This window comes from Schistocerca cancellata, chromosome 4 (assembly GCF_023864275.1).
Source record: "Schistocerca cancellata isolate TAMUIC-IGC-003103 chromosome 4, iqSchCanc2.1, whole genome shotgun sequence".
Lineage (NCBI taxonomy): Eukaryota > Metazoa > Arthropoda > Insecta > Orthoptera > Acrididae > Schistocerca > Schistocerca cancellata.
Window position 1 is genome coordinate 633,320,226 of NC_064629.1, and position 144,179 is coordinate 633,464,404.

Here is a 144,179-nt window from a genome sequence, read left to right on the forward strand (position 1 = left end):
GGTCTGTTTGTCACCAGAAGGTCTAATATGTTATCGCCACGAGCCGCTTCTCTGTTTAACTGCTCAAGGTAGAATTAAACTAGTGCACTTGTGGAAACCTTACGCCATACAAATAATAATACTAAAAGTAGAATGTAATGTGGGAGTATCTGTGTGGAGTCAGAGTTAGATAATTGGGTAGTCCTAACTGTGCCGGCCGCGGTGGTCTAGCGGTTCTAGGCACTCAGTCCGGAACCGCGCGACTGCTACGGTCGCAGGTTCGAATCCTGCCTCGGGCATGGATGTGTGTGATGTCCTTAGGTTAGTTAGGTTTAAGTAGTTCTAAGTTCTAGGGGACTGATGACCACAGATGTTAAGTCCCATAGTGCTCAGAGCCATTTGAACCATTTTTAGTCCAAACTGTGCTGTCTGCTAGCACAATATGGGACAAAATGACTCCAATCTCACATGTCAATAACCTACCCATCACATGGAAACTAAGCCTAACATGCACAAATTCAACTAAATGTAATACTAGCTGGGATCGCAATTACGCAAGGTTCCCCTCTGTTCACCAGCTCATCATTGTCTTCCTTGGACAAGCCCAGATGACTGCCTTGGTCCCTCTGTGGACAACAAGATAGAGGACAAAAGAAAACTTGTAAATCGACATGCCATAATTGGCCTCGAAGAGTCTGGTCCACATTCTACTCCTACCTTTTCCTTCAGTGCATAGTTACCGAAAAAGGTCGCTGTATCATGTGCCTTGAATTGACTGTCAAGTGGCTACACCGCTGACATTCCTATTTGTATGTAATTGAAAATTTCCTCATCATGGCTTCCCTCTTCTTTTTGTTACCGAAACTCACAAAGCTATGTTAACCAAATGCTTCACATTTCTAATTCACTAAGGTAAAATACAGTGATCAGAAACTACATGCATAACGGTGTTCTCTTGTGCAACACAGTTGTAAGGTTTCATACCTGTATTATGGACACTCAGCTCACAAAAATTTTATTATAATTCAAATGGTCAGTATGAACAGGGCACTGAAACGAAATATTGCTCTTTTCAGGCTTAGTTTATTACAAATCCAACACGTGCATTCCAAGAAATAGCATACAGATCAAATTAAAAAAAATAAACACAAGAAGAAATACATGGGGGTCAAGCTAAAATGATGCCTCCCTTAAGGTAATAGCAACAACGTTTTCTGATTGTATGTGAGCTACTGACAGAGATTATGAACCGCTAGATGAAGGTCAGTACGAGGTAGGTTGGTTGAAATAGTGGGCTGTAGTTCAGATGGTCTCGTTGCAGTGAAGACCACGTCCTCAGACAAGGATTGCTAATAGGCTCGGACTGCCAATATGCTGACCACTGAACTTCCCACCAGGTGATGTGGAGACTGGCCGTAGGTGCGGAGCTGCAAAGGCTGCAGCCGGTGTACCCTCGCACTGAGATTTGCAGAGGATAACAGCTGGCCAAAAGATTGTCCTCTGTGGCAGCTCTCCGACAATTTACTGAACATACAACGTACCTTGGCTGAACTGCCCAGACCATACTCTATGATGGACATCCAGCGAATGCTAGCAAAATCTCTCCTCTCTTCCCTCCTCGACCCTAAATACTCATGGAGTCGCCAAAAATTGTGCCCTCCCATGACCAAGCTGTCTGCGCAAACATCTTCAGGAAAAGATGAAAGAAAACACAAGATGGTACACAATGACATACAAACACAAACTCATCCATAAAATCACCAACATTTTCAAAACACGGGGAATAAACATAATATACACAACAGACAGTTCCATACAAAAATACACCCCAAAACTGACAAAAACAGAGACATATACCAGAAAGCAGGTGTATGTCAACTGCAGTGTAACCCTTGTGAAGGTACGCACACAGGACAAACAGGTAGAACATTTGATGTTAAATACAAAAGACACATGAGAGCCAGGAAATATGGGACAAACCACTCCACATTTGCAGAACACCTAAGAGAAAATGACCACAAACCAACCACTAGAGAAGATGACATGAAAATAATTAGAATCAACAATAAAAAACACTTAACCATGCAAGAAAATTACCACATACAGCAAACCAAAGCAGAAGGGAAAATCCTGTGACCAAGTACACATGCCAAGCAATTCATTACTTACACTAATGGATAAAATAATAGAATAAAATTCGCAAAAAGGATTAATGTAATAATACTCTCCAATAAAATAATAATATGACCCAACATCTTTACACTCATTCATCAGTAAACCCCTCCACGGAATATTGAAACGAAAAGTCAAATCAGCTGTCACCAAAGTTTTCAACCACTCGCTAACAGTTAGTATACGCCCCTCCCCCCTCAACCAAATAAAAAAAATCGTCGGCTCTATCCCCCTCTCTCTCTCTCACTCATACACACACACGGTATAAACATCATAAATAGAAGTTAGTCTCGAACCTATACTTCGTTAGTTTGGCAACAAATAGGTAAACATACGAAAGAGGATGAAATACGTAATGGAGTCACAATATTTACGTTGTGAAAAACGGTGTACGACGAAATAGTTGTATCGAGTGACAAAAGACCAATAGCACACCACAAAAAAGAGTGAAAAACATAGTGAACAGTGTGAGGAAGGTCAGAATACAAAGTTGTGATTATATGGCAGTGCTGAAAGTGGTAGTGGGACCTCCAGACCAGATGTGAAGAAACACAGATCAGCAAATCGTAAGTAATTTTTTTTACAAAAAATCGCGAAGTGAACTGTTTTATAATCTAAAACTAACAAAACTGTATTGTTATAGATTCCAGTGATGATAGCTGAGAACAGGAAAATGCGAAACGCGTATGGGATAAATAAAGTAACTAACAGCAAGGGAAGGCCGTTTTATTTACAAAACAAGTATGTAAAATTTTGACCCAATTACTCGAGTTCCAAACCAGCACTCTTGATGACTTGTCACGTAGACGAAATGTCACATCACGTCGATCTCTTGATGCTATCAGCCAATGACATTGCAACACGGTTCTCAATTTCTGTATCATAGCTAAACCACCTCCCTCCATTACTATGCGAGTAATATACATATGTAGACATATCACGAACCCTGTTACACTGCGTACACCACATAACGCAAACAATGTTTCTTAGTGAGGGAAATAGCCACCAGCAGACAGGAAGTGCAAAAACTACGTTCTTAAGCCGAAACACTTTATAGATTCGGTAAGATTTCATTATGGTCGGCCATCTCTCTCTGTGTGGGTGCCATTCACAAAGTATTCTCGTATTTGTGAATCCTGAACTAATTTCTAGATAATCTCTCTAAGCATCTTGTAAGTGTTCCTCTGTCGTTAGCCAATCCTCCCTGCACATTGTCTCTGAGTAAATTTGCAACTGATCAGAAGTAGGAATGGAGCGAGATGAGTTCCACTTAACCAATACACTTCACTTCTGGTTTCAGGAAGAGCACAGCACATGTTCTACATTTGCACAACCGAATGATAGCTGTGATACAGGCCGGTATTCTCACTCAAATATCATAAGTACCGTCCCATGAAGACTGTTCTGTCCCAATCTTACTAACGTCACCAATCGAATTACACACAATCTCTCTAGATGCATTCATGCTAGGGACGTTAGCTCCCCTTATTGATTATAACAGATACGAGCCTGATACAGTTGAGAGTGTTGTGGTGATATAACAGACAATAAAGAAGAACAAACGTATGGTTTATGCTTGATGGAGGTCATACAGAAGGAGTTTTAAACATTTTACGTAAATCACTTGTGCTGTCAATTCTGTAGTACTGTTGTAGTGTTTGGATTCCATAGAAAGAAGGTACTGGAAAGATAGAAATTACTGTAGAACGCAAACACACACTCCTAAGGCTACACGGTTCTGATCTTAAACATGCTACAGTGTTAAAGCAGTGAGGTTTTCGATATGTTAGCCATGTGGAATGCTACATGGTTAATACCCCAATGCAGACAATATATTCACAACACCTGATGTACATTAACCCTGCAAGTTTTCTACGTCACTCACTATGACGAAAAACTTTAATATGTTAAAACTACTACCTACTACACCAAAGGAAAAAAGAAACGTAGTTTCTTTGTAATACATGGCACTATATAGCTTTTGGGGATGTATAGCGCTCTTTCTTCACATCCGATTATGGTTCGGAAATTATGCTATGCAGGAATCAGTCCCATAAAATCATCGTCAGCATCAGAAAATGCATGAAGTGCGGCATCTTATGAGGAAATAGACAAATTCATAGCACCCGTGTTTGACACAGGAAATTATATGTGATGGTGCACTAACCCTGTGAGCAGAACAGTCTCTTCCACACATACAACATCTGTCAAGCAAATGTATACTCAGGGATAGCAGTACCTCACAAACGCCTGTCACTAACTTAGAATCACTGGAGTTATGAAACTGGAGATTCGATTTTTGTCCGAGATGTGGCAGTGGAGTGGAGTATTTCGCATTCATCTTCTTTCGTCTAGAAGAGAGTGCCGAAATAGGCTTGTCACCAGTCTGGTGGACATGGTTCATTACAGATGCGCTGGAAGTCCTCTGCTGACTGTGATAGGATTATGTTTGCTGTTAACGATTGTAGATAGATAACAAACACATACAGAAAAATAGTGCAGTTGCGCTAGCTGTTGTCAACTGTACTACACTTACAAGCAGTTTTAGAATACGTGGCAAGAAGTGGTGTCATGATCACATGAGCAGCAGTGACATAAAATCGGTAAAATTACGAAAATTGTCAGAAAATACGTATAAATTGAGGGATAATGCGCCAGAATGTGGGAAAATTGAGAGAGGATGAGGTTGTACTTACATGTCTGCTTGGTGCAGGAAAATTCTTGTACATAGGAACATGTATGTGACAGCAAGAGGACTATGAGAAAAAGTTAACATGGAAGCACTGGGAACGAGGGAAACAATGATTTTTCGTAGACAGCGATGATATGGCTAGAAGAGATTGTTTAACGTGGATGACTATCAAACTCAGAGTAATAAGTTAATATATGTTGGATCACAAGCCCGGATATGGCACCAAAGTTATCAGCAACCATCTTATAGATTTTTATAAATTGTCCTTAGCTAAAGACGATTGCGTTGTCTGTTTGGGGAATGCAATAAACGATTGCAGAATGAATCGTGTGTTTGACTCTGTACAAGACTGTTTACGTGTTTTGAACTCTAACAAACAGTATTTACAACGAGCTTCTCTGCACTTTCTATCAATTACAACCATGCAATGTCAACTAACATGTGCCTTACAGAACAGTTGCTGAATGGATTTTAACATAATTCTGCCTTATATCTGTTAATAGGGATAGATACAAGTTCACTGCCGTCTTTGATGCTTCCATGGAAAAGAGAAACATCCGCCTTTAAATTGACGTGGATCTGCGTTAAAGGATGATAGAAAGTAGATCGAGTAATCGGCTAAGAGAGGTTCCAACGACGTATGATTCAATGGTAGGCTGATGATGCATTCTGTAGAGAGGGAGATGTTGTGGCAAGTCATTTGTCACACATTTAACCACCTTTTTCCGTTGTTCTCATGGAGTATATAAGTAGCTCAGCAAAATCTGTAGTCGACTTGTGTACAGTTGCGTGTTCTGTGTGTGACTTAGAGCGATATCTACCTGCAGTCGTTAACAGCAAACCGCTTCATACCACAGTCAGCAGAGCACTTCCAGCGCATGCGAGATGAATCATGTCTAGCAAACCAATGGAAAATCTCAACGAATGAAGATGTATGCAAAGTAATCCATTTCCCTGCCATATTTTAGACACAAATCGAGTCTTCAGTTACATACCTGCAGTGATTTGAAAACAGTGATAGAGGTTTGTGAAGTGCTGCAATCCCTGTGAATACAGCTGCTTGACAGATGTTGTGTGTGTAAGAGACTGAGCTCTATTCATGGAGTTAGTGAAGCATGGCTTGTAATTTCACATGTCAAACACCGGTGCTATGAATTTGGCTATTTATCATAAGGTGTCTTATCCCCATACATTTTCTTTTGCTGGCGATAATTTTATGAGATCGATGAGAGCATAGCATAGTTTCTGAAGCACAATAGGATGTGAATGGTGAGCGCTATACATTACAGTAAGCTATATAGTGCCATGTATAAAAAAGAATCTTTTTTTTTCCTTTGGTGTAGAAGGTAATAGTTTTATCATGTTAAATTTTCTCGCCATAATGAGTGGGGCATAAAAGGAATATATTTTCTGCATTGGGGTATTAGTAGTGTTCTATTCAAATGGCTCTGAGCACTATGGGACTCAACTGCTGAGGTCATTAGTCCCTTAGAACTTAGAACTAGTTAAACCTAACTAACCTAAGCACATCACAAACATCCATGCCCGAGGCAGGATTCGAACCTGCGACCGTAGCGGTCTTGCGGTTCCAGACTGCAGCGCCTTTAACCGCACGACCACTTCGGCCGGCAGTGTTCTATTCCACGTGACTAATATATCGGAAACCACACTGCTTTAACATTATAGCATATTTAGTACCAGAACTGTGTAGCCTTAGCCGCGCGGAGTAGCCGCGCGGAGTAACCGAGAGGTTTGAGGCGTCCTATCATGGACTGCGTGGCCCCTCCCGCCGGAGGTTCGAGTCCTTCCTCGAACATGGGTGTCTTTGTTGTTCTTAGCATAAGTTACTTTAAGTAGTGTGTAAGTCTAGGGACCGATGACCTATGTTGTTTGGTCCCTTAGGAATTGACACACATTTGAACATTTTTTTGTGTAGCCTTAGGTGTATGTATTTTAGTTCTAGAATAATATCTCTCTTTCTAGTACCTTCTCTATACAGAATCCAAACATTGCAACAATATTACAGAATTGATAGCACAAGTGATTTACGCAAAATTTTTCAAACTCCTTTCATCTGGATCTCCAACATGCATAAACCACGCACTTCTTTTACTCAATCGTCTGTTGTATCACCATAACACTCTTAATTATATGAGGCTCGTATCTGCTATACAACAATGAGGGTTGCTCACCTACTCAGTATGCATTCATTTAGAGAGATTGTGTATAATTCGGTGGGTGACACGAGTAAGATTGTGATAGAACAGCCTTCACTGGAATCAGAAAACTGGTCTATACCGCAGGGGCGTTGGTCGGCTGTGCAAGTCTGGAATACGTGCTATGTTCTTCTCAAAACGAAAATATCGAAGTGCATTGGTTATGTGGAATGTAGTTTTTGCACTTCCTGTGTGATGATGGCTGTTTCCTACACTAGGAAATAGAATTTGCATTATGCGGTGTACACAGTGTAATATGGTTCGTGATATGTTCACATGTATATGTCCCTTGCAAAGCAGTGCAGGGGGGTGTTTTATCAGTGGTACAGAAATTGAGAATCATGCTTCATTGTCATTGGCTGATTGCATCACAATATCGACGCGATGAGACATTTTGTTGACATAAAAAATCGTCGAGAGAGCTGGTTTGGAACTCGAGTAATTTTGTAAAAAGCCATAAAAATGAAATGCGCAGTGTCCAAAGACATGGCGGTGATGATGACCACCACCAAGGCCACTGAAACAGTGATCATATGCCTGGGCACGATATGCCCCACCAGTGTGAGGTATCAATGCTCTTGGTGTCTCCAAAAATGGAACACTGAGATATCTGCTACCCTATCATTGTGGAACATAAGTGTAAATGTAGAGGTCATTACCTTTGGAGAACTGTTTGGAGACACTCCACAGTGCTACAAACTCTCCCGTTTCTACATGTTGTGGAGTCTTCCACATTTTCGTCAACAAGAAACACCGCCTCTGTCTTCTATTTGAACCATCCTGTGTGTTGTGGGAGCAGCTTAACTTACACTATGGGGTGTCCTGCTTTCTGTGGGAGCCAATCTATCGAAATGTGTTAAGGGGACATTGTACGTAAAATTCGTTGAAATTTGACATTTTCTGCTTTCTACTCCATAATGTACTTTGGACTTTCCTGAACATTTAGGTATATAATACATTAAAATCAGACAATTTTAAGACCTTCAAATAATATTTTGTATGTTGACATGTGACTGTCAAATTTTGTGGCTACGCATATACTGCCACAGTTGAGCAGTCATATCTTGGGGACTACACGGTCTAGAAGGCTGTGAATTGCTTTGCTTTGTGCCAACTGCTACGTCTCAGAAGTTAGCATTACGAATAAACAAATCAGTCCTTTGTTTCTGATAAAAATTTTCGTTCAAAGTAGTGTGATTATCGGCTGTTTTTGTAGCAAGCTAATTTCTATTGCTTTTTATACGTAAATAAAATGGCTAAGCGTAAAAGCGACTTCAAGAAACGCAAATTAGCCGGTAACAGATATGTGAGACATGCATTTTCTTCTGAAGTACTTGAAAACACGTGTGATAGCATTGTAGGAAACCACGATAATGTTTCTGAAGTGACCATGCCCCTAGTGCATTGAAAAGGAGTGTAACTTTAGAAATGGGTGACAATGGTAAAAGTAATGATATTATGGACAACGTCATTATTGATCTGCAAATCCTTGCACTAGCTCTTTCTGAAACTGTCTCTTTCTATCTTTGTGGTGGTGAAGTTAAACTTTGCATGTTGTGTGTTGCCATGTGCCTAAAAATGTATTTGTTGGCCTTATGACTCTAACGTTAGCAGTGTCTGATGCTGTAATAACTTTTAATGGCAGGAACTATAAAAGACTTAAGGTTCTGTAGAAGTTAGGGACAAGATTTGGACAGAACACAGCTAAAGGACTGTGGGAACTGGATGAGTTTCGTGTACATGAAGCAGAGTTAGCTGCTCAGCAACTGACAAAAGAAGCAAGAGAGAAAAGGAGGAGGCAAGCACTGGGCTGTTATGACACGGAAGATGACACAGACTATAGGCCAGGGCAATTCTAGTGCATAAAAGATTCGGAAATGTAAGTCTGTATATGAATTTGTAATAAAAGAAGATTTAAACCTTAATATCTCTGAACTACATTTTTTGCAATAAATGAACCATTTTCTAAAAAAAGTGCTCATGGTAGAGACATGAAATTTTCACAGCATACCAAGTGTGAGATTCAACATATATGGAACGGATCAACCGCAACATCAGCAAGAACATTAACTTCCCCCTAATCTGTCGTCATTTGCTTCATTCTGTTACGTTGTATAGATGTTACACTACCACTTTTACGTAACTAGATGAAGAGATCGATAAATAAATGCCGAGATGGTTGACGTCTATTGAGATATCTTGCCGCATACATTGTACAAGATCGAACTGCATTCTTCCTACACCCTCCACATGCCATTAGTATGTCGGCTTTCTCTGCATTGGTAAACCCCATCGTCCACTCATCACCTACTGCTTGGATTATTGCACACTAACTGACTAGAAAGTCACAGTGCACTCAGGAGACACACAAGCACACTGTAAGCAAACACAACAACATCATACGCTGCAACTATCAAGGTTGTATAGCAAAAACAAGTGTCGGTGTGGAAACTTTTCAAAATGCGATATCTAGTAAACGACTTGCACTGGAATCCTGCAACAAACGCCACTGTCATTCTAATTTACCTTGCTTTTGGGTTGTTAGTGTTAATAGTCGTTATTCCATTCAAAAAGTGTCTGTTCGCACAGAAAAGCATATTTTGTAAGCATCCTTACAATCTATTGATTGGCTAAGAATACGAGCCACTGACTACCAATCCATTCTGTGAAAACCGCACTTTCCATTTCCTTAATATTTTCGGTGCTAATTTTAGATGATTCATTCTGTATGTTGGTGTTGATGGTTGTAAGACAATCTATCAAGCCAATCGAATATAAATGCTCTCAGTATTGTACCACCGTGAAACGCAGTTTCTGTGTGGTCACATCCACTTTGACTTTGCTTGGATATCCCTAAAGAGAACGTCTACCTGCATATGACTGACTCTCGATTTGGCTCCGCAGCCCCAGAACCATCACATATACGGAACACAGTCAAGATGTTGTTTAAGATACAATCACTGTCCCCACTGGTCCACATCATAAACAGCAATGCACTCTGTATTCAATGCATCATGTGATTTTCCGATTGTGCATTACGAGTCCGGCAGGAACAAAAGATGGTTCAAATGGCTCTGAGTACTATTGGACGTAACATCTGAGGTCATCAGTCCCCTAGAGCTTAGAACTACTTAAACTTAACTTAGTACTACTTAAACTTAACTAACCTAAGGACATCACACACATCCATGCCCGAGGCAGGATTCGAACCTGCGACCGTAGCAGTCGCGCGGTTCCGGACTGAAGCGCCCGGAACAGCTTGGCCACACCGGCCGATTGGGCATATTCATATATTTCTATGAAATATCTGTGTTCCTATCATTGCCAACAGTGACGCATCTTCCCAGCTGGTAGATGGTACTAGTTGGCGCATTTGTACAAACTAGTGATTAGAAAACCATGTGTTATAACCAGGAAACTGATTTTCGTTTCTCGATAGCCATTGTAGAAAGTTTTTCAGGCACCAAGTTGGGTCATGTATTTAAATATTCCTAATACTTTGATAACCTCTGTCATTGACTTCTTTGCTACCTCGAGATATTCACTGAGGAGACAAAAATCATGGGATAACGATATGCTTATATACAGATAGCGGTAGTATCGCGTACGCAATTAATAAACGGGCAGTACAATGGCGGAGCTGTCATTTGGATTCAGGTGGTTCATGTGAAAAGGTTTCCAACGTCATTATGGCCGTAGGACGGAATTTACGGACTCTGAACGCGAAATAGTGTTTGTAGCTAGATGCACGGGAAATTCCATTTTGGAAATCGGTAGAGAAATCTGTATTACTAGATCCTTAGCGTCAAGAGTGTACCGAGACTACCAAATTTCAGGCATTACTTCTTACTAAGAACAACCCAGTGTACATTGGCCTTCCTTAACGACAGCCGGCCGCTGTGGCCGAGCGGTTCTAGGCGCTTCAGTCCGGAACTACGCACCTGCTACGTTCGCAGGTTCGAATCCTCATAGGGCATGGATGTGTGTGTTCTGTCCTTAGGTTAGTTAGGTTTAAGCAGCTCTAAGTCTAGGGACTGATGACCTCAGATGTTAAGTCCCATAGTGCTTAAAGCCATTTGAACCATTTGAAGCTTAACGACCGAGAACAACGACGTTGGCATATTGTTGTCACTGTTAACAGCCAAGCAACACTGAGTCAAATACCCGCAGAAACCAATGTGGCACGTACGACGAGTGTATCCTTTAGGACAGTGCCGTGAAATTAGGTATTAATAGGCTGCGGCAGCAGACGATTGACGCGAGTGCCCTTGCTTACAGCACTACACTGCCTGCAGCGCCTCTCCCGGGCTCGTGACCATGTCGGTTGGACCCTAGACGAGTGGAAAACCGCAGCCTGGTCAGATGAGTCCCGATTTCAGTTGGTCAGAGCAGATGGTGAGGTTTGAAACCATGGGTCCAGATTATCAACGTGACATTGTGTACGGAACCGATAATTGACTGGAAATGGCTATGTTCGGCTACTTGGAGAGAATCTGCAGTCATTCTCTTTACAAGGGCTCAATTACGCCCTCTTCTCAGTACATCAAACCTTCGCGAATCTCAGAGGCTTGCCGAAGCTTCAGAAAGAAAATCCGCTCTTGTGTGGCCAGTCATTTCTTTCTTTCTAGTGCTGTCTGTTTCCCGTCGCACCGAACGCTCTTCGCATTCGGGCTGGGACGGGTATCGGAATGAGCCGCGGGCCTCGACGGCGCATCGCGGCTCGCGCACTGGTACGGTACGGCTGAGTAATCCAAGCGTTATGGAGAAGTGATTTCAAAAATTATTACCCTAAATTAAATTTGAAACAGAGTTACTGTTTCATGAAAGCCTGCAAAGTTGTAAACAAAATAAAAAAGTGTTCTTCTTAAATGGGCTCAAATGGCTCTGAGCACTATGCGACTTAACGTCTGAGGTCATCAGTCGCCTAGAACGTAGAATTAATTGAACCTAACTAACCTAAGGACGTCACACACATCCATGCCCGAGGCAGAATTCGAACCTGCGCCCGTAGCGGTCGCTCGGCTCCAGACTGCAGCGCCTAGAACCGCACGGCCACTCCGGCCGGCTGTTATTCTTAGGTAAAGAACTAGAACTCCAGAAAAATGTTAAATACCAAAGTTGTAGGGCTCCAAATGATCTACCGATTGCTATTTGGAAGTATCGGCTGCTTTATTATGTTTGAGATGTATAGAAAAACCGCCAAAAATCTCGTTAACATTCACATTCCCGTACATGCTATTTACTGTAAACACAGCCGCGATAAGTCAAAAAAAGTACCTCTTAAAAACATTGGAAAACATTAATTACTTTTCGAGATATATCTACACTCCTGGAAATGGAAAAAAGAACACATTGACACCGGTGTGTCAGACCCACCATACTTGCTCCGGACACTGCGAGAGGGCAGTACAAGCAATGATCACACACACGGCACAGCGGACACACCAGGAACCGCGGTGTTGGCCGTCGAATGGCGCTAGCTGCGCAGCATTTGTGCACCGCCGCCGTCAGTGTCAGCCGGTTTGCCGTGGCATACGGAGCTCCATCGCAGTCTTTAACACTGGTAGCATGCCGCGACAGCGTGGACGTGAACCGTATGTGCAGTTGACGGACTTTGAGCGAGGGCGTATAGTGGGCATGCGGGAGGCCGGGTGGACGTACCGCCGAATTGCTCAACACGTGGGGCGTGAGGTCTCCACAGTACATCGATGTTGTCGCCAGTGGTCGGCGGAAGGTGCACGTGCCCGTCGACCTGGGACCGGACCGCAGCGACGCACGGATGCACGCCAAGACCGTAGGATCCTACGCAGTGCCGTAGGGGACCGCACCGCCACTTCCCAGCATATTAGGGACACTGTTGCTCCTGGGGTATCGGCGAGGACCATTCGCAACCGTCTCCATGAAGCTGGGCTACGGTCCCGCACACCGTTAGGCCGTCTTCCGCTCACGCCCCAACATCGTGCAGCCGGCCTCCAGTGGTGTCGCGACAGGCGTGAATGGAGGGACGAATGGAGACGTGTCGTCTTCAGCGATGAGAGTCGCTTCTGCCTTGGTGCCAATGATGGTCGTATGCGTGTTTGGCGCCATGCAGGTGAGCGCCACAATCAGGACTGCATACGACCGAAGCACACAGGGCCAACACCCGGCATCATGGTGTGGGGAGCGATCTCCTACACTGGCCGTACACCACTGGTGATCGTCGAGGGACACTGAATAGTGCACGGTACATCCAAACCGTCATCGAACCCATCGTTCTACCATTCCTAGACCGGCAAGGGAACTTGCTGTTCCAACAGGACAATGCACGTCCGCATGTATCCCGAGCCACCCAACGTGCTCTAGAAGGTGTAAGTCAACTACCCTGGCCAGCAAGATCTCCGGATCTGCCCCCCATTGAGCATGTTTGGGACTGGATGAAGCGTCGTCTCACACGGTCTGCACGTCCAGCACGAACGCTGGTCCAACTGAGGCGCCAGGTGGAAATGGCATGGCAAGCCGTTCCACAGGACTACATCCAGCATCTTTACGATCGTCTCCATGGGAGAATAGCAGCCTGCATTGCTGCGAAAGGTGGATATACACTGTACTAGTGCCGACATTGTGCATGCTCTGTTGCCTGTGTCTATGTGCCTGTGGTTCTGTCAGTGTGATCATGTGATGTATCTGACCCCAGGAATGTGTCAATAAAGTTTCCCCTTCCTGGGACAATGAATTCACGGTGTTCTTATTTCAATTTCCAGGAGTGTATTTTTTTAAAAAATGGTGGTCTCGATAACTGGCTAGATCATCTCAACGGAAGGCCCTAAAGTAACGGTTTTAGACTTAGTTACTTCGCACAGAGTTGTTCTACCATGTTATTAATTAATTTTATTGATTGTAAGGATAAAAAGACTGCCAAAACATTGTATTTTCCTTAATAATTATCTCAATGTTTATTTTTTGAAAATAAGTTTGAAAGAAAGAAACTGCTGACGTTATTTCAGGAATTTAAAAAAATTCTACGGCCTTCTGGAGCGAGATAACTAATTAAGAAAATATAGTAGACCCAATTAATATTTTACTGTGATGCACTTGGTGGAGGATAATACGGAATACATATATTTGCAACAAAAACTATTAGGATTGGTTTACATCTTGGATATTCGGGAATCCAGCCGGATGTTCGCGTCGTTCTCGCACGATATTTCAACAGCGTGCCTCGCAGTCTTCTTCAGGTGCTACCTGAGACTGGTCCTTGGGCTTTTTTTCTTTATTGTGATTTCATTCCCCTGCCCCATATGGGCAGGGGAGGGCTGTCAGCAGCACAATCCGCCGCTCTTCAGCCGAGTGACATGACAACTAAAACAAGAATAAAATAATACATACATAAGGAGATAAAAAAGGGGAACATAAAACAGAGTAAGGGGAGAAAATGGAGGTAAAAATACACTGACACGTAGACGTTCATTGGGGACAGTTAAAAAAGTCACCAGAAAGTTAAAACACAGTTGGCGATTCTTAAAACACAGAGAAGACACTGGATGTGCATGCACAGGTTAAAAGTTGGCACAGTATTAAAAACACTCCGAAACAACACACTTAAAACCCACTTGGAGCACACACGACGAAGAATAAAACTACCACGTGGGACCTGCCGAGGGAAAGGTCAGAGAGGATGGAGAAGGAGGGGAGAGCATGGGGCAGCTGGGGAAGCGGCGGGATGAAGAGAGGAAGGACAACCGTGGGTTCATGAAGAGGCAGGAGACACATGGGGCGGGAGAGGAAAAGGGAAGACAGGGCAGGAGGGAGCGCAGAGACACTGAAAGAAGACACAAGAGATGGAGGGGGAGTAGGAGGGGAAATCCGCTCAGAAGGAGAGAGGTAGCTCATCATCTGGGAGGGGTAGGTGGTGGAAGTTGTGTTGGGAAAGGAGATGGAGGGTGTGGAGATGGAGAGAGGGAGGGACACAACGGTAAAGGCGCGGCAACTGGTTGGGAGTGGAGAGGAAGGGAGACACCAGGGGGTGAGGGGGATCAAGGCGGCGGACAATATTAGTGTGCGGATGTGTTCAAGGAAAAGGAGAAGGTGGGGGTCCTTGGGTCGATCGAGTCCGGTATTTATGCCTGGGAGGAGCTGGGCGTTCCCTAATCGGTCCGCGCCGAGTCGAGTGTTCCATCTGTGGTCCGCGCCCGCCAGACTCGGCTTCAACGGACCCCTGTAGCCGCGTCTGGCGGGCGCGGACCTCAGACGGAGCATACGACGCGGCGCGGACCGATTAGGGAGTGCCCAGCACGAAACAGAAGTGGAAATCATAGTAACAGTCAGGAGATAGAGTACGCAACATCTCAGACCGGTTCTGACACACCTCAGATGATAACCACATCCGTTGAGGACGGCCAGAACGGGCGCCGACGGCAGTCGGAACATCTCAGGTAGCACCTGAAGAAGACAGCGAGGCACGCTGTTGAAATATCGTGCAAGAACGACGCGAACATCCGGCTGGATTCCCGAATATCCAAGATGTCAACAGATCGCCGGGAAAGTATGAACGATTGGTTTAATTGAGTTTTAGTATTACTAACTGAGAGAAAAGTGAATCACGCAAGCGCAGAGCGCGTCAGCTGGAGCGGGTGGTGAAGTGGGAGGAACAGGGCCGCTCTTGCTCTGAAAACACTCTAAACGGCCGACGCCTGCGCGATCTTTGATAGGGCAGCTTCTTCACACGTACAAACATCCTTTTGCACTTACTCTGGCATAGCTTGACTAGGTAAATACGAATATTATAGTTGCTACGTGAAAAAGTCCTGCAATTATGTTTAGTTTACAAAAATTCACTACAGAAATAGTCTGCGAACTTACTGTTGCACCAACGTGGCATAATAGGTTATCTGTTTCAGTAGAGATTTGCGGTGGAGTAAAATAATGAAAAATATGTGTAGAGAATCTTCGTGCAGTAATTATTCGTGTGAATCATATCCTAGCATTTTTTCTTGAAAATATAAGTATTCAGTGTTATCCTCTATCAAGGACGTCGCTACAAAACGTTAACTGCGGCTACTAGATTTTTTAAAAAATTATCGAGGCTTCAGAATGTCATAGAAATTTTTTCTTTAATTCGTGAAAAAATGTCACAAATTTCTTTCCTTGAAGTCTATTTTCATAAAACAGAAATTAAAATTGTTAGTAAAAAACGCGCCCAGTGGACGTGCAAGGTTTTCATGTCAATTTTTGATCTATTCAGTTAATAAAACCGTAAAAATTATTTAATTGCATGGTAACACAACTCTTTGCGAAGGAACTAAGCCTAAAATCGTTACTGTTGGACCATCCGCTGAGAACATCTGGACAATTATCGGCAATGCCTTCTTTTTAAAAAAATCTATATATCTCGAAATACAAGTAATACTTTTTTAAATTTTTAAAGTAGATATTTCTTTTACTTACCTTGGGCTATAGTTACAGTAAATAGCAAGTATGAAAACGTGAATGTTAGGAGATTTTTAACGTGAGTCTTAATGAGATATCTAGCGTGGATGTTAATGTCATACTTAAAGGTTTATTCGACGTATCTCGAAACGTAAAAAATAAATCTCTACTTCCCAAAAAGCGATCGACAGAGCCTTTTAAGCCCCAAAACTTTATCATTTAACCTTATAGTTTTTTACTTATTTAAGGAAAACAACTTTTTACAACTTCCTCAATTTTTTTCGTTGTTTTCGCCATCTAGCATGGTGTTTTCTGAAAAAGAAACATATTTAAAACTTAATTCCCTATAGGTTCATATTTTTTTTTTTTGTTTTCAGTGAATGTTTTAGCAAATTTAACATTAGACCGTCAGTGAATGCTTTTACTAGAGCTCGACTACCTGCGTCGCGGGAAACAGAATGGAGCGGTTGGCCACAGGAGGGTTCGGGCAACGCCACCTAACACGTCTGCGAAAATATCTTACAAAATAACGACGATAAATCGAGGTCGAAATATACTGTTACATGTAGGTCTATATCACGAACTCTGACGAAATCCAGCTACCAGCAATGAATCAGATGTAATGTTTGTTGGCAGAGAGGAGGCCCAGAACAAGCTGCAGGCTCTGAAGGAGCGTGGGCGGCTGGACGTGCTGCTTCACGGCCAGGAGATGCGCGAGCTGCACCGCCGCCTCGACTACGACACCAAACTGCAGGACTTCCTCGCAGTCAAGGCGCAGCGCCGCGTCATGGCCGACCTCGAGGCTAGGGAGGCGCAAAAGAAACGTGAGCAAACTCCACCTATATCCTAAGCGTTTCCGAGCAATCTTTCCAGCAGCCGTTGCCAGATGATTCAGAGTAATTAGTTCGACAACATACGTTCCCCAACAAAACCCGAAAATAAGTCTTGCTAGCTGTCCAATATGTCTTCCAACGAAGTTTAACCATTACCATTTTCAACATCCAGGCCCATCTCATTCTCAACCACAAATCAACATTAGTTCGACCTGTTCACAACCCACGCCATTCTCTCCTAAACCAAATACACGGTCACAGTCAATGTTCTTCTAATAATTTCCGGGTATGCAGCCGGATCCGGCTGCATACCCGGAAATTATTAGAAGAAGAAATACGCCGGGAAAATTTCAGAAGTCACAGTCAATGTTGTCTCTTCTCCTGCCCCGTCGCTTTATTCGATTCCCACCAACCCCGGAAAACGACTCAATAAACCACCCAACATATCACTCGTAACTTTTCCTTCCACATCTCATGCAACGGAGTTTTCAGCCTTAACCACTACTCAGTCACAATTCCATTGACAGGCTAACACCCACAGCTCATTTATTTGACCCTCCCGCCCCCCCCCCCCTCCCAAATACACACACACACACACACACACACACACACACACACATCTACGCATCTACACTGAACATTTGCGTCAATCCTATCCACAATGCACATTGCTAGCACATAAATAGGTAGCCCTGGTAACATCAACCCCATGTGTCATGGAATAACGCACATCATCAACGTACCGTAACATATTTCTCCACTACTATTGTTTATGTTCTTTAATGAAGTCATTATCCGAAAACATTTTGAGAAGTAAAAACTCAAGAACATTCTTCAGCCGTATAGTTAGAAAACAGCTTTTATCCTGAAAATGGAGTCTTCTCTTCACTAAGTGTGAATGTTTGTCTTAGGAAGTGACTGTTTATATAAACAAGCATAGTGGATCACTTGACTCGTATATCGGACACGTGGGGTTAAATTACGAGTCATTTCGCCCTGTTTTTCGTACTTCCAGAAACCTCTTACTGTGCATGTGATGATAGTTTATTCAACAAGAACATGAGCGATCTCCATCCCCGTCTTGGTACACATGAATTTGTATTTAGTTGAGTCGTCAAACTGTAATACTGCCTTCCATACTGTCGATTACTATAATGAAAGCAATATAACTGTTCTAATTGTGTTATTCAGATAAATTCCGCCTTTAATTTACAGTAAATTAATTTCAGTCACGCACTATCATATTTCAGGACTTATCAATTTACTGCCAGGTGCGCTGATGCATCTACACAATACCCACGTATTTTTGCATCTGATACTGTCTTGTAAGCCATGCTGATTACTGTATAAAATAAAAGAGTGGAACGTTGATGGAAGAATGATAGATTTTCAACAGAGAGATGTATTAAAAATTATGTTTACAATGAAACGTACCATCATTAGTAATTAATTATGGGTATTTTTATTTTCCTGTATCTCCATAGCTTCGTTATGCTACGTTACTGGTATTACTCTGATCAGCATTCCTCAGTTTTGTATTAAATGGTTCAAATGGCTCTGAGCACTATGGGACTTAACATCTATGGTCATCATTCCCCCCTAGAACTTGTATGAAATAATTATTTAAATATTGCGTAGTACACAGGTTTTTAGATTTCAGATGTGTATGAAATCGAGTGAGAAATCTCAAGTGCAGTTTGTGAATATATCAAAGTGCCACGATATTTCATTTTACGACAGTAGAAGTCCAATTATTAGAGACACGAGATTGAATTAATTATTTCCTTGTTATTTAATTCTCTCTTTAATTACTGATTTTGGCTTTATAAATAAAGGGTGGGTTATAGTAGGTTTATTGATGGTGGAGAGAGTAAAACACGACATAGGCACATAGCCTGCTTCTCCCGAACAGCCCTAAAGAGAACACCGGGCTCTACATCCTCGTCCAACTACTGCTGATAATCAAAGTTGTTTTTTTGGTGTGACCAGAAAATAATATCCAGAAGTGACTGATGGTCGTGGTGACTGATGACATTGTAGGGATTATCTACTCGCCTGCTGTTCTGGCAATGACACTCCTGTAAACGTCTGGTTTATAATTAGCTACATCCACGCTGCAGCGACTACATTAAAGTGCGACATCAACCTCAATTGTCCAAAAGATTGTTTAACATGCGTGCCTGCTCATTCTAGCTAACGAAACTTGCTAGTCTACACAAATTTGCATCAACCTTAGATGTTACTGAAAGTAAGGTAGTTCTGACAATACTGTACCTTAACGATGGCACGTCAAGATCCACGCCTTGCTTTTATCCGTGCATCACCCAAGGAAGTCTATATCCATCCCATCCCCCGCCCCGACCTACAGCCACAGGCGCACATGCGTTGTTATTATGCCTACGTGGCGTCACAAAAGAAATCTAGAAATGTTACTTTGGCCGCTACTGGCCGTTATGATTCTGAACTTGTATATTCTATTCGTGAATTATGATGTGTAGCATTTATTCATATATTAGCAGTTCTGTCAAATCTCTAAATGTGTGACATACGTCTTCTTCGAAATGAAGACAAAATGAGTCCTTTGCCGACGGAGAATTCAAGCGTAGACTACATTTCTTGTAATTATTGTTTAACTATGTTACTGGAAGGCTATTAAAATATCTAAAATTTTCTGGTGGAAGTTGTGTTATTTTTTCGTCATTAATCGCACAAATCTGTGGTAATTACGAGATATAAATGTCTGCTTAACACAACTGCACCTGTAGACCAAATCCAAAGTGCTGCACTAACATTTGTGCTGCCAAACGGAAAAAATATAAATCGCTTTGTTAAAATAATACTTACTCCCTGCAGAACGTATCCGAAATCCATTGTACCAAATATCAGTCGACAGGATCTCATAAACGATACAACATCGACGTCCAGAATCCATAGTAGAAAGAAAATTGAGAGATGTTTGGGTAATCGTCGATTACATGTACAGTTGTTCAGAAATTTTGTCAATATGGTTCAAGTTTCATATGTCTCATATAATATCTTAGACATCTGTCTTTACTTAATTGTAACTTTGAAGCAAAAGTGAAGTTCATGTTATCTAAAATCTGTCAGAATTTGAAGAAGCCATACCAATCTCAGACGCTTTTCATAGTTGATGAACCATGGAAGGAGACTAAGGTTAAAGCAATTGACAATTTGTACTACCCCTTTGGGATGCGTGCCAGGATAGCTACTTCTATGTTTTACTATGATGGTCGACGGAAATGACAAATATTAAAGTGAAAATTAAAATCTCATTCTCTAATTGCCAGATTTAAGAAACTTGCCACATGCAGTGGGAAAAAGGAGGTGGGAAAGGATTTTATTTTCTGCCGTTCCTTTCCAAACGCCTTTCCAGAAAAGAGCCTAAGAAAGTTATCTTCATAGCGACACCGTCGAGAAGCTCCTCGGCAAGAAAATGTTGACGTTTTAGGTAGTCTTGCCAGAAAAAGTTTATGTGGAATTATAGACACTATTTAAAGTTACAGTGAGATGATTCCTCAGGTATCACCCAAACATAGCAACATCAGAACACGGCGTTTAGTCTTTTTTCTCACTTTTTGGATATACGAAAGAGGAGTAAAGACAGCGGTACGGCAGACAACTGAGAATAAAGCAGCGACGTGCATTCGATCTTGTTTACAAACAAACTTCTCATTACCCGCGACAAACGCCTTATTTCAAAATAAAATAATGGGAAGACAGAAGGGCCATGGTCTAATGAAACAGCTGCAGGGCTTTAAGCTTCCACCGTTGATCTCCGCTGGCACTGTATCTGAGTCAGCTTTTCCGTTGTTGCTCAATCTGCATTTGCTTATTATTCGTTACATTTGTTTCACGTTTCCTTTTGCTGTCGTAATATATAACTTCGCGAATCACTTATGTGAGCAACAAGAAAACATTATTTTTAACAGTAATTTTCTGCAGCGTTTGACAGACAGCATTTTTTCCAAATAAATAAGTGGCTAAAACGGAGAGTATTACTTCACTGAGAACCTGCAAACCAATACTAATGTCTGTAATGATGCAATTCATAATTTTGTAAGAAATAACTGTTTCATGTTGTTTCGTAGGAAGCATGTAAGATTCCAAACGCACTGTACAATATTGTGATGGAAGATGAATATAGATAATAGTATTATAGATTATAGTATAGTTAAAAAGTTCTTTGTCGTTGAATAGAAGTTGTAAATGTTGTTTCTTCTTGTTCTTCAACATTGTTTTAGGTGGAGAACTTTCTTTGTAGGTCCGTAGCTGACAAAGTATTCATCTGTAAACGGCACTTGAGTAGCATCACTTTCTTGCCTTTATTTAATTTCTTTACATTTCTTTCTTTGCGGCTAGTTTCGGAATCGCAGCCCTATTCTCAAGCGCTTATGTAAAAAAAAAAAAAAAAAAATACATAAAGAGTAAGTCTTCACTTTTGGTGAATTACAGTGTAACAGTCTTAAATTGCCGTTAAAGTGTGTAATAGTGTAATATACATGATCCAATGACTGTCGGCCGGGATAACAGAGCATGTTAGCTCACTGCTCCCGGGATTCGGGAAGGCGATCAAATCCACCTGGCAGACTGATGACCAGGACTGATGTGCTGGCCCTCCTGGATGCTATTTTTAGGCGTTTTCCCACATCCCCATAGGTATATACCGGGCTGGTACCTCCGCCCCGTCTCGGATTTCTGCTACTCAAACATTTAGAAAACGTTCTGACACTTGAACAGAAGACCTGGCTTCCGGCCACCAGGTGTCACAAACATTGCTTCAACACATATAACAACACCGCTCTCATGGGGAATCGGAAAAAGACGAAGAAGAAGGTACGCGATCCAGTGACTCACATAGAACTGACAGATATTTTTGTGTATTTCAACGTTTGGCACTGTTTTTCCGCATAAACATGTCATTTATGGTGCAACGGACGGTAGGACAAACTGCGGAATGTGTCGATCACGCCGTTTTCCTCGCTATTCCGTCATATACTGGTGTTAAGTGTGAACATAGTTGCATTCATTGAGTTTTACTGTTGCATAAAATACATGTCAACGTGATAAGTTGAGCTTCGAACAATAAATGTTAATTATACATTTACTTAGATTGTGTCGTTAATTATCATTCTTTCTTGATAGTTTCAGTATCTTTTAGTGCATCATATTTGCTTTATTCTGAAGCCTAAACTACATTTTATGCTGTGTATGGATTAATGTCCCATTGTGTCCCTAAGAAAAGCGTCATCAGCCTGAATATTTATTCGAAGACTACGGTACTTTAGTATGGTTCTGTTGGAGGTGGTATGCCATTGCTTTCCCCTGATCTCTGAACTGACCTACCCAGCCAGTTAATAGGGGGATCTATAATGTGGATTGGTTCAAATGGATCTGAGCACTATGCGACTTAACTTCTGAGCTCATCAGTCACCTAGAACTTAGAACTAATTAAACCTAACTAACCTAAGAACATCACACACATCCATGCCCGAGGCAGGATTCGAACCTGCGACCGGAGCGGTCACTCGGCTCCAGACTGTAGCGCCTAGAACCGCACGGCCACTCCGGCCTGCTATAATGTGGATTCCGAACCACAGTGGAACTCGGTATTTTTCACATCAACAAGCATTGCAAGAGGTGAAAGTAGTGATAAGTATCAGATAAAAATCCTAAGATTGTCCAGGGATAGAAACCGAAACTTTTGGATTTGTAGTCTATCGCTTTACCTCTTAGTTACCGAGCCACAACGTTCCCATATCCACACATAATAATATAAAAATGGATACATACATGTGTATGTATGTATGATGTTCCGCATCTTCTCCTAAACCACTAGGCCAATTACAAACAAACTTGGTACACGAATCACTTACTGTCTGGAAAGAACAGCTGTGGGGATAAGAAGCACCTGCCTATCGAAGGGGTGGGTGTGGGCTTGGAGGTGAGAAATGTAGCCCCTGACGCTCCAATTCCCAATTCTTATTGGTCCGGTATTTGAGAATAAGAACATTTATTGACTTATAACAAACCTTAAACTTAGTTTCGAAGCCTTAAGAAACTTTTTCGCCCCGACAACCTCACAAAATGATGAAAGAAAAGAAGTTTGTTGCTTACTACATTTTCGCTGTGCATGCAGTAGCACAGCCGCATCAGGTATGACATTTAAATTTATTATTTATTTCCTACTAACCCTATTTGCAACAAATTTCGCAGGCAGTATCCAAATATACCACTGAATGTACATGGAAAGTTATATCTTTGTACAACACATTATTCTAAAGATACGACATCATAAAAATTGAGATGCGTGGAAACGAAACTGCAAGACGAAGTTCGCTAGAGATGCAGGTGAAACATGTGTACAAATAAATGTGAAATATGTTAAATAAATGTGACATGTAAGTCACGCTTGCATACTCGGGCAAAGCCATGCGTAAAACGCTCCTCCTAATCCACTCGACCGATTTTTACCAAACTTGGTAGACATATCTGTCCAGAAAGAAATGATTGCGTCCCCAAAACTAGCCAAAAAGGAAGAAATGTAAATAAATAGAATGAAACTAATAAAATTCAGTGTCATGTCTTGTTTACAGAAATGCAACGAGAGGCGACAGAGAAGATGATTGAGTCATACCACAGTATCCTACAGAAGATCAAGGAGTTTTCCGGTGAGGACGACGTGGACAGGCTAGCTGCACAGTTTCTCAAACAGGAGGAGGAAAACTTCGCTTTGTTTAATTACGTCAATGAGCTGAATAACGAGGTAAACTTGAAGCTTTCTTTAAGTACTGATTTACTAACAATAACTGTTCCAGTAGTATTTACCTAGAAAGAGCGCAGGTGGTCAACATTTGTCCTGTGTGCAGTTCATTCATTAACTGAGACGAAGCTGTTATGATGCTTCTCTGTATAGAGGGATCTCCCTCAAACTCTGGCATTGACTTTGCTGCATAGAATAAACTATCAGGAATAAAATTTGTCTGAACACAATTTGCTTTCAGTAGGTTACATTGCTTCAACGGTTCAGAATAGTAATATTGTCTCAATTAGCCGAAATTGGTACTCTTATTTTGTGAAATGGAGTATTTGATTTAACTTAATGCCTGTGTAGATATAGTGTTTATTTCTTCTCTAATTTCCTGTCTCATCTAAATAAAGTCAGCACTACAACTCTGACGTACATGAAACATGAAATATGGCGATTATTTTTAAATTTCAGCATTTTCTGTCCTCTTATATTTTCTCACAGAATACAATTTAATGCAATAACTTCTGACATAGTTACTCGTCATCAGTTCAGCAAAACTTCTTGTAACGTATGGAAATTATCGGCATATGAATCTCTCGTGATTACAGAAACGATCAGTGAAATAATAGCTTGTTTACGATGAAATAAATGCGAAAATAAACTATTGCTGTATTCGGCTGTTAACATAATAAAAATAGGACCACGCGGTGTAAGCTAATTATAACTTTAAGAATATCGTTTCCAATGCAAATTGGAATTGTTACAGTACTTAGTTGGATGTTGTAATTATACGCCTTGGTCACAATCAGTTTCTCTTTAATATTTCTAGTACTGAAACTGGGCGAGGGCTTTCCTGAAACACTATTCTAGTTTCATGAAGATCATCAAGAAAAGTAAGGCTTACCGACTTTCATGACGTTTATCATATTTGCGCAGAAATGTTTCATTTATCCATTTCCGTGCCAACAATATATCACACTTGCACAAAAAAGAGTCTGCTAGCGTAAGAGACATATTTATTTAGCGATCAGCCTAAATATCACCTCGTACAATGCACATACTTAAATTTACATCATTCCCGAATTTAAATCCATTTCGAATGTGGAGCGTTTAAAGCCGAACCGAATTCAGTGATACGGTGCCCATTCTGTCGTATTCACTGTTGCTTCTAAATGAGACACCGCTGATCCTCGACGTAATCTCATTGAAAGCAGAGTTCCCACAGATAGTGTTTCGTCCGTAGCAATCCGCTAAGTTCTTCGATGACTCGTGTTAACATGTGCTAACCACCTCAATAGCTTGCTCTCAGAGTCAGCATGCACTAATACCCGTTTACTGTCTACCTGGGCGAAGCCAGCGTTTACAATTGTCGCATTACCACCGACGTCAATACACGGCCAGAGAGTTAATACCACCAGGATATTGCACCAATAAGCATTATGATGGTCGAAGATAAATGGGTCGTTAGGGGGCTTTGCAGTACATTCAGATACTGTTGATGCTATTACATGCTCCAGACTCCAGTTACCTCATGATGACTTTTGTATAGACATTATTGTTGAATTGACTGCAGTTTTTCAATGCTATACACAGTATCGGAAAACTAAAACGACACTAATTTCCTTTTAGCCAGTTCTGCTGTTGGTGTTGATATTGCAGCTACTTTGTTTTATGGCGCTAGATATTGAGGCCACAAGCGTGCTATACCTGTACGTAGTTTTCTTCTCAATCAAGGCCCTGATAAACTGTACAACACATTTCACGATTTACTTCTGTTCAAATGTTTACCACTTTTAGAAAAAAAAAACCTAATAAGCTCCATAAAAGACTCCTATTTAGGTGTGATTGTCCTTCAAGGTACCCAAGCAATCTTCTGCGTAGTTTGGAATGTATGAGAGAGGTACTAGTGGAAGTAAATCTGTGAGGGTGGGTCGCGAGTCGTGCCCGGATAGCTCAGTTGCTAAGAGTATTGTCCACGAAAGGCAAAGTTCCACATTTATGCCCCGACCTAGCACACAGAATATTCAGTGTCTGAGTAGTTGAATTTCCAGTTATATAGATAGATCCCTCTTGAGATCTTCTTGTAGCAAGTGTATTTCATATCTGTCTGTATACAGTACTAATTTTAGCTTCAGGTATGGACAAATAACATAAATGTGCTGTATCTTTCCTTACTTCATGTTGTTTTCTTAATAGCTGTGAGCAAATAGTTTTGCTCCTTATATACTGAGCACTGCTCGTGGACAAGTCGATGTATTTCGTTCATGTTTCACATCCGGTCTTTGCAAAACAGGTAAGCAAAATAATTCGGTCTAGTAGGTTTCTGTTGTTACTGAGTAGGAGAGCAATGATGATACTCAACTAGTAACATCCTCCTGTCTTTTTCTGCTACAGACGATACTACAGTTCTTATATATGAACCGGCTACATTCGTTAACAATTGGCGCATACATTCTACCAGAAAATATACTCTTTAAAACGGCATTTACTGAAGATTACAACATTGCAGAAATTTACAAAACTGAGAAAAATTTTATATTCATCTTTGCATGAATGAGAGTAATGGTTACAGATACAACATAAACGATGTATTACGTAAATATTATAACACAAGCTACGAAAGGAAACCACCAACGAACATTTGTAGATAAAGAGGTAATAAGGACGTACATGATCTTACGATTGACGATAAAACTAAAACATTCCAGCCAGATGCGATGAAATGCAGTCTCCGAACCGTGCCTTATGCAAACGAAGACTATATGAGAACGCTTGCAGTAAACATCTCACAGTAATGACCTCTTCGGCAGTTACGGCGCATGCTTGAGACCAAACCTGCGTCGGCATAATAAAAAGCTAACCAAATGTCAACTATGGTGATTACTTACGTCCCTGTACGTATATTGGTGGGATAATTGCTGTGGGCGAGTCCCTTACAACATACCGCTTCCCAATCACGAGATGTCTAGCACAGCTCTACTCGTACCGACCTGGGCTCAGCCAAGCATCGCTGCCAGCCGTCAGCGAAAGCCATAATGTTTTGCTGATGAGGATACTCTTTCAAATGTAATGCTTAGTTGTATACAAACTATCCATGTTCACACAGGTCGAATGCCCTTGAACGAAGGACGCAAAAAAAGTTAATGGTGTAAAGTCCCATTGACGGCGAGCCCGCCCGGGTGGCCGTGCGGTCTAACGCACGGCTTTGCAGGCGGGAAGGAGCGCCTGGTCCCCGGCACGAATCCGCCCGCTGGAATAGTGTCGAGGTCCAGTGAACCGGCCAGTATGTGGATGGTTTTTAGGCGTTTTTCCATCTGCTTCAGCGAATGCGGGCTGGTTCCCCTTATTCCGCCTCAGTTACAAGTTTCCTGCGCAAACAAGTTCTCCACGTACGCGTACACCACCATTACTGGACCACGCAAACATAGGGGTTACACTCGTCTGGTGTGAGACGTTCCCTGGGGGGTCCACCGGGGCCCAAACCGCACAATAACCCTGGGTTCGGTGTGGGGTAGCGGAGGGGTGAAGTGGATGCGGTAGTCGTCGTGGGGTTGTGGACCACTGCAGCTGCGGCGGGGATGGAGTCTCTCCGACGTTTCTAGGTCCCCTGTTAACATACAATACATACAAGGGGAAAAACTCAACAAGGATTTTGAAGGAAACGGCCGTATCTTTTTCAAAGAAACCATCCTGACTTTCACTATGGTCATTACAGGGAAGCAGTAAAAAACCGACATTACGGTTCCGGATAACGATTTAAATCGCACTCCTCTCGAATGTGGTCCCTCATCCCTCAGGTTAAAGAAAAATAATTCTACCGTCTTAGACTCATGCACATTTAGTATTCTAATTACCATAATTCATTTTATTGGTCAGTAAATGTGAAAATATTAATTGAGTTACATTCCAGGTTAGTTTACCACTTGCGCATGCATTTTTCTTTCAGAGAATTTTAATTTTGTGATTGTGAGATGGCATGCCACCCTGCTCTTGAGGTAATTACAGTACAGTGATATCAGTCAATCATGAGATACAAATCAGTTTAATGCTATAATTATCATCTCCGTTGCCGCGCGAGGTAGCCGCGTGGTCAGCGGCACCTTGCCACTATTCGCGCGGCTCCCCCCGTCGGTGGTTCGAGTCCTCCCTCGGGCATGGGTGTGTGCGTGGTCCTTAGCGTAAGTTAGTTTAAGCTAGAAGAAGTAGTGTGTAAGCCTAGGGACCGATGTCGTCAGCAGTTTGGTCCCATAGGAACATACCACCACCACCATCTCCGTTGCTATCTCTTGTTATACCACATTATCGTCCAAGCGCGATGTTCGTGTGTATGATAGCCATGTTGAAGGTTAATGTGACTGATCAAACATACCCGAAAACCCCTAAGCAATGCGGAATCGAGCCCTAGATGTCATGAGAGGCGGACCTGGCAGTCTAAAAGGAAACTGGGAGTACGGAGCTGTCAATAGAGAAGCAGTAACAACAGAAGTTGTTGGTCAGGACAGTTCAGTGACTGCTAACGTGAACTAGTCGCTTGATGTCACCTGAGTACCAAATCCATGACGGACATTTCTCTCCTTCTAAAGTTGTCCAAGGCTACTGTTGTTTCTGTGACTGTGGAGTGGAAACGCGAAGGAACAACCACAGCTAAACCAAGACCAGTCAGACCTCATGTACTTAGTACTGCAGAGGGTGGATGCATGATATTAGCGTAAGGAGTCCCTCGTGAGTTCCAAAGTGCTACCAGCAACGCAGCTAGGACAATGAATGCGCAGGAAGCTAAAAAGTATAGGCTATAGGGTATAATGGTCGAGCAGCTCATCATAGGCCACACATTTCTTTAGTGAATGCTAAGCGACGCTTGAGGCGGTGTATAGAGCGACGCCATTGGATACTGGGTGACTGTAGCCTGTGGCCATCCGATGGAAGGGTTTGACGAATGTGAGTAGAACGTTACCTGCCATTACTCAGGAGGTGGTTTTACAGTATAGGCGTCTTTTTTGAAAATAGTGTGTGATCCCCTTAATGCGCTTAATAAGACAGTAAATGGGGAAGATATGAACCTATTTCACAGAATTGTTTAAGGGGGGTAGGACGTCAAACTGGCCGACTTGGAGTAGGAGAGGCACCACAGGACATTTTAGTTTCCACTGTCTATACTTTTACAAATGAATTCATAAAACTTCGTCAGCATGACCAGGAAGGGTTCAGGATTCACGCTCATAGCAGTGGAAGTTCAAAAATATAACAAAATATATTTTTTTACATGGGAAATTTCATCATTTTTTTCACTTACTATTGGCTGCATTCGTTGCTATAGGTACACTTTTCTTCATAAGTAAGGGAGATTCTTCAATGAATTTTGCACAGCATACAAACCATACTTACAGGTGTATGAAACTCTAGAATTTTCTAAATCTATTAGAAACTGTGCTAAAAATTGAGATAATTAACCATAAAATTTGAGTTTTTCCTAAACATGAAGTTTAAAATGTAACAGCTCATTCATTTTTTATTAATTAAATAAATTTTAGAGTTTCATACACCTGTAAGTATGGTTTGTATACTGCGCAAAATTCATCGAAGACTCTCTTACTTGTGAAGAAAAGTGTGCCTATAGCAACAAATGCAGCTTATTTTGTTATACTTTTGAACTTAAATTGCTATGAGTTTAAATCCTGAATCCTTCCTGGTCGTGTTGACAAAGTTTTATGAATTTATTTGTAAAAGTATAGACAGTGGAAATTAAAATGTCGTGTGGCGCCTCTTCTGCTCCAAGTCGGCCCGTTTGACGTCCTACCCCCCCCCCCCCCCCCCTTAATGCTTATAGTAGAGGAACAGCTCGGAGACGATGATTGTTTATATCAAATGACAATGCACCTTGTCATAAAGCAGCATATATGTGTCAATGGTTTCCTGAAAAGGTCTGACCTGCCCAGAGACCCGATCTGAACCCAATGGAAAGATTTTGGGATGAGTTAGGACGTTGCTTTCGCTCCAGACCCCAGTGCCCGACATTCCTACTTTCTCTGGTTTCGACTCTTGAGGGAGAACGGTTTGCCATTTCTCCACAGACATGAAGTCAGTTCATGAGCGTCCCAGCGTATTTTAAGCAGATATAAATGCGTAGACTGATCACACTCCATATTAATGCACAATAATAGGTGCCTGGTTACTTATAATCAGATAGTGTATTGTCTTTCTAAGCATGCATTTAATAGGCCTATATAAGGCAACAGGATCAGTGTATGTTCGATTTTGTACCAAAATCTTGTGTATGGCATATGTGTATTGAAATGTACGGACTAGTTTCTTGCGTTTATTATTGTTTCAGACACTTATAGTATTCTCTATGATTGTTTCTTGCTGCAGCGGCAAACCATTTTCTTTTCATCGATTTTGAAACTAACGTAGATACTTCTGTACGGGATGTGTGAAGCAACTGCACGATGTTGAGACCAAGGACAATGGAGGGACCGGATTCACCGCCTAATATACGAGGGCTATTCGGAGAGTGAGGAACCATTGGTCGCGAAATGGAAACCACTGTGAAAATCCGACGAGGCTTTTCACAGGCGTTTTGGGAAGTGTCTCTAATGTGCCTGTCGATCGCATCAAGACGCTCTTTTCAGTTGTGAGCGCACTGTGAGCTAGTAAAGGTGCCTAGAACAACAATGTCTCCCGCCAAGTGGGAGGGCCCGTTGAGAGCCATACGCGAGTGGAACAGGAAAGGGAGGAAATGACAGTGGCACGTAAAGTGCCCTCCGCCACACACCATTGGGTGGCTTGCAGAGTATAAATGTAGATACAGATGTAGAACACAACTGCCATGCACTTCCTTCTTCATGGCAGTTCTCAGCCGCACTCTGCAGGGGCAGTGTAGACGCTTATGAAGTCTTTTCGATGGGAAGTGTTCGATCACCCACAACACAGCCCTAATTGGCTCGCCCTGAGCATCATCTCTATTCACATGAAACGTTGGATACGAAGACAACACTTGGGCGCTGGCTATGCGCTATAGACAGCGTAGAGAAATGTCGGAAAGCACGGGCGGCTGCCTTCTATGACGATGGTGTTGGAAATTTGGTATAACGCTCCGACAAATGTCTACGTCGGAGCGGCGACTATGTAGAGCTGTAAGGTAGGCCTATAGTTAAACGAGCAAAGAAAACTGTTTTGATTTTGACTGTGGTTTCCACTTCGCGACCTATCCTTCCCTACTTTCCGAAAAATCCTCGTAGGCGTGGGTATGAATGCAGTCCAGGAGAATGCGTCTAGTAACATTACAGTGGAATCGCACGAAAAGGTTTCTTACGATAGTGTCTCAAAATATCAAGCCCAGATAAAGTAGGAAGTTAAGGAGATAAATAAGGATTTAATTTAAAAAAATATATTTTATATGTCACTGTTGCGTTGTAGATCTATACCTAATAGAGTTGCCGTCAAAGAATTCACAGTCTTTGAGCAAATTTCGAAGTATTTCGTTCAGTTGCGGATCGAGAGCAGTGTCTGTTCTTTCTGACATATAAGTAAGTTTCAAAATTGAAACCAGCATAAAAATGCAACACGAGGTGAAGACACTGACGCTTGAAGAAAACATTACATCTCAAGTGAAACAATATGCCGACAAGCAGGGCTGAGACAGGAAGCAGGTAAACAAGGAATAGAGTATGATCTGGCAAAGAAAGAATTTTGATACATATCGGTGCGCAGCTCTTGGAAAGGTCATAGCCGAGCTCAGAGACGTACGAGAAACTAGGTACAAACGTAGCATTGTTGCTGCAATTAGAACAATAAACTTTTCGTGGGTCAAAAATTACAGCCATTGTCCATCGATTGTTCAGAATTTGCTGTAAACTACCCTAATACCTTAGGTCTATACCTAATGGCGTCGCTTCCGAATGTGAATAATGCTGTACGCAGGATGTAGAGTTTGTCACCTTCGCAGTTAATGTGAACGAATACGCTGTACCATTTTTCATTGTCTGACCTTTGTCACTCACAGTGCGAGAGACGACTAGCAGAATACGCGGCCATGGAGTAATCACAGCCTTTTGATGTTATTTGAAGAGATCCTTTTATAAGCTTCCCTGCAACTTGCGTGCCTCCGTCGTAACGTTTCCGTTACTTCCTTCCACCATAGTACACAAGCACCAGGATGATTAATTTAAAAAGGCCAGACCGATTTTACACCCACTGTTCGATACGAGCTAGCATTCCAACCCTACTGTGTCCCAGCATTATGCAACACTTTGAAGAAAACGACTTACTGACACATAATCAGCATGGACTCAGAAAAACCGTTCTTGTCAAAGACAATGAGCTTGATTCGTACGAAATAATGAGTGCTCTCGACGGGGGATATCAAGCTGATTTGATGTTTATAGTAGGCTTTTGGCATCGTGTCTCACAAGCGGCTTCTAACTAACTGCATGCGTCTGGAGTATGGTCCCAGATGTGCGTCTGGATTCATGATTTTCTATCAAAAAATTCGCAGCTGATCGGAGGTCAGCTAGTGAGATAAAATATACGGGGTTATTATAATTAAAGTTAAACTTTCAAACCCCTGTAGAAATGACGCCACTGGTCAGAATGACTTCAAATTGCAACGGAATACTAACGGAGAAGGGGAAAATCCTATGGCAGAAGAAAAATAAATAGTTACAAAATGAAGCAATAGATGGCACTGTAAATATCATAATTTAATAGTGGTCGACTGGAAATGACAAGTGGATTACACTACAATGCCTAAAGCGTACGTCTGACGTTAAAGAAACTGTACTACTCAGTGTACAAGGTCTTATCACATCGAATGGGAAAAATCGATTTTTTATTGTCCTGAGGCCAAAAACCGTATAAAAAGTATCAATCACGTCGGTTTTGAAGTGTCCTGAGGTCAAAAACCGATAAATAGCATAAATCAAAATCAAATTGGATTATTAATTTCAGTGTGACTTGCGCAAAACATGTTAAATGTACTGTCCACCGTTTTCTGCAAGAAGTTGAAATCGAGAATCAGCACGTTCCACAACTGATCGAAGTGTTTCCGGGGTCATGTTCAGAATGTGTTACGCAAGGCGTGCCTTCAGCGCAACTAAGTTTGCAATGGAAACACTGAACACAACATCTTTCAGATAGCCCCACAACCAGAAGTCACACACATTAATATCAGGTGATCGGGACAGCCAGGCTGTAGGGAAATGGCGGCTGATAATTCTACCATTTCCATAATGGCGCTTCAGCAGCTGCTTAACGATATTTTCAGTGTGCAGAGGTGCGCCATCTTGCATAAAAATGATCCCATCGACGCATCCACGCTGTTGTAGAGCTGGAATGACGTGGTTTCGAAAAAGACACTCATAGAACTTACCAGTGACGGTACAGGTAACAGGAACGGAAACACCCGTCTCTTCGAAAAAATATGGCCCTGTGATAAATTATGCCGTAAACCCGCACCACACAGTGACATTTTCAGGATGAAGTGGTACTGGTAGATTTGCGTGTGGACTTTCCGTTGTCCATATTCGACAATTTTGTGTATTGACATATCCTGTCAGATGGAAGTGGGTGGGCTTCGTAGCCAAAATCTTCAGAGCGAATTATTTTCCACTTCCATCCGAGCAAGAAATTCGAAAGCAAAGGTCTCTCTTGCTAGCACGGCAACAGGAAGCAACTCGTGCGCATGGGTAATTTCGAATGGATACAAAGAAGGATGTTTCGTAGGATTTTCCGCACCGTGCTCATGGGTATGTCCAATGTTCGGGAAATTCTCATTGCACTGCATGTTTGCACACCACCACTCGTCTCCTCCTGCATTGCTGTGGCCACTGCTTCCACTGACGTCGAATCAATTCGTTTCTTCCCTCTACCAGTTTGCACACCAAAAGAGCCCGTCTTTTCGAATTACCACAACATTTTTCCATACCGACGGCAGTCATTGGACCAACGTTGTTTTTCAAGCCCTTCAGTGACCGGAACTTCTGCAGAGCGACGTGTGCCCAGTCATCATTCTTGTAATACAGCTTTATAAGCCGAGCTCGTTCCTGCATGGAGGCAGTCATGGCGAACGTCGCTGACGCGAAAGGAGGAAAAGCCGTGTACCCGGCGTGTTTATGCCAACTTCAGTAGGTTGTGCGCATGACAAGTGTTTTCATTTACGTATTCAGACATAAACAGCGCCGTCTGTTGATCAATTTTCACCCTATTTTTTTTGTTCTGCCATACGTTCTTCCCCTTCTCCGATAATATTACGTTGCAATTTGACGTCATTCTGACCAGTAGTGTTATTTCTGCAGCGTCTTGACAGTTTAACTTTAATTATAATCACCCTGTATATCTAAGATATCCGAAAGAAGTGCTACAAATGCTGCGCTTGGTCTACAACATGATTCAGAGACAATATGAGGAAGCGTCTTAGATTGTTCTCGGGTGATGTAGCCGTTCACCTACTAGTACAGTAACTGTAAGATGAAAAGGAATTACAAAATGGTTTGGAAAAGATATTTGCGTGGTGCGAAAAGTGGCTATTGATCCTGAACAATAAAAAGTGTGATATGCGGATTACTTTTGACTTCTTAGAACTAAGTTTGAGACCCAGTGTGATACGTGGAGACTATTTAACTTTTGTGGCCAACGTGATAAAATGGCTCTGAGCGCTATGGGACTTAACATTTGAGGTCATCAGTCCCCTAGAACGTACAACTACTTAAACCTAACCAACCTAAGGACATCACACACACCCTTGCCCGAGGCAGGATTCGAACCTGCGACCGTAGCAGCCGCGCGGTTCAGGACTGAAGCGCCTAGAACCGCTCAGCCATAGCGGACGGCCCCAACGTGATACTGAAATATGGTGTTATTCAGAGCTAACAAACCATAGCTGGTACTTAAATACAACAGGAGTCACCAGCATATAAGCAGTATCTACAAGAATTTAGCACACATGAAGTGTCATTGATGTACAGTGAGAAAAGGAATGAACCAAGGACTGAACCCTGGTGGAAACTATAGTGGCTTCTTTGAACTCCAGACGACTCGCTGCCATCTGTTTTTGAGACAGCTACTGAAACTTTTGTATTGTACTCTTTGAAAAATGTAGTTGTTTCATTTTCTTAAGTAATGTAACGGACAGTCAAATGAAAACGAATCGCGTGGGAACAAAGTAGGTAAACTGTTTATTATTTCAAAATTAATGGCCAGAACTGTTAGTACAGTTATCCCACTGTGAGGCAACACGACCAATGCCATCAACAAATTATGTTTGCGGTTGACTATCCAACCATGGTTGTACCCTGGCGTACACCTCTTCGCCCAGGGTAAATCGACGGCCCGCCGACAAGACGCCAATGCTGTTTCGAGTATTTTGCATAAGTTTCACCGGAGAGCGCTTACACATCCTCCATACATTCCCTATCTCTCGCTGGACGACTTTTACATTTTAGAGCGCTGAAGAGACATTCGTGGTCGTCGATTTGCTTCGGACGAAGAGGTGCACGCCTGAGTACAATCATGTCTCTGTAGCCAAACTCAGACATTTTTCCTTGCAGACATTGATCGTTTAGTCTCACAGTAGCATAAATGTAGTAATATTTATGGCAACTAATTTTGAAATAATGAAAGGTTTACTTACCTTTTTGGAAATTTGTGGTAAGGTCTTATGGGACCAAACTGCTGAAGTCTTCGGTCCCTACGCTTACACACTAGTTAATCTAACGTAAACTAACTTGCGATAAGGACAACACACACAAACACACATGCGCAAGGGAGGACTCGAACCTCGGGCGGGAGGAGCCGCACGAACCGTGTCAAGACGCCTAAGACCGCGATGCTACCCCGCGTGGCTTACTTACCTTTTATCCACGTCTCTTAGTTTCATTTGACTGTCCCTTAAAAGTCATATATCGAAACCTACAGTATCTAAAGACTTGATGAAGTTACGAAATGTAGGATGATTGCATCACTGCTGTCCATGGCATGCTTGATATCGTCAGTCGCCTTCTTTAATGCACTTTGCTGTATTATTGTGTTGTCGGATATTTATCGTGGATGTTATATGTTTTAATATAATCGGTCAACTGTTAGAGAAAAATGTGCTCCACGGCTTAAGGTATTAGAAGTATCTGCCTGTGGCTGAGAATCAGTCGCAACTTGAGAGCTAATTGCTGTCGAGAATGTGCTTTTAATTCATCTGCGTATACTTCAATAACTGCATCAGGTTTTGCTTCTCCAGTACCGAATTCGAGCAATATTTTCCTCAATAGTGCGTAAAACTAAGGAGAAACGCGTGATTTGGCGATGTGCACGCTTGCTTTCGCTTTGTTCCCTTTACACTAAACAAAATTCAGAAGTTGGGTTTTGCTTGAATTTTCCTGTATGCGGAGTACCGTTGATTCATTATGTGGCGTAGTTCCGTAGCCAGCCATTAAGTGGAGATTTTAGCTGCAGTTCTTTATTTGTGTCTCTCGTGACGGTTACATACTGGTACTATGACACTATCGAGGTCAAGGAGGACTGATAGGATGATACAGCGCCAGGTTTTGATGGTTTACAGGTTGCCTTCTTCAGATAGAGTCACTGAAACATTTTCAACCACAATATCTGTGGGAAACACGCAGGACATACAGGCATAAGTCATATGACGTCATAAATGTTAACTGCACGTCACAGTGTTCAGAAGATCCAGTATGGCCTTCTGTTTCCGGTGCTTCTTGATTTTTAGGCACACAAATACACCGAATACCCACATGGCCGTCGTGAGCAACATTGCCCTGGGCGCCTCATTTGTCGTTGCGATGACGTTCTGAGGTCACCTATGTCGCCAGAATTGACAGATAGTGACTTTTTCTTGTGAGGGTATTTCACGGAGCGATACTATGTTAACAAAACCAAAAGTGTAGTGAACCTCACAGCTGCCGTTAAGGAAGAAGAGGATTTGATTGACCAACAGTTGTCATGCTGAGTTGTCAGTTACATCTAGCAAAGTTGAAAATTGTATTCGAAAGAATGGCCGCCACTGGGATAACGTAGATATTCGTAAGAGACTATGTAAGCCAAACACCAGATGTTAACTTTCGAAGTTGTATAAATAATTTTTTTTGTTAAGAATCAGCTTACCACTGTTCATTTGAAAACCGTCCGTTTCACGTACGTCACCATGTATACTACTACTACTACATTGAAGTTTCAATTTTACCCCCGCTTTCCACCTCCACTCAGGACTTCTTCACGTTGCTAGATTTTTGTTCACGATTACCACACCCTCAAAAACAAAAAAAAAAAAAAAAAAAACGAGAGAGAGAGAGAGAGAGAGAGAGAGAGAGAGAGAGAGAGAGGGAGGGAGAGAGAGAGGGGGGGGGGGGGGAAGGAAGGTATTCTTCCTCTAGCCTTGCCACATTGAAACTAACGTAACAAGTAAGTCACAAAGTGCTTTCTATTTGTTTTCATTACTTAACCACTGATTACGGAATACCTCCGAAATCCTAGCAACTGTTTTCAGCGAAGTTGGCGTACACAACTGAGACAGAGGCATGCATATGAGGAAAGTGGACCGTGCACAAACTTTTCCCCTTACAGTGTGATATAGGTTCACGCCGTTTTCATACTTAGAAATAGGATCCTCGTCATGGGAGTAATAGAAATAGACAGCAGGTGGAATCGTCGACAATACCCGGAAACGGGAGGAGGTACATAGGAAACATTCGTAAATTAATAACAGAAACTTCTACGGCTTTCAACAGAAATTCTTCGGGCAAACACTGAACTCACGAGACGCAACGGCCGTATGTGTCACTGTCATCCGTGTCTTTGTCATTGCGAGGCACAAACAAGATAAGTTGTCAGGAGCCTAACGGTGTTTGTTACAGCGCCACATGTAACCCACTATAGGTTACGAAACAAGAGATTATAAAGTCTTTGGCGTAGGTACTCATTCATATTTTTAACTGTTTCTTCTCCTACCACATTTTCATACATTTTAGCCTCTTCCAAAGGTCTAAAGCTCTGGAGATCGAGGGCAGATTCATTACGGCTGCATTTCTGATTGCAGTGTGTTTAGAATCAAATACGCTTCTTCTGAGAAGAGTGCTGTTAACTCTAAAAAATGACGCGCATTACTCGACTGTAACGAAATATGGATAACGAGCGCGAGTGTACACAATTAATATGCAGTCCTCGTGGCCTGCTCGTCGCTCGCAAATTCTGGGCTCCTAGCCGGTTTACTGAAACATCGCTGTTTCCGTCTGGCGGTCCCCCCTTCTCCCCCCCCCCCCCCACCAGAGGCATACACACACGTACACACACACACACACACACACACACACACACACGCACACACACAATCAAACACACACACATGGCATAAATAGCTTTTTATTTATTTTCACCGGAAATTCTGGAAGTGGTATTTTGTTGCATATGACAGGCTACACAGGTACTTACGATGGAAACTGTGTGACAATAAAAACAGCAATGAAGATAAAACCAATTCAAAGAGTTTCATAGTATTAGTATGAAGGTACTCGTCACTTTTTATTACAATATTAATAAAATACCATTTCGGATAGTAAATAAACAAGATAATTGCTGATGACACCAAGAGCGTGCGACACTCTAGGAGAAGACAGCAATTTTTTTTCTGTAAAAACAACTAGGGCTATATTCCTTTACAAACATATTCCTTATTAAGATGTATGAGGACAAGGAACTGTACGAACATCACATACCAGTAAATATCCAAGAAGCTGTGATTTGTGGATATATTCTAAGCCTTTTGTCTGGAGAATATTGTGACTTTAGGTACATAACGAGAGTTTCTGACTTTCTCGTACGCCGTCGTTTGAATTACCACCTGATACGAGCGCCCAGATTCATGGACTGCTGAAGAAAATTTGCATCAAAACTGACTGAGAAAACTGAGCACTGTGACGAACTAAGCATAACGTCCTCTGCAGGAGAGTTCATTTGCTACGGAAACTACACAGAACGAGTGTTCGTACGTAATTACCATTCCCGTCCTTAAATATAAATACTCATCAAAATTGGATAGGATGGGGGTTTCCTAGCACAGAAATTTATGTGAAACAATTAATACACTAAAAATAGCTACGCTTGGGACAATTATAAATAAACATCAGAGGAGGATTGTAGTTAGATTGGCGTGGTTTTAGAAACAGAGCGTTTTAAGTTTTAGGTTTCCATTATACACTTTGAAGACATGTGCTTAGACGAAGTAGTTGCCATTATAGAAATAAATCCAGATCTTGGAATATTTAGTTTTTGTGGTTAAGGAATGGCTGGGACTTCTGTGTAAAGTGGAAAGGAAGATAACGGTTTATTGTCCCGTCGACGACGAGTAGTTTATTAGCGACGTTCAAGCTTAGATTACTGAACGGAGAGAAAGAAAATCGGCCATTCACTTCCAGTGGAGCCATCTAGGTATTTGCTTTAATAGCTTCATGGAAACCAGGAGGTCCTTCGAGACAGAACATAAGCTGGGTTTGGAGATGGCTGGTGAAGGAAATCAGCGGCATCTTTCCCAAACATCACACTGTTTAGGTGAACCAAGGTAAATATTTATGTGCATGGTTCGGTGGTCATTTAAACCGCCATTCTCCCAAATGTTAATACGTTTTCCTGCGATTGTGTCACATTGCTCCGTTATTTTAGGTGAAAGTGCGGTGGTTATGCACTATCACTTTGCTAAATGGCACATTCACAACTAACTGATTTATGTTACAAAGATTCCTAACGTTAATAGGTTTTGATATTGGTTATCAATTAAGGGGAGACACAATATAAACGGTGTAAAACTCGAATATACTATGTATCATTTCTCTTTTAGAATTTGTATATGGTTGTTTGATTGTTTTGGGGGAGGAATCTGTGGTCATCGGTCCCATCGTATTAGGGGAGGATGGGGAAGAAAGTCGGCTGTGCCCTTTCACAGGAACCACACCGGCATTTACCTCAAGCAGTTTAGGGAAATCACGGAAAACCTTAATCGGGATGGCTGGACGCGGGTTTCAACCGTCGTCCTCCCGGATCCGAGTGCACTGTGCTAACCACTGCGCCACCTCGCTCTGTAGAATTTGTATTTGGTAACGAGTGTAATTACCTCCAGGGTAACAGTAATTTCTTTTTCATTACTTCAACCCAACAACGCACGAGTGTGGAATACATTGTACATAAGATACGGAAATAGTCAGTTTACGGATCACTGTTACTTTTAAAAACTGTGCAGTCTCGTCTTCACTAAAAATCCTCTAAGTCTATAGCGTGAATTTTCAAACACTCCACATAATAAAACTGAAAATGGTATTGTGTTTTAAATAAATCGTTGGCGATCTTGTCTATTAGCCTTTTCTCAGTGCAGTTCAGCCTAGAATTTAAGCCATGGCTACAAGTCCTTAAAAATGGTTCAAATGGCTCTGAGCACTATGGGACTCAACATCTGAGGTCATCAGTCCCCTAGAACTTAGAACTACTTAAACCTAACTAACCTAAGGACATCATACACATCCATGCCCGACGCAGGATTCGAACCTGCGACCGTAGCAGTCATGCGTTTCCGGACTGAAGTGCCTACAACCACACGGCCACCACGGCCGGCTACAAGTCCTTACAACAATCACTAAATTCATGTGTAACGCGACACCGAAACGACTTATCACTAACGTTTAGTGCAGAAACATTTTATACTGTGTTAAAGTTTTATACACACTTCTGAGATAGCTGTATTAGGGAATAAAGGCTAAAAGTAGTACATTAGATGATAGAAATTCGCAACAGAGTTATCTAGCTTTGTCACTGATAAATTAAGTAGATTAAGAACGCCAACCACATCGCATATTTCGAAATTAATTGTTATTTTTGAAGGTTTGCATAAATAATCAATTACACTTCAGTAAGTAAAACGTAAGGCAACATGAAATAGTCATGTTGAATCTCTGTACAATTCAATAGTGTCGCTGGTAGTTGTTTACCTTATTTTTCGAACCTGCTTGAAGTTAACGAATCATCTCGCATGCCAGGAGACGTGATGGGCCAGAAAACCTGGAGAGGAAAATGATGTGTTACTTCGCATCTTATACTGCTTTTCATAATGAGTTCCAATAAGACTGCTAAGTTTAGAATCTTCAGTTTCTAGGAGTAAAATCTCTAATTGGAGTTGAAAATGGGTAACTAGACAGCATCTTTCGACTATTTTGAGGAGAATGCTGCGTTCCGGCTGTGGATTTACCATATACCTTCATATGTATTCGTGTAGACAAATTACATTACCACACACACACACACACACACACACACACACACACACACAAACACACACACACACACACACACTTGTTAATTAATGCTCACAAGAGAGTTACAAAGTTTACAGTTTAATACAGGTAAGAGGATATCAATGGTGAAATACCTGCACTACTTACTTGTTCAGAACAGAAACATCGGATATCTGTCCTTAAGCCTGGGACTGACTGACGCTGTAACACGATAAAGTTATGTTATTTCTTTGGCCGACGAAAGCCGCTAATGAGGCTTGTAAATGCTTTGTTACAGTTAGAGGCGCTGCAGGACCAAGTGGATGTTCTGAAGACGCGCATAGATGAGCAGAGAGCGCTGAACCGGCAGCGGGCACAACAGCAGCAAGACTGCCTGGCAGATCTGCGGTCACAGCTGGAGGAGAGGACGAAGGAGGCGCAGGACACGGAGGACGTCCTGAAGGATCGCAATGATGTCCTCAGCAAGGTGCTCGAGGGCATAGAGCGCATATTCTCCCTGGCACACTGTGCGCAGTCACCCGTCTTGCAGCTACTGGGTGAGTTCATCTACATCTACATCCATACTCCGCAAGCCACCTGACGGTGTTTGGCGGAGGCTACCTTGAGTACCTCTGTCGGTTCTCCCTTCTATTCCAGTCTCGTATTGTTCGTGGAAAGAAGGATTGTCAGTATGCCTCTGTGTGGGCTCTAATCTCTCTGATTTTATCCCCATGGTCTCTTCTCGAGATATACGTAGGAGGGAGCAATATATTGCTTGACTCCTCGGTGAAGGTATGTTCTCGAAAATTCAACAAAAGCCCGTACCGAGCTACTGAGCGTCTCTCCCGCAGAGTCTTCCACTGCAGTTTATCTATCATCTCCGTAACGCTTTCGCAATTACTAAATGATCCTGTAACGAAGCGCGCTGCTCTCCGTCCGATCTTCTCTATCTCTTTTATCAACCCTATCTGGTACGGATCCCACACTGCTGAGCAGTATTCAAGCAGTGGGCGAACAAGCGTACTGTAACCTACTTCCTTTGTTTCCGGATTGCATTTCCTTAGGATTCTTCCAATGACTCTCAGTCTGGCATCTGCTTTACCGATGATCAACTTTATATGATCATTCCATTTTAAATCACTCCTAATGCGTACTCCCAGATAATTTATGGAATTAACTGCTTCCAGTTTCTGACTTGCTATATTGTAGCTAAATGATAAGGGATCTTTCTTTCTATGTATTCGCAACACATTACACTTGTCTACATTGAGATTCAATACCCATTCCCTGCACCATGCGTCAATTCGCTGCAGATCCTCCTGCATTTCAGTACAATTTTCCATTGTTACAACCTCTCGATATACCACAGCATCATCCGAAAAAAGCCTCAGTTAACTTCCGATGTCATCCACAAGGTCATTTATGTATATTGTGAATAGCAACGGTCCTACGACACTCCCCTGCTGCACACCTGAAATCACTCCTACTTCGTAAGACTTTTCTCCATTGAGAATGACATGCTGCGTTCTGTTATCTAGGAACTCTTCAATCCAATCGCACAATTGGTCTGATAGTCCATATGCTCTTACTTTGTTCATTGAACGTTTGTAGGGAACTGTATCGAACGCCTTTCGGAAGTCAAGAAACACAGTATCTATCTGGGAACCCGTGTCTATGGCCCTCTGAGTCTCGTGGACGAATAGCGCGAGCTGGGTTTCACACGATCGTCTTTTTCGAAACCCATGCTGATTCCTACAGAGTAGATTTCTAGTCTCCAGAAAAGTCATTATACTCGAACATAATACGTGTTCCAAAATTCTACAACTGATCGACGTTAGAGATATAGGTCTATAGTTCTGCTCATCTGTTCGATGTCCCTTCTTGAAGACGGGGATGACCTGTGCCCTTTTCCAATCCTTTGGAACGCTACGCTCTTCTAGAGACCTACGGTACACCGCTGCAAGAAGGGGGGCAAGCTCCTTCGCGTACTCTGTGTAAAATCGAACTGGTATCCCATCAGGTCCAGCGGCCTTTCCTCTTTTGAGCGATTTTAATTGTTTCTCTATCCCTCTGTCGTCTGTATCGATATCTACCATTTTGTCATCTGTGCGACAATCTAGAGAAGGAACTACAGAGCAGTCTTCGTCTGTGAAACAGCATTGGAAAAAGACATTTAGTATTTCGGCCTATAGTCTGTCATCCTCTGTTTCAGTACCATTTTGGTCACAGAGTGTCTGGACATTTTGTTTTGATCCACCTACCGCTTTGACATAAGACCAAAATTTCTTAGGATTTTCTGCCAAGTCAGTACATAGAACTTTACTTTCGAATTCATTGAACGCCTCTCCCATAGCCCTCCTCGCACTACATTTCGCTTCGCGTAATTTTTGTTTGTCTGCAAGCCTTTGGCTACGTTTATGTTTGCTGTGAAGTTCCCTTTGCTTCCGTAGCAGTTTCATAACTCGGTTGTTGTACCATGGTGGCTCGTTTCCATCTCTTACGATCTTGCTTGGCACATGCTCACCTAACACATATTGTACGGTGGTTTTGAACTTTGTCCACTGATCCTCAACACTATCTGTACTTGAGACAAGACTTTTGTGTTGAGCCATCAGGTACTCTGAAATCTGCTTTGTGTAACTTTGGCTAAACAGAAAATCTTCCTACCCTTTTTAATATTTCTATTTACGGCTGAAATCATCGATGCAGTAACCGCTTTATGATCGCTGATTCCCTGTTCTGCTTTAACTGTTTAAAATAGTTTGGGTCTGTTTGTCACCAGAAGGTCTAATATGTTATCGCCACGAGTCGGTTCTCTGTTGAACTGCTCAAGGTAGCTTTCAGATAAAGCACTTAAAAAATTTTTACTGGATTCTTTGTCCCTGCCACCCGTTATGAACGTTTGAGTCTCCCAGTCTATATCCGGCAAATTAAAATCTCCACCCAGAGCTATAACATGATGGGGAAATCTACTCGAAATATTTCCAAATTATCCTTCAGGTGGTCGGTCATAACAGCTGCTGAGCCAGGGGGCCTATAGAGACATCCAATTACCATGTCCGAGCCTGCTTTAACCGTGACCTTCACCCAAATTATTTCACATTTCGGATCTCCGTCAATTTCCTTCGATACGATTGCACTTTTTATCACTAGAAACACGCCTCCCCCTTCACTGTCCAGCCTGTATCTGCGGAGTTGGGTCAGCTGTTCCCCATTCCTGGTCTTTTTTGTGGAATGAGCATATGTAAATAGACTTCTTCATGCATGTGCAATTAAATGTTTATTTCATTAGAAATAATTGAGTCTCAAGTTTTTCACTTTCATAAAATTCCCAGTATGCTTCATAGTTCAATACAGTGCATTGTTTCCGTCTATACCGCAGGGTGAATATAAGTAATTGGTCGAGTTTCTGAGGCTTGCTTTCGCCAGCACTCAGCTTAAATGGGTAATCTTACTAGCGTGGATTAGCGTAAGTCTGAAGTTTTCAAGTTGATACTTAATTCCATTTACTATCTAGTAGGATATTTGTACGCTGTAGTTCAAAAACGGTAGCTTCATTTACCGATTACTGCTGTCGGGTCTATGAGTATCTGTTATTGTAGTTCCACCATGATTTATACTCTAATGAAAATACTGTCATCATCTTCCATCGTCATCAGGAGATTATTATTGGTATTATTATTGGTATCCTCCCGATGGATGATAACACACGGCCCCACCGAGCTGCCATCGTGGAGGAGTACCTTGAAACAGAAGATATCAGGCGAATGGAGTGGCCTGCCTGTTCTCCAGACCTAAACCCCATCGAGCACGTCTGGGATGCTCTCGGTCGACGTGTCACTGTACGTCTTCAAACACCTAGGACACTTCGGGAGTTGCGACAGGCACTGGTGCAGGAATGGGAGGCTATACCCCAGCAGCTGCTCAACCACCATATCCAGAGTATGCCAACCCATTGTGCGGCATGTGTACGTGTGCAGGGTGATCATATCTCATATTGATGTCGGGGTACATGCGCAGGAAACAGTGGCGTTTTGTAGCATTTGTGTTTCGGGACGATTTTCTCAACTTATCACCAATACCGTGGACTTACATATCTGTGTCGTGTGTGTTCCCTATGTGCCTATGCTATTAGTGCCATTTTTGTATAGTGCCACGTTGTGTGGCACCACATTGTGCAGTTATGCTTGATTTATGAGCATGAGTGTAGAATCTGTATGTAATTCCTGCTCATTCTTGAAAAAAAAGAAAGAAAAAGATCTTGGTTCCTTGATGATATGAACCGTGTCCATACAAGGTCTAGCCTAAGCTTGCGCTAGAAACTGCCCAAAAAATGTTTTGCACCACCAGCATATCTGCGAATGCGTGAGGGCGTAAATCAAAGGGGCGCTATGAAAGCAAGAATAAGTCTTTCTAAGTTAAGAAAAAATAACTTTGATTTGAAATAATGAGAAGCAAATAACTAAAACAAAAACATTTTTTTTATCTTGCATATTTTTGCATATGCTTGAAAGAAAAATCAACTGTTGAGTAACATTTAATGTTTTGATGCTCCATTGCCTGCATTTTAACATGCGTGGATTCTCTTGTTATGCTGTCTCACTCTTCGACGGCAGCCCTCCTGAAGTCATTCAAAATGTGACGAAGGACACTGCGAGGACGTACTACCAGTCTCAAGCATACTGAAATGGGATCATGTAAACTGATACCAATGCCCATTCCATTCGGTTGATTCCTACCACCTTGAAGAAGGTTGGTTCATTATCGTCTTGAAAGACGACCTCATTACCCAAATGTTTACTGCCGAACTGGGCAGTCGTTTGGCGGGTCTCATCTCAGTAATGCACAGGTCTCGAACAACCTTCGAAATGACGAGAGGCGTCTAACATCCATGTACTGTACTAGTTCAAAACATGATTGAACCTCTTGCGTACTGAATCCGTGAGGCTGTATGTCTCATCATTGCGCTGGTATCCGGCACATTCTTCCACGAAGATCATCAAACAAATCCTGCACACACCAGTAAGGAATACGTGATGGCAGATGTCCAAGTTCAATTCCAGGTGTTCCCTTAACCACCTTGTTAGTGTACTACGGTATTGTGTGTTTTGTACTATTTTTCGTAATGGACCCCCAGAGGCCAAATTGTCGTTTGGAGACGGTTGCGTCAGGTGGTTTTTATATTTTTCTCGGAGTACGTAGCGATTCCCAGGGAGCATTGATGAGGAAGTTAATGATGATGATGTTTTGTTTGCACGACGCTCAGCTGCGCGGTTATCAGCGCTCTTATAAAGCCCCTATCTTCACCCAGTCCAATATCGCTACGTTTACGAATCATGACGAAATGATGAGGACAACACAAACACCCAGTTCCCGCCCAGAGAAAATCCCCAACCCGGCCGGGAATCGTACCTGGGAACCCGTGATCCAGAGGCAGCAACAGTAGCCACTAGACCACGAGCTGCGAACGGGAGCATTGAGGAATACGTTTTATCACAAAACTCAATTTATGCAGGTCATGAGGATGGTGCGAAACTTTTTTGAGCAGTTCACGTTCGACTCGGAATTTATGATTTCGCCGCTGTTCGCTTCTGCTTTTGCCTAGTTACAATATTCTAAAACTGTGTTGGTATCAGTATCGTTAATAAGTAAGACGGATTCTGGGACCTTATCTAGGCGGATCCTCCAAATAACTAATACCAGATTAACACTTTTTTCTTTCTGATACGCAAGAAAGCTTGTTTTTACCTTCCAGTTATGTGGCTGATGCAACCTATCTGCCCGATTGTAGTAAGGAGGGGGTCTCTTTTAACCTAAATAACCCCAATGCACCCGAAACACATACTCTGCAACCTGAGTTGCCGTCTACTGTGTGTAAACCTGACCTATTGAAGAGACCCCCTACAGTGGTCTACCCGACAGCATAGTTCAAACAGTCCACACCCAAGTTTGTTGCAGAATTTTGTAAAAAGTGATTCAAATGGCTCTGAGCACTATGCGACTTAACTTCTGAGGTCATCAGTCGCCTAGAACTTAGAACTAATTAAACCTAACTAACCCAAGGACATCACACACATCCGTGCCCGAGGCAGGATTAGAACCTGCGACCGTAGCGGTCACTCGGCTCCAGACTGCAGCGTCTAGAACCGCACGGCCACTCCGGCCAGCGAATTTTGAAAGTCTCGTCTTCAAACCACCGGACAGCGATCGTTACTGGGTTCCACGCTACAAGTAGCGAGTGTTACTTCCAACATTTAACTCTCTCGTTTACTATTTCTCATGCCCATCCAGTCGTTGTCATCAACTGCCCTAAAAACAAAAACTGCTCAATTGTGTCTCAGAAGTGAAGTGAAGTATAGTTTCCTTTTCGTTGTGTTTATTTTATATTATTTTAGTTATATCTTAATAGATTTCCATGCGTGTATTTTAACTTCCTCTAGTGAGTCCTTCCACTCACTACTGAAATACACGAGGGTTGTTCGAAAAGTAAGGAACGATCTGTCGAGAATTGGAAACCATAGTGAAAATCAAACCTGTTTTCTTTGCACATTTCGCTACACATTCCAGATACTTCTCTACATAGTCGTCTCTCCGACTTAGAAATTTGTCGGAGCGTTATATCAAATTTCCAACACCATTGCCATAGAAGGCAGCCGCCTGTGCTTTCCGATAATTCTCTACGCTGGTCCATAGCGCGTAGCCTACGCCTAAGTGTTGTCTTCGTATCCAGCGCTTCATGTGAACAGAGATGATACTCAGGACGAGCCAATTAGGGCTGTGTTGTGGGTGATGGAACACTTCCCATCGAAAAGGCTGCAGGAGCGTCTACACTGCCCCTGCAGAGTGCAGCTGAGAATTGCCATGAAGAAGGTAGTGCGTGACAGTTGTGTTAGGTGGGCTGCATACATTAAGGCGAAGGTTCTCAGAGGGCACTCCTACTTGGCGGGAGACATTGTTGTTCTATGCATCTTTCATCGCTCACAGTGTGCTCACAACTGAAAAGAGTGTCTTGATGCGATCGACGAGCATACTAGAGACACTGCCCAAAACGTCTGTGAAACGCCGCGTCGGATTTTCACTGTGGTTTCCATTTCGCGACTGACCGTTCCTCACTTTCCGAATAGCCCTCGTATCAGCAATGGAACCGTAGAGTACCATCAGAAAAGTTAAGGTGCATCACATGTGTTAAGTAACAGGTATTCCTTTTTCTCTATCCAGATTAAGGATCAGAATATTTCTTCTACAGTTCCTGAGAATGGGTTTAGTGGCTTGGATTCTTCTTACCTGATATTTCTTTGAGGTCTGAACAACCTAAATCAAAGTGTACAGGAAGCCATATGTTTTTCAGTGTATCTGCTTTTGAAGCTAGCTATTCATTTTCTTGGTTTCACTTTAATAGGCCGTCCCCTTTTCAAGGGCATCTGCCTGGAGCGATTTGCAGAAATCACGGGAAACCTAAATCAGGATGGCAGGACGAGGAATGTGAACCGTCGTCCTTCCAAAAGCGAGTCTGGTGTGCTAATCATTGTGTCACCTCGGTCGGTAGGTGAAGTGCAGCATAATAGAAAGTCTGTTCATAAAAGGCAAAAAATTGCGAAAACTGAGAATACAACCATGGTTTATCGTTTTCAACCGCCACTAACAACGAAGGGACGAACACAGGACTTGAGAACTCGTAACAAGAGACAAACACACCGTAAGTAGCCAGAATGAGATTTCCACTCTGCAGCGGAGTGTGCGCTGATATGAAACTTCCTGGCAGATTAAAACTGTGTGCCCGACCGAGACTCGAACTCGGGACTTTTGCCTTTCGCGGGCAAGTGCTCTACCAACTGAGCTGCCGAAGCACGACTCACGCCCGGTACTCACAGCTTTACTTCTGCCAGTATCTCGTCTCCTACCTTCCAAACTTTACAGAAGCTCTCCTGCGAACCTTGCAGAACTAGCACTCCTGAAAGAAAGGATATAGTGGAGACATGGCTTAGCCACAGCCTGGGGGATGTTTCCAGAATGAGATTTCCACTCTGCAGCGGAGTGTGCGCTGATATGAAACTTCCTGGCAGATTAAAACTGTGTGCCCGACCGAGACTCGAACTCGGGACTTTTGCCTTTCGCGGGCAAGTGCTCTACCAACTGAGCTACCGAAGCACGACTCACGCCCGGTACTCACAGCTTTACTTCTGCCAGTATCTCGTCTCCCACCTTCCAAACTTTACAGAAGCTCTCCTGCGAGTACCGGGCGTGAGTCGTGCTTCGGCAGCTCAGTTGGTAGAGCACTTGCCCGCGAAAGGCAAAAGTCCCGAGTTCGAGTCTCGGTCGGGCACACAGTTTTAATCTGCCAGGAAGTTTCACACCGTAAGTAATTTGAGCGCCCAAGTCATCGTAGTATACAATTAATAAGCTATAAATAGGAGAGATGTATTCGGTATAAGGTATCATATTTCATGAATGACAACAGAGCAAGCTATATAAATAAAAGTGAAAATGCATCTGATAAAAATTACATTGTTTTGCTGCAGTAAGTATAAGGGGGACCAAAAAGTTTCCGTTAGAGACCGTTGCTGCGACATATATGCCACCCAGAGCGACTCTGATGCGGGTATATAAGCACCGACATGTAAGTAAGGGGTTTGTGTGGCATTCGAACGGTAACTTTTCGATCGCCACTGTATAAGACGGAAAGTCAGTATGAATCAAATAAAACATAATTGCAGTATTACTCTGTTGAGATCCATCACAGACCACGGGTTCTTTATACCAAAATAGAAAATATCCCTCCAGAGCTTCCGAAATTTTGTTGGTGGTGTTCGTGTTCACCATGTATATGTCGCCATAACCGCAGTGAGTATTACGCTCTGCAATGGATATACACTGATGGAAAAAATCGCAGTACTAAAAATAGTCAACGTAGAGTTATGAAACTTCTGTGAACACACTTGTCTAGGTAACACTGCAAGATCAGAAACCAATGTAAGTGTGAAATAAACCATCGCAACTGTGAAATGCTGGTACATTAATGAGCAGTGTAGCCTCCAGAATGTTAATGCAAGCATGCAAACGTGCACGCGTTGTGTTCTACAGATGGCGAATGTCGGTTTGTGGGCTAGAGTTCCATGCATGTTGCAGTTATTCGGTCAATACAGGGACGGATAATGCTGTTGTGGATGACGCTCGACGTACAAATTTGCAGTCAGGGTGCGTGGGGGAACTACGAGAGTGCTTCTGCTATCATACAACATTGCGCAACAGGCCATAACTCCAGGTGTAGGGCCAGAGTGTCTAGCACGCAGACAGGTTGGTTGCAAGAGCTCACCTAGTCTCCTTCTAACCAACAGACAACAGATCCAGCTTTCGTCAGAAAACACAACAGACCTACAGCATGTCCTTCAATGATCTCTCGCTTGACACCACTGAGGTCACACAAAGATGTGATTTGAGGTCAGTGGAACAGAAGCTACGGCCGGCCGTTGTGGCCGAGCGGTTCTAGGTGCTTCGGCCTGGAAATGCGCGACCGCTACGGTCGCAGGTTCGAATACGGCCTCGTGCCTGGCTGTGTGTGACGTCTTTAGGTTAGGTTTAAGAAGTTCTAAGTTCTGGGAGACTGATGGCCTCAGATGTTAAGTCCCATAGTGCTCAGAGCCATTTGAACCATTTGAATAGAAGCTACAGGGTGTCTGGTTCGGAGCTGTCCTTGAAGTAACCGATTTGTAACAGTTATTTGTGTCACAGCGGTCCCAACTGTTGTTCAAATTGCTGCTGCAGAGCAGTACGATTCGCTAGAGCCATACACGGAATAGGGTGGTCTTCCCGTCGGTACTGCCACCTGGCTGTCGGGAGCCCAGTCTTCTTGTGATCGTACATTCAGGTGACCATCACTCCCAGCAATCATGTACACTGCCTATTTTTCTGCCAAGTCTTTCTGCAGCATCGCAGAAGGAACATCCAGCTTCTCATAGCCTATCTCACGACCTCGTTCAAACACAGTAAGGTGTTGATAACGGCGTCTTTGTCACCCTAAAAGCGTTCTTGACTAACGTGAAATCACCACGTCCAATCTCAAAGGTAACTGACTCTCTCGACTGTTACAGCGTGTATTTAAAGGAAATCTTATTTGCATCCTGATAGTGGGCTACTAGCGCCACTCTTGTATGACTGGCTCGAAATTTGACTAGACATCATCTTTCAGATGTAGAAACACGCCTACCATTTTTCGTCAGTGTCGCAGAACTCCTTCTTGGTGTAGCGATTTTTTTCCGTTAGTGCATTTCCAGTGAAGCTCCGGCATACTCTTTACACGCTGTGCTTTGCGGTCCCCTGTGAATGCTCGCCGGTAGGCGCCTTTACATGACCCAGTAATACTGTATCGCTGTCCAACGTAAACTCTATTCCGGCTCCCCAAGCCCACCTACATAATGTACTCACCACACAACTTTATTAAAACGTCAGTATTTTTGTCCTAGAAGGAGAGGGGTTTGTACTCTTGACCTGCAATCAATGTATACATCTATCTGTAATTTGACTGCAGTGGTGAGTATTTCATTCTCAGCTGAATTTTTATTGCAAGCTAAGGCTTACGGCTTCTGCCATGAATGTTCGTATGCAAACAGTAGTTAAAGAATAAAGAGACTACAATAGATATTCTGTGTTATGCGGTATGCAGACGAAGAAGCACGCAAAAACATAAAAATAAAGAAATACGGAGGAATTCTCTATATCACAATAACGTGAAGAGCAGACAAATGGGAAGTACTTCAATAAATCTGAAAACAAGAGGCAACAGGACTGTGATGCTACTTCCTGCTGTGTACATGTATACTGTGGTGCGGTCGATTCTGAAATACTTCCATGGTGTTGTTGCAGTGACATTACACCTTGCATTGTTAATTTTCTTGACAGGCTTAAACTAATCCTTGAGGACACCTGGGTTAGTGTATGCGCCACATATGTCTTATTTCAGTCACTGGACTTAGGTATGCATGCTATAATCGGTCCACAGTCATTATACTAGCAAATTTGGCGTATCACAAGAAACTGTTGCTTGTAAATGTGGGTGAATATCTTATTCGTAGCATTATTATTGTACCATATCACTCAAAATCTCTAAAAATGAACGCAAAATGTATCTATTTAAAACGGCAGATAAAAATTCGCTTGATGCTATCCTAAGAGAGAGAGTCTCCATTCATTCCAAGCTAATTATGTAAATGTGGACCAAATATGGCTCAAATTAAAAGATACAGTATCGACAGCAATAGATAGATTCATACCGCATAAGTTAATAAGAGACGTGGCTGACCCACTATGGTACACAAAACACGTCAGAACACAGTTTCAGAAGCAACGAAAAAAGCATGCCAAATTCAGAAGAAGGCAAAATCCTCAAGACTGGCTAAGTTTCACGGAAGCTCGAAATTTGGTGCGGACGTCAATGCGAGATGCTTTTAATAGTTTCCAGCATGAAACATTATCTCAAAATATGGTAGACAATCCAAAGAGATTCTGGTCGTATGTAAAGTACAACAGTGGCAAAAACAGTCAATACCGTCACTGCGCGCACCAGTGGCAAAAACAGTCGATACCGGCACTGCGCGATAGCGATGGAAATGTTACCGATGATGGTGCCACGAAAGCGGAGTTACTAAATACAATTTCCGTAATTCCATCACGAAAGAAGAAGAAGTAAATATTACAGAATTCGAAACCAGAACAGCTGTTAGTATGAGTAACATAAAAGTAGATATGTTAGGTGTGGCGAAATCACTTAAGAAAGGCAAGTCTTCTGGTCCAGATGGTATACCAATCAGGCTCCTTTCAGAGTATGCAGACACAATAGCGCCTTTCTTAGCAATCATATACAACCGCTCACTTGACGAAAGGTCTATTCCCAAAGACTGCAAAGTAGCACAGGTCGCACCAATGTTCTAGAAAGGAAATAGGAGTAACCCATTGAATTACAGACCCATATCACTGACCTCAATTTGCAGCAGGATTTTGGAGCATATACTGTACTCGAACATTATGAATCACCTTGAAGAAAATGGCTTATTGATACATAACCAACACGGATTCAGAAAATATCGTTCTTGTGCAACACAGCTAGCTCTTTATTCCCATGAAGTAATGAGTGCTGTCGACAAGGTATCTCAGATCGATTCCGTATTCCTAGATTTCCAGAAGGCTTTTGATATCGTTCCTCACAAGCGACTATTAATCAAATTGCGTGCATGTGGGGTATCGTCTCAGTTGTGTGACTGGATTATTGATTTCCGCTGAGAGAGGTCACAGTTCGTAGTGATAGACGGTAAATCAACGAGTAGAACAGAAGTGATATCTGACGTTCTGCAAGGTAGTGTCTATTTGCTGATTTACAGAAATGATCTAGGTGATAGTCTGAGCAGCCCCCTTAGATTGTTTGCAGATGACGCTGTAATTTACCGTCTAGTAAAATCATCTGACGATCAATTCCAATTACAAAATGATCTAGAGAGAATTTCTGTATGGCGCAAAAAGTGGCAGTTGGCACTAAACAAAGAAAAGTGCGAGGTCATCCACATGGGTACTAAAAGAATTCCGATAAATTTTGGATATACGATAAATCGCACGAATCTAAGGGCTGTGAATTCGACCAAATACATAGGAATTACAATTACGAGCAACTTAATTTGAAAAGATCACATTGATAATATTGTGGGGAAGGCGAAAGAAAGACTGCGCGTTGTTGGGAGAACACTTAGAAGATGCCACAAATCCACTAAAGAGACGGCCTACATTACACTTGTCCGTCTTCTGCTGGAATATTGCTGCGCGGTGTGAGATCCTTACCAGGTAGGATTGACGAAGGACATCGAAAAAGTGCAAAAAGGGCAGCTCGTTTCGTGTTATCGCGCAATAGGGCTGAGACTTTCACTGATATGATACGCGAGTTGGGGTGGCAGTCACTGAAACAAAGGAGGTTTTCTTTGCGACGAGATCTATTTACAAAATTTCAATCACCAATTTTCTCTTCCGAATGCGAAAATATTTTGTTGATACCCACCTACATAGGGAGAAATGATCATCATTTATAGAATAATAGAAATCAGAGCTCGAACGTAAAGATTTAGGTGTTCCTTTTTCCCCACTCGCCATTAAAGAGTGGAATGGTAGAGAAGTGGTATGAAAATGGTTCGATGAACCCTCTGCCAGGCACTTAAGTGTGAATTGCAGGGTAACCATGTAGATGTAGATAAATAACATGCGACCATTATAATAAAAGGTTTGGACGTGTACGTCTAATGAAACATATCTCTTTCACAATACAAACTAATTTAAAAGGAATACATATGATCATGGAAAACAAGGGGAAAATCTGGTATGTCCTTACCAATGTTAGGTATATGTTGTCAGATTCTGGATCGTCTTAACCTTTTCTTCAACGTTTGTAATTAAATATAACTATTCTTACGCGTACAACACAATTTTATCTTCTTTATATAGACTTATTTCTTAACGTATTCGTTGTACTCTTTGGTGCCCTAGCAATTTTGTCTTACTAAGGTTGTTACGTCCCAATAATTTGCACTGGCCTTGCCGAATTGTTGTCTAGCAATACATGGTTCTGTTCTTTAACCCGGCGTGCGAACCTTTACATAACAGTTGTGATCATACTTACATTCTTACCATAAACTGATGGTTAAGCACAGTTGTGCGACTGGTATAGCGCTTTTATGTTGAACGTGCCTAAAATTCCGAACTTGGTACGTACTCTCGCCTACTCGCCTACATTATATACAACCACGAAGAAATATTATATTACACTGAGGTTAGCCACCTCCAATGTGGCAACGTAAGTAGATGGCTGTTGTATATATGTGTCTGTCGTTGCGACCTTTCAACACTATCCAATTGCTATCCATATGAATTATTCTGTGAAAGACAGAAAGACACACACACACACACACACACACACACGCACGCACACACACACACACACACACACACACACACACTATACTGCTATCGTTACTGCTACCACTACTACCGTCACACCAACCCATACGTTTTCAGCACTGTATATGCAGTGACTTAGTACGTTGAGAATGTGAGATGTGCTCATCACGTGATGTGCTTCAATCACTCGTATCGCTGACCCACAATCAGGTAAAAAATGATGACAACATCCATTCCTATGAATGTAAGAACAACTTAATACTGCAGACATGTACAGACTAACGACAAACACACAAGTGAAATACACTCACTACCACTATTTTTGTTTATCTTCTAGCTAGTATATTTCCACAGACATATTAAAAGTACGTACAGCGTGCACCGATAACGTTAAGATGAAATCTATTCCTTCAGATACCAAGAATTAAGCATGCCGATATCTCTGTCCTGATGCTTCTGCTTTCACACGACGTTTCCTCTTTTGTAAAAAATGACATTTCGTTTGCGGAGGCGGGTACAAAAAATAGAAGCCTTATATTAAACATTAAAGCAACCTGGTTCAGAGTTAAGTAATATGCTATCGAATTACGTAAAAGCAGCATCTGATGAACAAAAGTTCATTTAGTGTGAGACTGAATGTAAAATGAAAAATCAGGGAAATATGAAGGTACAGATAGGTGTACTTTTCTTTCCCTACATTTCGCGCTAAATGAGCGAGTCCTCTATAAAATTGTGTGACGTCCTTAGGTTAGTTAGGTTTAAGTAGTTTTAAGTTCTAGGGGACTGATGACCATAGATGTTAAGTCCCATACTGCTCAGAGCCTCTATAAAACTGTCTTTACTCCTGAAAAGAGTATTTCAATCATTTTTTAGTAAAATAGAAGCAAAGTACAGGCCGTTAAACCAATACAACTGTGTTTAAAAACAGAGTAAAGTCTTTACAATAAAAGTAAAAAAGCAGCAATCCTTATCACCTTTTCGACGTCTAATTGCGCTTCGCTCTTGGCTGATAGACGTTTACAACGCTTAGAAGAGACGATACGGAGTGGATGACAAGGGCAGCATTCTGCTTTAGCTCGCTGGACTCTTCTTCCTTTTGAGAGGAGCATTTACTTTTGCTGGGGGAAGGCTAGTGAGCGACGTAGGGACCCTGAAGGGCATAGGGCAGTACTTGCTTGCAGATAGCACGCAGCAACTCCCTCAGTTGAACAGATCGTCGTAGATATTATAATTTGCGTCAGTTGCAAACTCTTTCTGCTCATTGAGGAATCTGTCTGGTTCCTTCCGCTTCGTAGTATTAATGTCCAGTTCTTCTAATATGTCTGGTCGTTAACTTTTTTCGACTTAAAATTTATAATTGCTTGTCATTGTTACAAGAACTTTATCTTGTTGTACCTATTTAATGCTCCTATTTTAGATTTTATGTTCATTTTGGCACCACATGACCATGTGTTCACCAAATTCCTCTTTTAGATACACATGTATTAAGAAGCACCTTACTTAGCTCACAAACAGGTCTAGTAGAAATATTGTTACTTGCTTTAGGTTTTAATATAAATATCTTATTATTTGTAGCATCTGAAGACGGCCACTGTGGTCGACACCGGTTAAGATTGTGTCATAAAAAAGTGCTTGTTTAAAGAAATAAACGAAACTTTATGTTAGCCAACATCTACTTAAACGAAATGTTTTTTTTCGGAAACTAATCCTAGACAGGATTGTAATGAAGTTAGAGCTTTTCTGAATGTAAAGCTTGAACTACTTAGGAACAAGGTTAAAATTCACTTTAACAACAAATGTTTATGTTTTGGGTAGTACTTAAATATGCGAGATTCGTCATCATCACCACGTTTCTGCCCAAAGACATGTTTCCACATTGTATCCCTCCATGCACTTCTGTCTCTGTCATTCTTTTCATGTCCGCGTAATTTTCTCTTCCCTTTATGTCGTGTATCATCTTGGTCTTCTACTTCCTCTCCGTCTCCTCCCAGAAGCGTCTGTTAGCAAGGACTGCCGTCTCAAACAATGTCCGAACCAATTATTCTTCCTATTTGTTATAACATGCAGCACTCTTCTCCTCTCACGAACCACTTCCATCACTCTTTCGTTATTCACTCTTTCCATCCAGCTTATCCTATCCATCCTCCACCACAAAACATCTCAAATGTTTCTAGCATTCTTTTTCATCCTCTCATCCTAGTGCCCATGTGTCAGCCCCACTCTCCAGATAAAACACTTGCCAAGCCATTTCTTCAGACTTCTGTCTAGTTTGTCACATAACAATCACCTCGTTCTATTGAATGACTCCTTCAATATAGGAATGCAAGTTTCCACCTCCCGATGAAATTTCAAGTCTGCACTGATCGTACTTTCAAGATATTTAAATGCTCTTACTTCGATAGTAATACCTTGCTCTATCTTAGTGTTTGCCATTCTCCTTCATACGCCGATGTCCAGGTTCTTTGTTTTTGCTATACTGTTTCTCATCCCATATTCCACAGAAGTTTCATTAGGACCTTTTAGGATTTATGGAGTTGATGTATAAGTTCATAGCGGTTTCCCATAAGCTTAATAAACACAACAGATACAAGTAAGAGAGACCGCAGCCTTCAATAATACATTCTCCTTCATTATTTACAACAGTCTGCCAATACCATTTAGATTCCACGACGGTAGAAATCACGTGGTTTTGAGGCGAAGAACTCATCACTCCATGTTCGAAACACATTTTCATCCGGAAAGGAAGTTCCTTGAAGGTTGTTTGATATAGAGCGGAAAAGGTTAAAACCTCAGGGCCTAAAAGCAGGTGAATAAGGTGGGTAAGAAATGACTTCCCAACCCAACTCCTGTGTAGTGCTTTTTATCAATCTAGCAGAATGCAATCAGGTGGTATCATGGAGTACCATCACTTCCTACAGTCTCGATTGCGTCTGCAAAACGTCTCAGTTGTTAACAATAAATGTCGTCTGTTATGGTTACACCTCGGGGAAGAAATTTGTAGTACACCACATTACCGACGGCCGGAGTGGCCGAGCGTTTCTAGGCGCTACAGTCTGGAGCCGCGCGACCGCTACGGTCGCAGGTTCGAATCCTGCCTCGGGGGTGGATGTGTGTGATGTCCTTAGGTTACTTAGGTTTAAGTAGTTCTAAGTTCTAGGGGACTGATGATCTCAGAAGTTAAGTCCCATAGTGCTCAGAGCCATTTGAACCAATTTGAACACCACACTATCACTGTTCCATCAGTTGCATAACATTATCTTTTGTGGATGTGGGCAGGCCTTTGTACGGGGAGTGCTGCTTTGTTTGGGTTCGACATTTCCTTCCTTTCCTTTATGTTAACATAAAGACACCGTTTCCCGTCACCAGTGACAATACAAGGTAGGAATGAAAGTGTTGTCCACGAGCCAATTGATGACTAGCAAGCAATGATGCACTGTTGTCACCCGCTGATTTTTGTGATTTTGGCATCGTTCTTGTAGTACCCATACAGCCGATTTTTTAACCTTCCCCATTGCATGCAAATGTCGCACGATGGTGGAATGATCACAGCCATCAAAGTTCAAAATTCTCGAGTACAATGACGTGGATCATGTGGATTAATGCGTCTAAACGAACTTCAACAAACCTAGAACGTCTTCTTGAGCCGCATGGTCTGAGGCGTCTTGTCACGGCCCGAGCTGCTGCCCCCGTCGGAGGTTCGAGTCCTCCCTCGGGCATGGGTGTGTGTGTTGTCCTTAGCGTAGGTTAGTTTAAGTTAGATTACGTAGTGAGTAAGCTTCGGGACCTATGACCTCAGCTGTTTAGTCCCATAAGACATTACCACAAATTTGCAAAAATTTTTCTTCCTGAACTTGGAGACACATTAATGTCAAAACAATCATCCTTAAAACGAAAAAACCATTTTCTTGCCATGTTATGTCCAGTGGCGTTATCACCATACACGGCTCAAATTTTTCTGGCTGCCTCCTCTGCTGTCATCCCTCTACTGAACACAAACAGAAGAATATATCGGAAATGTTCCAATCCATCCACTTGGCGCTCCATTTTCTAGCGTCTACATCTCCACTCGATATCTCGAAACGACAAAATGACAATACGTAAATTGAGGTAGCAACAGTGAACTGTAAATAAAAACATGACAATCGATAAATAAACGCATAGCAATCGCACCACCAACATGCGAAACAAAAACAATATGAAATTATGCACCAACCTTTATTTACAGTCCATTTACTTTTCGCCTCTAATACGATGTCTTCAGCCAATCTCATATATTCTATTCTTTTCTCTTCGTACTACAACATATACATAAAGATAAATATTCCCTCCTAGACTGCTAAGAAAGTCCAACGTGAGTGTGAGTTAAGATGAGCAAAAATCTAATTGAAGGAGGCCTACAAGTCACAAGTGCATTTAACCGAAAAAATTATGAGAGGGAACCTATCACTCAGTAATATGGATTTACCAGTACAGTTTGCTGACGTGTGAAATGTGATTGTGGATTACGGCTGAAAGAAACTAGTTTCAGTTTAGAGGAAATATGAAGAGAAAATTTTTATATTCTAGCCAGAACATAAAGCAGAACGTGAAGTGCAAGAAATCCACCAACTTTTTTAAACATGTTGAACATTTATAGACTAAGGTTTTAAACAGTGACAAAGAAACAGTTTTAAACAAAGATTCACAATATGATATAAAGAAAAATCAACACAGAGCTACAATTAAAAATACGGTAGCTGAGATTAAGATGGCAGGTGAGGTGGGAAAATAGAGCAGATGTGAACAGTTCATTACAGTAGTCAGAAGCGGAAAGTTCCCACAAAGGCTGCAAAATGTTTCACCAAAAGGAGTCACACAGGATAAGGTTATAGGAAAAGTGAATAATAAACTTTGAGATCAGAAACCTCTTGTTATTAAGGCGGACAAGGGGAACACAGCCGTAATGATAACGACAAAATTGAAAAGACAGAAGTCTTTTAGAACAATAACAATGTAGAAGTTCAAAACGCCAAAAAAGATGTTCCAGAAGGAACTAAAGAATAAAATGGATAATCTGATTTATGTGTTTTTAGATAAAGATAAAAGAGACCTAAAGCTTATGAATCTGTCCTGAGAGCAACTGCATACAGAAAGCAAATCAGTCATGCTGGTAGTTAACAACATAGACAGTCCTACATATAAAATTAATAAGGAGCACAACAAAGTATGTACAGAAAATTTTGTATACGAAGAATTGTATGATGTTACAAACAGTATGTCCTCCAGGAAATAAAAGATATTGAGATACAAGGTGATGCTTCTTTCTCTTCAATGGATATCGACAACTTTATACAACTTACCCTACTGAAAAATCCTTTGATACTACAAAAATAAATCTGTTCTGTAATAAACGACTAGGCCAAGCAGAAACTGTAGAACTGACATAAATATTGCAGTTTGTTGCATCGTGTAACTATTTTCTGTTTAACAAGAAATGTTGCAAACCAGGCGACGGACTCGCTGCGTGATACTACTTAGTGCGAACTCAGCAGATATTTTTATTAACCACTTAGAAAAGACATTTTTAAGGCGAATCAAAAAATTGTTACCAAAATTGTATACAATAAAGGGTACATTGATGACTCAGCTGTTCTTTACAGAGGCAACAAATCGCAAATAGAGAACATGGGTAAAAAATTGTGCAGTATTCATTATAAGATCAAATTCACGACAGAACGTGAAGTAGAGGGGAAAGTAAATTTTCTAGGTTTGACACACTATAACAGAAATCACAGATATGCATTTCAAATATTTAGGAAACCGACATGTACAGAAGTGATTATCAACGACCATTCCAATCTTTCGATACGTCGGAGAGGGACATACATTTACTCTATAACACATAGAGTAACTCTCTTGCATTATGTCCAGCGGAAGTGAAGAAAGAACTCAGCATATTAAAAGAGGTGCCACTGCAAATAAATATGTTCTAAAGAAAGTAAACACCATATACGCCTATAAGAAAACTGAAAATAATATAAAGATAGAAAGTAAACTACATGTACAAACAGCATCCAATAGGTTCAAGTACGCAACTATGAAATACAAAAGCAAAATACGCTGAAGCGCCAAAGAAACTGTTATAGTCATGAGTATTGAAATACAACGATATGTAAATAGACAGAATAGGGCGCTGCGGTCGGCAACGCTTATATAAGACAACAAGCGTCTGGCGCAGTTGTTAGATCGATTACTGCTGCTACAGTGGAAGGTTATTGAGTGAGTTTGAACGTGATGTTGTAGTCAGCGCACGAGCGATGGGACACAGCATCTCCGAGATAGCGATGAAGCAGGAATTTTCCCGTACAACCATTTCACGAGTGTACCGTGAACATCACGAATCCGCTAAAACATCATATCTCCGACATCGCCGCGGCCAGGAAAAAATCCTGCAAGAACAGGACCATCGACGACTTAAGAGAGTCGTTCAACGTGACAGAAGTACAGAAGTGCAACCCTTCCACAAACTGCTGCAGATTTCAATGCTCGGCCATCAACAAGTGTCGACGTGCGAACAATTCAACCAAACGTCATCGATTTGGGCTCTCGGAGCCCAAGGCCCACTCGTGTACCCTTGATGACTGCACGACACAAAGCTTTACGTCTCGCCTGGGCCTATCAACACCAACATGGGACCGTTGATGACTGGAAACATGTTGCCTGGTCGGACGAGTTTCATTTCAAATCGTATCGAGCGGATGGACGTGTAGGGGCGTGGAGACAACTTCATGAATCCCCTGCGTGTCAGCAGGGGAATGTTCAAGTTGGTGGCGGCACTATAATGGTGTGGAGATTGTGCAGTTGGAGTGATATGAGACCCCTGATACGTCTAGATACGTTTCTGACAGGTGACACGTACGTATGCATCCTGTCTGATCCCCTGTATCCATTCATGTCCATTGTGCATTCCAACGGACTTGGGCAATTCCATCAGGGCAACGCGACACCCTACATGTCCAGAATAGCTACGGAATGGCTCGAGGATGTAAGTTAGGAGGATCTGAGGCGCAGTTTATTACTTTGAGATTTATTCCATGTGACTACCATTATGAATAAACCGAATGCCGGAAGGTGATATAACATGAGTGGCATACTACACACATCAAACAAAGTTTTGCATCACCTCGGTTCCGAGAGCTACGGAACCTGTACAGGAAATTGGAATAGAGATCAACATAAACATCATTTCCGCTCTTTTTATTACTAATGAAGACCACATTCTGCATGTTGTACCACCATACAGGTTGGAGGTCCAGATTGCTGTGAACACCGGTACTTCTAGTACCCAGTAGCACGTCCTCTTGCGTTGATGCATGCCTATATTCGTCGTGGCATACTATCAACAAGTTCATCAAGGCACTGTTGGTCCAGATTGTCCCACTCTTCAACGGCGATTCTGCGTAGATCCCTCAGAGTGGTTGGTGGGTTACTAAGTCCATCTATCTCACGAGTAATGTTGTTATCCTCGCCAATATGCAGCCGATATGGCTGCACTGTCGGTCGGAGGATGACATTCACGTATCGTACAGACATTCCGGCCCCTTCCATGACCACCAGCGGCTTACGTCGGCCATACATAAGGCGTTCAGCCTGACCGGGTTTTCTCCAAACTCGTCTCCGACGATAGCCTGGTTGAAGGCACATGTGACCCACATCGGTGAAGAGAACGTGATGCCAGTCCCCGGCCGGTGTGGCTGTGCGTTTCTAGGCGCGTGTGTCTGGAACGGCGTGACCGCTACGGTCGCAGGTTCGAATCCTGTCTCGGGCATGGCTCTGTGTGATGTCCTTAGATTAGTTAGGTTTAAGTAGTTCTAAGTTCTAGGGGACTGATGACAACAGATGTGGAGTCCCATAGTGCTCAGAGCCACCATTTGATGCCAGTCCTGAGCAGTCCATTCGGCATGTTGTTGGGCCTATCTGTACCGCGCTACATGGTGTCGTGGTTGCAAAGATGGACCTCGCCATGGACGTTGGGGGTGAACTTGCGCATCATGCAGCCTACTGCGCACAGTTTGAGTCGTAACACGACGTCCTGTGGCAGCACGAATAGTATTATTACACATGGTCGCGTTGCTATCAGGATTCCTCCGAGCCATAACCCGTAGGTAGCGGTCATCCACTGAAGTAGTAGCCCTTGAGCGACCTCAGCGAGGCATGTCATCGACAGTTCCTGTGTCTCTGTACCTTCACCATGTTCGAACAACATCGCTTTGGTTCACTCCGAGACGCCTGGAGACTTCCCTGGTTGAGAGCCCATCCTGGCACAAAGTAACAATGGGGGACGCGATCGAACCGTGGTATTGACCGCCTAGGCAAGGTTGAACTACAGACAACATGAGCCGTGTTCCTCCTTTCTGATGGAATGACTGGAAGTGATTGGTTGTCGGACCCCCTCCATCTAATAGGTCTTGCTATTGCATGGTTGTTTACATCTTTGGGCAGGTTTAGTGACATCTCTGAACAGTCAAAGGGACTGTGTTTGTGATACAGTATCCACAGACAACGTCTATCTTCGGGAGTTCTGGGAACCGAGGTTATGCAGAAATTTTTTTTATGTGTATATTTTTAATCTATCGGTGCTAGTGGTTCGTCACTTGAGAGCCTTGACGCCACACAAAATATATTAAATCCGGCGCACAGCGGGCACATTATCTTCCCAATGAATCAGTCTCTATCCTTCAGAACAACGCAATATTCGTTAGCCCCTTCTAGAGCAATCCGTCTTCTCTTTACATACATAGAATTTAAATACCGGTTTAACTCAGAGTTAAATCATTAATTTTGCACTGCCGCGCAGGACTTCTAATGATGCAACTACAACAAACACTCGCTCTCTTGAACATTACCGCAGTAAAGGATTTATAGTCGTTTTACTGTACTCGACTCTAATGTCAATGTCATCTTGCGTACAGTAAATCCTTGAAGACTTATCGGAAATTTGCACTAGCACCGATCCATGCAAGAAATCACTTACCCACGACGATGTGACTGCATAGTGATTATGATATGCGGTTCTACCGTTGTTCTAAAGTTCCACAGTTCCAATGAAACTTCAAACCTCCGAACCAAAATCACAGCCTCGGATACGCTTTTGCTGGCGTATTAAATTGCGGAATAACCTGTTGCTACTCAGCTGGTGTTCCAGACACTCGGAGCAGTGCCTGGAAAGTCATTTGTACTGTAATAGTACGGACTGACCGAATAAATTTAGATTTTCATCGGAGCGGGCAGGTACGGGTCTGTCCACCATGAAGGATCGACAGCGACTCTCCAGAGGGAAAGCGCCAACGCCAGAAGGAGCGCCGCCCTCTACTTTATTCGTACCTCTGGCCCGTTGAGTACTATGTCGTTACTTATTTTATAAACTAATGAAAGAAAATAGCATGTAAGACAGGAGATCGTTTTCTTAAGCCCTGTCCTCAGTTATGCGCTTTAGATTACATGTAAAATATATTTATCTTGACCTGAAGAGTTAAGAACAAGTGGGCCTATTTTCTTTCGACGCCGATATCTCGCAAAACCGCCATCGAAGTTCTACAGGGGGGTTGGGTGTTCCCCTCGGCATTCACAATCCCGCGCGCTTTCTGATACCGGAGCGGTATTACTACGCTGATATCATTCTACAAGGTACTAGAAACCAATAATTTCCCCGCGCAACTGCCACTCTCGTCTACATCCGGCCACTTCAACCAGTGCGCCTTCCCGCTCGATATGACTCTGAGCCTTCTATACCGATCGTTCGACGTATGCCTGCCCACTGCCTTCCGCATACTCTCGTTTACATTTACTTTGATTAATAACGAAAATATATTAATTCACGTCACCTTCAGGATGGCCTGAATTATTTTGGTATAAATTTGAGTAAAGCCCTTACATTATTATTATTATTAAAATTACTGTTAAAGAGTTTAAATAAAATTGCAAAATAGAGTAGAGATATTTATACAGTACTACTAACGTAGTTACTACGTTACAAGGAACACTATTCTGAGTTTAAACACTTCCGCTGGCCACCAGACTCCCCAGACATGAATATTATTGAGCACATCTGGGATGCCTTGCAACGTGCTGTTCAGAAGAGATCTCCATCCCTTCGTACTCTTACGGGTTTATGGACAGCCCCGCTGGATTCATGGTGTCAGTTCCCTCCAGCACTACTTCAGACATTAGTCGAATCTATGCCACGTCGAGCTGCGGCACTTCGTGCTCGCGGGGGCGCAACACGATATTAAGCAAGTGTACCAGTTTCTTTGGCTCTTCAGTGCATAAGAGAGAGCTGAGCACACATTACGGAGAAGAGAGGTTAGAACTGCGTTCAGGAGATCCAGTGATATAAAAACACGACTGCGTCATAAAAATGGTACAAATGGCTCTGAGCACTGTAGGACTTAACTTCTGAGGTCATCAGTCCCCTAGAACTTAGAACTACTTAAACCTAACTAACCTAAGGACATCACACACATCCATGCTCGAGGCACGATTCGAACCTGCGACCGTAGCGGTCTCGCGGTACCAGACTATAGCGCCAGAACCGCTCGGCCACCACGGACGACGACTGCGTCATAAATTGTCAAATAAGAATAATAAATACGGTAAATTTGGAGTCTATAAAATATCATGCCGTGATGAGATTTAAAGAGCACACCTAGTCCATCAATGAGACATCATTAGGGTCTCATGTGCAAAAGGAGGGACTAATATTGGTAACTTTGACGAGCAACTAGAAATTTTACATGAAGTTGAAATAAATTAACGGTTAGATATTTTAGTAGAACTGGAGATTTATATGTATTACGAAACGGAAGGAGCCAGACAAACTTCTTAGTGAGCAGAATGAGTCTGCAACAGACGCACATTTTACTGTTTACGACGATTTATTCAGCTGACGGAGTCACTGCGTCTTACATACCTACTCCGGCTGACCATGTGGCCTTCCTGTGACCGAGTGCTGCACGGTCCGCTCCGTTATCTGCTAGCATCTGCCCAGCAAATGAAACACACCTCGCAGCTAGAAGAAGTGTATAGCGAGCTAAAGCAGAATACTGCCCTTGTCTTCCACTCCTTATCGTCTCTTCTAAGTTTATTGGCAGTGGCTAAACGTCTAGCAACCAGATGTGCGGCGCCGAAAACTAACGACTGCATAGATACACAATTTTATAGGGATGACGTCCAGACACCGTTGCAGGGTTTGCATTGTTAGTAGTGTTAGTTTCGTGTCTTGCTGTTAGGCGCCGGTAGTGGTACGGCGACGCAGGGTTGAAACACAAACATTAGTGTGCATTGCAGCACCATGCAGTCAACATAAGCCTGGACAAAGTGAGCAGAGCTTTACTCTTAAAGCTTTTTTATCACAACAGCAACAGTGGTGCTGCTCTTCGTGAGTATGAACGCATTAAAGGCATACGGAAGATCCCCTTTCCGCACGGAGATTGAAGAACATGATTTGGAATTTCGAATTAATTGATGATTTGGGAATTGCTCCTTGGAGAGGCTGACATCCAGTTGTGCCACAGATTATTGAAGAGTTGCTGTTGGTATGTCTGAGAATGTTGGACGCAGTTGTGGACGAAACAAACGCTGTATCATTTGAGAGGTACAGAGGCGAGCAGGTGATCCGGGACGTACCCCAGTTCACTGCTACAAGCTGCACGTCATTATAACGCGCCTTTGCGTAACATGGAAGTATTGCACCATTGTATTGTATTGTATGTTAACCGGGGGCCTAGAAACTACGGAGAGGCTCCGTCCCCGCCGCAGCCGCAATGGTCCACAACCCCACGACGACTACCGCAGTCCACTTCACCCCTCCGCCGCCCCACACCGAACCACTCTTTCAGGGTTATTGTGCGGTTCGGCGCCCGGTGGACCCTCCCAGGGAACGTCTCACACCAGCCAAGTGTAACCCCTATGTTTGCGTGGTAGAGTAATGGTGGTGTGCGCTTACGTGGAGAACTTGTTTGCGCAGCAATCGCCAACATAGTGTATCTGAGGCGGAATAAGGAGAACAAGCACACATTGTAGATGGAAAACCGCCTAAAAACCATTCACAGACTGGTCGGATAACCGGACGTCGACACAAGATCGCCGGGCGGATTGGTGCCGGGGACCAGGCCCTCCTTTCCAATCCGGAAAGCCGTGCGTTAGACTGCACGGCTAACCGGGCTGGCCATTGCACCATAATCTTAGGATGAAATTAAAAGTTAAAGTGGCCTTTCCAAATTAGGTAGTAACCCATGCATATGCTTCAGTATATTAATGATTAAACTGTTGAACATCAGAATGATCAGATGAATACCTTTCCCTAATACATCGTTTTAAGAAAAAATAAGTGGCCCTAAATAATAAAGCTAGAAAGCCAAAAATTCGTATGAAGCTTCAGTCTGATATATAAGCCTTAACTATGTAACCCCATTAAGTTACCTCTAATAGTTTCCGATAATTTACTGAAAACCAAATTTGGAACAAAAACGTCCTTATTTGTAGTAGATTAAGTATGAGTTATGTTAATACTAGATCACAGCACGTGATTAAACCCATTAAATATTAGAGTTATAACAAGTTTGAAGACACTGATGTAAATAACAATCACTACAAGGTCTCTTAAAGTCGTAGTACAGAGGTCATGTTCTACTGTCAGTCCCATTCTAAAAATTCTAGGTGGCAGAGCTTAAACGCAGGCGGGCTAAAACTTTTTCTCTGATTAAAGGCTACTTACCTTCATTCATACTAAAATTCTGAATGTTCTGAATTAATACACAACAGTGTTATAAAATATTATGTGTCCGAGGAAGCAGCCATTTAGATGCTACTATAGAACGGATGACGGTAGGAGTTCCCTTCGGCCGTCCGCTGCGCCCATATATAAATACGGCCTGAAACGTATGTTTTCGGTACAAATAGTAAGTGAACTCGCGAGGACTGTACACCGTCCTGGATCGCTTATATTTCGCGGAAGTTACTGTTTGTGTGCCGCCCGTAATGATAACAAAACCGCGTGGCAAGTGGTGAGATTATTTTCCACTTTTGTGGCGAGCAATTAACTTAGATCATTAGAAGTCAGGATGAAAGAGCATTTATTGGGAAGTTACTGTAGAGGTCGCCTCTGAACTACTAATAGAGACATTATTATTATTATTATTATTATTATTATTATTATTATTATGAGGAATATTACTACTGTGAAAATTTATCAGATATATCAGTCAGTTAGGGCTTAAAACTTTCATTGATAATCATAGTTCCTGATCCAGCTGATCAAAGAGAGAGTGGAAACATTTCTTTCAGGGAACAAAACAAGAATGTGGACTTGCAGGCTGGAAACTGTGGTATGTTCTCCATCGCTTTCAGGCTGACCACAAAAATAGTTTTCAGGAGCTCGTAAAGACGGTGAACAATATTTCCTATTTCTTATTATTAACCCGTGGCCCCACAAAGTGTGCGATCATCAAGCAGTGCACGAGCTGTGTCACAACAGCTGAACTTTCCATGGTCCAATGTTCGAAAAGTGCTGCAAACAAGCTATAATGCGGTTCGTGGCTGTCGTGGATGCAGATGGTCGTCACAATGAGCAACGTTTTTAATCTGGAACGTAAACGTAATAAATATTAACATATGATACCCTGTCACGTGTAAATTAAAAGGTGACTCTTTCAGTGGTTTATTCGTTATTTCTCTTCCATGTGTGCTTACAAATATTTCCACGACGTTTCCTTGTCCTACGATCACTTGTTTTTCATGGGGACACTCTCAAGCAGAGAAAGCTTAATTATAACTACCCTGAATATCAAATAGCACTTTTCTTAGGTCGCAAGCAGGCCTGGTAAAAATATTATTACTTGGTTTAACAATTAATATAAGCATTTGATTTTTTTTAGCATCTGAAGATAGCGATTATGGCCGCAACCGGTTGTGACTCTGTCATGAAAATGTGATTTTTCAAAAAACAAACAAAACTTTAAAATATTGCCTTGTTCTGAGACGTTCTACCTTGTGTGTGACATTTACAACTGATCGATGGTTCCTCATTTCTGAAATCTGTTTCAACATCTTTCTCCATGGAAATTAACTGATTAATGATTTCCTTCTACTCTGTAGGCGTCATTACATGTTGTTTCGAGTTCTTTAGCGCTTATGGATCATCTGACGTCCCTTGTAGATTTATACTTCTTTCAAGATTGTTTTATGATTATCAGCGGGCTCGTCTCCCTCGTGATAAAGAGATGACGTCTCCCCCCTACCACTGATACGTCTCTCGCTGGCATATCTGCAGGCCGTCGTTACGGCATTAGGGTAGCGCATCTATGTGGCGAACTCGGGTGAGCGACGTTCGTTCCTCATTATCCGCTTTGCTGGTGGTATGGATTCACGCGCCCGGCGGTTTACTTAGTAGCCATCATGCGGACGACCACTCGCTGAGAGCGGAGCACCAGCCGAATGGCCCTGCAACGCGGCTAAGGAAACACGGACTCTAACCAGATACTTCCAAGGTAACGGCTCGAATGGGACGGCAAGCGTTATAATGCATTTAGAATTAGAATGTGTTTTAGCTCACGACATTTCAAGTCTTCTATGGAGAAATTATACAGGGTGAGTCACCTAACGTTACCGCTGGATATATTTCGTAAACCACATCAAATACTGACGAACCGATTCCACAGACCGAACGCGAGGAGAGGGGCTAGTGTAATTGGTTAATACAAACCATAAAAAAATGCACGGAAGTATGTTTTTTAACACAAACCTACGTTTTTTTAAATGGAACCCCGTTAGTTTTGTTAGCACATCTGAACATATAAACAAATACGTAATCAGTGCCGTTTGTTGCATTGTAAAATGTTAATTACATCCGGAGATATTGTTACCTAAATTTGGCGCTTGAAACCTCCGACGTTCAGTTGCGTGTTGTAACAAACACGGGTCACGGTCGGCGAGCAGCATCTGCAGGGACATGTTTACGATGACGACCGTGTTTACGAGTGTGGCTGTACTGCACTGTTGTGGTTTGGTCTAGCTGTCGCAGTGTTCGCATGTAGCGCTTGCTGCTATTGTTATTCTGCATTCGTCTTCGCACGCAGACCAACTGTAGTACACCGTGTTACCAGACGTCTGTGATAGTGTAGTGCTGTAGGAACTGTGACCATGGTGTATTGGAACTCTGAAAAGGCGGAGATGATACTCATCTATGGCGAGTGTCGACGAAATGCAGCTGAAGCCTGCAGGGTGTATGCAGAACGGTACCCGGACAGAGAGCATCCAACGTGCCGCACATTGCAAAACATCTACCGCCAACTGTATGCAACAGGTATGGTCGTAGCACGCAAACGGGTCCGTAACAGGCCCGTCACAGGAGAAGCGGGTGCAGTTGGTGTGTTAGCTGCTGTTGCCATGAACCCACACATGAGTACACGGGACATTGCGAGAGCCGGTGGACTGAGTCAGTGTCATGCGCATACTGCATCGTCACCGCTTTCAGCCGTTTAATGTGTCGCAACATCAGCAATTACATGGTGATGACTTTAATCATCGAGTGCAATTCTGTCAATGGGCATTAACAGAGAATGCGTTGCAGTTCTACCTGTTTACCGATGAAACGGGTTTCACAAACCACGGGGCAGTGAATCTACGGAACATGCATTACTGCTCCGTGGACAATCCTCGCTGGCTCAGACAGGTAGAGCGACAGCGACCGTGGACTGTAAATGTATGGTGCGGAATCATTGGCGACCACCTCATTGCTCCTCATTTCATTGCAGGGGCCCAAACAGCTGCAACATACATCGCGTTTCTACAGAATGATCTGCTAACGTTGCTCGAAAACGTCCCACTGGAAACGCGTCGACGTATGTGGTATCAGCATGATGGTGCACCTGCACATTCCGCAATTAACACTAGGCTGACGCTTGACAGGATGTTCGACGGGCGTTTCACAGGACGTGGAGGACGCAGAAATTGGCCAGCCCGTTCTCCTGATCTTGCACCTCTGGACTTCTTTCTGTGGGGTACGTTAAAGGAGAATGTGTACCGTGATGTGCCTACAACCCCAGAGGATATGAAACAACATATTGTGGCAGCCTGCGGCGACATTACACCAGATGTACTGCGGCGTGTACGACATTCATTACCCCAGAGATTGCAATTGTGTGCAGCAAATGATGGCCACCACATTGAACATCTATTGGCCTGACATGTCGGGACACACTCTATTCCACTCCGTAATTGAAAACGGAAACCATGTGTGTACGTGTACCTCACCCCTCATGGTAATGTACATGTGTGTCAGTGAAAAAGACCAATAAAAAGGTGTTAGCATGTGGACGTAATGTGCTGTTCCAATCTCTTCTGTACCTAAGGTCCATCACCGTTCCCTTTGGATCCCTACGTAATTCGGTGCTCTCGGATACACACGATCGAACAGCGGAGGAGTGGTACTCAAGCGTCAACTTTAGGTTACAATATCTCCGGATGTAATTAACATTTTACAATGCAACAAACGGCACTGATTACGTATTTGTTTATATGTTCAGATGTGCTAACAAAACTAACGGGGTTCCATTTAAAAAACGTAGGTTTGTGTTAAAAAACATACTTCCGTGCATTTTTTGTATTAACCAATTACACTAGCCCCTCTCCTCACGTTCGGTCTGTGGAATCGATTCGTCAGTATTTGATGTGGTTTACAAAATATATACAGCGGTAATGTTAGGTGACTCACCCTGTATACTGGACACTGGGAACGATAAATTATAACGAAAATTAAAGCTGTAATCGAATGCTAAATGTTATTGAAAGTCATCGTTTTAGCAGAACTGTAAATTTGCGTGAATGGCTGATGAAATAATGGTCGCATTTAGTCTATAATGGGAAATAGTTTGGACAGAACAAATGAAAAGTATTTACACGTGACAACTGATTATGAGTATCAACAATGTTTAGAATTAACAAAAATCTTCAATTTAGTTACATAGTTGGCCTTGTTAGTTAGTCGAGCAAATGAACGAATAGCACTCGTTAAAGTTGATGACGTTAACTGCACTGACCAGAATGAGGATGGACGTACAAGGTGAAGTGGAAAGGGAAGCGCATCGCGAATACAAACATCACAAATTCGCAGCCTGTGTGTGTGTGTGTGTGTGTGTGAGCTAGCGTGTGACATCCGTGTGGCCATGGACAGGCTCAGTCGGCTGTATCATACGACAAGGCAGCGTTAGTCATCTTCGGCAACTTCCGCTAAGCTTTGCGAAGTTTATTCGCGCACTCTTTCTTGCACAGTTCACTTGGGTGCAGACAACTCGCATGGGCTACGGGTCTGCAGAGTTCTAATGGGCACAGTCGGATGATAAAGGAATACTGTCCACACATTCGAGCCTAGTATCAGATCCTAATAGAATTTTCCTTTCGCTTCTTCTCCCGGAGGCAAATCCAAATTCGTACCACCTCACTCGCTTTCCTGTACCCAACTTTTATGCACCTACCATCACTCATTCCTCAGATGAGTTCTGAAGCTACTCCAATTGCCGTATCCTTCTTGAAACATGTACGATTACACGAGTGGGCCATCCTTTCACTGTCCTATTGCCATTCGGGTTCATGACAACTGTGCGCATTGGACACACATCTATATTTTTCCCCTGACCATACCTTTGAATATACAGTGTGCTCTTTTTAACTGAAGACACTGAAATATCACGAAAGGTACTCACCGGATCAAAAAAAGTTACAGAAGTTACAATTCCAAATTATTGGTGCGGGGTGAGGGGGGGGGGGTTGGGGAGAGGGAATATCCTACAACGATACCACAATCGACCCACCACCCCACCACGTGTGTGGGTCGTGGAGGGCAACTTTGATTCTTATTGCAGATTACGATTCTACGGTAAAATCTACATATGTTTTGTAGGAAGGCTTATCTTCATTTGGCCACAGATGGCGCTGTAATTGGAGGAACAGAAATGGGTACATACTCGTAATTTACGACATTCTACTCAATGGCCCTTGAATATCCAGTGACACGTGGGACCCGACCTCCATGCTACGTGGGTAGGACAGGCCGGTATTTCATAACTCGTAATTGGAAACCTCATCCGCAACGTTGCATTCCTCTAACATATCGAACAGGGGACTACTCGATGGGGCACCGTGGCCGTGTAGCGAACTGCGACCAGAGCTTACGTACCGTGCAGACGGTTAACATATAGAGGCTCTAATCATTAAAATACTTTCACAGTGTTTATTGCCTGCACATTTATCTATCATTTGGAGAACAGACGTGGGAGTGGACGATGAATGTTGCAGCCACAGAATAAAATATTGAAATGATCCTGATTTGCGGAGAATGAAGGAGAAATGTTGAGGCTGCTATTCTCTCGTTCGTTCTCTTACAAGGTTGTGAACACTTTTATGTATATCACTGCACAGACCGGCAAAAGGAAACGAAGCAAACATGTTACATGAGCAACTAATGAAATAGCTGTACTAGCGACACTGTACCACAATCCACGGATAAGCGTCCGGCAACTACACCGCTAGTCCGATATGTCTGTAGGTAGTTTTATCACAATACCCCATCGTCATAAGTACGACCGTTGGAACTTAAATAGTGGCAACAATTTATCCATAACCGATACAAAAGAGTTACATGTTTGCAACTGTTACTGTCCTTCAAAGTAGTCACCAGCGTTGTGTAGAACCCGTTGCCAGCGATGTGGAAGGCGTAATATACCGTTAGAAGAGCCTGTTTTGTTGATGGTGCGAATGGAGTGGTCTACTGCCTGCCGAATCTCTGGAACAATTCTGAAGCGAATGCCACGAAGTGTTTTCTTCATCTTCGGAATCAAATCAAAGTCACAAGAACTTAAGTCCGGGGGTATGGTGGATGGTACAGTACTTCCCAGTCCCGTCGACCGAACAGAGCACCCACAGCTTGCGCTGTATGCGCCCGCGAATTGTCGTGCAAAATGACGGGTGGGTTGCACAGAAAGTGTTGCCGCTTCTTTCGCAAATCTGGTCGCAGGTGATGCTCCAAAAACGAACAGTAATACTGTGCATTGACGGTATGCATTAGGATAACACCATCACAATCATACACGAGAATCACCATAACTTTCACCATACTGGGGCTCTGACGCACTTTCGACTTTCGCGGTGACCCATAATTACGCCATTCGTTGGATTAGCGTTTCAGTCACTTCAGGACTGTTTCAGAGATTCGAGAGGCAGTAGACTGCTCCATTCGCACCATCAACAGAACAGGCTCTGCTATCGGTATACTACGCCTTCCTCATCGCTGGCAACGGGCTCTACACAACGCTGGTGACTACTTTGAAGGACAGTGACAGGTGCAAACACGTAACTCTTTTGTATCGGTTGTCAATAAATAGTTGCCACTGTTTAAGTTCCAACCCTCTTATCATCCATACCACGTAATCCACGGCCCCGATTTCTATAACTGGGTAGTGTTTCGTGAATGACGACGTGGACAATCCACACTGGTTACGGCAAGTTGACCATCAACGTCCATGGCCGGTTAACGTATGGTGTGGTATCTTGGGGAACAAACTCATTTGTTGGTATTTTATCAACGGCACATAGAATAGACAGAGGTGTCCCCATTAATTGGTCTGCCAGGTCGCCGGGTTTACCGTAGACGGATTTTTTTCTGCGGGGATATTTAAGAGATAAGGTGTACCAACTAGTGCTAACAGGCTGTCAAGACATGGTCGACCGCACCGTAAAAACTTGTGCTGACATTCCCGCAGATATACTTCTGTTCTGTGTACGGTGATTTGAAAAGCGGATCACTAAGTGTATTGAAGTTGCAAATACTAAGTTTGAACACTTACCCCAAGTGGAAAAGTAGAGTAGGGTTCGCCTATAGCCGCTGCCAAAGTGGAGCAGCGAGTAGTCTCGTGTTCGATATATCAGAGGAATACAACGTTGCGAATGGCGTTTTGCATCAGACGTTATGAAATACTGGCCTGTCTTATCCTCTCAGCATGGAGGTTGGATCCCACATGCCATTTTATATTCAAGGGCCACTGAGTAGAATGTCGTAAATTACGATTGTGTATCCATTTCTGTTGCTCCCTTTACAGCGGTATCTGTGGCGAACGTATGTATATTTTCCCGTAGAATCGTAATTTGCAATAAAAAGCGAGGGTTCCCAATGAAGATTTCAAAGTTGGCCCCCGCTACCCACGCACGGGATGGGGTGGGGGATCGAGTGTGGTATCATTGGATGTTCCCCTCAAAGACATTTTTTGATTCGATGTGTGGTTTTCGAGATATTTCAGTGTCCTCAGTTAAAATGTACAACCTGCATGTTTGACCGTGTTTATAATCCAACTAATTCCCACGGGTCTCTCAGTCAGTTCACCACTGCCAAAAAATAAGTAGAGCGACAGGACACTACTTCCAAACGCATTTACCTGAAGTTCTTTTACCATTACTCAGTATGATCTGTATCGTCATGTAGATTCTTTTTCGACGCGCATTCGATGCTGGTGACTCTTGCACCTTAGTTGTGCCTCTTACCAGTTCATTGTAATGACATTCTGTCGACATATCAGTGGGCTCTCACTCACGTTGAATATCGGCTTTTCCTTTCAAACTAGCTTTTGCACTTGATAATCGATACCTTCTAGCATAACCGATTCCCAGTAACATAATCTAGAAGTGCCTGTACTTCTATTCGTGGCCGGCGTCCCCTTATCTTTCTCACTGTAGTTTAGTCGTGATGTTTTCTCAACACACGCTTCTGTTTTCGGTAACCTTACCCTTTCGGTGAAACTGTTGTATTGTCCTTCACGTCGGCTGTGGTATGACCATCTCGTTCACACCTTACTGCTGTCTCATTTCTACCCTTCCGTGTACTTGCGGCGACGCAGTGCAACTTCGCATGTCGTGATTCCGCCAGTCAGCATTTTCCGTGAGTGACCTATGACCTCTGGCCTTGTTTTGCTGCCACTATAGGTCTCTACAGCACCTGTCGTATTGGGCTTCTGATCCTCTACCGTACTGCGCAGTCGTGGAACATTTAGCAATTGCCATACGCAAACCGTAAAGTGTTTAATTCCACACTATAACGCGCTCAGTATGCGTTCGTCTAAACGGCTAGCAATGATCAAAATTTTGCGGCATACATGACAATCACCTATCGTGACTGTTTTGAGTGCTGCATCATTTTGACGCCCATCTACTCCACCAGGGCCCTGTATACAAGTAGGATATTTGCCTGGAAATCGATGTACTTAAGGCCTTTTCTTCACCTTTAACTGCGTCTCAGATTCCTGATCTAGCGCCTGCTTCTTGATCAGCAACTGGAGTGATACCTTCTGCGATGGTATGGTGTTTTTCTGTCTACTAGAATTTATTCACTTCCTCTATGTGATCAAATGTATCCGAACACCCACAAAAACATATGTTTTTCGTATTAGGTGCATTTTGCTGCCACCTACTGTCAGGTACGCCATATCAGCGACCTCAGTAGTCATTAGACATCGTTAGACAGCAGAATGGGGCACTCTGTGGAACTCACGGACTTCGAAAGTGGTCTGGTGATTGGGTGTCACTTGTTTCATACGTCTGTACGTGAGGTTTCCACATTCCTAAACGTCCCTAGGTCCATTGTTTCCGATGTGATAGTGAAGAGTAAACGTGAAGAGAGACGTAGAGCTCAAAAGTGTACAGGTCGACCTCGTCTGCTGACTGACAGAGACCACCGACAGTTGAAGAGGGTCGTAATGTGTAATAGGCATACATCTATCCAGACCATCACACAGGAAGTCCAAACTGCATCAGGATCCACTGCAGGTACTATGACAGCTAGGCCGGAGGTGAGAAAACTTGGATTTCGTGGTCGAGCGGCTGCTCATAAGCCACACATCATACTGGTAAATGTCAAACGACGCCTCACTTGGTGTAAGGAGCGTAAACATTGGACAACTGAACAGTGGAAAAACATTGTGTGGAGTGACGTATCACGGTACAGAATGTGGAGATCTGATGACCGAATGTGGGTATGGCGAATGCCCGGTGAACGTCATCTGACAGCGTGTGTAGTGCCAACAGTAAAATTCGTAGACGGGGTGTTATGGTGTGATCTAGTTTTTCATGGAGGGGGCTTGCACCCCTTGTCGTTTTGCGTGGCACTATCACATCAAAGGCCTGCATTGATATTTTAAGCACCTTCTTGCTCCCCACTGCTGAAGAAAAATTCGGGGATGGCGATTGCATCTTTCAACACGATCGAGGACTTGTTCATAATGCACGGCCTATGGCGGAGTGGTTACACGACAATAACATCCCCGTAATGGACTGGCCTGCACATAGTCCTGTCCTGAATACTATAGAATACCTTTGGGATGTTTTGGTACGACGACTTCGTGCCTGGCCTCACCGACCGACATTGATACCTCTCCTCAGTGCGGCACTCCGTGAAGAAAGGGCTGCCATTTTTCAAGAAACTTTGCAGCATCTTATTGAAGTATGCCTGCGAGAGTGGAAGCTGTCATCAAGGCTAAGGGTGGGCCAACACCATACTGAGTTCCAACATTACCGATGGAGGGCGCCGTGAACTTGTTAGTCATTTTCAGCTAGGTGTGTGGATACTTTCGATCACATTGTGTATCTCTGTGAGTTTTGTTAGCACCAGATCCTGCCCTGGAGCTGCATATAAAACATAGTTTAACCAGGAAAACTAGTTTAAAACACAGGCTGTATTGTGTGTCAGCACGGTGCATAAAACTTTGCTCACTTCTACAAAGAGGATTCCTTATTTATATTTACATAATCCGCAAGCCACCGAGTAGTGCATGGCGGACGGTACCTTGTGCGGAAACTAATCATTTTCTTCCCTATTCCACTGGAAAGTGGACCGAACGTTCATGCACATATCATAATTTAACATTAGCATTCAGAATGCGCATAAAATCACCATCCCCACTCCAGATAACCACAACTTTTGTCCGTCTGCTTAGCTAAGTAGTAATGTGTTTGCCTACGATGTAGTGAGTCTGGGTTCGATTTTCGGCCGGGTTGGAGATTTTCTCCGCTCGTGGATTGGGTGTTGTGCTATCATCATCTCATCATCACCGACGAGCAAGTCGCCCATTGTGACATCACCTGAACCAAGACTTGCACCTGGTGGCAGAGCTGGCCGAGGTGGCGAGCGGTTCTAGGCGCTACAGTCTGGAACCGCGCGACCGCTACGGTCGCAGCTTCGAATCCTGCCTCGGGCATGGATGTGTGTGTTGTCCTTAGGTTAGTTAGGTTTAAGTAGTTCTAAGTTCTAGGGGACTGATGACCTCAGAAGTTAAGTCCCATAGTGCTCAGAGCCGTCTGAACCATTTAGTTCAACAGTTGTTATCAGTTTTGATATGCTCGCTCAATAAAATGCAATTCATTGACATTTAATAGTATGAAATTGTCGGAATTATGGTTGCATAGCATGCCACGTAGAATTTTGTAGCCTAGACGTGTGGCAATGCTGATCCTGCGACTTATCTTAGAAGACAGATTAAGCAAAGGAAAACCTACGCTTCTAGCATTTGTAGAGTTAGAGGAAGATGTTGACAATGTTGACTGAAATACTCCCTTTGAAATTCTGAAGGTGACAGGGGTCAAATACAGGGAGTGAAAGGCTACTTACAATTTGTACAGAAACCAGATGGCAGTTATAAGAGTCGAGGGCATGAAAGGAAAGCAGTGGTTGGGAAGGTACTGAGACAGGATTGTAGCCTATCCCCGATGTTATTCAATCTATATACTGAGCAAGCAGGAAAGGAAATAAAAGAAAAATTTTGAGTAGGAATTAAAATCATGGAGAAGAAACAGAAAGATTAGTAACTGAGACACTTAAAGTAGTAGATGAGTTTTGCTCTTTGGGAAACAAAATAACTGATGATGGTAGAAGTATAGAAGATATAAAATGTAGACTGGCAATGGCAAGGAAAGCCCTTCTGAAGAAGGGAAATTTGTTAACAACGAATGTAGATTTAAGTGTGAGGAAGTATTTTCTGAAAGTATTTGTATGGAGTGTATCCATGTATGGAAGTGAAACATGGTCCATAAATATTTCAGACAAGAAGAGAATAGAAGCTTTCGAAATATGGTGCTACAGAAGAGTGCTGAAGACAAACTAAGGAGGAGGTACCGAATAGAATTGGGGAGAAGAGGAATTTGTGGCACAGCCTGTCTAGATAAGGGATCGGTTGGTAGGACATGTTCTGAGGCACTAAGGGATCACCAATTTAGTATTGGAGGGAAGCATGGAGGGAAAGAAACGTAGAGGTAGCGCAAGAGATGAATACGCATGCGACCGTGGTTAACGTATACCGTGCGTAGCTAAATGTCGCTCTCCAAATTCGGCGCCGAGGCAACAGCAGTGCGCCACAGGTCACAGATGACAGGGGTGAAATACGACTGCAGAGACGTCTACGGGCGAATAGTCATGCAACTGTTGAGCAACTGACCGTCCAGATAAACCAAGGGGCTGCCACCAGTGATCCCTCAACGATCGCTCAGTGGACGTTGCTCGTACGGACCTCCGCAGTGGCGCCTTGTTCGTACGACTATGCTGATTGCTCTTCATCGGCAACGAAGTCTGGAATTTGCACGGCAATACCACCACTGGACGTCCACTGAAGGGTAACAGGTGCCCTTTTCGGAAGGATCACGTTTTATGCTCCATCGAACAGATGGCCGTTGACGTGTACGGCGTGAAACGTTTGAAAGCAAACACCCTGAAACGACCGTCAGAAGGGCCCAGCCAGGAGAGGGGAGCGTTATGGTCTAGGTAATGGCATTCCTGGTGTGATCCCACCGTTCCAGTAGGCACAGTGGATTAACACAAGTATGCCTCTATCCTTGGGGATCAGGTCCACCCCTAGATACAGCTTGTTTTTCCTTGGCACAGTGGCATCTACCAGCAGGACAATGCAACGTGACATACAGATTCCAGTGTACGCGCGTGGTTCAAAGAGCACCAGGATGTGTTTGTCATACTGCTCTGGCCATCAGAGGCCCCTGGATGTAAACCCAGGCGAGAATCTGAGCTGTTGAGCAGTTCAAATAAGGTACACATGCAATTCAAATACGTATTTGTACAATTATACTTGACGGTTATTTCGATATAGGCTCGACATGTTGAAGAAAATACATGTTTAAATTCGGTGGTAGGCGTAAAACATCATTTCTCTGAAAATTAGTTTCAACTCTTAGTTCAGGAGCCCACTCGATGTAAATAGTTGCGAAAACATACTTAACCTCTTAGCGGCAAAGAATCCCGAACACAGAGGCAGCGTTATGTCGGACACAGGGATTGGCAACCATAAGGTCGTTGTAACAAGACTGAACACCGTAACATCCAAAGAAACCAAAAATAAACTTTAAAAAATCTGATAAAAATTTGCTTGACGGCTTCCTAAGAGACAGCCTCCTTTCCTTCCGAATTAACTACTTAAGAATAGACAAGATGTGGCTTTCAGTTCAAAGAAATAGTACAGACAGCAGTGGAGGGATCTATACCAATTAAATTAATGAGAAACGGACCTGACCCACCATGAAACACTAAACAAGTCACAATACTTTTGCAGGAGGAATGAAGTCAGCATATCAAATTAAAATAAAACAAAATTCCTAATATTAGCGAATTTTTGCAGAAGCTCGAAATTTAGTGCGAACTTCATGGTAAGATACTTTTAATAGTTCCACAGCAAAACACTGTCTCGAAATCAGGCAGAAAATCCAAAGAGATTCTGGTCGTATGTGAATTAAACTAGTGAAGAGACATAATCAACACTTCCATTGCGCAATAGCGGTGGTAATGTTACCGGTGACAGTGCCACTATAGCTGAGTTAAGACAGACGGTCTTCCGAAATTACTTCACCAACGGGAAGGAAGAAAATATTCCAGAATTCGAATCAAGAACTGCTGCCAATAGGAGAAACTTAGAAGAAGATATCCTCGGTGGAGTAAATCACGTTACATCACTTAATAATGGAAAGTTCTCCGTTCCAGACTGTATACCAATCAGAATCCTTTAAGAGAATACTGATTTAATAGCTGAGTACTTAGCAATCTTATACTACGGCTCACTCCATGAAAGATCCGCATCTAAGGACTACAAAGCTGTAAAGGTCGCGCCAACACTCAAGAAAGGAAGTAGGAGTAATTCTAAGAATTACAGACCTACTTCGCTAATGTCGATTTGCAGTAGGATTTTGGAACTTATACTGTGTTCAAATGTTATGTATTACTTCGAGGAAAACGATCTCTTGACACAGTACCACGGATTCAAAAAAATATCGCTGTTGAGAAACAGAACTAGCTCTTTATTCGTACCGAGTAATGAGTACTTTCGATAGGGGATCTCGAATTTATTCCATATTTCTAGAGATCCAAAAGGCTTTAGAAAGCGTTCCCCAGAAGCGGATCTTAATCAATTGCGTGCCTATAGCATATCGTTTCAGTTGTGTGACTGGATTCGTGATATCCTGTCAGAAAGATCAAAGTTCGTGGTTGCTGCAGGGAAGGCACCAAGTAAAATAAAAGTAATATCTGGTGCTCCCCAAGGAGGTGTTACAAGTCTGCTACTGTTTCATATGCATGTAAATGTTTTAGGATACCATCTAAGCAGCCATCTTGTTTCCATATGATGCTGTCATTTACCGTCTCGTAAAGTCATCAGGAGATCAAAACCAACTGCTAAATGACTCAGACAAGGTATCTGTGTGGTGCGAAAAGTGGTAGTAGAATTCGTCTTCTTTTCGTGGGTAACAGAACGCATTCTCGCATTGGAAATTTGGCATCTATCGCCTCTGTCCTCTCTTGTTGGTTGCAGGCCTCGTCACGTGAGTACACTTCGCAGATCATTTAAAAAACACAAATACCTGTGAATCAATAAAGTGATTTCTCATACGCCAATGTAGACTAATTCTTATATAGCCTTTCAGTGTAACAATGGTTAACAGCTGTGCAAGTTTCAGTTCTATGCTTGAAATAATTTTGAAGAAACCTAAAATTAAAAAAAAAACCGTAAATTATATAACTTCCACTATAAACGACATCCTGACGCATAATATATTTTTGTACATACAGCAGAAAATGACTTAAACACCTGGGGCTAAATAGTTAATTAGGCAATAGTTTGCTTATAATGTTGAGCGTTACGTAATATTTCAGTTTTCAAGTAGTAATTACTCTTCCAGATGTTTGACATTATTATTTTCATTTGTTATGCTGTTACAAAGAGTGATGACGTGAATGCAGCTTGAATGTGACGGAAGAACCTTGAAACTTGTTATTAATTCATTATGAACGACCGTATGTACAATACAAAGGTAATACATGCTTAATGTGAAGTGACAATTTTAAGATTCATAGAGAACAAATCTTTTCTTCTCTATATAAGACAAGTAGAGTTGATATTATCTGCAGTATATTTCCTTACGGAAAATACGAAGTTTGGAATCCGATTATAATGTATTCGGAACTGGGGAATAATCAATGAGGCAAATCACGAAGCTTATTGGCTATGGCTATAGTATGTGCCAGCCAATCCGATGAGAGAACATTCGCCCGTTCCAGATATACACTGATCAGTCGTGTTATGTGACCACCTATCAAAAGCCTGAATAACCACCTTTTACAGCGCAGGCAACTGCAAGACGTGCAGGACGAGAGTCAGTGTGGGTCTGGAAGGTACCGACAGGGATGTGGAGCCATGTGGACTGCTGAGTTCCTCGGTTGAGGATCCATTGCACAAACAGACTTATCGAGGTGGCAGCGCAGATTCTCGCCTCGGTTTAAATCCGGGGGTTCTGGTGGTCGGAGGAGTATGACAAACTCGTCGTGGTGCTCTTTGAACCACGCGCGTACACTGCAAACTGTATGTCACGTTGCATTGTCCTGCTGGTAGATGACACTGTGCCGAGGAAAAACAATCTGTATCTAGTGGTGGACCTGATCCCCAAGGATAGATGCTCGGTCAGGAGATCGGTAAGGAATTATAAATTTATTCCGGTTGCCAAGTAGAATCTCTACCCATACGCATTCATAAGAACTATCTAGTTAAATCCTAGACTAATATCTATCATATCTAATAGAGGTAAACCTGTGGTAGCCAAATTTTTTCTGAGCTTCGAGTAAAACAGAAACTATTTCATTCGGAAAACGGTGAAAATCGTGACGTGAAAGATGCGAAAATAAATCACATTAACGCTTAGATTCGTCTGAGCTATTTCAGTGCACACTCTTACAATAAAAAACACTACAGGTATCTAGGGACCAGCTAGTCTGACTTAATAACCACGGTGCTGTTTTGGAATGCGGTAGAATTTAATTAAATGTCAGTTAGATTACTTCATAATAGCAGTTACAAGAATAAAATTTTATGATCGAAATTAACTGTTTATCAGTCTTGAGACCTTAGCTGAAGAATCAATCTACGGTCACTGTTTTGTATCTACTGTATAACGATGATTTGCACAAAATCAGGGTTAAGAATTTGACACTCATTTATGTCTTAAAAAAAGTTTTAGTTAGAGGGAGTGGGCTTCTATATCAGTAAAATAATTTCATACTCACAGATATGTTGGTTGCCTTGCACTGTTACAATAAGTGTTACGCGCTTACCGTAGAGTGGGATAAAAAGCATCTTCAAACGCTAATCTGAGATGAGAATTTCGTCTTTAGAAACACAAAGCGTTTATTGATGGCGTGCAAAATTACGTAATTTCTCCTGCTACGCGAGCAACAGGTGTCCTCGAGTTGCCGCAATATTCGTTCGGCCAGAAACTTTTTTCAGTAATGTCATGCTGTCGATCCTTTATTGTGTACTGCTGGCTAACAGTGCCAAACAACTTTACATGACCTAGATTGGAGTACCTGAATAAGCGCCAGAAGCAAATTACTCCCAACACATTCACATTTGTCACTACATCCCACTGCGAATGGATAAATGCGCATGACAGACATTCTGAATTTATATCGTGTTACGAAATCAGGGGCACAGTAAAACATTTAATATTTAACATTGTGAACAATGATGAGAACTTATATAGGAAAATGACAAACAAGGCAAGAAGAGGAAGCAGTTATCTCATTTAAAATTAACAGCTTTCTAATCTACGATGAAATGGAAAAGAGATCTTTAACTTCAGCGTACTGCGTTTATTAATTTCCCTTCGGACTGCCTACCGACAGCTTGTTCTCATCTAACATTATTCCAACGGAATGGTATATGACGTCACTACTTTCGTGAGGAACTGTTGCTTAGTATAAGGGGCAGTCAGATGAAAGCGGGACACAGAAATAATGAAGTAATCTTCTTATTATCTCCATAGTAATCTCCATAAATGTTAATGCATTTATTCATCTGTGAGCAAGGCGGTAGTTGCCTACCTGGAGAAGCGCTTGTTGTAGCACAGGGAACTATGATTGTACCCAGGCGTGCAGCTGTTCGTCAGAAGCAAATAGGCGGCCACGAATAACTTTCTTCAGGGCTCCAAAACTATTCTCACATTATCAGTGTATTAAGAGTTATGGAGATTACGTTTGAAATAATAACTAGTTTACTTATTTTTTTCCGCCTGTCTCGATTTCGTTGGACTGGCCCTTAAAATATCATTTGACGCCTTACTTTGGAAATGTTGCTTACATCACAATTTACAAATAACGTTGAAAATTTCAGAGGAACTGAACTCAGTAGAGAGGTAATGACTGTATTCTTAGCCTTAGAGAGGTTTTATCCTGTTTTATGCTAGGGTGCCCCGTATTAAAAGAGGTATCAGTTATTGCCACTATTATTATATTTAAACCATATGTGAAGAACGTCTAAGCTTTAAACGCAAACCATGTCCGTTCTAGATTTCCACGTTTCTTTCCTCGAATTGGCGTTTGTGAGATAAATAATACTAAAATTGTTTCTGTTCGAACTAATTTTGGTTTTTGTCATTTAGGAAACCAGAAGAGTGAAATTAGCGCAACTGGATTGTTTCGCAAACACTTACAACTATGTTCTTAGGACGATCACTAAAGTAATCGTAGCATCAACAGTTTGTTCCACTCATAGAGAAACTTAGCAGAAACGGAAAGCTGCCGAACGGACGAGGAAAAGCACACTACTCCAGTGGTCGATCAAACAATTTGCAGGAACGATTTACAACTGGCTAGTTATAAACGTTTTTCATACCGCTTTCTCAGGATATAGACAATGTTGCAATAATTATAAAAAAATACGAGAAATTTGAGCTGCTATTTTCAACGTTCGATTGGTGTTCATAACGTTTTGTCCCAAAAATTGTTCAAATAGCCCTGAGCACTATGGGACTTAACTTCTGAGGTCATCAGTCCCCTAGAACTTACAACTACTTAAACCTAACTAACCTAAGGACATCACACACATCAATGCCCGACGCAGGATTCGAACCTGCGACCGTAGCGGCCGCGCGGTTCCAGACTGTAGCGCCTAGAACCGCTCGGCCACCCCGGCCGGTGTTTTGTCTCAAGCACGTCGCGAAAATATCCTAGCTAAACGTATAAAATCTGTTTAGCCAGAAGTCTGATTGAGTGGCTCACTTGTTAGTCGTAACGCATACTAGTAATATACAATTAATTTCTCTATTATACTAGCTGTAACGTAACGTATTGTTTGGTTTCTGCGTGTTACAGGTGAAGAGACACGAGTGACGACGCACAATGTTATGCTCTATCTTGGCATAATAGAAAGGTGTTGCAACGATCTGGCTAACAGCTTAAATAATGATCAGGATGCAAACACAGTGTCATGAGCTCCCTTGCACTGTAACTAATGATCTGCTACATTCTTCCTAACAATAAAGCCTTATTGAATATCTTCTCTCCTACAGGTATATGGTGTTTGAAATGCATTAGCGTATCGTTTCACAATACATTACTGGTCGTAAAGGGTATTAATTTACTATTGTTGAACTGAAAATTCATACGAAATGTTTACGATAATAAAATAGTGTCCTGACTAACTTGCAAATGAAGTTTTGTGATAATTACTGAAAAAGTTAAAAACTGAAAACTGCGCTAGGTTTCATGTTGTTTTCCTCTAACAGACCGCGTGACTGAGGTACAGGTAAAAAATAAAGTGAATTCCTTTATGTTTTGCAATTTTAATTTATTCAGAGGGTCACAGCACGTAATTTTTCAATCAGTAAGAATAATTTGTCATTCTGAATACGTGGAGTTTTTCCTTTCAGCAGTCGCAACAGAAAGGGCGGAGATATGGGTCGGTAAGTAGAGAGCGGCGAGCTGCCGACTTCGCCAGCACGCTGCCGTTCCATTTCCCGGCGCGCAAATCACTTCACAGCAGAGAGGCTCTAATGGGATCTCAAAGGCGCCCTTCTTCTGATTCACTGAAGCCACAGGGATTCATTCTACTTCTTTTTATCTTCTTCTTTTTTCCACAACAGGGAATGAAATACACTCCCTGGGGAGGGATATCTTTTCGTGTTTACAGGTACAGAAGTTCTCGTTTTCTCTTTAAAAAATCGCGACAAGGTGTAATGTTTCTGGCTTTACAGCCATCATATTCGGCTACAAGAAGCTCTTAGAGCGGTTGAGGAGGCAGCAGTGATAAGGTGACATAATTTGGTGTGAGGTACCGATGACAGAGGGTTTGCTCGGTACGGTTATCGTGAGAAAGACCGCCTAAATTGTGGTCCTTCTCCGTGACTGGCTGCTGCGTTCCGAATTTTCCCTCCAAAACAATAATCTTGTTACTAATTTTAGAAAAACTGACGAGCGTATTTACTTGCATTTCATATTAAAGCATCTCTCAATAGCGTGCTATCATTCCATTATTTCAGAAGAATCACTAACCAGCAGAATAGTAAAAAACGGCTAAACGAAAAGACAGACGAAGCACTTCGGCAATCTTCGGATCGCACCTAACATGGATGGCGGGCGAAGTGGTTCGGCTGTAAGATCATGTATGGTTCAGCAGTATCGGACAGATGTGTTGTGTGCCGCGGTAGATGTCAGATAATACTTTATTAGTGAACCCTGGTTATTTCGACATTTATTTGAGAACAGTGTGACAGTAATTTGTAAAATACGCAGTTCATTATTTTGTTGAAGAATGAAAATTATTTGCGACTCTAAAGTGAAATGTAATTCTATAGTTTCTCATTTTGTGCTATTAAAAGTGAAGGGCATCTCATATAAACAAAAAATTGAAAATTTCATTATTCGCGTAATATCAGTTCCTCGCTAACAGTTTCTTACAGCCTCAAGATAACGGATTCACGACCTACGTGCTGTTTTCTGCTCAGGGGCAACAATTATGTAAGACTGGAGGTTGGTGAACATTTATTAGAACTTATGTATTCCACTCAAGGCGGTGGAAGCAAATAGACACCTCGCATGTACTGCAATATTAGTACAAATGAGATCAGTGACCACATCATCTGTGGTAACACAGGGGACGTAGGAAGGAGAGAAATTTTCGAGGGGAGGGGTTTATCACACTCGCGCATTTATCTCCATCAATCTTCCCTTCACTTTTTTTACTTACCGTAATGGTTTCTGCATCACAAGAAATTATCTTAATGATCTATGATGTAGATACTAAATTAGTGAAAATAGTTTAAACGTCAAACGAATTTTTTAGCAGAAATAAAACGCACACATCAGCAGGTAGGTCAAATAAAGTCCAGATTCAGGTCCAGAAAAATTCTGGCGCTCTACTGTTTTTAGAGAAACACACCTAACCTAATTTTTTGTGGTTTTTTTAGTCTCAGCAGGTTAGGACCATCAGTCTTGTTCTTACAATGGACCTGTATCAAACACATACAAAGTACAATATCGTAAGTTTTAATACGTCCTGGTATGTGACTTAAATTTTTCTAAGCATTATAGTAACACTCTCAATGACATCTATAATTGCAACATGAGTAATAGTATTGATGACGGAAATAATAATTATTATTATACACTGAAGCGCCAAAGAAACTGTTATAGGCATGCGTATTCAAACACACAGATATTTAAACAGGCAGAATACGGCGCTGCGGTCGGCGACACCTACATAAGACATGTCAGCAGGCGACTGTTCAAGCTGGTGGAGGCTCTGTAATGATGTGCGAAGTGTGCAAGAAAAAAAAAAAAAATGGCTCGAAGCACTATGGGACTTAACATCTGAGGTCATCAGTCCCGTAGTCTTAGAACTACTTAAACCTATCTCATCACACACATCCATGCCCGAGGCTGGATTCGAACCTGCGACCGTAGCAGCAGCGCGGTTACGGACTGAAGCGCCTAGAACCGCTCGGCCACAACGGCCGGCGCGACATGTGCAGTTGGAGTGATATGGGTGCCCTGATACGTCTACATATGACTCTCACAGGTGACACGTACGTAAGCATCCTGTCTAATCTGCATCCATTCATGTACATTGTGCAGTCTTGTGGATTTGGGCAATTCCAGCAGGACAATGGAACACCACACACGTCCATAATTTCTACTGAGGGGCTCCAGGGCACTCTTCTAAGTTTAAGCACTTTCGCTGCTGGCCACCAGACTCCCCAAGCATGAACATTATTGAGCATATCTGGGATGCCTTGCAACGTGCTGTTCAGAAGAACTGTCCATCCCCTCGTACTCTTAAAGGCCCGCATCTCGTGGTCGTGCGGTAGCGTTCTCGCTTCCCACGCCCGGGCTCCCGGGTTCGATTCCCGGCGGGGTCAGGGATTTTCTCTGCCTCGTGATGGCTGGGTGTTGTGTGCTGTCCTTAGGTTAGTTAGGTTTAAGTAGTTCTAAGTTCTAGGGGACTGATGACCATAGATGTTAAATCCCATAGTGCTCAGAGCCATTTGAACAATTTGAACCATACACTCCTGGAAATGGAAAAAAGAACACATTGACACCGTTGTGTCAGACCCACCATACTTGCTCCGGACACTGCGAGAGGGCTGTACAAGCAATGATCACACGCACGGCACAGCGGACACACCAGGAACCGCGGTGTTGGCCGTCGAATGGCGCTAGCTGAGCAGCATTTGTGCACCGCCGCCGTCAGTGTCAGCCAGTTTGCCGTGGCATACGGAGCTCCATCGCAGTCTTTAACACTGGTAGCATGCCGCGACAGCGTTGACGTGAACCGTATGTGCAGTTGACGGACTTTGAGCGAGGGCGTATAGTGGGCATGCGGGAGGCCGGGTGGACGTACCGCCGAATTGCTCAACACGTGGGGCGTGAGGTCTCCACAGTACATCGATGTTGTCGCCAGTGGTCGGCGGAAGGTGCACGTGCCCGTCGACCTGGGACCGGACCGCAGCGACGCACGGATGCACGCCAAGACCGTAGGATCCTACGCAGTGCCGTAGGGGACCGCACCGCCACTTCCCAGCAAATTAGGGACACTGTTGCTCCTGGGGTATCGGCGAGGACCATTCGCAACCGTCTCCATGAAGCTGGGCTACGGTCCCGCACACCGTTAGGCCGTCTTCCGCTCACGCCCCAACATCGTGCAGCCCGCCTCCAGTGGTGTCGCGACAGGCGTGAATGGAGGGACGAATGGAGACGTGTCGTCTTCAGCGATGAGAGTCGCTTCTGCCTTGGTGCCAATGATGGTCGTATGCGTGTTTGGCGCCGTGCAGGTGAGCGCCACAGTCAGGACTGCATACGACCGAGGCACACAGGGCCAACACCCGGCATCATGGTGTGGGGAGCGATCTCCTACACTGGCCGTACACCACTGGTGACCTTGTCCGCCGCTCGTGGTCTCGCGGTAGCGTTCTCGCTTCCCGAGCACGGGGTCCCGGGTTCGATTCCCGGCGGGGTCAGGGATTTTCACCTGCCTCGAGATGACTGGGTGTTTGTGTTGTCCTCATCATTTCATCATCATCCAGGAAAGTGGCGAAATTGGACTGAGCAAAGATTGGGTAATTGTACGGGCGCTGATAACCACGCAGTTGAGCGCCCCACAAACCAAACATCATCATCATCATCCACCACTGGTGATCGTCGAGGGGACACTGAATAGCGCACGGTACATCCAAACCGTCATCGAACCCATCGTTCTCCCATTCCTAGACCGGCAAGGGAACTTGCTGTTCCAACAGGACAATGCACGTCCGCATGTATCCCGTGCCACCCAACGTGCTCTAGAAGGTGTAAGTCAACTACCCTGGCCAGCAAGATCTCCGGATCTGTCCCCCATTGAGCATGTTTGGGACTGGATGAAGCGTCGTCTCACGCGGTCTGCACGTCCAGCACGAACGCTGGTCCAACTGAGGCGCCAGGTGGAAATGGCATGGCAAGCCGTTCCACAGGACTACATCCAGCATCTCTACGATCGTCTCCATGGGAGAATAGCAGCCTGCATTGCTGCGAAAGGTGGATATACACTGTACTAGTGCCGACATTGTGCATGCTCTGTTGCCTGTGTCTATGTGCCTGTGGTTCTGTCAGTGTGATCATGTGATGTATCTGACCCCAGGAATGTGTCAATAAAGTTTCCCCTTCCTGGGACACTGAATTCGCGGTGTTCTTATTTCAATTTCCAGGAGTGTATCTAGATGAACAACCGAATACAATGAAAGAATACACAACAATTTCAAAGAAGACACCATAACAACGGATTAAACGATAACGAGATTAAACAGGTCTTCAATCTCAATTCCCGGTCCAGAGTAGAACGAAGGTACAAGTGAGAAGACAGCAAGATGCACCAAGAACAGAAGATGCCACGCAGATTTGGAAAAAGGAAGAACATGGGCCAGAAAAGATCAAGAAACCTTTCCAAATTCCTTCCCATACAAGACCGTTATTGAATTTAACTGAAACGAGAATCTAATTTAACTGTTCTAGCAGTATAAATATCCGATACTTCTTATGGCACATTGCAACAACCTAAGATGTTCAAATGGTTCAAATGGCTCTGAGCACTATGCGACTTAACTTCTGAGGTCATCAGTCCCCTAGAACCTAGAACTAATTAAACCTAATGGGATGAGAAGTTCCGCCTTATGCAATACACCTTATTTCTTTTGTTTCACCCATACATGTTTTAGCACTAAGGTCATGACACACATCCATGCCCGGGGCAGGATTCGAACCTGCGACCGTAGCAGTCGCGCGGCTCCGGACTGCGCGCCTAGAACCGCTAGACCACCGCGGCCGGCCCCAGGAGTGTAGATTGGACAGTCTTCCATCGTTTTCTTGCTTCGTCCCATGACTATTCAGGGGTTGTTTCGCAGTTGTTGAATCCCGTATGGTCTAATAACAGTTTCAGCTATTCTGCACGTTGAGTTACAGAGACGCGTCTCCTCTTCTTCCTGTGGTGAATTTAAATATCTGCTCCTGCTTGCTGTAATATTTCCACCTCCTTTCCGGTTCAGTGGACATCCACCATCTCTCTATATGCTGCTTTCAACAGTTCGTGATAGTAGTGCCAAGTATCTAACACTTTCGCAAACCACTGTTACGACGCTTGTATGTGGCTTTCGTATGAATAAAGCTCACGTCAGGGTACATGTTTCTTGTATCCAGGATGCGTCGTAGCTCTCCAAACGTTTCCCCAGAGGTGTTACCCCCTTGGGCCGTTGCTTCCACCAAGGCCTGTTCTTTCGTCATCACCCTAACCGCTCTCCTCAGTCCTGCCGTCGATCTGGCCTCAATGACGTTGCACTTTGTGTGCTAAGTTCATATCTAATACACTGTTTGTTCCTGATTTGATTATCTTACTTCTCTTATATCCCTACCTATTTTCTATTTCGTATGACATCATTATCTAACTTATTATTACCCTTACTCCCATTAATTACGCTACAACTTTACAAACTTTAAAGTTTTTAATAAACTTTACAAAAGTTATCATTTACTCTATAAAAATGTATTTCTTATCACTGTTTTTATTTATTCATCTCTTCTTCCCATTATACCTGATTTTCTTAATATACAGATCATGGTTTCCTCATCTTCATCACTATGGACAGTAAGAGTGAAATTGATGGTGATGACGGTTAGTAAGTTAGTGAATTCCTTCCACCACCTCGTTTTACTATTCTAACTGCAAGTACTTCATATTATTTTTGAAAACTTCACACCTTGACTCCGACCCCCGCGCCTTTTTCTCTGCAATCTCTTCTTTTTGGCATTAGCTGTAACAGAACTTTCTAATATAATATATATATATATCTCCTCTTTTCGTTTCCTTTTCAAAAAGTTTCTTTATTGTTCTATGGCAGTGTTTTAAAACTTAAAAAGTTTTTTCTCAGTTGTGCTTATCCCTTTCTCCTTTTTCTCGATAGTAAACTTTTATGTTCCTTTCTTTCCCCTCATACTCTTCCTTATTGAAATCTTTTCTGGGTTAATCATACTTCCTACTGTTTACCTCCTCCCACGAAATAGCATGTTTCTTGCTTAGCTTAATAGTTCAATTCTCTTTCCTAATTATTACCTCCTAACGACTTCTTATATTTATTTCCCTCATATCTTTATTTCAATATCAGTTTGAGGTACCTTCCACAAATCATATATGCTTCACACATTCCCCCAAAATATCTCCTCAATTATTTGTTCACCCTCCTCGACGGAACAAATTACAAATAACTATCTCCTTTTTACCTAATTCTTTATTTACTTCCTACTTCTTTACTTGCTTTCGTCCACAAAAATCAACTTCCTTCTCCTTTACACTACGTCTTTAAGAGAGATTCTACTACTATATCGTCGAGCTATCCACACGCTGATCTCTATCTTCCTTCTAGCTCTCTACTCTTTCCCTAGAACACATTTCGTTTGTAGAAGAGTTACTTTAGTTGTTACTTTCCTGTCTTTTCTTCATAATATCCTGTTACCTTCATACGAAATTTGTTTTATTTATTTAACTGAGATAAGTACGAGTTAAAAGTTTTATCTGTGTTCATTTTGTTATCTTTCATACTCTTCGATTTCTGGACATTTAATACAACTGAATTCTCGTGTGAAGTAACACTTGTTTTCTTTTGTTTACCCTTTATACAATTTCAAATGACTCACATGGTGCAAACCCAATGATTTTCCTGTCCTATATATGTCATCTCCTTTAGGTATCACTGTTGGTGTCATCAATGGTGATTTATCCTCTAGGCATACTATTTCTCCCTCCGTTTCGTATAAATAAGCTACACCTTTTACAATTTGGTCATTATCAGATTTTGTACTACTGTCTATATTCACCGTTAATAACTCCTGTTCCTCATCATCGGTCGATTCCCAGTCAACTGAATCCCAGCATGCTGGTGTTTGTATCCGATTACCCCCTAAATCTACTTCAGAATCTTGCTGATCAAAACTAAGTCTATTTACATGTTTAATTATATAATTAACTTCGTTTTGCAATTGACTCACTTGTGACTGGTCTTCGTACCGTTCACCTCGTCAATTCTGTCTTTTACCTGGGTTTGGTGGCCTCAGCTCGATTTACTGTAACGGTCCATTTCGCGTGTTTTGTCCTGCTAAACCTTGATTTTCCCAAACGTTTTGCATTCTGTCCATTCAGTTTCCACCTGAGTATCTTGGATTTTGTTGCTGAAAACCTTTAAACCTTCCTGCCTCGTTTGCACGGTGATTATATCTCGGATCATAGTTACCACCGTAGTTTCTAGGACCAAATCCACTGTTGTAATTCCGCGGCCCAACACAATAATTATATTCGACCTCTGTGAATTTCCAAAACCATAGTTATTATTGTTCTCCCATGTAAGACTGGCATTCTGTCCAAAACGATTACCTCTTCCTACGTTATTATTGCCATTGTAACTTTTATTAAAGCCTAATCGGTTGCTATTATCTCCGTTACCATTGTTTTCTCTCGCTGTACGTTGTTTCTTCGCGTCATCTTCTCTGAAGATGAATTCAAGCTCTCTTAACATCCCTTTAAATGCTTGTATATTACCTCCTGCCCTACCAACCAATGACTGCTGATAACGTCAGGATAACTTCATTGTGCACATACGTATTATCTAAACACTGATCCTTTTTTGTCATTTCTTCGAAAAATCTAACTGGTTTCTTTTCTCCGGAATTTTCCGTGGACCGGTATCGCTCCAAGAATGCGGATTTAAATTGCTCATACGATTGACAGTTTGCAGCTACTCTTTGCATGGTTTCCGATATTGCGCCGTCCATATGCCCACAAATGAAGTCAAGTTTATGTCTAAGTGGCCAATGCTCTGGTAAACCGATCTGAAACTGATTTATAAACGTGCGTGGGTGTAAGCCGTTCCCACTTTCTTTGTACTGTTGGAACTTTCTGACTGTCAAAATGTAGTCATTGTCAAATTTTTCTATTCCACCCTACAGCGTTTGTGTTTTCACAACATTTTCCGTTACCTTCAGCTGTGTCATTTTTTCTTGTATTCGTTATACCATATTTGGGTCCAGAGATGACAGATTTACGTCCCATGTAGCATCGTATCTGCGCAGTGGTATGCTGTTATCTAAACCGTACCGTTCCTCGTGTATCGGACTGAAAGATTCGTTTGAATTTCCCGTTACTGGATCTGTGTTCTGTGTTTTGTCTACCTATTTGATCCACATTGACTTGCGGTCTGTAACCTGTTGGATTATAAATTGGAAATTGAGAAATTGGCACATGTGTCGTCGCCACTTGCTCTGTTCTCGCGTATGTTCCGAGGGTCGGCTGCCGCTCTGTTCGCATGCGCTTTTACCGTTTCTCGCTCCATTGTCTGTAGTGACTGCACACTATCTGATTCGCTCACCTGTATTAAATATTCTCTTTCCATTTTATTCTGTTTCGTTTCGGTAATTATTGACGCAACCTCTTGTGGATATACGACTGGAATCTCATGAATTTTTTGTGTTTCCGCTACTGCTACGAGGATTGCACAACTAACTTGCTTACGTCTGGATTTCTGTCCCTCACTAAGTCGGATGGTAATACCGATTCCGTTGCCTCACTACTGAGTTCTTTACGGTTCTCGATACACTGTTTCAGTTCTGTACGAAGCTGTTCTTACTGTTTCTGATTTTTCGAGACGACGTTTTCAATGCGTGTGTCGAATCTTTATAGTGCGGCTCGCGTGGCACGTTTTCTGACATTGAGCTCTTCCACGATTTGTTGCACCTTACCAGACGTCTTACGTGCTAAATTATCAACTCTTTGATTGATATTAGACACCGCATCCTGCACCTGTTCAACGTCAGAAAAGCATCTTTCTCTGGTCAGCCATTAACGATTGTATAAGCCCGTGCGAGTCTCGCCTCCCTCCGGATTTTAGTAAGCTGTTCATTAACTTTCGTTCGAAGTGTTTGCTGATATTCGCTGAGTTTTTTGAATCCAGCATAGGTTTCAAATTTGAGACCATTTAAGCCAGAATATGTCTCTGTTTTTAAATCTGCTAACCCCACATTTGTTTCAAGGCTTAAGTCTGCTAACCCTGCATTTGTCTACTTTACGGCCATAGTGAGTTGCTTCAGTATTGCGAACACACTATCTGACTCTTCGCCATCGTCACCTGTCACTATTTCAAGTAAATTTTGCCGTTCGCGTCTTTCACGTCGCGTCTCACCGACTTCCGTACATAATGCGGACGCACTTACACACATTCTTTCTGTTGGAAACTGTCCCGTGTGATTTAGAATTGCTATATTTGATTCAACGTACTGAAGTTACTCGTCCTCTGATTCTACTTCTGATCCACAAGATCAGTCATTTGTTTGTTTTTGTGCATTCTCTGACTGTGATACCAATCGCAAAACTACCACCATTCCCTCGGCACTATCACTAAGTTCCAAATGGTTCAAATGGCTCTGAGCACTATGGGACTTAACATCTGAGGTCATCAGTCCCCTAGAACTTAAAAGTACTTAAACCTAACTAACCTATGGACATCACATACATCCATGCCCGAGGCGGTCGCGCGGTTCCAGACTGAAGCGCCTAGAACCGCTCGGCCACCACGGCCGGCCACTACGTTCCGTTCCGTGACTCGCACTCGATACTTTTTGTTATACATCAATCTCTGTCCTGTCAAGATCTTCAGTTTGCCCAATCTGTGATAATCTCCCTTCTTCCACCATCTCCGATCGTCTAACTAACCTCTGTGTTTCTCGAATTGTGCGAGCATGAGCTCTCGTAACATCAAGTTATATGATATTACACGTTTCCAATATATCATAGAAAGTTTTTTTGTGGACTATGTACACGTCATTAGCAACGCCGTTCACTGTTCATAGAATTTCAAACCAACCCAACAACGCCGTGAATAACTTCGCGAGGTCATGCACATGCTACTTTTACACAAACATAAACATTATGTTATTTATGAATACAACTTTTCTACACTTTGGCACACACACATTTACTGTATTCTGACCTCTATATATACACATACATTGGGTAACCTTGACACAAAAACAACAAAAATGTTTTTTTTTCAATTAAAAAATTTTAATTTCCCTTTCTAATCTGACTAATTGCCATCCAGGCAGACCAATTGCAAACTGGCAGAGTCGCCATTCTGTATGGGTTTGAGGACATAACAACAACTGCGTAAGCTGTAAATATTTTTAGTTTAATGTTGCAATCTTATTTAAGAAATACACACATTTTCACAGTTTCCAATGTGACTACGTTACGACAGTTGTCAAACGAACGCATATCGTCCTCAGAAAGTGAAATAATCCTAAACACAACAATGGTAAGTTTTAATTAGAAGTTTCTTTACAAAATTATTCTTATTACTATGACATGAGGATGGCCAGTGCTACGATAAATCATCTGATTCCGGTTCAACGTCCAGTACTATTTAGGATGACAATCAATTCTATGGAGGGTAGTTAGTTTTGTGACAAGTTGAGCAAAAGATTATCCAAGGTGACTCGAGTTTACAGTGGATGCAAGCTGGTAAACCAACAAGTTTACGCCTCTGCTCGCGGTATTTACCTTTGCTGCGATGAGCTGTCGTCTGCATGGCTGCTCTCGTCCTCTGAAATTCCTATAAAAACTAATTAAGCCTTTGCTGATTTTTCCAGCAGAAACTCTCCCTATGTTTATCATTATGCGAGGGAACATGTTCTCATCCCTAGTCTTAGAATATGGCGATATGCACGTGCACGGTGGAGCAGCGTGCATATTAAAATTTCCTCTCAATCCTCACAAGAACAATTAACTAACTGGCAGGTTCGTTTCTCCACTGTTGGATCGCAAAGACACTACAGCTTATATATAGCTGAATGTCAGCTGCAGTGAATGCAGTGTTCACAAAAATTTCTCCTCTGCATCGTACAAAGCATTATGCACCCTGTTGTGGCGTAACAAGACAGCCACGCCACTCGGAAGTGGCCGAAAGGCACGCGTTAAGCTCACGCAGATGGGCGTGAGGTCTGAAACAGGATACGTAATGAATGCTATAAAGAAAAGTACGTAACTTCTGGAATACTTAACTTTAATCCATCATTTGTATACAGCATTCTTGATGATACAAGTGAGACTCTCTCTAGAATTGGTTAATGGCGCCTTGCTAGGTCGTAGCCATGGACTTAGCTGAAGGCTATTCTAACTGTCTCTCGGCAAATGAGAGAAAGGCTTCGTCAGTGTAGTCGCTAGCAAAGTCGTCCGTACAACTGTGGCGAGTCCTAGTACGTCTCTCAAGACCTGCCGTGTGGTGGCGCTTGGTCTGCAATTACTGACAGTGGCGACACGCGGGTCCGACATGTACTAATGGACCGCGGCCGATTTAAAGCTACCACCTAGCAAGTGTGGTGTCTGGTGGTGACACCACACACCCCATTCTGCACTTGATGCCAGTTCAGAGAAGAGTCCTCAAAAACATCACTTTTGTCTTTCTCGTAGCCGAACTGCCTCCCCATCTGGGCTCTTTCATTCTCCACGTCACGGCTTTTTTCGACCAATAGGAGCATTCCTCTTATTTTGTGGAAACTCTCTCTGTCAATCGCAAGGGCCCTACCATTAAACTGCATCGACATCCCGGCACTTTACTCTTTCCTGGTTTGTTTCCGCCAATCGGCCATTTTGTGCCTGCTCCAGACGCCTAAAAGTTACATGCGTACATCACATGTGTGCCCCTTGCTGTTCACGTGGTGAACAGCATCACTGGTTTTGTGTCTATCCATTTGGAATTCTGAAACGCAGTTTTCTAGAGCTTCTTTCTGTCCTACTTCTGGTGGCCTGTTACTTGCTCTCCCGCCGGCCGCGGTGGTCTCGCGGTTCTAGCCGCGCAGTCCGGAACCGCGCAACTGCTACGGTCGCAGGTTAGAATCCTGCCTCGGGCATGGATGTGTGTGATGTCCTTAGGTTGGTTAGGTTTAAGTAGTTCTAAGTTCTAGGGGACTGATGACCACAGCTGTTAAGTCCCATAGTGCTCAGAGCCATTTGAACCATTTTTTGAACTTACTCTCCAGTATGTGTCACCTGTCCTGTCGCTGGTTCCCACTTCAGGACGCCTCCTAACAGCTCTTCATGGTGCCTCCCGTGGTGCAGCTTCTGTTTTTGCCCACACCTGCTTCCACACAAAACGTTTTCTCTTGCTGCTTGTTTCACCTTCTGCTCATTGACATGCATTATATAGGAGCAGTGTGTTAAAATGTCGATTGAGTGTCATCCCTTTTTCATTACATCCTTAGAGGCAAATCCGCTCATTACTACAGAAGTAAGTTCAGTGTCATATTCACCATCTTGTTGCGATGTATAAAACTCTTATGTAAGGAGCGAAATTGACCATCATTTATTCTGCTACCTTACACTCTTTTATTGACAATTACTACACTCCATAGTTGATATAGAAAATTGTCAACTAGTTTCACATTCGATTTGCCTTCATAAGGCAGGATAATCTGAACGGTCTTCAACAAGTAAGCATTATTATGGAGGCAGCCAATCACCAACTTTGATGTCTTATTCTACATCTTTGTTTGGCAAGTTCAAATTATTTTTAGTCTTCTCGTTTACTGGAAAAGACTGCCACTGGTATCTTATTGAACTTTATTATACCATTTCCAGAAGCACAGTTACATTCACACCACCAAAATCCATAACAGAAACCTTTTCATCCATTATAGTGACTTTCAGATTTTTATCATGAACTGCGAAAAATAACGGATAGCTTGGTTCATATATGATAGGACTGCCAAATTGCAAATGACCAGCTAGTTCAAACAACTCTGGCTTCAATGAAGCACTAATGTTCGTTTCCCTACGAAAATGATCAGAGCCTTTTACGAACATACCATCTGCTAAATTAAAATGGAGTTTGATTTCATCGAAAGGAATGATTTTCGGCAGCTGTGTTTCAACAGCATTTACTGCGAGCTCCACAGTTTGATCCTCCATAAAACCCAGCAACCACCTGATACTGTGCTCTATATCAAAATATAGCTTATGGCGTGTTCTCTGAATTTACACTCTTTTGAGGGTACTATTTGGCTTAATCTTTAAATTATCAGCACTGAATGGCTGCTGACCCTGTACATATTTCTCTAAATTATCTAGACTGTACTGGCCTGTGGGAATAGTCAGTGTGTTAATGACACCATCTTTCTCAAAGTACAGACTGTTATTTTCACACGTAACATTCGAAGTTAAAAATGTTGAGTAAAAACCAACCAGTCCTACTTTTGTAAACGCACTTCGTATAGCTACTTTCAGTTTTTTTCTGAAGTAGAAGGCTTACACTGAGTTCAAAAATTCTGTTCATTTAATATTGTTATTATACACTCCTGGAAATGGAAAAAAGAACACATTGACACCGGTGTGTCAGACCCACCATACTTGCTCCGGACACTGCGAGAGGGCTGTACAAGCAATGATCACACGCACGGCACAGCGGACACACCAGGAACCGCGGTGTTGGCCGTCGAATGGCGCTAGCTGCGCAGCATTTGTGCACCGCCGCCGTCAGTGTCAGCCAGTTTGCCGTGGCATACGGAGCTCCATCGCAGTCTTTAACACTGGTAGCATGCCGCGACAGCGTGGACGTGAACCGTATGTGCAGTTGACGGACTTTGAGCGAGGGCGTATAGTGGGCATGCGGGAGGCCGGGTGGACGTACCGCCGAATTGCTCAACACGTGGGGCGTGAGGTCTCCACAGTACATCGATGTTGTCGCCAGTGGTCGGCGGAAGGTGCACGTGCCCGTCGACCTGGGACCGGACCGCAGCGACGCACGGATGCACGCCAAGACCGTAGGATCCTACGCAGTGCCGTAGGGGACCGCACCGCCACTTCCCAGCAAATTAGGGACACTGTTGCTCCTGGGGTATCGGCGAGGACCATTCGCAACCGTCTCCATGAAGCTGGGCTACGGTCCCGCACACCGTTAGGCCGTCTTCCGCTCACGCCCCAACATCGTGCAGCCCGCCTCCAGTGGTGTCGCGACAGGCGTGAATGGAGGAACGAATGGAGACGTGTCGCCTTCAGCGATGAGAGTCGCTTCTGCCTTGGTGCCAATGATGGTCGTATGCGTGTTTGGCGCCGTGCAGGTGAGCGCCACAATCAGGACTGCATACGACCGAGGCACACAGGGCCAACACCCGGCATCATGGTGTGGGGAGCGATCTCCTACACTGGCCGTACACCACTGGTGATCGTCGAGGGGACACTGAATAGTGCACGGTACATCCAAACCGTCATCGAACCCATCGTTCTACCATTCCTAGACCGGCAAGGGAACTTGCTGTTCCAACAGGACAATGCACGTCCGCATGTATCCCGTGCCACCCAACGTGCTCTAGAAGGTGTGAGTCAACTACCCTGGCCAGCAAGATCTCCGGATCTGTCCCCCATTGAGCATGTTTGGGACTGGATGAAGCGTCGTCTCACGCGGTCTGCACGTCCAGCACGAACGCTGGTCCAACTGAGGCGCCAGGTGGAAATGGCATGGCAAGCCGTTCCACAGGACTACATCCAGCATCTCTACGATCGTCTCCATGGGAGAATAGCAGCCTGCATTGCTGCGAAAGGTGGATATACACTGTACTAGTGCCGACATTGTGCATGCTCTGTTGCCTGTGTCTATGTGCCTGTGGTTCTGTCAGTGTGATCATGTGATGTATCTGACCCCAGGAATGTGTCAATAAAGTTTCCCCTTCCTGGGACAATGAATTCACGGTGTTCTTATTTCAATTTCCAGGAGTATAATAAACGGCGACTGATTGGGAGCAAAAAATCAGAATTCATGAAAATAAACAGGAAAAAACATGGTGAACTTTTACCTAATTCTATTCGATGTGCAATAATAGGGACAAGTGGCTGTGGGAAACAGCGTTATTGATTGACAGTTATATCTTAGCGCCAGGATGGTTGAACTGGAAAAAATCAACAATATGTATGTTTACGCTTGAAGTTCAAATATCAAGAATATATAAAAGAGTGCAATAAAAATGATGATAAACATGAAGAGACAATTAATGCTTTTATCAGCAACACTGATGAAATTATTCCACTAGATGAATATAAAGACAACTCCGTTGTTTTTGACGACTTCATTCTTAAAAATCAAAGTACAGTCAGAGAATACTTTACCAGAGGATGACATAAGAAAATTGACTGCTTCTATTTAGCACAAACGTACTTAAAATTTCAAAAGCAGTTGTTGAAGAGATAACCTTAATTTTCTGAACATTTTTAGGCAAGATGAGACAAATGGTAAAGCACATCCACGACGAATTTGTGGGTGGAGATTTGAAGCGGAAATTCGCAGTAAATCTTGAAACGACTGTTTCGGCTTTATAACTATCGTTATGACTCGGAAAGCGAATTTAGGAAAATACAGAGATAAAATGAAAACGTTTATCAGATTTTAATGGATCAAGATTCATTAAAAAATAACACTGTTTTTATTCACCCAGCTATTGTGTGAGGTGTAAAAACCTAGCCACTTCACCTAAACTTTATCACCTTTCTTTTTCAACACTTTTTCCACGAGATAAACATCTGGGTATTTCGTCTTCTGTAATTCTTGTTCATAGAAGCTTCCTTTAATTTCGTTACCACTCATATCCTAAAGCTTATATGTAGGCGTAATTGTGTTACTGACACCAACGACTTCAAATAATTCAGTAGACCAATTTTCTGTAGAACCTTTCTCGAACAAACCCCACATTTTGCTGATTTGCTGATTGTCACTTTATCACCTGGCGCATACTTGGGTGATTCACCTCCGAGTTCAGACTTTATAGCCGTAGTAAATCAGTTACATCTACAGGTTTCATGCCTATTTAGCTATGCAAACTGTTGTTGTAATTGTCTATCAACTTTGGCAGTAGATCGACCCACCTGTAATTACCTTGAAGTGCAAACTGTTTCCACATTTTTTCCTTCAGTATTCTGTTAAACCTCTCGACGACCAACGCCTTAATCTCTGAAAAAAGTAGGGTAGTGATTTATGTTTTCAGGCTGCATCAACTCTCTAAAGTGTTTGTTGTAGAACTATTTACCGTTACCTGTCTGCAAATTTTTCGCCTCCCTTTCTGCCAATATACGTTTGAAAGCGCTAGTAACGTTTTCACCAGATTTATCTTTAGCAGGAATCGCCCAACCAAATTTTGAAAACACGCCTATCACAGTCAATAAATACCGAATATTTTTATTGATTTTGGATATGTTATTTAGGTTACCAGAAAAGCACCCCTTCGTAAGTTCTTTCTCGTTGGTTTTTGCTGCTCGTTCACAATTTCTTCACGAATATTCACAGTTGACCACTTCACCTTCTTTTTACAAACTTGCTCTTCTTACTCTCACACACATCAGAAACAGTTTTACACCACCCCACTTCTCAGAACTCCTAAAGATAGACGTTGACGATGGATATTGTATCACAGACACAGTCCCTTTGACGGTTCAGAGATGTCACTAAACCCGCCCAAAGATGTAAACAACCATGAATGAACAGCGCCTATTAGATGAAGGGGGTCCGACAGCCGATCAGTTCCAGTTATTCCTCCAGGAGGGAGGTACACGGCTCGTGTTGTCTGTAGTTCAACCGTGCCTAGCCGGTCAATATCGCAGTTCGATCGCGTCCGCATTGTTACTTTGTGCTAGGAAGGGCTCTCATCAAGGGAAGTGTCCAGGCGTCGCGGAGTGAACCAAAGCGATGTTGTTCGGACATGGAGGAGATACAGAGAGACAGGAACTGTCGATGTCATGCTTCGCTCAGGCCGCCAAACGGCTACTACTGCAGTGGATGACCGCTACCTACTGATTATGGCTCGGAGGAACCTTGATAGCAACGCCACCATGTTGAAAAATGCTTTTCGTGGAGCCACAAGACGTCGTGTTACCACTCAAACTGTTTGCAATAGGCTGCATGATGCGCAACTTCACTCCCGACGTCCATGGCGAGGTATATCTTTGCAACCACGGCACCATGCAGCGCGGTACAGATGACCCCAACAACATGCCGAATGGACCACTCAGGATTGGCGTCACGTTCTCTTCATCGATGAGTGTCCCATATGCCTTCAACCAGACAATCGTCGGAGATGTGTTTGGAGGCAACCCTGTCAGGCTGAACGCCTTAGACACACTGTCTAGCGAGTGCAGCAAGGTGGAGGCTCCATGCTGTTTTGGGGTGGCATTATGTGGGGCCGACGTACGCCGCTGGTTCTCAGGGGAGGAGCCATAACGGCTGTACGATATGTGAATGCCATCCTCCGACCGATAGTGCAACCATATCGGCAGCATACTGGCGAGGCATTCGTGTTCATGGATGAAAATTCGCGCTTCCATCGCGCGCATCTTGTGAATGACTTCCTTCACGGTAACGACATCGCTGGACTAGAGTGGCTAGCATGTTCTCCAGACATGAACCCTATCGAACATGCCTGGGATGGATTCAAAAGGGCTGTTTATGGACAGCGTGACCCACTAACCACTCTGAGGGATCTATCCCGAATCGCCGTTCAGGACTGGGACAATCTGGAGCAACAGTGCCTTGATGAACTTATGTATAGTATGCCATGACTAATATAGGTATGCATCAATGCAAGAGGACGTGTTATTGGGTATTAGAGGTACCGGTGTGTACAGCAATCTGGACCACCACTTCTGGAGGTCTCGCTGTATGGTGGTACAACATGCATTGTGTGGTTTTCATGAGCAAGAAAAAGTGTGGTAATGATGTTAATGTGGATCTCTATTCCAGTTTTCTGTACATGTTCCGGAACTCTCGGTACCGAGGAGCTGCAAATTTTTTTTTAATTTGTGTATTAACTCATGTTGTTCCTCAAACAGTTAGTGAAAATTTGAGACACATGTTTGTACTCTTGAAATTATTTGACGATGATTGCGACTACATTTACTATGTCATCAGAGTGGAGAGAAGAAATCTGCAAAAACATTTGTACAGAATCATGGACAGACATCCAAACAGTGAAGAAATGCTAAGGCTCGAGTACGAGCCAAACTCGATAAATTTCTACCAAAGAATGAAGGAAAACGTGAGCATCGACAACCACATGAACTATTTTAATATCAACGATTACTCCACACAAGACGACGTGATTAACGATATCAAAATTCTCCATAAGGCTAAGTTGTCGGCATAATTTTTTAATGTATCGAGATCCATTATAATTCTGGTTGCAAAGAAGTGCAAAAACTTCTGCGCTACGTGAAGGAAACCCCAGAGGGATTTTGTTTCATATTTTCAAGGTCTTTCTCATCTTTTGCCCTCCGAGTTTTTCTTCTCTCTCGATGTTCCAGTCCATTGCTATGTCCGATAATGACCTGCGACGTGATGGAAGCTGTTACTTATTGCATCTATCACCTATCGTCTTTAATTGAGGGGCAGAGCACAGAAACAACAGTAAATTGATGATGACGATCTTTCTTATTACTTTGGGTGGGCAGCCCAGCTCTCTAGCCTGAGGCAAACCAGGTAGCACGTGCATGTGTTTGCAACTTGTGTATAGAATTGGTGTGGTAGTGATAAAATACTTTCCAAAAGCACTTACGTTCACCAGCTTATTTTTCGCGTGAAATGTATGGTTTTGCCAGATAGTTGCAGCTCATTTGAAGAGACTAAACGCAAACTTCAATTCTTTTTAATTTTCCTGGATGCGGAACAGCGGACCCTGTAATTCCATAATCAATAAAGCAAAACATGTACCGAAGTAATTTAAATGACGCAAACATCAGCGACATCTGTTCACGGAAGAAGAAGAGAACACTGCCATCCATGGCGAAGGCCACACCCACGTACTTCTTACTTCTTAGCTGGTTATGCGGCGAGCGCTCTTCCGCTACAGATTGCAACACTCTAAATACTAGTCGTAACATAAAAATTGAATTGCGTAATTGAAATGCAAAAAAAATGTATAATCAATAAATGGCTACGAAAGAAAATAATAATAATAATAATAATAATAATAATATACAGCGTCGAAACGTCTCTAGTGTTACAGAATTAAAAGCTCTCGCAAAAGAGCTAAGGATCAAAGGTCTTTACAAAATGAAGAAAGTAGAACTTGGTAAAGCTATAGAGAGAGCTTATTCTTCAGCAAATATTACCGGATTGTTTAACTATGACGACTTAAAAAAATCTTTTCCTGAATTGAAAGAAATAGCTAGGGAAAAAATTTGATAAATTTAGAGAAGCAGCGTTTGGAGAGAATTCGGTACTTTCAATTTGATCCAGACTTATTCGAAACAGTGCCAAAGCATAAAGTCAGGAAAACAACAGAAAGATTAGGCGATATATTCTCTTTCAAGAAAAAACTGTTCAAGTCGTGGAAAGAGAAGAAGTTGCCGTTCGAGATTATTCCAGGTAATGGTACAGCCTTGTTAAAAAAAAATAACGTCTGGCAGACCGCTTATACTATTAAAATCAAAGAGTTGAAAGGTGATCTCGCGAAACAGATGAAAGCTGTCAGGAAAGCTGTACACGCAGCTGTTACAGAGTTAAGAAAGTTAACTCATTTCAAGGAAGCGATCAGATGAAGGCAGTTGCTGAAAAGAATCATTTTAATCACGCAGTTTCGTCGCAAAGGAATTTAAAAGTCAATGCTTCACGGCTACTTGCACAGATTGAAAGCATATTAACATCTAATGAAAATGTAGACATAAACAATACCACTTTTTTCTTTGAGGTCTACAAAATGCCTAGAGGAAAAGGCCCAAATAGTAAGAAAATAGTGGATACTGCTAATGATATCATTAGTAAGAGAAGCATGAACAGAATATCCAACATTGACAGAGTGTGCGGTCCACGAGCAATAGTCACAGAACTTATCTACGAAACAGGAAACATACTGGGCAAGGAAATGACGAATAATGTTCTCTGCATAAGGAAAGGGAGAGCACTGCAGGAAGAATTAGCAAAGGAGTTGTGCGATAAACCTGGAAAAAATTATGAAGAAGCATTCACCCTTGCCAATATCAACGATGCAGCAGAATTTTTGAATGTTCAGATCAAGGTTGTTTCAGCTGCTGCATTTAACAAGGTAATTCATTCTTCAGGCGTGGAAAGAAAGAAAACGATTTACTTGTAGTTAAATAACGACACCTATTATGCGGTCAACAACATGAAGGGTTTTAGTGATAGCATATACTACTGCAAAAAATGTGATGTTACCTACAATAACAAAGACAAACACACTTGAAAGAAAGATAAAGGAAATGGGTGCTATTTGTGTTTAAGACCAAAGCATTATAATACAGAAGGAAAGCGATCAAGAATTTGTTGTAATAAGTGCAACAGATTTTATTTTGATAAGGAATGCGTGGATAACCACAAACGAGTTTCTGAAACAGTTTACTAGTGCAAAAAGTGTAAAGAGATAAGCAGTAGAAGCATCGGCGGACACAACTGTAGCTACTCTGAATGCCGAAATTGTAATGAAAGTGTAAAGATAAGTGAGCACGAATGGTACATGCAAAGGAGAAAAAGTCGATGTGGTTACTGCGAGGATTATTGTACTTGTAACACAAGACGTACCAAACGAATAAAAAAATGCACTTACATTGGAAGGTACTACTTTTTCGATTTCGAAGCAGAGCAAGATACAGGAGTACATACGGCAAGCTTTGTCGCTATGCACGACTTCAAAGGAAATATGTACGAGTATAGAAATAACAATGAATTTTGTAAATGGTTGTTATCACAAAGTAACAGAGGGTATACGTGTATAGCGCACAATGCAAAGGCTTATGATGCATACTTCACTTTGCAATATTATGTCAATAACGAAATGAAGATCAAAACCATTTAGCGGGAGACGAAACTTATGGAGCCGAAAATACCTGCCCTAAACCTCAGAATAGTTGACAGCATAAACTTTATTCGAGGCGGCCTCGCGTCGTTTCCAAAGACATTCGGATTGAAAGAGTTGGAAAAAGGCTACTTTCCGCACTTCAACAAGCGCGAAAATCAAAATTACGCAGGGCAAATTCTACCGACCGAGTACCATGGTGTTGATATTATGAAACCTGAAACTAGAAAAGCGTTCTTAGAATGGCACGCTCAGAAGGTGAAGGAAAACTACGTGTTTGACTTCCAGAAGGAACTAGTTGAATATTACCATTCTGATCTCGACATATTGCGCCGTGGATGCATTGAATTTAGGCGAAATTTCCTGGAAATAGCAAATATGGATCCATTTCAGTAAATAAAAATCGTTAGTGTACGTATGGCTATTTACAGGAAGTTCCACTTAAACAGGAAAAGGTCTTGTTCGCTCTATGTGCGAAATGTGTAAAAGAGATAAACTCATAGTTGTTGCAACCATAGTGACGGTGAGAGAGCACTTGGACAACGACAGAGCTCAACAGGACCATCGGAAAAGGTTGCAAAATACAGTAAATTTACGAGGTGCGGCGTTTTGTTAAGAATTGGCAATCCTGTACAGTTATAAATTAGAACAGTACAACGGTAGAGCGGATGACCGTGATATTTTGATAGGGTAAGTAATGAGTTGTTCAGAGACTACATTACCACCTTCATGAACCGAGCGAGGTGGCGCAGTGGTTAGCACACTAGACTCGCATTCGGGAGGACGACGGTTCAATCCCGTCTCCAGCCATCCTGATTTAGGTTTTCCGTGATTTCCCTAAATCGTTTCAGGCAAATGCCGGGATGGTTCCTTTGAAAGGGCACGGCCGATTTCCTTCCCAATCCTTCCCTAACCCGAGCTTGCGCTCCGTCTCTAATGACCTCGTTGTCGACGGGACGTTAAACACTAATCACCACCACCTTCATGAATATCAAACTGGAAACTAGTCCTTGGGAAGATGATTACAAGTCGAAAGAAGAATACGGTCGAGTTACCAACGAAAAGCAAGATATCGAACTCGACATTAGCAACAGTGTAGAGAACGCAATTGAGTCTTTGCTAAACATTTCCTTCTTTTGATCTTTTGATGAGGTGAACTCATAGGGCAGGCTGAGAGCTCAATGCATGCTTAAAAAAAATCACTTCTCTGGCCACATAAACGAATACTGCGACAAAAAAAGAGATTTTAACTATCGAAAGACGAAACAACAGCACATTTTGCTCAACAACTTTTACAAATAGGATGTGGCACATACACTACTGATCAGACGACCGGACACATTATACTCAACAGTGATTTCTGCAACATATCCACTGGTGAAAACGAACTCATCGACCAAATTTTTCCAAACGTTGTTCACAACTATACCAATCCGGATCGGCTATTAGAAAAGGCAATTCTGGCAACTAAAAATAATATTGCCGACAATATCAACCCTAACATTCAAAAGAAAATTCCCGGTGAAGGGAGAATACACAAATCGATCGACAGAATGGTAAACGTGGAAGAAAGTGTGACCTTCCTTACATAATTTCTAAACACCTTGCAGGTATCAGGAATGCCATTACACTGCCTTTGACATAAAACTGCGTCTCCGATCATACTACGCAGAAATCTCAACTCACCAAAGCTATGCAATGGAACAAGGATGATCAACAAACAACTATCGAATAACATCATCGAAGCCGAACTTAGAACTGTAAAATACAAAGGTCATACCTTATTTATTCCCAGAATACCACCGAACTCTACTGAAATGCCACCCCAATATAGAAGACAGCAGTTTCCAATCAAATTAAGCTACAGTTTTACAGTTAACAAAGTACAAGGACAAACTTTAAAATATTGCGCCATTAATCTCAAAGACTCCCACTTCTCTCACGGTAAACTATAAGTAGCCTGCTCTCGAGCAGGAAATTAAAAAATGTGTGCATGTATACCCAGGATAACAAGAGGAAAAATTTTGTTTATGAAGAAGTAGTGTAAATAGTTAGAATATGTTTTCAAATTTTTTTTACCCCTATAAGGGGTTTATCCATTTATTCCAACCACCACAAGATCTCATATCAACTGCCTGAGCGAAGTAGGGTACTCCATCTAGTTTTACATATCCCACACTTTTCCAAAGCTGGAGTGCTGTCTTTACCATTGGACATAAAATATCCAACATGTGCACGTAAAATGATGTTTTTATGTAGCTTTCTGGCTACATCCAGTGAGACTTTTCCTGAGTATGAAATTTTCCACCAGTTATTACGTTCTTGAGATGTTGCGTTAAGGACAGGATAAAGAAGAGAGTATACCTGTTGTTTATGCATTTTGAGCATTATAGAGTCTACTAGGGGATGAGGATAGCCATTGTTTGATACTATTTGTTTGATTATGTTTAATTTCATGTGGGAGTTGCCTTCACTCATAGGGACAGATATTAGGAGATGTATCATTGAATGAAAGGCACTGGGTGTTGGGAAACGGCCGATGTTACCATATCTATGGCGGCAGGTTTCCCATAAATATTCAAACTATAGGTATTATTACTGATGTCGATGGTTAGATCTAAATAATTTATACAGTTAAAATCCATTGTGAATTTTATACTGTTGTGTTTAGAAATTATTTGCTTGGGGAATTTCTGAAGTTGTCTGGTAGTAGCCGTCCACAAGCACACCACATCATCAACCTACCTAAACCGCTATCCGACATTGGAAGAAAGTGGACTATTTTCTAAAAAGTGTGTTTCATTTTCCCTGAACATTTCAGCGAGGAATGGTCTGAAGGGGATCCCATAGCTAGACAATCCAACTGTTTGTATATCCAACCACTGAAACGGAAATAATTTTGTGTGAGACAAGTTTCAGAGCTAACATTCTGTCTTCTGTAACAACCGGGTTAACTCCTGAAAAATGTTGTAGAATATTACACCAGTGTTGTCTGTTTCACTCATAATTAATTAATTACCCTATTAAGAGTCTGCCGCCAGTTCTTTTTGTCAGTACCTTTCCTTCCCAAGGTGACTAGCGAGAAAACTAAAATTTTACTAACTAGATGCATTCGCTCTTTAAAGGTGCATTTTTATAATCTCTGCAGAATACATGCATGAAGCACATTACACGCATAAAACGAACGTCACCATGAGAAGCAACGCTGAATACTATACAGGGTTTCCCATGTGTTTTGACCGTCCGAAACAACTTTTTACGCAGAAAAAAATTAGAATTTTGTCGAGAAAATGTTGTTTAGCTGCCAGGAAGACACCACCCGCCGTGAATCCTTTTCTTGTAACCTCGTTCCTGCGAAGATAATAAGCGCAGTACGTCTTTTTTAACAAGCATCCTAAGTTGTTTATGCGGTAGTACATTTCTTCTTAAGAACTGCTCCAACACATATCTTAGGGTACCATCTGTGTAAACGTTACGTTATTAAAAACGTAACACAAAACTGACTTAGCATGTCCCGGAATAGCACACACTGCTGGTGCTCAGGATAACTTAACACAAGGAGAATTCACACCCGTCATTCACTCACCGTGTTCAGTTGAAGGTTTGTGTTAGTACAATTTTTACCAACAACGAGAGGGTGAATATTCTATTCTTCTATGGACAATATCAGTTAAGCACTGTAGTACTTTCAAGTGGTAGTCTCTGCAGAGTAAGGCAGTCCTTGATTGAAAAATGCATCCTAAGTTGAAAAATGGTTCAAATGGCTGTAAGCACTAGGGGACTTAACACCTGAGGTCATCTGTCCTCTAGAACATAGAACTACTTAAACCTAACTAACCTAAGAACATCACACACATCGATGCCCGAGGCAGGATTCGAACCTGCGACCGTAGCGGTCGCGCGGTTCCAGACTGAAGCGCCTAGAAGCGCTCGGCCACAACGGCAGGTCCTAAGTTGAAGCTAGACGTGGTGTTACTCAGGTAGAGGAGGTCTTTGGGTAATTTCCATTCGTTTACTGTAGTCTCTAGCAAGTGGACTAGCTATGTTGTCCCGGGAGGGTAAAAGTCAGTTTTGGGATATGTCTTCAATAATGTGTTGTTTAAATGACTGGTGTACCGTGATACGTTTTTAAATAAATATTGAGAAGAGGAAGTGTAGTACGGAATAAAAAGGACAGAATTCTGTTTAAGGAACCAAGTTATAATAAAGTCATTCTAGCTGGATAATGTCATCCTGGTAGTTAAATTACATTTTATTGATACATTTTTCGTGTTTTGTCTAATCAAATGTAATTTGAGGTAGTCAGGATAAAGGGGAAATCCAGTGTAACAATTAATACGCTCATGTTGGCTCTCCCAGAAGTTTGAATTAATATATAGTTCTCGGATTTCCAACCCAACTAAATCTTCAAAGAGACAGGTCATCTTCTGGCAAGGTATAGAGATTTTCTTTTTGAGTGTTATACCACACATTTATTCCTTTGAGATGAAAAAGCAGGCTAGATGAGTAAGCTCAGGCTCTTTCCGGCTAATGTTTGTCGTTACACTTATTGTTTTCAGAATATTTATTCACCTAGTTTCTTTGATATTTAAAAAAATACTACGATATGTATGAGTGATAACAATATACTCTTAAGTACTGGTTATAGTGAATTAAATATTGAGTAAGAGGAGAAAAATTCTAGTTTTTAAAGCACCCAAATAAATGTAGAGTTGTTAATGTAGGGTGTACAAAATACTAGGTATAAAGAAGTGTACAGTAGAAAAATTAACGGAAACAAATGTAGAAATCAACAAATGCACATCAAAAATAAATACAAAATGAACTAGTTAACGCAATGATGAATTAAATACGTGATATACGACATGCAATAAACAGTGAGATGAGGGAGCAGCTGGGGCGAAGGAAATTAGCTCACATTCTTGCTTCATAGTGTGAGGTGTAGAAAAATCAACATGATAAGGTTAGATTGTAATTCGAATAAGCAGACACCAAAAGCTTAAAATATGATATTATTCAAGCGTATTCAGCCGAATCGTGCGCGATAAGTTGATAAACGAGGAAAAAAGTTAAATCTTTGCCTAAATGGCTAATATTAGTTGTGTTAAGAATTGGCAATCCTGTACAGTTATAAATTAGAACAGTACAATGGTACAGCGGATGAACGTGGAAATGGTTTTGGAAAGAATGGTTAATACTGGAAAGGGCATAATTGAAAAGTCAACTACAAAAGATATCATTAAGATTTTGTTATTTGATGGTCGACTGCATAACATGAGAATGGGAAAAATAGTTATGCGAAGTGGTGGTGTTTATATAATGGCATACATACACTATGTGATCAAAAGTATCCGTAAACCTGGCTGAAAATGACATAAAAGATCGTGGAGCCCTCCATCGATAATGCTGAAATTCAATATGGTGTTGGCTTACCTTTAACCTTGATGACAGCTTCCACTCTCGCAGGCGTACATTAAATCATGTGCTGGAAGGTTTCTTGGGGAATGGCAGCCCATTCTTCACGGAGTGCTGCGCTCAGGAGAGTATCGATGTCGGTCGGTGAGGCCTGGCCCGAAGTCGGCATCCCAAAACATCCCAAAGGTGTTCTGTAGGATTCAGGTCACGACTCTGAGCTGGCCAGTCCATAACAGGGATGTTACTGTGTATCCACTCCGCCACAGGCCGAACATTATGAGCAGGTGCTCGATCGAGTTGAAAGATGCATTCGCCATATCCAAATTTCTCTTGAACATTGGGAAGCAAGAAGGTGCTTAAAACATCAATGTAGGCCAGTGCTGTGAAAGTCCCACGTAAAACAACAAGGCGTGCAAGCTCCCTCCATGAAAACAACGACCACACCATAACACCACCGCCTCCGAATTGCACTGTTGGCACTACACACGCTGGCTGATGACGTTCACAGGGCGTTCGGCCGACCCACACCCTACCATCCGATCGGTACATTGTGTATGGTGATTCGTCATTCCACAGAACGTTTGTCTACTGTTCAATCGCCCAGTGTTTACACTCCTTACACCAAGCGAGGTTTCGTTTGGCATTTACCGGTGTGATCTGTAGCTTATGAGCAGCCGCTCAACCATGAAATCCAAGTTTTCTCACGTCCAGCCTAACTGTCATAGTACTTGCAGTGGATCCTGATGCAGTTTGGAATTTCTGTGTGATGGTCTGGATAGATGTCTGCCTATTACACATTATGACACTCTTGAATTGTCTGCGGTCTTTTTCAGTCAACAGACGAGGTCGACCTATACGTTTATATGCTGTACTTGTCCCTTCACGTTTCCACTTCACTATCACATCGGAAACAGTGGACCTGTGGAGGTGTAAGAGTGTGGAAAACTCGCGTAAAGACGTAGAACACAAGTGACACCCAGTAACCTGACGACGTTCGAAGTCCGTGAGTCACGATGTCTCACGATGTCTAATGACTACTGAGGCCGTTGATATGGAGTTCCTGGCAGCAGTTGGCAGCACAATGCACCTAATATGAAAATCGTATGTTTTTGGGGGTGTACAGATACTTTTTATCGCATAGTGTACGTTTGATTTCTATTTACATGCGGTTTCGCCGTGAGACTTGATACTTGAGCCATAATGTCTTCTCTGTTTCTGAAAAGTGAGAGTCTAACGATCGAATGCAGAGCTATCCAGGAAATTACGCAGCACAGATTCACTGAAATGCAGTTATTACGACATCCCGGAAGCAGTGATGCCGAGCTAAACACCAAAACAGGCATCTGAAGTTGGAGCAAAGCATCAGGAATAACGCTTGGTAATAGAAGTACAAGAGGTGATAAAATCTCTTCCGTTTTCCGACACTGATGTTGGATATAGGCAACCGAATACTACTGCGATGAGGGTATATAAGCACTGACGTATAGGCAAGGAGGCTTTCGAACAGAAACTTCTGATCCCCCTTATAAAATCAGTTTGATGCCTGCTTACGCTACGTTAATTCCCTTAAATTTGAATTGTTTCGGCAGAGTACATTAATAGGGCGAGTCTTTGTACTTATTGGCCACACTGATTGTAAATCGTAGAGTATCCTCTGCGGAGAAACTACATGGAGGTAAAAAAAGTCATGGCAGACCTCCTAATATCGTGTCGGGCTTCCTTTCACCCGGCGCCGTGCAACAACTTGACGTGAAATGGATTGAACAAGTCGTTGGACGTCCCCTGCAGAAGAATTGAACTGTGCTGCCGTCATAACCGTCCATAACTGCGAATGTTTGGCGGTGCAGGGTTCTGTGCACGAAATGACCTTCCAATTACGTCCCATAAAGGTTCAATGGGATTCAAGTTGGGCGCTCTGGGCAGCGAAATAGTTCGCTCGATTTGTCCTGATTGTTCTTCAAGCAATCGCAAACAAATGTCGCCCGGTGACGTGGCCCATTGCTATCCATAAAAATTCCATCGTTGTTTGGGAACTCGAAGTCAATGAATGGCTGCACACGATCTCCAAGTATCCGACCACAAATATTTCCAGTCAATAACTCTTTTCAGTTAAACCAGTGGACCTAATCCATTCCATGTAAACATACCCCACACCATTACTGAGTCACTACCAGCTTGCACAGTACCTTGTTGACAAGTTGAGTTCATGGCTTCGTGGAGTGTGCGCCACATTTGAACCCTACCATCAGCTCTTACCAACTGACGTCGGGATTCATCTGACCATGTTTTCCAGTCGCCTAGGATCCAACCGATATGGTCACGAGCACATACGATGTCGTACTGTTAACAAAGGCACCCGCGTCGGTCGTCGGCTACAGAGTTCTCCGTGATGAAAATTAATGCCTGAAATTTGGTATTCTCGGCACGCTCTTGACACTAAGTATCTCGGAATATTGAATTTCCTAACGATTTCCGAAATGGAAGTCCCGTGCGCCTAGCTCCAACCGCAATTCCACATTTGCTGCCATAACCACGCTGGAAACCTTTTGACATGAATCACCCTAGTATAAATGAGTCTGTATATGTGCATATCGCTATCCCATGGCTTTGGCACCTCAGTGTACTCACGAATGTGATGTACGATGCCTATGGTGATGTTATCCTACAACTGTTGGATATTCATTCCCTGAGAGGCGTCAGAAGAGTACTACACACAGAAGCTGAGGGCCTGTGTTCAAATTTTAATCCGACACAGAGTTTTAACGTTGTATAAATGGTAGCATGTCACCATTTCCAGAATAAAAAGATTCAAAGCTGGCGAAGCTCTATTATTTTTGCTGATGCTTTATGAAGTGTAATACCTGACAGTTTGGCAACGATATGAGTTGTACACTATCTAAATTGAAACACGCACGGCTGCATTTAGCTCACATTAAAATTGAAGCGTTACCTGACAGAGACCCGTAAAATCTGGTCATATTAATCCGACATGCAGTCAAACACAAGATATAATTCCTCTTCTCGTGTTTAACAAAAATATGTCGTTACTCCGTGAATGTTTGATACTCACTGATTATTCTGGAATGATTTGTTGGTCGACAGAAGATAGTTAGAGCGGCTACGGATCAATGGCAACACAGTGGTTCTTCGAACCATTTAAATCGTTGTAGAAATGTACATGTATTTTGAAAGTATTAGGAGGAGTAATAGAAGTAGTTGTAGAAATAGCAGAAGTAAATTATTTTGTCATGGAATAATTTGGAACGACATTTAATATGCAGTTTTGTATAAACAAAAAATGTAATTTGTACATTGAACTTTTTAGCATAGTTACTGAGTTGTTGTTTACCAGGACCCTATTAGGTGACATCTGAAAGCTCATTTGGACAAGTATGGTAGTAGCCTGTAGTGACCTTGCTGAAGGATCTATACAGGCATTCACTTTAGGTGGTTTAAGGAAGTTATATTCACGATAGCGGACTATGGATTGAATCACACTGCACAATTCAAGACCACTGCTTTTATGTTTCTACATTTATGGCTACTTTATTAAGCAACCAGTTGTTAATAAACTGATTTGTAACATCTATTACTAACGGTTAAAGTACTGTAGTATGTCTCCTAACTAATCAGCACAGCTAGAACCCTTATAAACACACTACTTGGACATTGACTTTGGACTCAGTCATTGTCTTTTTCTAGACCATGATTGACATTATCGAAGACCTTGAACTCATGATGTCATAAATCAATCAATCAATCAACCAAAAATTGTAGGTTAGAAGCACTATGCCCCCCCTCCCTGCCAACTCCCCTCCATTCCTCTACTGCCCGCGTCTCCAGACAAAAAAAAGTGCGGTACTGCTTATCTCCAGAGCGTTATTAAATAAATCCAACATGGTAGAAATGGCCCAATCGTGTTAATGTGAAATTAAAAGCCCCTCACTCTCATATTTCCAGTCAATCGCACTGCAGTATTAAAATCCAAGTTGATCGAAATTGACCTATTGTGTGTGTTATACCACATGCCTCCTTCTGTTTCCAACGAACCGGAACTCAGTATTTAAAAGATGTTTAAAAACGGTGTCAAATTTCAATACGTCTGACGTACACTTCCCTATCACCAACCAATCCGAGCGTAGTATTGGAAATAGTGCCAAATATGACGAAAAAATTACTAACCCTTAGATTAAAGTACAAGATATTCGTTATTACTGAAAGAAATTTAACTCTGGCGTAAAAAAGTGTCAAATTACATTATTATTTACACACATATATATCTCTGACGTAATATTAAACTTTCTGCAGGTTCAAACATATCCACCGTATATGTAAGTTCTCGTGTGCACACACATACGCTGCATAGTGTTACATCTCTCTCTCTCTTTTCTCTCCTCCAATCAAAACATTGTATTAAAATGCAACAGTCAGTTACAATGAAGTCAATTTGGGCTGTGATCAGAGGTATCGTAATGACCTGACTTATTTATCAAAAAAATATATCTAAAAAGCTAATATCATAGTCGTTATCTCGAAAATAAATAAAATTATCTACAATCTGTGGTATTATATTAATTTGCAAGCGCAATCAAGCTTCAAATGTATTTTGCAATGTCTAAATGTCTGTAATACTTATTAAAATAGTCATTTCTTGCATAATGGTGCTGCTGATAATAACTTTTAGTTAAGCAGCACTTGTTTACGATTGAAGTTCGACAGGCTTACCACGCTTGCAAGCGCTGTGGATCTTTGAAGTAAATATTTAACAACTTAATAAGTAATTATAACGTCGCAGTCTGTAATCCATCGAAATAGTCGTCCACATCTCTGAGAAGCAGGTCTGATGGACAGTAAAGTGCACATTTCTTGAACCTTGTCTTTCTCTTATCTGCCAAAACCTGACGAGGCATTTTAGGCAAAGCTGGATTATGGTATGAAATTCAGATAAATATATCATTTATCTGTATTAAGTAATGCCAAGGGAATACATAAATACTATTAGTTTACATTTTTACTCAATGAATGTGAGGAGGATTTGAATCTTTAAACACACCGTAGTTGCAGGTGTTTTAATGTTGTGTGCACATTTTCTCCCTGAGCAATGGATTGATTGATTACCTCTCTCTGATCTGATTTGCAATGCGCTGAAAGCTATTTCAAATTGTTGCATCCTTGAGTTGCCGTTCACCAGATGTACGTCTAGCGATTGGCGGCTGACGTTACAGATCACACTTTATTAATAATTATCATACAGGGTTACATCACCAGTTACAGTTACATTCTCAGCAAGTACACCGGGTCCTTTCATCCATACATGTATTTTCTCATCATTACTAACTTAACGACAGGAGCGGATATACAATGTAAAGGGCATATTACTATATACATAACTAGGTCCAGATTGGGTCTTAGCATCTGTTCCACAATGGCAGGACTTGTAAGCGATGGCATCTCGGTCGGCGAATGATTCCAGTCCAGGTAGAGAGGCATTCTCACATCGGACGATAGCGAGAGTAAACCATCCACTTCCAGTACTCCCTGTGGCAACGTCAAGACTCAAATTAACTCGACATCCACGGAAAAAAATCAGCAGCCAAATGTAACTGTAACTGGTGATGTAACCCTGTGCTATAATTACTAATAAAGTGCGATCTGTAGCGTGAGCCGCCAATCGCTAGACGTACATCTGGTGAGCGGGGGCTCAAGAATGCAACAATTTGAAAAAAATCGAAAACATAGTGCCGCGTTGGCCGCTGAGCGCCTGCAAGGCTGCATGATGCAACCCGCTTGGGCCGTCCAGCCCCCGGGTACGCGTGCTGCTAAAGAGACTACAGCACGCGTACGGGATGGCACTCCAGCGCCGGTCCTCGCAGCGGCTAAGTCCGTTATCAGCGTTCTTATGTAATCATGGTTCAAATGGTTCACATGGCTCTGAGCACTATGGGGCTTAACAGCTATGGTCATCTGTCCCCTAGAACTTAGAACTACTTAAACCTAACTAACCTAAGGACATCACACAACACCCAGTCATCACGAGGCAGAGAAAATCCCTGACCCCGCTGGGAATCGAACCCGGGAACCCGGGCGTGGGAAGCGAGAACGCTACCGTACGACCACGAGCTGCGGACTGTAATCATGGTCATGCGCTCAGTATAAAAGCGGCCAGCACAGACCATCGGAATCATTCCCCTGTGAGCTTTATCTGCAACAGCATTGAAGCACCATACCTTCGCTATCGAGAAGTCTCTTCACCCTCAGCTTGTGGTAGTGTGTTGTGCAATGTCCAATCACGGACGATATTCCTCGATGGTACAGTGATTACCGAATGGTACGTGGAGGTTTTGGAAGATGATTTCAACCCCATTATCCAAAGTGTCCCTGATTTCATCAAGGTTCATGCAAGATGGAGCTCGACCCCATCGAAGTAGAAGAGTGTTTGATGGAGGAGCACTTTGGGGACCGCATTCTGGTTCTGGTGTAACCAGAGGCCACTGGCATGGGCCTCGATTGGCCGCCATATTGTCCCAATCTGAACACATACGACACACTTTTGAGGGGCTATATTAAAGACAAGGTATACAGCAATAACCTCAAAACCATTTCTGAGATGAAAACAGCCATTCAGTAGGTCATCGACAGCGTCAATGTTCCATCACTTCAACGCGTCATGCAGAATTTCGCTATTCGTCTGTGCCACATCATCGCCAATGATGGAAGGGATATGGAACATGTAATAACCAACATCTCAATATCTATAGTGACGTATACATGTTGAATAAACTGTGTGCACGCCCTAGTTTTTAACTAATTTACGTTTCTTTTCATAGTTGAATAATTGTCATCCTGTACTACCGCTATAGCGTGATATAAAGAATTATTTATTCTCTTCCAATTAGCCTGTAGAAAACACTGGTATTGTAGTATTTCTTATTTCCACCAGTTTAACACACATACATCTCTTTCTATGCTTATGTTTTGGTAGCTGTTTATGCATATGCGAAAAGTATGAAAGAGTATACATTCGCAAAGCTCTTCTCTCTTTCTCATTCTCTCACTCTCTCTCTGTCTCTTACCGCCCCCGTCTCTCTCTCAGTCAAACGAAAAGAAAAAAAATTAGTAAACGGCTTAGTATTTCAAAGGTAATGCTCATAACTGTTAATACACTCCTGGAAATGGAAAAAAGAACACATTGACACCGGTGTGTCAGACCCACCATACTTGCTCCGGACACTGCGAGAGGGCTGTACAAGCAATGATCACACGCACGGCACAGCGGACACACCAGGAACCGCGGTGTTGGCCGTCGAATGGCGCTAGCTGCGCAGCATTTGTGCACCGCCGCCGTCAGTGTCAGCCAGTTTGCCGTGGCATACGGAGCTCCATCGCAGTCTTTAACACTGGTAGCATGCCGCGACAGCGTGGACGTGAACCGTATGTGCAGTTGACGGACTTTGAGCGAGGGCGTATAGTGGGCATGCGGGAGGCCGGGTGGACGTACCGCCGAATTGCTCAACACGTGGGGCGTGAGGTCTCCACAGTACATCGATGTTGTCGCCAGTGGTCGGCGGAAGGTGCACGTGCCCGTCGACCTGGGACCGGACCGCAGCGACGCACGGATGCACGCCAAGACCGTAGGATCCTACGCAGTGCCGTAGGGGACCGCACCGCCACTTCCCAGCAAATTAGGGACACTGTTGCTCCTGGGGTATCGGCGAGGACCATTCGCAACCGTCTCCATGAAGCTGGGCTACGGTCCCGCACACCGTTAGGCCGTCTTCCGCTCACGCCCCAGCATCGTGCAGCCCGCCTCCAGTGGTGTCGCGACAGGCGTGAATGGAGGGACGAATGGAGACGTGTCGTCTTCAGCGATGAGAGTCGCTTCTGCCTTGGTGCCAATGATGATCGTATGCGTGTTTGGCGCCGTGCAGGTGAGCGCCACAATCAGGACTGCATACGACCGAGGCACACAGGGCCAACACCCGGCATCATGGTGTGGGGAGCGATCTCCTACACTGGCCGTACACCACTGGTGATCGTCGAGGGGACACTGAATAGTGCACGGTACATCCAAACCGTCATCGAACCCATCGTTCTACCATTCCTAGACCGGCAAGGGAACTTGCTGTTCCAACAGGACAATGCACGTCCGCATGTATCCCGTGCCACCCAACGTGCTCTAGAAGGTGTAAGTCAACTACCCTGGCCAGCAAGATCTCCGGATCTGTCCCTCATTGAGCATGTTTGGGACTGGATGAAGCGTCGTCTCACGCGGTCTGCACGTCCAGCACGAACGCTGGTCCAACTGAGGCGCCAGGTGGAAATGGCATGGCAAGCCGTTCCACAGGACTACATCCAGCATCTCTACGATCGTCTCCATGGGAGAATAGCAGCCTGCATTGCTGCGAAAGGTGGATATACACTGTACTAGTGCCGACATTGTGCATGCTCTGTTGCCTGTGTCTATGTGCCTGAGGTTCTGTCAGTGTGATCATGTGATGTATCTGACCCCAGGAATGTGTCAATAAAGTTTCCCCTTCCTGGGACAATGAATTCACGGTGTTCTTATTTCAATTTCCAGGAGTGTACATTTACCCCATTCTCAGAAAATATGGCCAATGCTTTGATAGAAAAGTGTTTGTGGTTTTCTATAGAGTCATGATTGTACCCAGGCACCTCTTATTCCAAAGCAAATCGATCCCTACAGATATTTACGTTGTTGACTCTAAAAATTTGGGACTGGTCTGATGAGGCGTCAGGACTGCACGGAGGCTGTGAAAGTCCTTCCCAGTGATACTTCTCTAGCGTAGTAGAAACGATATTGGCAACATATTGGTGGAAACACATGTTACCACTCTTGTTTAGATTACACTGCAGAAGTTTTGCTGGGTAGCCTTTTCACAGTCTCCACACAGTCCTGGTCTGTCCCCGCGCCACTTCCATATTTTTGGAGTCTTGGAGAAAGACGTTTGCAGCCATTGATTTGCTTCGGACGAAGAGGTGCATGTCTGGGTACAATCATGGTTCCGTAGCCAACTGGAAACATTTTTCCATGAATGCGTTTATCGTCTCGTCACACAGTTGGACAAATGTATTATCAGTTACAGCAGTTAATTTTGAAATAATAAACAATACATATATTTTTCCATATTTCTAGTTTTGATTTGACTGCCCCCTATACACGAGACATGGTCAGATGTGAATGGAACTGTATACAAGGACAGAATTCCTAGCAATAATTCATTACAGATGCAGTTCTGTGTTAGAGTTAGAACAGTCATCAGAGTTCATTAGAGGTTTTCGTGTTTTGTGTTGTTACACTTCCGGTTAGGGTATAAGGGGTATTAACAGCGTCAGAGAGATCCCTGTGAATGAGACAGAGATGACGGGTACTCGTGTGATGCATCGTTATCAGCACCTGACATATGTCGAAAGGGGCCCCATTGTGAGTCTTCATTTGGCCTGCTGTCAAACTTTACAATATCCGTGTCTGGACATGGCATTGGACGCGTCCAGTACTGGACAGCATGGGATCCTGAGGATAGGCGTACACATCATCAAAGTTTCGGTCTACCACATGTGATCATCACAAGATTGGATCACCATATTGTGCACCAAGTGCACTATAACCCCTTCACATCTTCCCGGTCACCCGAGAACAAGTAATGGACTTCCCGCAACATTCGTCATTAGGCACCATTGGTTGGAGACAAGCAGCAGCCGAACTAAGAACTTATCGTTAAAAAAGCACTCTACAGTTAACATCATAACACAAAAGACTGCAGTTGAAGTGGTGCCGTGTGAGTAATGCAGGGTCTGCTGATGGCATCACATTCCTTCAGCGATTTATTTAGGTTACAGACTACTCTGGATGACTATTTTCGATGAATATCTCGACGAAATGGGGGGAGATCCCATACTTGCAATGTAATGAGCAGGTGCAGCAGTGTTACACCTGGTGTCATGATTTGGGATACCATCGAGTATGACATCATGTCAAGGCTGGTAGTGATGCGGGAAATCTGATAGCACAAAGGTGCCGATAGCTGACTGGCGCTACGCTGCTGCTGTACAGCCTGCTTGAAGCCATGGGAATCTGAGGAGTATAGAAAGGCTTGCAGGCTCCTAAAAATAGGTCAAAGTTTGTCTGTACCAGCACATTTCTAATGTGCTCAACAATGTTGAGCGGATGGCACCGAGCGTGATGCTGAACGAGGGTGGGTGGTGTCTTAGCGGAATTCTTTGACATTTTATTCATGCGTATGTCAATGTTTCTAACGGTGCAAAAACTATGGTCACGCTACACTCCAAAGTGGAGGGGTGGTTTGATTGACGCCTTTTTTGCCATCTCCTGATGCCTTTCCGTGTAGTTTATGTGCGGCAGTGTGTCTGAAATGTTTTCTTCAGCCACTTGTAACAAAACCGCCCATTTTCAACGCTCTGCGTCACGGTTCTGACCTCCATCGCAGAGAAGTCAAGAGAAGCTGTGAGAAGTGGCTAAGTGTTCAAACTAATCTCAATACGCTATAGGGTGTGAGAATGCACGCTGGTAATTTCAAGGTCATATTTGTGCATAAAGGGAGGTGGGTTTCTCAGACAGTAATCAAATTCTGTAACCAGGTAGCTCTTATTTTAAAACTAATTTAATTTAAACATTAACACTAGAGTTTTATGTCAGTGTCTTTGCCTCTTTCATGCTGATAATATTTAATAAATAATTAAGTGCCTGCAGTTTGGGAAATCTCCAGGCCGGTTATCGCTTGGTTACAGTTCTACCACACAGAACAGTACCGTCACCTAGCATAGCTCACACTGCATACACAACAGTATTGTGGGCCGTCTAGTTACAAGGCAACCGCCCTCTTGGTCTCCATCTAAGAAACGTGATTTCAGTGTACTAGAGATTAATAGGAAACGACAACTTATTACATTTTCCATGATTGTTGCTAAGGCGCTTTGTAAACTTGAATCAAGTTCAGAGATAAAAAGTTTTAATCACTTTCAAGATGTCAACCCGTGATTAATGCGTGGACGCGTCCAGTATTGGACAGCATGGGAACCTGAGGATAGGCATACTCATCATCAAAGTTTCGGTCTACCACATCTGATTATCACAAGATTGGATCACCATATTGTGCGCCAAGTGCACTATAACCCATTCACATCTTCCCGGTCACCCGAGTCTTCGAAAAGCCGTGGAGTGTGGTGACATGTATTGTAAATACTGGGTGTCAATTATTGAACTACATTAAACGACTGGTAAATGAATTAAAAACTACCGCGTGCACATACTTTATTCAACATGTACACGTTACGATAGATATTCGTATTTGAGTTATGGCATGTTCGACGTGCCTCCCATTATTGGCGATGATGTGGCACAGACGAATAGCGAACTTCTGCATGACCCGCTGAAGTGTCGGAGCATCGATGCTGTTGATGACCTTCTGAATGGCTGCTTTCAGCTCAGCAATGGTTTTGGGATTATTGCTGTACATCTTTCCTTTGATATAGCGCCACAAAAAGGAGTCGCATGTTTTCAGATCCGGAGAATACGGCGGCCAATCGAGGCCTGTGCCAGTGGTCTCTCGGTACCTCAGAGCCAGAATGCAGTCCCCAAAGTGCTCCTCCAGGACATCAAACACTCTCCTGCTTCGATGGGATCGAGCTCCATCTTGCATGAACCACATCTTGTCGAAATCAAGGACGAAATCTTCTTCCAAAATCTTCACGTGCCGTTCGGCACTCACCGTGGCATCAGGAATGTCGCACCGATTATTCCTTGGCAGGGCATTGCACACCACACAGTAACCCGTTGAGTATGAAGAGACTTCTCGATCGCGAAATGGGGATTCTCAGTCTCCCAGATGTGCCACATTTGCTTATTGACCAAATGAAAGTGTGCTTTTTCGCTAAACCAAACCATACTATTTCCCATTGCGCCCAGCGCCCAAGTGTTTAGTTTGAACGTCCTAACGCAAACCGCTCAGAAGTTCTGACGATTTTGTTTCACGTATTTCAATAACTGTCACCCTGCATCTACCAGCATGACAATTTCAGCCCTGTTTGTGAGTGTATAGGTGGAACACTAACCTAGATCAGAATACAGTGTACTACGTCATAATGCAAAAGTTAATTTAGAATAATGCATTCATTCCCTGAAATAATTTTTATCTCATTAAATGTTCCTTTGAACCTCGTTTTGGTCACATGATGCAAGTTATCCAACTAGAAAGGTTGGAATTTATCGTCTCTCCGTATTTAGGTCTGTAGAGACGGAGCACTGTCTTTCTGCAGAGTATCGTGAAAATAGAAGCACATGGTACCACGCGGAGATCCTATGAAGCAGGCTAGAAAGTAACGGGAGGCAAATTCCACACGCCCGGAAGGCAATCAAATCCTCACCTGTTCAAGATAAATACGATATTAGCTACTGACTTGATATGATTCTATACGTCTAATTAACACCAGCTGGAGGTCGTAGATACACTGGTAAAATAATTAATATTTGGAGATTTATTTACATCAACGTTTATGAAATCGAATGTCATAGTATGAGCTAAATAGCATATCAGTAATAAGTGAGACTGATTACTGAGGGAAGGCTAAGCAGCGGGATAACTGTCATATTTTGCGTTTGGCCGTGACGGAATGTGCAACATCCTACACAGAGTTGGAACTGCACCGGATATGGACATGTCTGCGTCACCGGATCGACGCCTGCTACTGCTGGCTGGACTTTTGCCATTGTGTTGGCTTCCATTCTCCAGAAACCTAATACGTCTCAAGCTGCAGTTGCTAGAAAGACATATTCATTGGTGTGCTGGGTTGCAAAATGTAATGTTTTCAGACGAGCCTCACTTGACCCTATCCTAGAGTGATCACAGTATGCGTGGTAGAAAGTACCATAGTAATTTTTCCAACGTAAAGCTCTCGTCGGAATAGCGTGTGAGTTAACGAGCATTGCGCTCTCATCTAAGTATATGGCCGAAAGAGTCAGCCTACAGGAATAGTGAAACGAACCCTGTCGTCCAGGACCGCGTGCCACAAAGGGCGCAGATTCACCACGCGATCGGGAAACTCACAGGCGTCTATTCTCTATTGAGGCCTAAGCGCTGTAGTGTGTGAATGAGACAGACGACAACCTACGTCATAGAGAAACTCCGTAGAAACCATTTGTGGCCCAGTAAATGTAGCAGTGTTAAATATGGCTGACCTAAGATCGGCCATAAAGGGAAATATTTATGAAAAATACTTAATTCTGTAGTATGTCAGGGAATGAGGCCACAGCAATTTTAATCTACCATCCGTCATAAAATTTAATTGTGATCCCAATAAAACCTGAATATTTATCATATCAATAATAGTTTAGGATTTACTATGAAAGTGAAATTAACAAGTTTTGTAACAAAGGCCTGAATGCTAAAATCTGAACGCTTTAGTCGATCTTAACGATCAATATTTCATACAGAAGAGCATCATTAAAATGAAAAACATTGTAAATATCGACTCTGTAATTTTATGTTTTTAAAGATATAGTAAATTTAAATTATCAGTATTTTCAATTAAGCAACAGATCATCAGTTCCTCCACACAAAACACACTGAACTATGACAGCATGACACCTTAATGAATCATTAGGTAATATAATATTTGTTGTTAAGTTTAGTGCATATTAGTTACTTTTGTTATTTATTTATTTATCAGAAAGGACACTGGTGCAAGACTACTGGCCATGAAATTCAAAGTTAAGAAGGAAATAGTATTGGTTTTATGTAAAAGAATTTAACGTTTATTATGTAATGGATATTATTGTTACTTTATTTAGAACGTGGAAGTGGTCAAGCTTTGATTATTTAAATATGTTAAAATGTAAAATAATGTAGAATAAGTTGTAGCCAATCAGATGGACGGCTTCAGGAACGAGAACTGCCCTAGTCAGTTGAGCGAGGATATGCGGCGCGCGGGAAACGCGGCAGGGGACGGGCAGAGAGTCAGTGCTGGTGCAGACACGAAAGCGGACAGTTCGGCTGGAGACACCAAAGAGAACAGTTCGGATTTTGAGGCGAAAGCGGACAGTCGGTCTTTATGCAGCTAGGAAGTGAAAGGGCTTGGAAAATTTCAAGTTGTGTGGCATCGCGGGACTTAGTCTCCGGGCAGTGAGCAGCCGCGCGCCTGGTGTGAACTCTAACTTTTCGCGTAGATCATTTGTATTTCGCGATGAGATTTTAAATGATCGAACTGTGTCAAATGGACATGCTCTCAAGTATAACAGCAACTCTTAATACTAGCACTTTCGCTATTAGTTTGCTTTCCTAATAAACATTATTCTAACCAAATCGCAACTATGTGGCCCACATAATTTATGGGTCGTTAATTTAGTTTCCGATGTTATTATTACTGTTATTATGTGTTGTGTTAATTTTGTATTTCGCCAACTTGCCATGAGCCAGACAATTTATCCAAAGGGTTACAAATGTCTGATTTAGGGCGTGTAATGCGACACGTGCGGTTCAACCCCTAGACGAGTTTGAGCCACGACATTTCGACGAAGAGGAACCTCATGTGAGCCCGAACATCTTTGGGATGTTAGGTCGCAAGCGGAAAAACTAAGATCAAGTACACAATAGTATTTAACATGTGTGCGTGACTCTTGTGTACTTAGAGGCATCTGAATAGCAAGCACTACATTATGGACGGTTTGGAGCCCAGGGCAGTACCCTCTCCACCCCTCCCCTTCAGGTAAACCCAGATTCCATATTTCAGCATGAAAATACCCTGTCACAAGCTCAAGTAATATGGAAGCATTTCTAGAAGAACGGCGGGTACCTCTCCTACCTTATTTTCCACGTCCACCTGACTCGTCATCCATCGAACATGTCTGGTTTATGATTGGCCAGCAACTCATTCGTTACGGAGCGCAAAATTACTTTTACTGCTTTACGTTCATGCAGACAAATTTGCTGGAGGGAAATACCAGAGTAACATATGCGAGCCTTCAATCAGTCTATGCCACAATGCTTATAGACTCCGAGTGCAATACATGGAGCTTCAGTCAGTTTTGTGTTCCCAGTCAGAGCTAACGTGTACATCTTTAATGGTAAACTATTTTGGTATATATGTGGTATACATTTCGCTTCGCTTGCAGTCGTGCCCTTTCGTGTGGCAATCATCACCAATCTATAGTACTATACAAGGTATACTTACGGGAATTCAGCCACGGAGTATTTACAGCGACCGCCGATATTTCGGCGGGAGTACACCCCGCCATTTTCAAGGCAAAAACTGCAACGGGCAGGCGATGTATAGGAAAATTTAAAACGTCGGTTCTTGGAGTAATTCAGGAAAAATAACACACACACACTGAACACTAGTGCCACCAAAGATGACCAAAGTCAGAGGTACCGATAATGAAAGACTACGAACTAGCAAGTGAGGTAACATTGACTCTGTCCCTCTGTTCTTCGCCAAGGGAGAGAGCAGGATTCCAACTAGAGTTTAAACAAAAACCTGCATACCTGTTTACATGGTTGCTCTCTAATTTAATCTCAACAGCCTCCTTAAAAACACTGTCCCAATAGCTGGACGTGCATGCCAATATACCGATATTGTTACATAACATAGGATGACCAGTATTCAATGTTCGGCAATAACAGATATACTTGACTGCTGTAATCGTGTGTGCCGTTTATGCTCAGTACATCGGTCCTCTACGGTCCTGATAGTCTGACTAATATATGCCATGCCACAGCTACAAGGAATATGCGATATACACCCGCCTTACGCAAGCCAAGATCATCCTTATCAGAACCCGAGAGGACTCTAATTTTAGATGGACGTCGGAAAACACGTTTCACATCGTATTTCTGTAAAATACGACCGACCTTGTTGGAAGTGCTTCCTACGTAAGGCAAAAAGGCAGCAGACTTAGGTGTTGACTCAGTATTATCATGAATCACCCGACGCACAGCTGGTCGATAGCGCAACGCACGTTCAATCTGTCTTTCACTATAACCACTTTGTCAAAATGTAGCTTCAAGGTACCATACAGGGTGTCTCTCCTAAGTGTCGTCAGGCGCACTTTCTCTGATGTCTCCGCAGATATCTGCAACTTTATGTCTGCGTTGAGTAGCCGGAGTCAGCCCAAGCAAATAGTGCTCATCACGTCTTACATGAGACGCCCCGTGTCGACGGAAAGCGTCGGTTTGTTTCCCGTCTCGAACAAAATGATTTTTAAAGTGGTATTTCACGTGCCTATTCAATGGAGCTGTCCCAGACTAGTCCAGTGCGATATTTGTTTTATTCATATGTACTAACAGCGTCATTAAAAGTCGAAAAATAACTGGTACTTCAGCAGCGACAGAAATGTCCTGGTCCACGCTGACTGCTACCGTCAAGCATGCAGCGCTACTGAGTTGCTGCTGGGTTGCTGTTTATTCTTCGTGTCTTACTGTCATTGTTAATACACATCGGTAATGTGGATACCAGATTAGACTAATTATGGAGCTCTCTATCGGATTGACGCGTAAAATTCCGATTTAAAAATAATTTTGTTCGTAATGGGTTACAAACCGACACTTCCTGTTGACGCTGGGCGTCGCATGAATGATGCGATGAGCACAAAATTTTTGGGTGGGCTCCGGCTACATAATGCAAAAACAAAATTTTAAATATCTGCGTAAACACCAGAGAAAAAGTGCCTGACGACTCTTAGGAGAGATATCCGAGATAAAGACAAGTTATAGTTTCAAGTTATTGCCAAAAATCTCGAAAACTTCGCGACCGATTTACTTCAAATCTTTACATGATACTCTAATAACCGTTTGGACGGACATAGGCTACACATTTTTTAAAAATACATAGGGTATGTAAGTGCATGTACAGTATATAAGTGGGAAAGGTTCGCAACAAAAATCTCGAAAACTTCTTGACGAAAGTACTTCTAATTTTTATACTCTACACTGATAAACTTTCAGAAGGACGGATTTTTCCAGGATAATACTGAGTCATCAGTTGCAAATAAATTTTATTTTGTTTTACCTGTTTCGACAAGTTAATTTGTCATCTTCAGAATCTTAGTATTGGTTTAGCACATATCAATATCTTCTTCATAGAAGCATAATACAATGGTATGTCAAGAAATGTATATATTGTATGTGATTATTTTACACACTAATTGACAATTTACAGTAACTGAATCACATCTATATATCTGTTGTGCTAGCAGCACGGTAAATTCCAATTTTTACATGATACTCTAGTAAACGTTCGTACTGATATATACTGGCCTTATACGGATGCATATAGAAATCATTTTTCCCTAAGTCTGTTTGAGAGTGGAGAAGGAAGGGATATAAATAGCAGTGGTATGGCGTACCCTCCTCCACGCCCCGTACGGTTGGTTGCGGAGTATCTATGTAGATATAGATGTAGATGTCGATGAAGAATCTAAATCACCTAAAACTTTCGAATACTACCCATTCACAGATTATAACTATGAGAAATAGTGTCATCACTTGAAGCTACTGTCCTAACAGGTCCAGCAGCTGGACAGGTCTCTCCTGTACCTCTTATATAAATGATCCCATAAACTCTGAAAATTCATGTTTTGCTTCGTTCAAAGAGGTTAAATCATCGTAAAGGGCATGGTATGTGAATCTGTGTATTACGAGTGCTATGTCCACACTAATGCTATGCCGTGATTGAGGCTTGATACATCGGCAATTCAAAAGCTATCCTTATCTAACACGTGCTCGTAATCACGATGTTAACACTGTCACCAGGTGTGTTGCATTACTAAATCCAAAAAGTATTTTCCTGCACAGCAGACCTATAACATTTCAAAGCTCCCAGAAGAAGGTATCTTACAAAACTCACTGCCGAATGATCGTTCTTAGCGACATTATATTATTCGCTACCTTACACAAAATTTGGCTTGTGTTTAACGTAGTTGGTCCACTATTAAAGTGGATACACAAATAACTGAGTACTGTTATGGATCAGCAAGCCACTTTATTGTTTCGAGGAAGCAGCATCTATTTCTCCTGTACAGTTTAAGGCACCCTGACAAAAGATAGGAAATGAACGCCGCATGCTGTGAAGCACTGGGCTCGGATTACTACTTAAGAAAGGAAGTTGCATACCACAACAGGCTGGGGGACTGTTGTCCTTTTGGGTAATCGGGAAGGTACTTCTGACACCAGGATTATTGGTCCTTTGCTTACTATGTGTAACTGTTAGTCTCACGTGTCACTGTTTGATGTGACTGTATGTAAAGAACGCTTCTAGTTTGTAGTATCGCATTTGTGTTGTTGACATCGATATCGAGGAGGAGTGGGATGAAATTCGGAGCTCGCCTGAAGGTTACTTATCTCGAATAAAACCTATAAAACCTACGAAACAACCAAGTGAAATCTTCTCTTTAACGGAATTTGACCAACTAACTTCAAAAAATTCCGCGTAACAGCTGAAATTGATCGAAGAGCAATGACACAGTCTGGTGACCAGAGATATAATGCCACCAGCTTTTCTCCTTGCCAATTAAATATGACTGCAGTAGCCTGCGCGATATAAACATGGGCGTCTATCGGACAGTTGACGTCAATGGAAAGTGTATGTCGTGATTTTGTAGGATTAGGCAAAAAGGTTTGGTATCCAATAATATGAGATGGATACGTTTCTACGAGCAAGTACGCGCCAGTTTTTCTAAAAAATGAAGGTCCTGTAACAGTGACGCAGGTGGTACGCAACAAATGCACAATAATATTGAGATCTGGCGACTGTGAAGGCCAGGGGAGATGCGACAATTCATCCTCGAGCTCACAAAACTAGTCTTCGACGATGGGAGCTGTGTGAACAGAGGCCCTGTCGTCTAGGAACACAGCATCACCTTTGAGGAGGGGTAACTACCATGGTATGTACCTAACCAGCTACAATGATCACATGATCCTTGACAGTAATGAGCCTTTCTGAGTAACCATGAAGCCCATGGAATACCACGATGTGACTGTCTAAATCATCACCGAGCCCTCTCCCACTTTCACTCTTGAGACGCAAATCAGAAGATGGAAACAATGCGCAACAAGGCTCTGCCGACCAAATGACTTTCTTCGATCAATCCACAGTTCATTCGGCACGATGTTTTTCAGTTACGAGCATTTGCCTCACTGATGACTGTTTCTGCAACTCACCCTGTTTAGGGAGCTAGCTTCGTGTTGTTTTGGCGCTGACTGGGTTCGCGACTGTGAAATTCAGTTCTGCAGTGACTTTAGCTGTCGTTCTCTTATTTTTCGTCATAATCGAGTTCAAAGACACTTAACGCACATTTTCGTCAGCGTTGTGACATCTTTCTCCGCTTTCCCAGTATGCTGGATTAATCTTCAATACGACGCCTCTTGAAACACCAAACACCTCGGCTACCACAGCTACAGAAGCGCCCACCATACGAGCACCAACAATTTGCCAACACTCAATTTCACTTAGCTAGGCGTAATGTATTTTCCACTACACATATCTCTGTTCTGACCACGACTGACACCCACAACGTGTTAAGGAGATGGCACAGATTCTGTTCGTGGTCAGATGCAACAGGGCAACCTGCGGGTTTGGCAAACATCTGAATTTATGTTCAGGTATACATTTCTCGTAGTTTTTACTCGTGTTTTTCCAACCCTTGAGTTTGACAGTGATTTGGGATAAACTGGTGCGAGACTGGGAGGAGTGCCTGAGTGTGCACAAGATTACGTCGAAAAATAATGCGTTGGATACTGGTAAATCAAAAAATTTATTAAGTTTTCATACAAACTAACTTTTGTGAGAATTTAAAACACTGTAGAAATTTCTGAAGTATAAACAACTTCAGGGTATAACAGGAGAAAAAGCTGGCCACTCGTAAGCCCAGAAGCACCCTCTCTTTTGTAGCTGTTGAGATCGAGTTACGTAAAGCTCATGCACTAGAAGGTCGTCAAACGGAATAGAGCAGTGACAGAAATTTCCACTGTGCACTGTCGTCATGAGAGAGCGCAAATCAGTGTACGAATAAGTTCGTGTCTGACAAAAAAATCGATGATCCAGAAGTGGATTAGCTGTGGCGTGCCATTTCGGTTCATACTGGCATTGGTGCTGCGATAGAGGTGAATGTGGGGAAGCTGTGGTCAGAGAGGCTTAACACAGTTGTATCGGCCCCTTTAGTTCAGAAGTTTGTTTATTTTACACAGAATCATAAAATATAAGTTATATTATTGGTAATGCCGATTGCAGTGTTTCACATACTTCGTTCATTTTTGTTTTTCATGCTGCTTTTTCTAAATGAACTTTGTTGGAGGCAAATCGCATAATCGACAAGGGACTGTAAACCGTAGAAAAATTAAGAACATGACAGAGGGACACTAAATAGCAGCTATACATTTGAACTCTACGGATTCGGCTTGCTTTACAGTATGTGTTTCACCAAGTCAACCCTTTCGACAAATCCTTCATTTAAACCAGAAGCTGTTGTATCTCTGTCAGTACAGAGTCCTGCCGTGACGTATGTCTATAAGTTATTGCACTGCCTGCTGCATGCCATGAACCGGAGAAACGCGTTCATCACAGTAGCTCGCGACAGGCAGAAATCCACTTGGGTACACAGGATCGTCCGTCAGCTGCAATAATTCCAATAATCCGGGATCAGTGCACACGCTGTAGCTCCCACAGTTATCTTGCTACACTACTGTTGGCCACTGCCGCAGCTTTGGCTATTGAGCAGACTGTTACCTATCCTTCAATGTTGCTGATGTGTTTAAATGCCACCACAGATAATGGCTCGTATTTAGTCAAACACATAGTAATGTTCCACTGCAGTTTAAACCGTGTTTATTGCGCTGTGGGTTGCATCAGAGATGTGTAACGATACATATTGATTTTCCAGTGAAAAGAGAAATTTAATTACCAGTGGAGCATTTTATACAGAAGTTTGCTTGTCAATATTACAGCAAGCCGTCGGCACAAAGATAAAACCCAGAGGCATACACACAAAAATATCACCGTCCTTAATCAGTTCGACGTGAACAAAATGTTAAAAATCTAAACTTAATTGCTTCATTACGGACAGAGAAAAAAGTTGAGTAAGCTGAATAAAAATATTATTTTAGAGGCCGTCTACAGAATTAATTTCGTTGCAAATGTGCTGAATGTTAGTATTGTTTCATTACGGTACACACTCTCTGGGTTGGTGTCAATGGAACTTCGTTATCCTGGCCTTATATCGTATCTTCACGGGGTCATCACGTTAACCTGGATTTGGCAACGTCATTGGCAGTGGCTTCTGGGCTAGAATTTGTGTACCCCATCTGCCTGCGTCTAGTATTATCCCACCTGAAAGTGTAGTGTGAGAATGTTTTGGAAGTGTTTGCGAATCATTCAGCTGAAGCGAGCAGTGGATACCAGCCCAGAATTCACATTTTCGGATGTGGGAACCTGCCGAAAAACCACATCCAAATATGGTGGATTCCATTCGGAGCTGTGAGCTTTCCACAATCCTGGAAGCGGCGTGCTAACGCGTGTGGTTATCAAAGCAGGTTTTTGTTTCAGTGGGTAACACAGTACAGTCGTTCCGAAAATGAAATTTTTATCACTATTAACAATTGTTTCATATATCTATGAGAGTCAATTCCTGAACTGAATTAAACTACTCATTTGCGTTCGATACATTTTCTAGAATAATCTCCAGTCGGCATCTACATCTACATATACACTCCGCTAGCCACCAAGGAGTGTGTGGCGGAGTGCACTATTCGCGACAAAGTCATAATTCCCCCTCCCCCCCCCCCCTCTGTTCCACTCGCGGATCGCACTAGGAAAAAACGATTGTCTGAACGCCTCATTACGAGCTCTAATTTCCCTTATCTTTGAATGGTGATCATTGCACGGTTTGAAAGTTGGTGGTAATTATTTATGCTCTACATCTTCGGCGAAGATCGGATTTTGGAATATAGTGAGCAGCCTCTTGCGTTTAGCGTGTCGTCTATCTGCAAGTGTATCCCACCTCAAACTTTCTAAAGGATTTGTAACGCTCTCGCGATGGCTAAATGTAACAGTCACGAATCTTGCCGGTCTTCTTTGGATCTTCTCAACCTCTTGAATCAGACCCAACTGGTAAGGGTCCCATACAGACGAACAATACTCTCAGACTGGACGAACTGAAGTATTGTAAGCAATTTCCTTTGTTGAAAGACTGTATCGCTTCAGGATTCTACCAATAAACAGCAATCTAGAGTTCGCCTTACCCGTTACTTGTGTAATCTCATCGTTACATTCGAAATCATTTCGAACAGCCATATCCAGATACTTGACGGATGTTACCGCTTCCAAAGACTGAGCATTTATTTTGTACTCGTACATTAATGGGGATTTTCGCCTTGTTATAAGCAGTAGGCTACACTTGCTAATATTGAGAGATAACTGGCAGTCATTACACCACGCATTTATTTTCTGCAAATTCTCATTGATTTGTGCACAACTTTCGTGTGATACTACTTTCCTGTAGACTACAGCACCATCGACAAACAGTCTAATGCCGCTGTCAACACCATGAACCAGATCGTTTAGGAGATCATAAAAAGCAGTGGATCTATAACGCTGCCTTGGGGCACACCTGATGTTACGCTTGTTTCTGTTGAAGTATCCCCAGTCAGGACGACATACTGCTCTCTGTCTTTTAAAAAACTTTGTGTCCAACCTCATATATCATCAGATAGATCGTAAGCGCGCACTTTTTGGAACAAGCGACAGTGCGCAACTGAGTCGAACGCCTTTCGAAAGTCAAGGAATATGGCATCAACCTGGGAGACACTATCTAGAGCCTGTTATATATCATGTACAAAGAGAGCTAGCTGTGTATCGCATGATCGCTGTTTCTTAAAACCGTGCGAGTTTCTGCAGGTGAGTTTCTCAGAGTCTAGAAAGGTCATTATGTCTGAACAAAAAATATGTTCCATGAATCTACAACAAATCGATGTCAGTGAAGTTGGCCGGTTATTATGTGCATCCGATTTTCTACCCTTTTTATAGATTGCTATGACCTGGGCCTTCTTCCAGACCCGTGGAACTTTCAGCTGTTCCAATGATCTCTGATAAATAATGGATAAGAATGGTGCTATATTTGTAGCATAGTCAACATATAATTTTACGGGGGTACCGTCTGGGCCAGATGCCTTCCTGGCGTCTAAGAATCTTAACTGTTTTACAATCCCAGATACACTAAACACTATGTCAGCCATCCTTGCGTTTGTTCGATAACTGAAAGGGGGAATGGTGCTACAGTCCTCTACCGTAAACGAGTTTTTGAAAGCTATTTTTAGAATTTCGGCCTTCTGTTTATCATCATCCGTTACATTACCCGTACTGTCAGCAAGAGAAGGTAATTATTTATTTGCAGCGTTGACAGATTTACAGCCCGCATCTCGTGGTCGTGCGGTAGCGTTCTCGCTTCCCACGCCCGGGTTCCCGGGTTCGATTCTCGGCGGGGTCAGGGATTTTCTCTGCCTCGTGATGGCTCGCTGTTGTGTGCTGTCCTTAGGTTAGTTAGGTTTAAGTAGTTCTAAGTTCTAGGGGACTGATGACCATAGATGTTAAGTCCCATAGTGCTCAGAGCCATTTGAACCATATGAACAGATTTACATACTACCAAAATTTTTTGGGATTATTTTTAGAATCTACATATAAAATATTGCTTTGAAATTCGTTAGAAGAATCTCTCATTGATCTTTTGACAGCTGCTTTCATTTCGGATAATTTCTGTTTGTCAGCGGGGCGGTGATTAAGTTTAAAACAAGTGTGCAAAATTCTCTGCTTTCTCAGCAACTTCCTGTTAATTCAGTTTCCAGTTGTTCAATACTCAGAAATTTATTTTTACTCTTTCCTCTGTGTAGAATGTGTAGAAACGCGCCCGTAACAGGTAGTACACTACTGGCCATTAAAATTGCTGCACCAAGAAGAAATGCAGATGATAAACGGGTATTCATTGGACAAATATATTATACTAGAACAGACATGTGATTACGTTTTCACGCAATTCGGGTACATAGATCCTGAGAAATCAGTACCCAGAACAACCGCCTCTGGCCGTAATAACGGCCTTGATACGTCTGGGCATTGAGTCAAACAGAGCTTGGATGGCGTGTACAGGTACAGCTGCCCATGCAGCTTCAACACGATACCACAGTTCATCAAGGGTAGCGACTGGCGTATTGTGACGAGCCAGTTGCTCGGCCACCATTGACCAGACATTTTCAATTGGTGAGAGATCTGGAGAATTTGCTGGCCAGGGCAGCAGTCAAACATTTTCTGTATCCGGAATCGCCCGTACAGGACCTTCAACATGCGGTCGTGCATTATCCTGCTGAAATGTAGTGTTTCGCAGGGATCCAATGAAGGGTAGAGCCACGGGTCGTAACACATCTGAAATGTAACGTCCACTGTTAAAAGTGGCGTCAATGCTAACAAGAGGTGACCGAGACGTGTAACCAATGGCACCCCATACCATCACGCTGGGTGATACGCCAATATGGCGATGACGAATACACGCTTCCAATGTTCTTTCACCGCGATGTCACCTAACATGGATGTGGCCATCATGATGCTGTAAACAGAACCAGGATTCATCCGAAAATATGACGTTTTGCCATTCGTGCACCCAGGTTCGTCGTTGAGTTCACCATCGCAGGCGCTCCTGTCTGTGATGCACCGTCAGGGGTAACCGTAGCCATGGTCTCCGAGCTGATAGTCCATGCTGCTGCAAACGTCGTCGAACTGTTCATGCAGGTGGTTGTTGTCTTGCAAACGTCCTCATCTGCTAACTCAGGGATCGAGACGTGGCTGCACTATCCGTTACAGCCATGCGGATAAGATGCCTGTCATCTCGACTGCTAGTGGTACGAGGCCGGTGGGATCCAGCACGGCGTTCCGTATTACCCTCCTGAACCCACCGATTCCATATTCTGCTAACAGTCATTGGATCTCGACCAACGCGAGCGGCAATGTCGTGATACGATAAGCCGCAATCGCGATAGGCTACAAACCGACCTTTACCAAAGTCGGAAACGTGATGGTACGCATTTCTCCTCCTTACACGAGGCATCACAACAACGTTTCACCAGGCAACGCCGCTCAACTGCTGGTTGTGTATGAGAAATCGGTTGGAAACTTTCCTCATGTCATCACGTTTTAGGTATCGCCACCGGCGCCAACCTTGTGTGAATGCTCTGAAAAGCTAATCATTTGCATATCACAGCATCTTCTTCCCGTCGGTTAAATTTCGCGTCTGTAGCACGTCATCTTCGTGGTGTAGCAATTTTAATGGCCAGTAGTGAACTTCAGAGATGATCGTTGCTCTATGAGGGAGGATAACAAACAGAATAACCCATTCAGAGTCCCAGAAGTACGTCAACATGACTTTAACAGCTGACGATGTGGCTTTGAACATTTTCCTCGAAGAATGGAGTGGCGCCATACCATAGATTACCGTTTTGTTTCCGGTTCTGAGGTATGAGCTCACGTTTCAGGGCCTGTGACTGTATTCTACTAAAAAATTGTCAAGATCAGCCACGTAACGCACAATAAATCCCCGACAGACGGTCCTTCTCTGTACTTTATAGTCTGCTATTAGGCGTTGAGGAACCCAACAGGCACATACCTTTGAGCAACCCAAATGGTGGACGAGTTTGTCAGCACTACCAACAGAGACGTCCAGCTGAGCAGTGAGGTGTTTGATTGTGATCCGTCCGTCACCTAGAATGAGAGTTTCCGAACGTTCCAACATTGCAGGGGTCACAGCTGTGCGCGACCGATCAGCACGTGAGAGACGGGACAGGTTTATGCGACCTTGTTGCGAAGATGACAGATGCCTCGTCAAACGACTTACCGTGTTTTTTTTTTCACTGCCAGGTATCCATGGACATTCTGCAAGTGCCCATGAATATCTGCGATGTTCTGATTTTCCGTGAAAAGAAAGTCAATGACAGCTCTCTGTTTGGAACTTATCTCCACTACAGACGCCATTTTGAAGGCTACGTACAGTGCAGCCACCAATCGCAACTTCACCAAACTATAGGGGCTGAAGCGGTAATACTCCACTATGTCCCACAACAAATTTTACATTTATTTCCAACCGGAACAGGCGGACCAAACAAAGAAAAGTTGCCTTACTTGTTGTCGCCCCTCGTACCTTGGCGTGAATTATGTGTGAACTCCGAAATATCGGGTTCTTGCAGTAAGTGGGGGTTTGCGCAGGGAGGCTCATAAAATAAAATGTAATACACTCCTGGAAATGGAAAAAAGAACACACTGACACCGGTGTGTCAGACCCACCATACTTGCTCCGGACACTGCGAGAGGGCTGTACAAGCAATGATCACACGCACGGCACAGCGGACACACCAGGAACCGCGGTGTTGGCCGTCGAATGGCGCTAGCTGCGCAGCATTTGTGCACTGCCGCCGTCAGTGTCAGCCAGTTTGCCGTGGCATACGGAGCTCCATCACAGTCTTTAACACTGGTAGCATGCCGCGACAGCGTGGACGTGAACTGTATGTGCAGTTGACGGACTTTGAGCGAGGGCGTATAGTGGGCATGCGGGAGGCCGGGTGGACGTACCGCCGAATTGCTCAACACGTGGGACGTGAGGTCTCCACAGTACATCGATGTTGTCGCCAGTGGTCGGCGGAAGGTGCACGCGCCCGTCGACCTGGGACCGGACCGCAGCGACGCACGGATGCACGCCAAGACCGTAGGATCCTACGCAGTGCCGTAGGGGACCGCAACGCCACTTCCCAGCAAATTAGGGACACTGTTGCTCCTGGGGTATCGGCGAGGACCATTCGCAACCGTCTCCATGAAGCTGGGCTACGGTCCCGCACACCGTTAGGCCGTCTTCCGCTCACGCCCCAACATCGTGCAGCCCGCCTCCAGTGGTGTCGCGACAGGCGTGAATGGAGGGACGAATGGAGACGTGTCGTCTTCAGCGATGAGAGTCGCTTCTGCCTTGGTGCCAATGATGGTCGTATGCGTGTTTGGCGCCGTGCAGGTGAGCGCCACAATCAGGACTGCATACGACCGAGGCACACAGGGCCAACACCGGGCATCATGGTGTGGGGAGCGATCTCCTACACTGGCCGTACACCACTGGTGATCGTCGAGGGGACACTGAATAGTGCACGGTACATCCAAACCGTCATCGAACCCATCGTTCTAGCATTCCTAGACCGGCAAGGGAACTTGCTGTTCCAACAGGACAATGCACGTCCGCATGTATCCCGTGCCACCCAACGTGCTCTAGAAGGTGTAAGTCAACTACCCTGGCCAGCAAGATCTCCGGATCTGTCCCCCATTGAGCATGTTTGGGACTGGATGAAGCGTCGTCTCACGCGGTCTGCACGTCCAGCACGAACGCTGGTCCAACTGAGGCGCCAGGTGGAAATGGCATGGCAAGCCGATCCACAGGACTACATCCAGCATCTCTACGATCGTCTCCATGGGAGAATAGCAGCCTGCATTGCTGCGAAAGGTGGATATACACTGTACTAGTGCCGACATTGTGCATGCTCTGTTGCCTGTGTCTATGTGCCTGTGGTTCTGTCAGTGTGATCATGTGATGTATCTGATCCCAGGAATGTGTCAATAAAGTTTCCCCTTCCTGGGACAATGAATTCACGGTGTTCTTATTTCAATTTCCAGGAGTGTATATCAATAAACTAACGGTCGGCATCCATGACGAGATTTTTGGTTCTCTGATATGAGTATATGTTACGTTACAAATAAATGCCAAAGAGATACCTCTAACAAATTACTGAAAATAGGACGTGAAACAAACAGTTTTGACTGCGAATATTTTGTGTCTCACAAAACAATCAGCGTGCATCTGTTATGTGTGAAGACGTCGATATATAAATACGAATTGAGAAAATGACTTTATGTCCCCGTAAGCCGGCCGGAGTGGCCGAGCGGTTCTATGCGCTACAGTCTGGAACCGCGCGACCGCTAAGGTCGCAGGTTCGAATCCTGCCTCGGGCATGGATGATGTCCTTAGGTTAGTTAGGTTTAAGTAGTTCTAAGTTCTAGGGACTGATGATCTCAGAAGTTAAGTCCCATAGTGCTCAGAGCCATTTGAGCCATTTTTTTTTGTCCCAGTAAGTAATCGTAGCATGCACGAAGAATATGGAAAAACCTGTTACAACGCAGCTATTGAATTTACAAATATACGTAACTAATAAAAATATAAAATTTCGTAGAGGGATAACTATTATAAAAAATTATGAAATGCATCTTTCAGGTATATTTACAAGACATATGAAAGAACATCTATGAGACTTCCTCTTAGTTACATCAAGGACGAGTACAAAAAACCTAAAAAAGAAGAAACCTTGCACTACAATATGAAAGGATAGTGATAAAAAAACTTGTAAACCGCCACTACGTTCGCCAGCCATTCCTCCTCCTCTTGCTCTAGTGCTACTACTATATTACCAGATGTGAAAATTTTCATGACGCTAGTCACATGCCAACTTTGAAGAAACTTATGTACAACAGATATACGGACTTTACTCAACATGAGCTTATCTCAAATTATGTTACGTTCACAAAGCAATCATTGACGATCCTGCGTTGGGATATTTCGGCATAATTATTTTCGGTATTTTAGTTCACAGCTATGCACTGCAGAACTCAGAGCGGCAGTGATGAACCAAAACATTATGACCATCTGTTAATAGCATTATGATCCACGTTTCTAACGCAATACAGCAGCAGTTCTACATGGAATCGATCAACAAGTCATTGGTAGCTTGCCGGAGACGTGTGGCATCAGATGTCTGCAACACGAAATTTCCGAAAATTACATACAGGTGGTCAGTGGGCGCGGAGCAAGCACCAGACAGCATCGAAGATCTACATCTATATCTACATATATATTCTGCAAACAACTGTGAAGAGCATGCTGAGAGTACTTAGCATGATACCACATGTTACGGTTCCTTCCCGTTCCAATAACAATTTGTGTGGAGAATGATTGCTTAAATTCTCGTTGTGCGCTGTAATTAGTTTAATATTGTCTTCACAATTCGTATGGGAACGACACTGGTTGTCGAACCTTTGTGAGTAGGCTCTTGCAGGATAATTGTCATCCATCTTCAAGCTTTGCAGTTTCGGAGTTTTCAGCATTTCTGTTACTCTCTACCATGAGTCATACTAACCTGTGATAATTTTGTGTAATTCTTCTTGGCATTTATTCAATGTGTCCTATTAATCCTATTTTGCATGGGTTCCACGAACTTTATTGGTAACCTAAGATGGGACGCACAAATCATTCGTAACCAGTCTTCTTTGTAGAGAGCTTAACGTTTTCCCCGTATCCTGCCAATGAATTGATGTCTACGGCCTGCCTTATCATGACTGAGCTTACGTCATTTTTCGATTTCATATGCCTACAAATTATTCTCCCCGGATACCCGAGTGCGTTAATATACGCCCTTCCGGGACATGAGGAGGCATGCCGGTCCCAGATCGAATCAGTCTCGCGGATTAACGACAGGAGCTTGTGTTTAGGCTAGTCTCTCCGTGTCTTTAGGTAAATTTACACATTCACCTAGGTACATATTGAGCTGGTCCCCACGTCCCACTTCAGTTACACAGTGAACAAACACTTCGACAAACGACATGCGATGAACTGTAGACGCAGACTGAAAGGTACACTGATAACTTCCCAGGGTGCCGGCAGTAGCTTTAAACTCTATTTGGGAGTGGCGATCCCATCGCAGTAATAGCCTACAAAAGACATGGTTTGTTCTTGGCGAATGTTGGAGATACACCATGCCAATCCCGTTCTGGCGTTGGCTGGAAACAGTGAACCGGAAAGGGAAGGAGGATTCTAGCAAATTCTTACACCCAGGTGTTTTGTACAAGTCAGCTAATTCCAATTGTGATTCACTGATGAAGTTTCGTGGACTGTAAAATTTTAAATTTATGAACATTTAAAACAATTTCCAATATTTATACCACTTTCGAATTATATGTAGCTCTGACTGGATATTTGTGTAGTTTTCTTCAAATAGTACATCATTATAGTTATTTGCACCAACAGCGAAAAGTCTGAGATTACGACTAACATTGTCTGTCAGGTCATTAATATACAGTATGAACAACAAGTGTTTCAAAACGCTTCTCTGGTGCACGCTGGAAAACACTTCTACTTCTGTTGATGATTTACCATCAAAGATAACGTACCGCGTCCTCTCCTCTCTCCGAGGAAACCTCAGTCCATTCATAAATTTTGTTGTTAGATTAGATAAGATGTACTTTTTGTTACAAAGATCCACAGCGAAAAGATCCTCAAGAATGTTGAACATATCATATAAGAAGAATACATATTTACAAAAAAAATAGATATGCTACTGTTCATGCTATTGCTCTTGATACTCCACATAATGTTACACTTGATAATAATCCTTGATGTGCAAGAAGTGGAACGCTTTTTGGAAGTCCAGAAATACAGCAACCACCTGACTGCCTTGATCCACGGCTTTTTATGATCTCGTGAGGAATGTACTAGCTGTGTTTCGCATGATCGATGTTTTCCGAATCAGTGCTAGTTGGCATGGTGGAGATCATTCTGTTCGCTCTCAGAGTATGTTCTAGGATTCTACAACAGACAGATATCAGTTAGATAGAAGATAGAGTTTTGGATCTCTTCCTGTGCCCTACTTGCAGACAGGGGTGACCTGTGCTCTCTTGCAGTCACTGGGCACCGTTTTTGGTTCTGGATAGTTCTACTTCGCTTGTTCTCACTACAGGTGGGTTCCTCTCACATTGGGGTCTGAATGACCTGCCATTCCTTTTTAACCTTCACAGAATATCCCTCTCTCTACCCTGACGAAGGAACTATTATTTCTTGAAGCTAAGCTACTTTGCTTGTTTCTATCAGAAGTACGGCACCTCTGAAGGCAAATTTTGTCTTTTTGTTCCCAAAGTAGCTAACTATTACACACACATAAATACAAATATGAACATGACATGTAGATATGAAGGTGGTAGTGGCAGAAGACTGGTATATATTCAGTATGATTAAGAAAGAAGCAGTTTTCACCAAATTAGTGTTGCGTCTTTCTTTGTGGTCTTGTGAGTCACAGTACACTGGAAGTTATTTACACTATGGCTAACAAAGACCATTAATGTTAAATGTATTGGGAAGTAAGAATGAGTACGTGAAGACCTCTGAAGAAGTCTCTTCAAGATGCAAACATTTC

At 42.8% G+C, this 144,179-nt stretch overlaps 1 protein-coding gene across 1 annotated transcript; it reads left to right on the forward strand.

Moving 5' to 3' along the window:
• Positions 1-17,086: 17,086 nt before the first annotated feature.
• On the forward strand, positions 17,087-86,078 carry LOC126184356 (coiled-coil domain-containing protein 63). The gene is made up of 4 exons (XM_049926736.1): positions 17,087-17,288; positions 23,912-24,081; positions 41,623-41,881; positions 85,960-86,078. The coding sequence occupies exons 1-4, from the start codon at positions 17,087-17,089 to the stop codon at positions 86,076-86,078; spliced, it is 750 nt and encodes a 249-aa protein (XP_049782693.1).
• The last annotated feature ends 58,101 nt before the right edge of the window (positions 86,079-144,179 follow it).

Coding starts and splice junctions, on each gene's coding strand:
- LOC126184356 (XM_049926736.1), top strand. CDS start 17,087: ATGTTTGTTGGCAGAGAGGAGGCCCAGAACAAGCTGCAGGCTCTGAAG. Junction 17,289..23,911: donor TAGGGAGGCGCAAAAGAAAC/GTGAGCAAACTC, acceptor TCTTGTTTACAG/AAATGCAACGAGAGGCGACA. Junction 41,882..85,959: donor ACCCGTCTTGCAGCTACTGG/GTGAGTTCATCT, acceptor TGCGTGTTACAG/GTGAAGAGACACGAGTGACG.